Source organism: Bos mutus, chromosome 16 (assembly GCF_027580195.1).
Source record: "Bos mutus isolate GX-2022 chromosome 16, NWIPB_WYAK_1.1, whole genome shotgun sequence".
Lineage (NCBI taxonomy): Eukaryota > Metazoa > Chordata > Mammalia > Artiodactyla > Bovidae > Bos > Bos mutus.
The window spans coordinates 63,511,826-63,656,004 of NC_091632.1; positions in this window are offsets into that span (position 1 = coordinate 63,511,826).

Sequence of the window (144,179 nt, forward strand, 5' to 3'; positions counted from 1 at the left end):
GATATCACTATAACAAGATTATCTCTAATGTATTACAGAGCCTTAAGGGTTTTTATAAACACAAACCACAGGGAAACTGGGATCTGACAAGCTGTTGGAGGAATGCCCATGAAGGAGGAGGAGGAACAGGAGGTATGGTTGCTAATTTCCTAAACCCAGATGTCAACCATTTTAATGAGAAAAATAAAATCCCATGTGATGGTAGGCTAAGAGACATACTAGCCAATGGAGGAACAAAATATCTCTCATTAAATACTCAGACATAGACCTTTAGTGTATGTTTTTCCAAGTTGGTAAAGGAAGGAAATGCATGTGTCCCCATGCTTTATCTAATATACGGGATTAGATGAGAAAAACCAAGGAATTATCAGCTTGATGAGGTCATTAAATAGATAATTTTGTACTTGTTCACTCATATCCTGTAGAGAGTCAGGTAAAAATTTTTCTCTCTATATATAGATAAGCAAAGTGTAATAACTGTAGTGGTTGGGTCATGAGAGATTATAAGATTATACTGCTTAATCCTTTTAATTTACTACTGGTAGAGGAAAGCCTTCTTTTCAGACTCTGTGGATGAACAGACTTCCCTGGCAGTTGGAGCCTCATCCTGCGTAAACAAACAGAGCTGATTGGGTGTCAGCTGGTCCCAACTCCAACAACTTTTGCACCATCAAAGGCTTATAGTCTCTAAAATAAAAGTGACAAAAAATAGAGCCAGCTATCAAAATAATTCCTCCCAGCTGCAAGATTTGGAGCGAGGTGCCGTCAAAGGCAAAGTGTGCCTGATCCAGTTAAGAACTCTCTCATTCTTTATGGAATCTGAGTATTAAATAAGGCCCCAAGATTTCTGGGTTCAGGTTCTCATTGTTTACTAAGTAAAGTGAAAGAGCCCACAGAAACTGTTCATGAGGCTTTGTGCTTCAAATCATTCTTACTAAACATGTTGATGAGTTAAGTATAAATGAATCAGAAACATACGGTTCACATTTCTGTGGAAATCCACAGGGTATATTAAGGGAATTAAAGGGAAATGTGTTAGGCCAAACATATTTAAGAATTTGACAAAACCAAAATCCACCAAAATAGTTTAACATTTTCTGGTGAGTCTGTTCCAGTTTATTCTTCTTCTTTAATAGTGGATTTTCTCAATTGCCTTAAACTCACATTTTCATGTGATGTGATAAATCTGTAAATAAATATCTTACAGTGAATTTACCCATCTACTTCCTTATATTAATCCCATGTAATGAAATTTATCTCAGCTAATGATGTGGTAGTTGGACCTAATTCAAGTATATTGAAACCTCTGGGGAATTTGGGTCAATTGCAAAGAGGCTACATTGTAAAATGGTAAAGTCAAAGTAATATAATATATTGAACTTAAATCATTTCAAGTACCTTTACTATTTTAATTCAACATCAGTATTTAGTAGTGTTTAAGGCACTGTCCCTAGGTATTTTGGGACCAGGAAAATTTTAAAAAGTAAATAAATCAGACATGGATCATGCTCTCAAGGAATATACAAGACTTAGTCTGTGCTGTATATGGTATTCCTACTACACAGCTAAAGCAATACTGTAGGATTTCTTTGTAAAGTGATTCTTCTAAAGTGAGGAAGAGTCCTATCCAGAAGAAGTTTGTGCAGAAATGACAAAGTCTCATATAATTAATATTTTTGTAATTTAATATATTCTAAAAGGTATATTTTTTTCATTTTAAACATAAGTGGAAATTATCCTCTATATAAAATTCTTAAAGATAGTCTGAATTTTTAAGTAATAGTCATCTGAGTGAAAGGGAAGATTGGATCAATTACGTTTTATTTTTGTCACTGGCATTTTAGAGTAATCCTAAATGAAAGTCTCTAGTTCCACTAAAGCATATTATGCAGAAATGAATACATGGTGAGGAGAGGGCAACTTAACTTCTTATCTATTTTCTAATACTAATGTAAAATCACTCAGAACCATGTTTCATCCAAACCATAAAAAGAAAAGGAAATCTTCACTTTAGGTATCAGAAATTAATACAAGATAATTCTAAAAAAAATCTCATCAAGCTATATTTTTTATTTAAATTTTGTGTAGGTGTATCCATTGAGGGACTTCAGTTCAGTTCAGTCGCATCCAATTTTGCGACCCCATGAACCGCAGCACACCAGGCCTCCCTGTCCATCACCAACTCCCAGAGTCCACCCACACCCATGTCCATTGAGTTGGTGATGCCATCCAACCATCTCATCCTCTGTCTTCCCCTTCTCCTCCTGCCCTCAATCTTTCCTAGCATCAGGGTCTTTTCAAATGAGCCAGCTCTTCACATCACGTGGTCAAAGTATTGGAGTTGCAGCTTCAAAATCAGTCCTACCAATGAACACCCAGGACTGATCTCCTTTAGAATGGACTGGGTGGATCTCCTTGCAGTCCAAGGCACTCTCAAGAGTCTTCTCCAACACCACAGTTCAAAAGCATCAATTCTTCAGCGCTCAGCTTTCTTCACAGTCCAACTCTCACATCCATACATGACCACTGAAAAAACCATAGCCTTGACTAGATGGACCTTTGCTGACAAAGTAATGTCTCTGCTTTTTAAGGTGCTGTCTAGGTTGGTCATAACTTTCCTTCCAAGGAGTAAGAATCTTTTAATTTCATGGCTGCAACTGAGGGACTTACCTCCACGTAAAAATACAGTTGTCATGGCGTCCATCATTTTCAGACTTTCCAGATGCCTTGGAGAGACCATTTTCCTTCTTACCATTTTTTTTTTTTTTTTTTTTTGGAAAAGGCAACATCTTAGGCTTACAATATCCATCAGTCAATGTGTTACTAAACACAAATTTGTGTGCCCCATACACAGTGAGGCCAAATAAACCAAAACATCAGAGTTTGTAGCTGAGAAAGGTTTATTTAAGCAGGGCTATGCAAGGAAACAGGTGGCTCATGCCCCAAAAACCCCATACTCAGTTTTAAACCCCACACTCATTTCTAAAACCCCACAAGCATTTTTTTTAAATTTTGATTGGAGGCTAATTACTTTACAATTTTTTATTGGTTTTGCCATACATCAACATGAATCTGCCATGGGTGTACATGGGTATACATGAACCCCCCTCCCACCTCCCTCCCCATACCATCCCTCTGGGTCATCCCAGTGCACCAGCCCCAAGCATCCTGTATCCTGCATCAAACCTGGACTGGCGACTCGTTTCATACATGATATTATACATGTTTCAATGCCATTCTCCCAAATCATCCCCCCCACTGCAGAGTCCAAAAGACTGTTCTATACATCTGTGTCTCTTTTGCTATCTCGCATACAGGGTTATCGTTACCATCTTTCTAAATTCCATATATATGCGTTAGTATACTGTATTGATGTTTTTCTTTCTGGCTTACTTCACTATGTATAATAGGCTCCAGTTTCATCCACCTCATTAGAACTGATTCAAATGTATTCTTTTTAATGGCTGAGTAATACTCCATTGTGTATATGTACCACAGCTTTCTTATCCATTCATCTGCTGATGGACATCTAGGTTGCTTCCATGTCCTGGCTATTATAAACAGTGCTGCGATGAACATTGGAGTACACGTGTCTTTTTCAATTCTGGTTTCCTCGGTGTGTATGCCCAGCCATGGGATTGCTGAGTCATATGGCAGTTCTATTTCCAGTTTTTTGAGGAATCTCCACACTGTTCTCCATAGTGGCTGTACTAATTTGCATTCCCATCAACAGTGTAAGAGGGTTCCCTTTTCTCCATACCCTTTCCAGCATTTATTGCTTGTAGACTTTTGGATCGTAGCCATTCTGACTGGTGTGAAATGGTACCTCATTGTGGTTTTGATTTGCATTTCTCTGATATGATGTTGAGCATCTTTTCATGTGTTTCTTAGCCATCTGTATGTCTTCTTTGGAGAAATGTTTATTTAGTTCTTTGGCCCATTTTTTGATTGGGTGTGAAGGAGGGACGTGTGAGTTGTTGCAAACTTCTTGGTGTAGGAATCCTTTGTTCTTGCTTTGTTCTTGTAGGTCAGTTCACGATGTTCCTGTAAACCTTCAACAAGACAAACGTTATTTGTTCTGCAACTTTTCATCTCTATAGAATGGACTTTTAAAGGTCAGAGTCCTAAGAATAGACTATCCTGTATATTTCAGGCTATAGGCAACATTGTTTTATAAAAGATACGGAGCCAGCATGAATAAGCTCAGGCAACAGAACAGAAAGATTAAAGCAAAAGGAACAGATCTAATATAGAGTTAGATTTCTTCTTCCCCATTACAAATGGTCCTTGATAGAGGCAATTCCCTCCATCTGAACTTATTCTGGAGCTATGGTAATTTAGGGTCCCTGCCATTAGGCAGTGTCTTGGAGAAGGAGATGGCAACCCACTCCAGTATTCTTGCCTGGAGAATCCCAGGGACAGGGGAGCCTGGTGGGCTGCCATCTATGGGGTCGCACAGAGTCGGACACGACTGAAGCGACTTAGCAGCAGCAGCAACAGGTAGTTGCTGCTGCGTCACTTTTATCGTGTCCAACTCTGTGCGACCCCATAGACGGCAGCCCACTAGGCTCCTCTGTCCCTGGGATTCTCCAGGCAAGAACACTGGAGTGGGTTGCCATTTCCTTCTCCATTGCATGAAAGTGAAAAGTGAAAGTGAAGTCGCTCAGTCGTGTCCGACTCCTAGTGACCCCAGGGACTGCGGCCTACCAGGCTCCTCTGTCCATGGGATTTTCTAGGCAAAAGTACTGGAGTAGGGTGCCATTGCCTTCTCCAAACAGGTAGTTAGGGTCCCTGAAATAGATGTTCTGATTGAGTTCAATCCCATTGGAGAGATGGATGTGTCAGGGAAATCTCAGTGTTATGGCTGGCATCTGGGAGCATGTGTGTTAGGAAGTTAGGGAGCAACTTTCTTGCTGTGAGTAGACGTAAAGAGTAGAGGACTGGAGTACCAGAACTCCCAGTCTGTGGTGGGAATCAGGCAGGGTGTTTTTCACGATTAGTATGTTTTTAGCTACGAAGTGTGTCATTTGCTGGACTTACAAGAATGATGTTTAGGGGCAGTTGTCGGGAATGAACTGTGCAGCAGGAATTGTGGGCTCTTCAAAAAACATGACTAACTGATCTGGCTTGTCTGGCATCAGTAGGCGATCTCAGCAGTAGGTATGAGTAAGTACAGGAGCTGAATCTTCAAGGAGCTTTGGTTTTCAGCAGAAGTGCACAGCTGGGTGTTATCAATTAGGAAGAACTGTGTGAATCATTGAAAGCAAAAGAGTTGTGGTATAGCAGGATTGGGGGAGTGGTAGAAATAGTGATGGGAATGAAGCGGCCTAACCATAGTTTCAAAATTAAGGTCTAGTTTCATTCCAAGAAAATGACAAGGAATTCAAATAGGAATAGAGTATCGGGATAGTAATAAGAAGTGAACGTGAAATTTGGTCAGTCGCAAAATTGTCTAATTCTGTTTATTTAAGATGTGAATTATCCAATAAAATGTTAACCATTAACTCAGAGAAAATTCTAAAGCATTTTAAGAAACCTATTAATATTTCATTGAGAATACAATAAAAAATACCTCAAAGATTTTAAGGATGGGAGGGACTAACAGAAAGATGTTTTAATTGTTAACAGGCCAGTCTGTCTTTATAATAGATGAAGCTGCTTCATTATAGCATTGTCTATATTTGCATTCTTACTCATTTCACTAAAGAGTCTGTGAGAAAACAGACCATAGTGTGGCATTTAAAAAATTTCTCAAGTAACTTGAAAACAGGGATTATAGAACCAGTAAATGCTAATAGAAACAAGGAAAGCTATGTTCTGTAGGAAGACGAAATATTTCTAAGGTTGGATTCTACAGAAAAGGGTGTAAAAAATGATTTTTTTTGAATTCTCTGTCTCCATACAGTTTAGACTTGCCAACAACCGAATCAAATATTTTATCAACAACTGAATCAAATATTTTATCTAGTTTGCTGTGACTTTTGTTCAGTAAAGTCACAATACTTGGAATTTATAATGATCAGCCAGTCACTTAAGCCATCCTAATGAAATGAAATCTACCTCCAGTGCACCAAACAATTGCTTAGTTATCTCCTGACATTAATATGGAAGTGTACTTTACTTCCATAAGGAAATACATTTTTGGCTTCAGATTAAGAAAGATACATTTAGCATATGAAGACTTGCTTTGCAGTGAAGTTGCAAAAGGAAATTAATAAGAGTTAGTGACTGTACATGCTTCTGTTTTGTGTGCCACTGATGTTTAACTGTTAGTTATCTCACCCTTCCTCAGATGAATGTTTTCTCACATCATATATTTACATCTCTGTAAGAGATGGCCTCCAATTTATCAATACTATTTAAGTGAATTCCTGCTTACCTTTCAAGGAATTTCCTAAACCTGCTTCCCACCAGAGTTAGATATGCCTTCCTTTGCTCTCACACCATGTTTTTCGTACTTTTAACAGCTCAACTTCATAAGGCTATGTACCTCGCTGTTTATTTGATAGCTACACAACATAGTGGCTGAGAGATTCAAATTCAAGTTCAAATCAGAGTGACTGGCTCTGTGACCTTGGGCAAGTCACTCAAATCTTGGAGCCTTTGTGTTTTCAACTTATAAGATGGGGATGATAATAAATCTACTTACAGGCTTTTTGTAAGGAATAACTGAGTCAATATATGTATAAAGGATGTAGATCTGTATGTATTTTCTTGGCTTCATCATTGTATGAATTTAATACATATATTTGTACAGTTTATTTCATAACTTATTGGTATATAAATATTGCTGAAAAGTCTTAATCAAATACCTGTACTTCTTGTACTATATTCAGAAAGTACAAAGAGGGACCTGGTATTACACAGTTAATACTATAGAAAGATAATTTTAATAGTACAAGTTTAAAAAAAAAGGACTTGGAAGCTACCCACATTAAACAAATTAACCAGAAAATTACCAGATCTTTGGTACACACTGCCTGGGCGCCTCCTTTGATTTTAGATTCTCTTTAGAAAAATAGTGTTTACTTCTGGTTTGAATTTTTACTAATCTAACCTGGCATAAGATACCTAAACAAGCTTACATCTAAACTAATTTTTTATTCATTTCCTCTAAAACATGTGGAATATGTTTACTTTATTGTTTTTAAAGGTTGTTTTATTAATCCTTTTATATGACCCCTTTGCTCCAAAAGATGTTGACATAGTAGAACAGTATGCTATCGATCTAGTAATAATAAGGGTATCGTATTAAGACCTGGTGTCTATTTTCCCTTATCTGTTTCTGGCCTTTTCACTGCTGTTTTAATTTCCATCATCTCACTTTAAAACATTTTTAGGTATACCTGTGGCGGATTCATTTCGATATTTGGCAAAACTAATACAATATTGTAAAGTTTAAAAATAAAATAAAATAAAGAAAAGAAAAGAAAACAAAACAAAACAAAAAAAACATTTTTCCAGTTATTCCGGGAAATGGGTTCCCAGTGCTGGCCAACTCCCTTTTTTCTTGATCCTCCTTCTCAAGGAAGTAACAATCACTGGAATTGGTATTCATGTTATTTTTTTCCTCCCGTCTCTAATTTCTCATTAATATTTTGTCAGGAAAACAGCTTTTACCTTTACTCCTTTATTCTGAAAATTTATTTCAAGAGCCCATTATTTTTCACTGGAATATTTTTCTGTGGTTTGGCATATAATCCTTTCACTCACTGCTAAAGCTAAAATCTTTTGCCTTGCTTCTACTTATTTTTACATATGGCACCTCCAAACCCTTGTACTAGCTTTCTATACATTTTTTGAAGGCTTTCTTCATATAAAAATTTTATATCCCTTTCCCCACTTTACTGTAGTGACCTGTATTATTCTTACTGTGCTTAGTTTTAGCTTGAAACATTTTCAAATGCTGGATCTTTAACAGTTTTTTAAATGTATTTCATCTTTATATAGTAGGCTTTCCAGGAACCTGCAGAAAACCAGATTGGGGTCTTCTGTCTTTCTTTAAAAGTCAGTTCTCTAAATATTCCCAACATATTTGGAACTGGCTATTGGACACATACTTAGTTATCTTATGTATATTTTCCTAAAAGTTGGATAAAATATATTTATGTTTCTCTTTTCTTGTGGTGTCTTGACCTCAAATACTTTTTAACATAATGTAAAATCAGGCCTCTGAAGCTTGCATTTTCTCAGTCTAGCTGTTACCATAGCTTTTTGAAATGCTTCTTCTAGTGAGCAGAAATATGTGGGCTCATCATGAGTTTGAGTAAGCTCCAGGAGTTGGTGCTGGACAGGGAAGCCTGGAGTGCTGCAGTCCATGGGGTCACAAAGAGTCAGACACGACTGAGTGACTGAACTGAACTGATTCTTACCCAGGGATACTTTAAAATGAAAAAAGAAAAAAATTAACACATGCTAAAAGTAAGAGCTATATTCCTATGAGGTAATTGAGAGGCCAATTGAAACTGTTTACTTCAGACTGGGACTTGAACCCACATGCTGAAACTCAAACACAGCTGAAATCCAGTTTGGGACTCGAACCCACGTGGCTAGGACTCAAACCCAGCCAAAATCCTGCTTGGGACTCGAAACCCACATGGCTGGGACTCGAACCCAGCCCAAAACCACAGTGCCTGGTGTCAGGGCCTAGTGAAGCTTGGGTTCTTGATCACTCATCACAGAAAGAATTCAGTCAAAGACAAAGTGATAGGTAAGATATGGATTTATTCAGATTCAGAGAGAAGTGCACTCCATAGACAGAATGTGGGCCATCACAGAGGGCGAGTGTGGTCTCAAAATGTGCTGTGGTTAGTTTTTATAGGCAGGGTAATTTCATATGCCAATGAGTGAGAGGATTCAGTTCAGTTCAGTTCAGTTGCTCAGTCCTGTCCGACTCTTTGCGACCCCATGGACTGCGGCATTCCAGGCCTCCCTGTCCATCACCAACTCCTGGAGTTCACTCAAACTCATGTCCATTGAATTGGTGATGCCATCCAACCATCTCATCCTCTGTCGTCCTCTTCTCCTTTCACCTTCAATCTTTCCCAGCATCAGGGTCTTTTCCAATGAGTCCTTTGCATCAGGTGGCCAAAGTATTGGAGTTTTAGCTTTAGCATCAGTCCTTCCAATGAACACCCAGGACTGATCTCCTTTAGGATGGACTGGTTGGATCTCCTTGCAGTCCAAGGCACTCTCAAGAGTCTTCTCCAACACCACCATTCAAAAGCATCAATTCTTCAGCACTCAGCTTTCTTTATAGTCCAACTCTCACATCCATACATGACCCCTGGAAAAACCATAGCCTTGACTAGATGGACCTTTGTTGACAAAGTATTGTCTCTGCTTTTTAATATGCTGTCTAGGTTGGTCATAACTTTTCTTCCAAGGAGTACACATCTTTTTATTTCATGGCTGAAATCACCATCTGCAGTGATTTCAGAGCCCCCCTAAAATAAAGTCTCTCACTGTTTCCATTGTTTCTCCATCTATTTGCCATGAAGTGATGGGACCAGATCCCATGAGCTTAGTTTTCTGAATGTTGAGTTTTAAGCCAACTTTTTCACTCTCCTCTTTCACTTTCATCAAGAGGCTTTTTAGTTATTCTTCACTTTCTGCCATAAGGGTGGTGTCTGCATATCTGAGGTTATTGATATTTCTCCCGGCAATCTTGATTCCAGCTTGTGCTTCTTCCAGCCCAGTGTTTCTCATGATGTACTCTGCATATAAGTTAAATAAGCAGGGTGACAATATACAGCCTTGATATACTCCTTTTCCTATCTGGAACCAGTCTGTTGTTCCATGTCCAGTTCTAAATGTTGCTTCCTGACCTGCATATGGGTTTCTCAAGAGGCAGGTCAGATGGTCTGGTATTGCCATCTCTTTCAGAATTTTCCACAGTTTATTGTGATCCACACAATCAAAGGCTTTGGCATAGTCAACAAAGCAGAAATAGATGTTTTTCTGGAACTCTCTTGCTTTTTCAGTGATCCAGTGGATGTTGGCAATTTGATCTCTGGTTCCTCTGCCTTTTCTAAAACCAGGTTGAACATCTGGAAGTTCACGTTTCATGTGTTGTTGATGCCTGGCTTGGAGAATTTTCATCATCACTTTACTAGTGTGTGAGATGAGTGCAATTGTGCGGTTGTTTGAGCATTGTTTGGCATTGCCTTTCTTTGGGATTTGTATGAAAACTGACTTTTTCCAGTCCTGTGGCCACTGCTGAGTTTTCCAAATTTGCTGGCATATTGAGTGCAGTACTTTCACAGCATCATCTTTCAGGATTTGAAATAGTTCAACTGGAATTCCATGTTCTCCACTAGCTTTGTTTGTAGTGATGCTTCCTAACTATTTTTGGGAAGGGGCATGGATTTCCAGAATTTGGGCCACCACCCACTTCTTGGTCTTTTGGCGGTGTCTTGGAACTGTCATGGCATCTCTGGGTGTGTCATTTCACTTGTTGGTTGAAGACCAAGGTCTAGTCTTGTCTGCCATCTTGGTCCCATTTGATTCAAATCCGTTTTCATTGTGTCCTTGGGCTATGTCATTCTTTCAAAAGTTGTGCCCTGCCCCTTTCCCTCCTGTTACACAATGACTACAGAAAATTTCCCAAATAGTACGGAGGGGGATCAGATTTAGGCTAAAAGAAAATAGAAAGCCAAGAAAGAATTTAACTAAAGAACTTAAAAATATAATAAAGATTCTTGTACTTCATTAAAAAGACCTCTGAAGTAAACAAACCAAAAACAAAACAAGGACAAAAAACTTTATTTGTTTAAGAAAGTCATCATCCTGGTACTTTTTATTTAATTTGAGGATAGTTGCTTTACAATATTGTGTTAGCTGGGTTCTGTCATATATCAATATGAATCGGCCATAGGTATACATATGTCCCCTCCCTCCTGAACCTCTGTCCCATCTCCCACCTCGTCCCACCCCTCTAGGTTGTCTCAGAGCACCAGATTTGAACTCCCTGCATCATACAGCAAATTTCCTCAAGCTGTCTATTTTACTTATGGTAATGTATATTTTTCAGTTCCACTCTCAGTTCGTCCCACCCTCTCCTTCCCCAACTGTGTCTACAAGTCTGTGCTTTAGGTCTGCATCTCCATTCAGTTCAGTTCAGTTCAGTCGCTCAGTCATGTCCGACTCTTTGTGACCCCATGAATTACAGCACCTCCCTGTCCATCACCAACTCCCAGAGTTTACCCAAACCCACGTCCATCGAGTCAGTGATGCCATCCAGCCATCCATCCTCTGTCGTCCCCTTTTCCTCCTGCCCCCAATCCCTCCCAGCATCAGAGTCTTTTCCAATGAGTCAACCTTTTGCAGGAGGTGGCCAAAGTACTGAAGTTTCAGCTTTAGCATCATTCCTTCCAAAGAACACCTAGGACTGATCTCCTTTTGAATCTCCTTGCAGTCCATGGGACTCTCAAGAGCCTTCTCCAACACCACAGTTCAAAAACATCAATTCTTTGGCACTCAGCTTTCTTCACAGTCCAACTCTCACATCCATACATGACCACTGGAAAAACCATAGCCTTGACTAGATGGGCATTTGTTGGCAAAGTAATGTCTCTGCTTTTTAATATGCCATCTAGGTTGGTCATAACTTTCCTTCCAAGGAGTAAGCATCTTTTAATTTCATGGCTGCACTCACCATCTGCAGTGATCTTGGGGCCCAAAAAACAAAGTCTGACACTGTTTCCACTGTTTCCCCATCTATTTCCCATGAAGTGATGGGACCGGATGCCATGATCTTTGTTTTCTGAATGTTGAGCTTTAAGCCAACTTTTTCACTCTCCTCTTTCACTTTCATCAAGAGGCTTTTTAGTTCCTCTTCACTTTCTGCCATAAGTGTGGTGTCATCTGCATATCTGAGGCTATTGATATTTCTCCCGGCAATCTTGATTCCAGTTTGTGCTTCTTCCAGCCCAGCGTTTCTCATGATGTACTCTGCATAGAAGTTAAATAAGCAGGGTGACAATATACAGCCTTGACGTACTCCTTTTCCTATTTGGAACAAGTCTGTTGTTCCATGTCCAGTTCTAACTGTTGCTTCCTGACCTGCATACAGGTCAAATAAGTTCAATAAGTTTAAATGGAGAGTTCTGCGAAATGTCAGAGAGATGAAAGTGCCAAAGTGATAAATTATACAAGCCTTGGCTATAGTTTAGTATTAAAAGGGCTTCTTAATGTTCAAACTTTGGTATTCAGGAAGTTACTCTTTTTTTTGAGGCTGTATGAACAAAGACACATACATTACCATAAAAAAGAATATTGAGTATGGTGAGAGTCATCATGCAATGATTCCTCAGTTGACATGAGCAACTGCAGCCTAGAGATTATATTTCAACTTCATATCTTCCAACTTAGAAATTTACCTGATGCTATCCAATAGATGTTTAATGACAGTCAAATGAATTATTGAGTCAATAACATAAGAGGTGTGAAAGAAGAACTAAAGATTGTCATGGAATGAAACATACAAGCCTGCTGAACACGAGCAGCCAGTCTAGTACCTGGCATATTAGTCAGTGCTATTAATGAATCCAGCAGCTCTGTGAGCCTCCTTTGAGCTAGACCTCTGAATCTATACCCCACATCAACCGGTAACTTTTTTGGCCACTAGAATGGGGATTTAACAACTTATAACTGCTCTTCTAGTTTCTCTGATGCTTCCACAGTCTTTGAGAAGAGATGGAGAGAGGAACTTAGGGGAAGCAAGGGCTCAGCTGTATCAATGCTGGTTCTAATTCTGCAGTCACAGCTCCAAGGGGGGTTTGTGCCCTTGCCTCCCTCCTGGTCTTGGGAAGAGAGGAAACCACCACATTTCCTCCATGCAGTGGATGAGAGCTAGTTTATCATTAAAGGAAAACCAGCAGAGAAAACCCCTCAACTGTTGGCAGTCCAGGAGACGTGTACATTGCTATAGCAGGCTCTGCTGAGAGGCAGGTTGGAGGAAGGCCCTTGTGAGCCTGGGGACTGCCTGGCCTTGAGTTCCTGCTTGTGAACTGTGTGAGACCAGGCAAGTTACTTAATGGTATTTCTGTTCCTTCGTCTATAAAATGTGGCCAATAAGTGTCTATTGCACAATGCTTGCATGGAGAGCAAATGAGCCAGTATGTGTGTGTGTGTGTGTGTGTGTGTGTATTTAGCCACTTTATTTATACACTCACAGTGGCTAAAAGAGTGCCTGGCACTTATTAGGCACTGGTGTGTTGGCTGTTATCATTATTACCTTAAGGCAACTATTTATATAATGGGGAAGAGCAATGAAATAGGATTTAGGATGTAAGCCCCCTATGAAGTAGAAAAGAGCTGGTAATGGGGAAGAGGGCAATGCGGATGTGTAGGTTCACCATGGTTCTCGGTGGCACTTGGCATGGCCTTAATGGTGCAGACTGGTGTTAAGCAAGATTGCTGCCCTGGGGAGGATAGCAGAGCATGTGCTGGGGCCGGGGAAAGGGAGAAATTCAAGATCAGGGAGAAGGGTGTTTCCTCACAATTGCTGCTTGGTGCTGACTTTCTAAATAGGCCTGGTCAGCGGTTGGATAGGAAAAAGGCTGGTGAGTTTCCAGATGTGTGACAGGAAGAGGAGGAAGGAAAGTAATGACCCAGCAACCTGATGTTAGGATCATGACAGGGACATGAACTGTGATAAAAAAGCCCAAAAAGCCCACAAAATAATAATAAACAGTCCAGCACCATGTGTCCTCAATCGTGGATCACAAACCACATTTCTGTTCAAACGAGTCTTTAGGAGAAGATGCTGAGAATTAAGACATGGAAAACTCCACGGCCAACATGATCCCCTTAGAATTTTTTTAAAGCTGCCTTTCTCCAATTGAACCATATCTACACAGCACAAATAAGGGAGAAATGTTGTAATTACCTGGTTTGCTTGATCAATTCAGACAGCCACACTGGATTACTCATTTTTATATGATTACTTGATCCAAAAAATCCACTCAGAGGGTTGAATGTTCTATTTGAGCTGTCTAACTTGATCAGATAAATCCAGTCCAATGAAATTTCTGTTGGTATTTCATCCAGTCCTGATAATCAATTATTTTCTACATCTTGAGTTGAAAATAGCCGTACAATCAAAGGCAATTAAAACACTCTGAGATGGTTTAGTGATAATATAAAGTATATTTATCTTTGTATAATGATTATAATAAGAATCTGTGATTATATTTGACATACACCAGATATCCTGTCCTCTACATGCATATGCGTGCCTGTGAGTGCGCATGCTCACTAGTGTCTGACTCTGGCACCACATGGACTGTAGCCTGCCAGGCTCCTCTGTCCATGGAATTCTCCAGGCAAGACTGTTGTAGTGGGATGCCATTTCCTCCTCAAGGGATCTTCCTGACCCAGAGATCAAACCCGTGTCTCTTCCTTCTCTGGTATTGGCAGATGGATCCTTTACACACTGCACCACCTGAGCTGACCCTACATGCACAAAGTTCATCAGATCCATCTAGAAAGAAATCTTTCCTCCTTGCTCAGTCATTTTTCTGGCATGCCCTTGATCTGGTCTGCTGATGGGACCATGAGTGTTGCAGAACAGTGGCCAGGGCAATGGCTTATAACCTATTAAAGTATTTTCTATACTCCCTTTTTTTTCTTCTTGAACATCTTCCTTTCTCTCTCTTCTTTTTCTTTTCTCTGTACTTCTCTCTATTTCCCTGATTTACCTACAGCTCTCATGAACCTAGTTGTGGTTGCCCGGAGGCTGTAAGTTGGGGCTGAGTTGGGGGGTGTGTGTGTGTGTGTGTGTGCGCGCGCGCGCACGCATGCTCAGTTGTGTCTGACTTTGTGACCCCATGGACTTGTAGCCCTCCAGGTTCCTCTGTCCATGGAATTTTCCAGGCAAGAATACTGGAGTGGGTTGCCATTTCCTACACCAGGGCATATTCCCGACCCAGGGATCAAACTCATGTCTCCTGTGTCTCCTGCATTGGCAGGCAGATTCTTTACCACTGAGCCACCTGGGCTGACATTCAAAGACAGTGGAAAAATCCAGTGGCCTACAGGTATGGCTTACACACAAGCTCTAGGAAAAACTATACAGGGGCCAATTTATCTCTGAAGCACTGCTACCTCTTCATATCCTTTCCCTTCTAGGATGCCTCATTTTAGGTTTTCTAGGTAGCCTGAGATTTTTTTTTGCCCTATTTCCACAATTCCTCCTAACTTTAGCCCATCCAAACCCATCCTTTTCCTGAAGTACATTGCTTAGATCATTTCTTCTTTTCTGTTACTTCATAAAAACAGCTCTTGCCTCAGTGTAAATATTTTATCTAAGAGGAAAGCAAACTGATTTTTTAAAAATCAGTATACTTTCAAAATACATCCACTTCACTGCACCTCCTTTTTCATAGACAGCATCATCTTCTTTGTGGGCTATTTCAGTAACCTTCTGACTGATCTCTCTGCTCCTGTTTTTGTTTCCCTGTGATTGTTCTTTTTGCAACCACCAGAGTGATTTTTTTGTTGAGTGGTCATTCTTTTACTTAGAGTCCTTCTTGGCTCCTCATTTTATTCAGAATAAAAGCCAACACCCTTATCTGAAATGGCCACAGCTCTGATCAGGCTCCTCGCTGACTTCTAAGTTGAACCTTCTGATCCAGGTACACTGCCTTCCTGCCCTCTAAGGATGCAGCAGACAGGTCCTGGGTCTTCCCTGCTTCCCTTTCCTGACTTTTTTCCTCAGCAGTCCCCGTGGCTCATCCCCTCACATCCTTTATGTCCTTTCTCAAATATATTTTCAGAGAGACTTCCCCCCAAATCCTAATTACATTTGCCACCTCCTCAACATACTCTGTCTTCCTGTGCTTCATTTTTCTTTACCATCAGCAGTACATTGTACTTTCTATTTAGTTATGTTGTTCAGTGTCTTATCTGCCACTACTAGAATGTGAGTTTTGGAGGGCAGAAATTCTATCTTCCTCAGTGTTCTCCCTACCATATCCCTGGTGCACAGAAAAGTATTTGACACTTCCTAAGTACTTACCATACTACAATTTTCCTATTAGCTGTAGTAATCCAATTTGTTGATAGCTAGTTCTTATGAGATAAGGCATTGTCTTTCTAGGTTAACACTTCCTGGTAGCTCAGAGGTTAAAGCATCTGCCTCTAATGCAGGAGACCCGGGTTCGATCCCTGGGTTGGGAAGATTCCCTGGAGAAGGAAATGGCAACCCACTCCAGTATTCTTGCCTGGAGAATCCCATGGACGGAGGAGCCTGGTAGGCTACAGTCCACGGGGTCACAAAGAGTCAGACACGACTGAGCGACTTCAGAGGAAGAAGAAGAACTTACTAAATATTTGTTGAATGAGCAACTATATACTTGATTTACAAATGCCTCAACATGTAAACAGCTGAGGATATGGGAATTTTTAGAGGTGTTTATTGATATTTTGAGGATATATTTTTCTAGACATGCTGAGAAATAATCACCTTCTTAATCTAATAGCAAGGCATCAAATGGAAGAATGAATGGCTGTGTCTTTTTAAAAAATTTTATTGAAGTACAGTTGATTTACAGTGTTGTGTTAATTTCGTCTGCACAGCAAAGTGACTCATTTTTTTATGTATGTGCATATATATGTCTTCTTTTTCATATTCTTCATCATGGTTTATCACAGGATATTGAATGTAGTTCCCTGTACCATACGGTAGGATCTTGTTGTTTATCCATACCATATATACTAGTCTGCATCTGCTAATCCCAAATTCCCAATCCTTCTCACCCCTCCTCTCCATCCTTGGCAACTACAAGTCTGTTCTCTATGTCTGTGAGTCTATTTCTCTTTTGTAGATATGTTCATTTGTATCATTTTAGATTCTATGTATAAATGATCTTTTTCTGAATTTCAACTCATTTTTTTTTTCCTCCGCTGCCTGGGCCTGCAAGAGTAAAGAATAGCAGTTTGTTCTCTTAGTTTTAAATGATTACCCAATCTGAAGTCAGTTTGATTACTCTGTATTTTATAGTTATATCCTCATATCTTGAATCTCTCATAGACATATACCATAGACATAATCCATAGACATGGATTAATGTTGATTTTTACAGGAAAATTAAAATGAATGAATACATAATTTGTAGACCTGGTAACACGTATGTATGCAACTGTGTACACCCCTCAATTAAAGCTTTGCCTGTGTTCACGATCTTCACTTCTGCCCATTTGAAGAAACACACGCTTGCACAGCTTGAAGCATTTAACATCTTTCAAGTTAAGCTTTGGCACTTCATAGAGTGTAAGCCGTGCCTAGTTAATCATAGGAACTGAAATTCTTACTTTCTGCCCTTTAAAGCCAAAACCTATTTAAGATTATCTTTTCTTTTTTCACATTGTCTCATCAAAGCAAAACTTGCAGAGCATGAAACAATGTGGTTAGGGCAGTGGATTTGAAAAAAAAAAAAACACAACAGAATCTAGAAAACGGCAACATTTTCCTGTGGCTGTGTAATGGCAAAGTCAAACCAAGCTGCCATCTGTCTGGATTCCTGTGTGAGAATTCAAAAGGAGGGTCTGAACAGCTGGGAAGCCTGCTTGATCAGGGACCAGCCCTGAAAAGGGAAACAGCCGGAGTCCTCACCATTGGCCTATTTTTTCCCCCAGTGTGAACAGACCCACAGGAGGAGCTGTGTATTTTGGATATTAGGTTATTTGTTACCTGGGAACCCATGAGGAATTTCTCAGGCCTCCCCAAACTTCCTGCCTCCATTGGTAGGCTCTGTAGTCTGATTCTCTTCATCAGCTCTCCAAGCTTTTTTGATACTAATTCCATTCCAAGGCCTCAGTTCTGTCTCCAACTCTACCCAGTTCACTCCTGCTTCTGTGCAGGGGAAGTTGTTCCCCCTTGCCCATATTCACCCTCTGCTCCTCCTTTTCCCCCAGCTTTAGCCATTTTTAAAATAAATTTTTAATTTTAACCTTCTCTGAGATCCCTTTTCTGGAGAAGCCAATCCACATGACCTCTCTCTTCTAATTTGTCAGTCATTCACACTGTAATTGAGAGCTTCCCTTGTATCAGATCCTGCTGGAAGTGATAGGGAAACAAAGGTGAGTGAGAATTCAGCAACTTGCAATCGATAATGAACAAAGATAGAAACTAACAGATTGTTCTGGGAGTGCTTAAGAGATGTCCTGGTTCTGCCTGGTAGCTCTTATTTAGCTTTATCCAGATTCACCACTTTCAACATTGTGTTACATTTGCTTTCCTCCTCTCTTTCTGTCTTTCTTGTTGCTTTTTCAGAACCACTTGCAGTCATTCAGTTGCTACCTCCTGTCTGACCTTTGCCACCCCATGGAGTACAGCAGGCTTCCCTGTCCTTCACTATCTCCTGGAGTTTGCTCAAACTAATATCCATTGAGTTGGTGATACCATCCAACCACTTGTGAGTAGGTTGACATATCATTGCCTTGTACTCTTTAGTACTCTTGTGTGTTACCTAAGAACAAAGATATTTCCCCTATAGCCACATTATAATGATCAGATTTAGGAAATGTAAAACTGATGTATACTCCTACGCTTTGCTCTTTTCACTTCATATGTTCTGGAATTTAATCTCCTGTTGCTTCACTGAAGTTTCCTGGATTCTCTTTTTGCAGCTATACATTCCTATGTTACTGCATTGTGTGCTTGTAACAGTATATTTAACCAGTCTCCGATGTTTGAACTTTGAGGTTGTTTCCAATATGTTGCAATTATAAATAATGAGGCAATGAATAATCTCTTGCATATATCTTCATATTGTTCTGGGAAAATACCAGGAAGTGGGAATACTGCATCAGAAGACAAATACATATACAGTTTTGTTAAATATTGCCAAATCCATACCCCTTCGGAAGTGTTATGACATTTTGTCTTCCCATCAGCAACTTCTGGGTGGATCTTACTGATACTGTATTATAAGCTTTTGAAGTTATGCCAATGCAATAGCTGAGAAAAGTTATCTCATTCAGTTTTAATGTGCGTGTCTCTTCCTATGAATAAAATGAAACATCTATCATACATTTAAGGGCCACTTTTTGGCTTATCATATTTTTATGTCTTTGCCCTTTTCCATGGCATTTATAAAATATTTTTTCCTCAATTTTTGTTTTATATATGAATAGTATTAGCATTTTTCTGATATTTGTTACAGTTTTTTCCTATTTTCATTTGTCTTTGATTTTCCTAAAGATTTTTTTCCTATTCACAATTTTAAAAAATGTATGGTCAGATTTATCGATCTTTTATTCTATCTGGACTTTGAGTCATATAAAGTTTTCCTCTATACCAAGGTTAATAATGAAGAATTCACCCCTGTTTTCTTCTGGAACATTTATGGTTTCATTTATTACATTTAAATCTCTGATTTGGAGTTTATTCTTGATTATTGTATGAGGACTAAATGTAGTTTTATTTTTTTCTAAACGACTATCCACTTGTTCTAGCACAATTTTTTAAAAGGTCATCTTTGCTCCATTGATTGGACATAGTACCCTTCACATAACAAATTTTCATACATATACGATAAAAGAGCAGGAGAAAATCTATTTCTAGACATTATCGTCTACTTGAGTGGTCTGTTATTCATGCACCAGTACCATACTCAACTGATTATAAAGCTATTTTATTTAATTCATAGTTATTAGCCACATGTAGCATTTAATTTTAAATTTACTATAGTTAAATAAGATTAAAAATCCAGTTCTTGAGTTGCACTGGCTACATTTTTGAGTGCTCATTTAGCCATACACAACTGGTGGCTACGACGTTGGACACTGCAGATGCAGGAGATTTCCATCATCACAGAAAATTCTACTGGACAGCTGTTGTTGAAGAAGCTTTGTAGTATGTTCTAACGTTTGGTATGGCTAGTTCTCGCTCATCTCTTCTCCTTTTAAATGTTTTCCTGGCTATTTTTATGTGCTTCTTTCCCTCATATGAATTTTATTGTCATCTTGCCTAGCTTAAGTAAAAAGCCCAGGGATATTATTTTAGGATAACATTTAATTTATAAATTAGCTTTGGAAGAACTTGATACAATTGATGATATTGAGATGTACTGTGTAAGAACAAAGGAGAGCCTTCCATTTGTTTATGTCTGTTTTTGGTCCTTTACAAGTGTTTTATCATTTTCCTCACATCAGTTTTACATATAACTTGTAAGTTCATTTTTTAATATTTCATTCATTTTTATGTGAATATTCTAAATGGAAGTTTTCCATTATATCCTTTATCTAGTTATCTGTGTACAAGAAGAATTTTGCTGTCTGCATGTTTATTTTATATTGTTATGTGACTAATTCTTTTATTGTTTTAGTTAGTTTTATTATCCATTTTCCAGCTACACTCATGTTATTATTCAATCATTTTCCCCAATTTTTATGTCTCTCGCTGTTTTCTCTTATCTAATTGCATTAGCTAATACTTCTAGTACCATTGTTAAATAGTGTAGAAATAGTGGGTACCCTTACCTTTTTCTTCTCCTTGATAGCAGTACTTATAGTTTCTTCTTTTTTTCTTTTCCTTTTAAGCAGTATATTGGGTTTAGGAAAGAGGCATGTACATTTTTTCATGTTAAGGAAATAGCTAACCAATCCTGTTTTACTAGGAATGGATGTTGAATATTATTAGAGGCTTTTTTTGGCATCTATGGAGAAAAACAATTCTCCTTAGATCTATTAATTTGATAAATTAAATTACTTTATTTCTTAATTTTGAACGGTTTTAACACTTCTGATATAAATACCGTAGATTGGTTATGGTGGATTGTTTTCTTTAATATGGTGTTGGAGTCAGTAAAATTTTCATTTATTATTTTTGCTTTGATATTGATAAGCATATTGGTCTGTGATTTTCATTTTTGCATTGTTAGGTTTAGCTATTGGCATTACATTTATTTCATAAAAATAATTCAGAAGTTTTATTTTCCATGCTTTGAAATAATTTATGTAGTATTGAGACTCTGGTTGTCAACAGTTATGTAACTCTAAATTTTGCCATATTTTTAAGCTAACAAGTTATTAGCTTGCTATTGTCTCATGGATACTAGTAGAAGACATGAGATTCCTGGGTCAGAGACAAAGGTCTTAACTGGTAAAAGCAGAAGCTAGAGTTTCATTTTTCCACCAGTCCCAGTAAGTCCCACAGGGCAATGCTGGGGGAGCCAGGTGGACGCCTGCCAACACAGTAGGTCACATTGTAGGAGACAAACACTTTCAGTAGATACGCTTTTCTCTTATTTGTAGAAAGTTTTTGTTTTTATTATTATTATTCTTAAATGCTGGTATGGTCCATGGATTTGTTACTCTCTGTTGCTCTTTTCCATTTCAGACACTTTTCCCTGGACTGTTTTTATGTTTTCTTTGTTGTATTTTCATTTTCTTGTACTTTTTTGTTTTGTTTTTCTTTAGTGCTCCTTATTACATCTTCCTTCAAATTCCATTCAGATATCCCTTTGGTACCTTGCAATGTATTCTCAGTTTCTGAAGTCATTTTATCTTTTACCTTAATATCGTCTAGGGAACCAGGCAACTGACATTACATTTTCCCTGCTGTTTTTGTTGATTTTTCCATTAGTTTTTATATTTCTGACTCAAGTCTCTAAATGGTTATTTGAGTTTATTTAACTCAGCTTGGAGAGCTATGATACAGTGATTCATGTTTTGTTGCTTGCTTTAGAAATTTTTATCCAGTAAAATAATTTGATTCAAATTTTCTGGGTTATTCCAACAGTAGCTTTGTATGCAATTTGACTGCTTTTTTTGTACTCATAGCAATGTTATAGATTGACATCCTGGTTCAGTAGCAACCTTTCTCTCAGAATAGTGAAGCATAATTTCTTTAATGGATGACATTGTTGGTGGCAGGAATGGGTAGAGATTGGCATGTTTTGTGATTCTTTTTTGTTTCTATAGGCTCCTTGAAAACTGAAAGTTAGTAGCTCAGTCGTGTCCAACTCTTTGTGACCCCATGGACTGTAGCCCACCAGGCTTCTCTGTCTATGGAATTATCCAGGCAAGAATACTGGAGAGGGTTGCTGTTTCCTTCTCCAGGGGATCTTCCCAACCCAGGGATTGAACCCGGGTCTCCTGCATTGCAGGTAGATTCTTTACCATTTGAGCCACCAAGGAAGCTCTGTAATACTCCTCTTATTTCCCTCTTTTCCTCTTACAGCTACTTGTATGAAGGTATCCTTCTGTCTTTGCCTCTTTATCCCCTACAAGCTCTCCATCTCCGGTACTGCCTTCTCAGGGCCTTGCTCACTTTCAAGAAGCCTTCCTATACCTGTTGCTGCTGCTGCTAAGTTGCTTCAGTCGTGTCCGACTCTGTGTGACTCCATAGACAGCAGCCCACCAGGCTCCCCCATCCCTGAGATTCTCCAGGCAAGAACACTGGAGTGGGTTGCCATTTCCTTCTCCAATGCATGAAGGTGAAAAGTGAAAGTGAAGTCGCTCAGTCGTGTCCGACTCTTAGTGACTCCATGGACTGCAGCCCACCAGCCTCCTCCATCCATGGGATTTTCCAGGCAAGAGTACTGGAGTGGGGTGCCATTGCCTTCTCTGATACCTGTTGCTATAAACTGTCAAACCAGATCTATAGTTTAGGGCATACTGATAGTCTTTCTTTTTATAGCAATGATTTTTTTCTATGCTTTATCTTTGTTACCAACTGCTTCCTCTCTTCTTTTCTACAGCCTCTTAAAACTCCCTGCTGCCAGTGTTTGCATACACAGGCTGGCAGCCATGGTGGGCAATTCCCGTGGGAGTCCTGTTGGCAATTCAGTTTTATTTCTCTTTTTACAAGGATTTGAAATTCATGGTCTTTATCATCTCCTGATATGGAGGAAAGCATGATTCGTGTATGGTTTTATTTTGTACTCCTTATTTTGATCTTATGAATTTTGAGGAGAGTTTGTGCAACGATTTGGATTTAGGATGCTGCCATTATCCTGTGAAATCTCTTTAAAGTGAGAAGTGAGTTTTTGATAAATTTTGATTACCCCATACCAACTGCCATGATGGAAGAAAAGGAAAACAACCAAACTGGCCATGGATGATGTAGGAAAACTTATGTCATTGGTTAATAAATATTGACCGAGTACCTGCAATGTATTAGGCGCTGAAGCTAGACTAATTAGCTAAACAGACGAGATCTGTGCTCTCATTAGCTTACATTCTACTGGGAGAATGGTTACAAAATAAATACACAGTGTGATGCTAAGAAGTGTTAAGGACTATAAAAATTATAGCATCATAGGGGATAAAGAGTAGGCAGTGGCATGATATTTAGTTTAGCAAGGCTGTCTCTGAGGAGAGGACTTTTCTCTAAAGACTTGAAGGAAGGGAATAAGCAAGTCGTGCAAATATTTTTAGGGAAAATAATTTTAGAAAAGACAGTATGTGTATAGGCCCTGAGGCAGGAACAAACTTAATGTGTTTGAGGAAGGGAGGAGCATAAGGACGATCGGACCTGAGATTGTAAGAGGAAATATATTACAAAATAAAGTCAGAGAAGCAGGCAGGAGCTAGGTCATGTATTATCTTGCAGGCCATAATAAGCTTTTGGACTTTGTTGATGATGGGAAGCCAATGTAGGCATTTAGGCAGAAAAGTAATGGGATCTGATATACATATTAAAGGGATAACTCAGACTTCTGTGTCCAGCATATACTAAGGGAAAGAAGAAAAGCAGGAAGATGAGTTTCTGTGGTGTTGCCTCTGTACAGCCCTAATGACTGGACCTCTTAACTTTCTCTTGACACAAAATCACTATCTTTTGACACAGTTATTAAAACTGGATATTTGCCTTTCTCCTCCCATGCCTGTACACAAACTCTGCTGATGTGTGCAATTTTCCAGTCTTTCTGTATTACATCTGTGGGTTCCCTGCTGCTGCTGCTGCTAAGTCACTTCAGTCGTGTCCAACTCTGTGTGACCCCATAGATGGCAGCCCACCGGGCTCCCCTGTCCCTGGGATTCTCCAGGCAAGAACACTGGAATGGGCTGCCATTTCCTTCTCCAATGCATGAAAGTGAAAAGTGAAAGTGAAGTCACTCAGTCATGTCCGACTCCTAGCGACCCCGTGGACTGTAGCCTACCAGGCTCCTCCATCCATGGGATTTTCCAGGCAAGAGTACTGGAGTGGGTTGCCATTGCCTCCCTATAGGATCATTAAAGTGTCCTGACTCTCTGTTCTTGTTAATGTGAACTTGTTGCTTTCCCAAAGATACCTCTAAAGTTAACACTTGTGAACATTTCCTGATCCAGGGTTCCTTATTACTGTGTTCCCGTCGACCAATATCTCGTGTTCTCTCAGCTGTGTCTTTTGATATCAGCACTTTCTTCTGGCCCTGATTTCTGTCACTCATCAGGCTCTGCTTAGTGACTTCACCAGATCAGTGGCCTTTGTCTGTCCTCCCCCACCTTCCCATCGTTCCTCTCATCTCTTTTGGCTTTATCTGTGCACCTGTCTTCTTGCCTCCTGTGACCAGCCATATCATCTATAGATAGTAAGGACTATCATCTAGTAATTCACTCAGTGAATACATATTGAACATAAATTAAATGTACAACTTGAATTAGATCCTGTGATATCTAGACTCACAATCTCTGTCCTGAGTTTTCAAGTCTAGTGGGAGTTGCAAACAAAGGAATGTCTTTTAATGAGAGGAGTACTGTGTGCAGTAATGAAGCCAAAAACAGATTCCAAGAGGAGATGATATTTATCTGAAATCTGAAAGCTGAAAATGATGACCAGAGAGGAAAAATAGATATAGAAGCAAGACCCTTTGAGGTAGTGTGTATAAGTGGCTCAACAGCATGAGAAAACCATAATATGCATGAAGAACTTAGAAAGTCAATGTGATAGGGTGAGAGGTGTGAAGGATGAAGTGATAAAGTATTTCCATGACTGGTTCTTACTGTTGTCATTGTTTTCATCGAATAAATCAAGAGCCTAAACGGTTTTTGTTTTTACCTTCTGTCACTTTGGGTTTCATCTGTGGAACCTCTAGAGCCCTTGGCTTGACTTGAAGTCATGGATTGCCATGCAGGTATCTCTCCAACCCTCTTTTCAAGACATAAATCAATAATTGCTCCTTGTGAAGAAAAATCTTTTGTTCTCTTTTGTTAGGAACTGCTTCATAAACCTCAGACATATTAGTTTATTTTATCCAAACTCTCTACTTGAACAGGCAGAACCTAAGTTAGAGTCCCTAGAGGCCACATTGGACATTGGTTGGTTATTTGTGGCAGTAGGGGTGCATGAGCAAGTTACTCAAGTAGCTTCAAGGATGGAACCAAAACTAAAAGCCAGGAAGATAGTGTAAGGGCTCAACCTTAGGAGGCAAAGCAGAGGGGCAGAACCCACCAGTTTAACCAAGAATAAGGCATTTAGATATGAAGCAAGTCAGTACTAGACTAGGATGAGGGATTTGGACAAAAGAGTGGGAGTAGATCCTGGACATAGTCCATGAAATGTTGGAGGCGCCCCAGGGACATTTTTATAGGGTACATATGGTCTCAGCTGTGAGTGAGGAAGGAGCTATTAAGGGCTAAGCTAGTCCTTAAGGAGGTCTCAGTCTTCTTGGGGTAAACATATGTGAGAACGAAAAAATTACAACGCAACCTGAGAAGTTCTATAAAGCATGTGCCAAGTGGGAGCAAGTTTTAGGGTTTTAATGAAGACTTCATAGGAGTGCCATTTGAAAGGTTGGCAGAGGTTGGATGATTGGACAAAGGTAAGGAAAGCCTAAGAAGGGTGTATAACACAGGCCAGGGCTTATGTACAAAAGAGCATGGTAGTGCATTAGAGAATCAGCAGCTAGACTGTAGGACTGTCACTGATGTGAAGTATGCCAAAAGCATGTTAGGATATCTTAGTTACAAACTAATAAAGTTGGTGTAATCCTGGGGCAGTAACAGCTAGGATTTAGGAAATTACCCTTACCATTATCTTCACAAGTCTCAGTTGGTGCTATCTGAGTTAGAACCAATACACTAGAGAATCTGACCTATTGGAGAGAACACAGCAGAACCCTAGTCTTGGGGCAGCAGGACAAGTTCCAGACCCGAACAGTCCAATCCTCCCAAAAGGATAACTGGCTTGTGTGGGGTCAGTTCTAAGCCCAAGCAGGGCTATATCTTTGCAGTGAAAAATCCTTAGGACCTATGGCTGAATAGGGCCTGAATAGGCTGTTGCTATATTAATTAGAGTCTGTTATTTCATCATAAGAAATCTGGGCTTTATCCTTTGGGTAACTGGGAATCTTTAAAGAATTTTGAGAGGTGACCAAACATAATATTTATTTTTGGAAGATGACTCTGGTGGTGATATGGAAGGCATGGAAACTTGGAGTCCTAGCTGGAGGCTTTTCTCTCTTACTATAAGCTATGCAGTAATGGTTGGAATTGAGTTAGTGATGGTGGGGGGTGGAAATAGGGGATTCTTTATAAATTATTTGTTCTTAAAAAATGTGGCTTAGGGCTTTTTGGAAAGGTAATCATATTCATATGTATTCCTTTATAGATACATTCAGTTTCAGGTATAAATGGAGAGATGTATTTCTTATATGCGTATCTATCTTTCTTTTAACCCTTATTAAATCTTCTGTTTACTGTGTGATACACTAGACTACCATTAGTGTCTTTTTTGTTGTTGTTTTTGAATGTAAGACTTGGCTTAGATATTTCTTTCCTGATATGATATTGAACCTTAAGCTATCAGTCCTTTTTTTTTTTTTTTTTCTTAGCTTGAATTAAATCAGATAATGTATTTGGAATGAGGAATAAAGTAGGTAACTGTATAAAGATCCTCGTCCCCTGGGTAAGAGCAAAGAGGCTAGTTATGCTCCCAGATAGGGAGACTAAGATTACTGAGAATAAAGATTTTTGACTACTTCAAAGTCTTGACCAAGTAGTACAATAAGGGGAAAAAAAGTTTTCACTAGAAGCGAAGTGTAAGAAAACTGGGTTTCATGAGATGATTTGGAAAGTTTTCATTAAGTGCACATGCAGAGATTCCAATAGCAAGTGATAATGGACTCCTAGAAGCTCTTCACATGCATTGTATTTGTACTAGATAATTCACACGAGAGAGCGGCAATGAGCTAAGCCCAGTATTAATTTCAAGCCACCTCCCTTTTTGTTTAAAGGAAACTCATGCTGCTTTATAGAATTTTCAGATTCAACTGGATTTTGCCTACTTCTTTAATTGGCATCCATCCCAAATGACAGGTGGCTTTATCTAAACTAATATAAATAGCCTTTTCTTTGTTTTCTTTCTTTCTCCCTCCATCCCTCCCTCCCTTCCTTCTTTCCCCTCTTCCTCCCCTTTCTATGTTTTTATTTATGGATCATACTTGTTTGCTGGTTAATATAAGATAATTTTGGTAATCTTGTCACTTTTGACATCTTTTTTCCCCCTTTTTGTTATAGATACACATTATTAATTTTAACATTGGCTTTCTATTTCCAGCCTCTTCTCCTTCCTCCCAAGAATTAAAAATTTTAGTATACTCTCAAAATAAGAAAAAAAAATCTGTATACTTTCAAAGGTGAAGTGTCAGCCTAAACTGTATCTACATGGAGACTCTGACTCAACCATTTCTATCAAAATTCATTTCATTGCCCATATAAAACCAGAAAATGCTACTCTCTCAATTTGTCCCACCACAGGGAGCTCAACCCAGTGGCTCTGTGACAAACTAGAGGGGTGGGGTGGGATGGACGTTGGGAGGAAGGTTCAAGAGGGAGGGGACATATGTACACCTGTGACTGGTTCTTGTTTCTTGTTTATGTTTGGCAGAAACCAGCTCAATATTGTAAAGCAATTAACCCCCAATAAAAAATTAAAAAAAAGAAACCCATCTCTACGGGTGAGAAAAATAGTCCAAGTGAAACTAAAATGTTCCAATCACTGATTTGAAGCAGCCAGGATGCTTAGAGGAGCACCCAGGGATTTTTATCAAGATAGGCAACAGAAAGCAAAAAAGCACTTCAGAGTGTTTTGGGATGCAAAAAGTTAATCATTGTAATGGCCTAGCTGGTACAGGGGCATCAGCTACCCCAAAACTTTGGAACGCCACGTCTACATGAGTGTAGTTCCCTGCAATGTAATCCCACTTTCCGAAGGAGAATCCTTTCCTGCTGGGAACAAACGAGGAATTCGGTTTCTAGAAATCAAAGGCACCTGGGGAAGATTTTGGTCTGGACCTGAGAGCCAGTGAGTTTGATGCCTCCATTTCTCAGAGTGGGCTGTGGCAGAGCTGTTAATAGCAGCCTCCTGCATCTCCAGCTTCCTTACACTGGCAGACACATCAGCTTCCTGGGTGGGCCGGTTGGGAGTGTGATTCTGGGAGTCATTCCTGGAATCTCGCCTAAAGTCTGTTTCCTTGGCCTCCCGATGATTCTGTGAGCCACCCAAAGCTCGTAATAAAACCCTTTCTGCTTCAAGTAAGTAGAGTGGATTCTGTTATCACAACTAAGAATATTAGTGTATCTGATAATTGCTCTTGTAGGATTGACAACACCGGCAGCCAGTTTCAACTGGGAGCAAACCAAATTGTATAATAACAAGAGCATAGCCATGAAGGGAAACGTTTTTAAAGGAGACTGAGCTAGCTACTTTTGACTGTATTAATTTAATCTTATATGACCAACAATATAATTTGGGGATAAATGATGATGCCTTTAATTAATTTCACACAAAATAGGGCCTCTAATGTGGTTTAGAATACTCATCTTGGAAATCTTTTACTGTAGGGATATTCAAGCATTAGAATTTTGATAGCAGTGTATTATTTTTTGATATGGTAATTTCTGATTGATACTGCTTCTTTAACATATTGATTAAAGCCTGAGATAGTATAAATTTTGTGTAGAGATTAAAATATTCTTTGGGCTTCATAAAACTCCAAAACAACCCAAACAAATGTTTTGTTCCATCCTAGACCTCCTAAATCTGATATTCTGAGATTAATGCTGAGGACTTCGAACTTTTAACAAAGTGACAAGTTCATTCTTAAGTATACTAAGGTTCTTGGACCAATGTTTTAGAACATCGAGAGAAAATTCCTGTTAGAGAACTCTAATAAATCTTCGTTAATTAAAATGGTTAAAATTTATTAATAAATTCACCACCTGGTTTTCAGTTCAGTAACTTTCACTCTTAAATGCTGCATATCAAAAAGATGTTGTTCTTCTCTCAGGGATGAAATTGTAATAGCTTTTCCAACTATCTTTTAGAAGTCACAGCCTATAGCTTAAAAAATGTTTAAGACAAACAAAAGTTCAGCTTTTACTCAGTCATTTTTCCCTATCCTCTTTTTGAGCCTTTTCCTGGTCAATACAATAGGAAAAATCATCCAAAGGGATCTAGACTGATTTATAATTGTCTTACATTTAATTTAACATTTATTGAACACTTGGTGTGTAAAAGTCATGGTGCTAAGTTCTAGATATGAAAAGAATAAATGAAAAGTGAAATAAATAAAATAAAGGAGGAAGCTATTGTCGAGAAAGGCAGATGGACACAAGGACACGCAGATTTGATGCAGTGTGTTAAGGGCTGTGACGAGGTCTGCATATGATGTTAAGGAGCAAAGACTAATGACTCTCATACTTGGCCACACACTGGAATCACTTGGGATGCTTAAAAAGAAAACATACCTGATGCCTGAATCCTACTTCCAGAATGTCTGATGTGTTGCCCCGAGATGTGTGGCCTGGCCATCAGGATTTTTAAAACCTCCCTGTGGATTCTAACGTGCAGCTCAGTTGAGAATCAAGGTTCACAGTAGGCTCCTGGAGACAAGTATATAAAGCAAGTGTCACAATTTATATCAATCCATAGCACAGATCTAGCAAGATAAACCATTCATTGAATTTATTGTTTACCAGATTAACCAAGCTACATCAACTACAGATTAAAGCTATAAGGAAGTTATCCATCCAAATGCCTTTACAGTGTACAAAGCAGTTTCACATACTGGATCTCATTTGACTTTCTTAACAACACCATGGGGAGTGAAAGAACATTGGAGGGGCTGTTTTCAGAAACATGATGGGGAAGTTGCTGTGCACGTGAGGGAGTGCTGCTACCTAGATTTCACTGTGCAAGATTGGGCTTTTGTCCAGCAGCATTGTTAGTCTTAGGATAAGTCAAGAAATTCAAGTTAAAATACTTTGGACTTGAATCAAATAAAAAGTAGAGACATCTGGAAAAGAGAGTGATGCAAGGCTATATACTTGGGTGGAGGTCAAAGGAAAGGCAAGGGGTTCAGTGGCCAAAAAGCAAGCAAAAGGGGTTGATGGGCCATGCTACCATGACTCCGCAGTAACAGAGAGCACTTGGGAAAATCAGCAGGTCATGTTGAAAACAACACATTCTGAGAAATGATGACAGATCCATTTATTTGCAACTTGGATTTAACTCATAAAAATGAATAGGGGAGGCTGCTGAAAGAAGTCATCCTACAGGAAGAACCCTCCAAAACTGCAAACTCAGACTGGACTTATCAGAGTACATGCTCTTAGTTTAAAGATAAATTAAAACATCTAGAATCCAACTGTCAGTATATGCACTTTATGTCATGTAACCTCACTGTTCATGGCTGGGAAGTATATTTTTTCTTCAACAGAGTATGGATTAGCTTTGTTTAGTATAACTTGTTTGTGTCATAAAATAATCAGGCTCCTTTAAAAAATATTAGGCTGCAGAGTCATGCTAAGTCATTCACCCAGGGACAGCCGGAATTACCTAATTAGAAGCAGATGGTGCAAGGGTGGTGCCCAGTGCTTTTTAGCCGCACACCCTTCCGAATTCATGTGGAGAAGGATGGTTCATAAAAATTGGGACAATCCTATATGTCAGGAAAACAAAATAGTTGGGACTAGAAAATAATTATTTTTTAAATAATTCTCCCTGCAGCCTATATGGAGAGAGAAAAATGAAAGCCATGACCCCTTCCTTCTTAACTGCAGTAACTTGTTTAAAATGCATTGCTTCTGTGAAATTTCTTCCCTGACTCCAGCCTGCCCTCCTGCCAATCACTCCATCTCCCCAGTCTTGCAAAGGTTGGGTTTGGTGACTCTTCTCTGCTGCTGTAATGCCCTATATTTAATACTCTCAGTGTTTAACACTTTAAATTGTGGTTGTGTTTTTGTCTCCTCAGCAATTGAACTTATCTGATATGACAATTTATAAGAAACATAATTTAGTAATTGTTGGATGAATAGTTCAGAATTTGCTTCTCCTTTGTGTTAGTCACTCGGACTCTTTGAGACCCCCAGGATGCATGAAGTCCTCTGTTCATGGAATTTTCCAGGCAAGAATACTGGAATGGGTTGTCATTTTCTCCTCCAGGAGATCTTTGTGACCCAGGAATTGAACCCAGTTCTCCTGTGTCTCTTGCATTACAGGCAGATTCTTCCACCACTGCTTTTCCTAGTAGAAAACTAAATGTAACCCTCAGGAAGGCAGAGACTGTTTGTTTACCATCTAGCCCTGTGCCTCTTCTGATCCTGCATATAATAGGCCCTTGAAAAAAATCTAATGGGTAGAAGAATGAGTGAATGAATGAATGACCTGAATGAGCTATCTGGGGATAGGGACTGGATCTTATTTCTCTCTGTTCCCAGCACTTAATGGTCTTCAATGTCCGGTACTAAGAAGGTACTGTTTTCAAGGGCAAAGCAGTTAACACAAAGGTGAGGGATTGCTCCATCTGCTTGATTATAAAACAGTTTTACTGGATAATGCAGTTTTCCTTGGAGAAATCATGACAAGGGCTTTGAAATAATAACTTGAATATATCTGAGTCTCTTTCATAGCTTCTGTTTTTTCCCCACATTCTCTGTCAATTTTGTGTTTATTCTCTATTTTAAAAAGTCTTATTGTGTTAGCATGTATGCCTAAACTATCTTTTTAAAATACACACACAGACACACACATGGGCTTCCCTGGTAGCTCAGCTGGTAAAGAATCTGCTTGCAGTGTAGGAGACCCTGGTTGAATTCCTGAGTTGGAAAGTCCCCTGGAGAAGGGAAAGGCTACCCATTCCAGTATTCTGGCCTGGAAAATTCCATGGACTATATAGTCCATGGAGTCACAAAGAGTCGGACACGACTGAGCGACTTTCTCTTTCACTCATGTATATATATAAACAGTGGAAACAGTGGCAGACTTCATTTTTTTGGGCTCCAAAATTACTGCAGATGGTGACTGTAGCCATGAAATTAAAAGACACTTACTACTTAGAAGAAAAGTTATGACCAACCTAGACAGCACATTAAAAAGCAGAGACATTACCTTGCCAACACAGGTACATCTAGTTAAGGCTATGGTTTTTCCAGGAGTCATGTATGGATGTGAGGAAAGGAAAGGAAAGTGAAGTCACTCATTCATGTCCAACTCTTTGCGACCCCATGGACCATAACCTACCAGGCTCCTCTGTCCATGTGATTTTCCAGGCAAGAGTATTGAAATGGGTTGCCATTTCCTTCTCCAGGGGATCTTCCCAACCCGGGGATTGAACCCCAGTCTCCTGCATTGCAGGCAGACGCTTTACCATCTGAGTCACCAGGGAAGCCAATGGATGTGAGAGTTGGACTATAAAGAAAGCTGAGCACCGAAGAATTGATGCTTTTAAACTGTGGTGTTGGAGAAGACTCTTGAGAGTCCCTTGGACTGCAAGGAGATCCAGCCAGTCCATCCTAAAGGAAATCAGTCCTGAATATTCATTGGAAGGACTGATGCTGAAGCTGAAACTCCAATACTTTGGCCATCTGATGCAAAGCACTGACTCATTGGAAAAGACCCTGATGTTGGGAAAGATTGAAAGGAGGAGGAGAAGGGGACAACAGAGGATGAGATGGTTGGATGTCATCACCGACTCAATGGAGATGAATTTGAGTAAACTCCAGGAGTTAGTGATGGACAGGGAGGCCTGGCGTGGTGCAGCCCATAGGGTCGCAAAGAGTAGCACACAACTGAGCGACTGAACTGAACTGACTGATACTTTATTAGCCTGTTTTACAGTTTACAAGTGATACTCTATTGTATGTGGTGTTCTGGGCCTTGTTTTTGTATCCAGTATTATTCTTCTATAATTCATCTATGTTATTACATATAGTAATAGTTCTTTCAGAGGCTTCCCAGGTTGGTCAGTGGTAGAGAATCCACCTGAGATGCAGGAGACATAGGTTCGATCCCTCTCGGGAAGATCTGAAGAAGGAAATGGCAGCCCACTTCAGTATTCTTGCATGGGAAATCTCATGGACAGAGGAGCCTGGAGGGCTATAGTCTGTGGGGTCTAAAAGTGTCAAAAATGATTGAGAGACAGAGCACACATAGTTCTTCCATTTTCACTGTTATGTGATGTTCAAATATGTGACTACACTGTAATTTTATATCTATTTTTCTTTTGGACACTAGATTGTTTTCAGTTTTCTAATATCATAAAGAGTGCTTCTATAAACACTTTTTCAGTCACCTGGTATTTAAGAGCAGGAGATACATCTAAGAGTAGAATCCTTGGGTTGTGGAGTATGCAGTGCTCAACTTTGGAAGATGATGCTGAACAAGTTACTGACTTACAATCCCCAGAGCATTTTATATGGCTACTCTCCAACACTTGGTATGATCACACTTGCTAATCTGTACACATTTATTGGATACGTGTGTGCATGTGCACTTAATTGCTCAGTTGTGTCTGACTCTTTGTGACCGCATAGACTGTAGCCCACTAGGCTCCTCCGTTCATGGGAATTCTTCAGGCAAGAATACCGGAGTGGGTTGCCAAGTCCTCCTCCAGGGGATCTTCCAACCCAGGGATCGAACCCAGGTCTCTCACATTGCAGGCAGATTCTTTACTGTCTTAGCCACCAAAGATTTCTGATTGTGATGTCAATAGTTATTTCCCTGATCCCTAATGAGGTTAAGCACCTTTACATATATTTAGCCATTTCTTATCTGTGAAACATATGTTCATATCAGTTTTTCTTTTAACTTTCTAGTTCTTTATTTTTATTATTAATTTATAGGAGTTCTCTATGGGTTTTGGATTCCAGTTCTTTGTTGAGAAAAGAGTATGTGTTGCAAATATTTTCTTTCATTTTGTGACTTTTTTTTGTTATTCTGTGATATCTTTTGATAAACATGTGTTCATTGTTTTAATGTAGTTAATTTTATTATATTACTTTTAAGATTAGTGAATTTGTATTGTATATTAAAAGGCTGTCTTAACTAAATCATAAAAATATTATCCTATATTTTCAACCAAATGCTTTGCTTTTTACATTAAATTTTTCACCTACCTAGAGTTGTTGTTTTTCATTTTTTTTCTTTGTGGATAATGATTTGTGATAGATTTATTGGAAAGCCCCACCTTTCTCTGTTGACCTGCTGTACATGTGTCGCTCATATATCAATGTTGCATAAATATTGAGGTCCCATCTTTCTATTCTTTATTGTCAGATTTGTCTCTCTTTGCCTATGTGTCCTACTTCACAGTTTTATAGAAATATTTCTAAATATCTAATGCAGAAATTTGCTTACTTTCTACTTTTGTTTCAGAACATCTTGGTTATTCTACCACATAAACCTTAGACTTAGCTTGTCAAATTTCACTTGACTTCAGTCTATATTTGGCAAGAAGTAATATTTTTATAGTTTCAAATCTTCTTATCCCCAAACTGGTGTTTCTCCAACATCTTTAAAATATGTTTTTAATAGATTTCTATCATTTTCTCCACACAGGTCTTACATATCTTGTATTAGGTCATTCTCAGGTGTCGTATGGTTTTCATTGCTGTTATGAAAACTGTCGCCTTTTCAAATTATACTTCCTAACTCTTGAGAATATGTACAAATAAAATTGATTTTTTTGTTTATTGATTTCCTTCTTAGCTCTCTTCCTAAGTTCTCAAGATTTCTAATAATTTGTTTTGGTTCTTTGAGATATTGAAAGATTACAATTACATCATTTAAAAGTCATGATAGGTTTTTTTTCTTGTTAATCAGTATGCATTTCTTTGAATTTTGTTTTTTTATCATGTGCTGGTAGGACTTCCAGGAAAATGTTGAATAAAAGCTGTGATGTAGGAAAAAGGAAATTTTCCCAATGCTTTCTCACACTGAATCATCTCTTGTTTTGGGGAGACACATTTTCTAAGATGAAGGAGTCATTTTCCATTCTTGTTTGGTAAGAGGCATTATAACGAATATGGGTTTTTATGAATAACTTTTATAAGTTTTCTTCGTGAAGTAATATGTTAATTGTTCAGTCATATCTGACTCTTTGCAACCCTGTTGATTGTAGCCTGCCAGATTCCCCTGTCCATGGAATTCTCGAGGCAAGACTACTGGAATGGGTAGCCATTCGCTTCTCCAGGGGATCTTTCAGACCCAGGGATCGAACCTGGGTCTCCTGCATTGCAAGCAAATATTTTACCATATGAGGCACCAGGCAAGCTCAAAGAAGATATGATATGATATATCTTCTACGTAGAAGATATATCTTCATAGAAGATATAATATATTGTATTTCAATTTTTTATTTGATGAATGGCGTGCATTGATTTCTGATACAAACTATTTTGCAAGTTTGCAATAAGGCTCAGCTTGGTTACAGGTGATTGTGTATGCTGCTGAATTCAGTTTGGTAGTTTGGTAGTTTTGTTGTTGTTGTTGTTTTTTCCAGAAGTTTAAATCTCTTTGTGAGTGAGAAAAAAATCATAGCTGTCTTGTCTATTGTGTTTGCTGTGTTTTGGGTACCAGGGAAATTCTGGACTCATAGAATGAATTGGAAAATAGTTCCTATTTTCCTATATTCTAAAGGAACTGTGATACAGTACAGGGACCTGCTTCTTAGAAGTCTGTTAAATCATCTGAATTTGGTACTTTTCTTTGCAGGAGGAATTTCAGCTCGATTCAGTTACTTTAATATGTGCTGAACTTTATCGACTCTAGATTCATTTCTTGAATCCATTTGGTAAGGTATTAATTTTTAGGAATTAATTTCTTTTATCTAAAATTTTGAATTTATCAGCTTTTCAGTGTTGATTTTGTCTTCTTGTTTTTAAAATCCCTATTATTTTGTATATATCCATGTTTTCACTTCTAAAAATTGTGTGAGAGTTTTCTTTCCTTAGTATCAGAAGTCTACTTTATTATTTCAAGTAACGATATTTTAGTTTATCCTATTGTTTTTTTCTTAATTGGACAGTTACGTCACTACTTTTCGACTTTATTTCTGAAATAAGCATTTTAAGGCTATAACTTTCCCTCAAAATGCCCATTTTATTGCATCTCATGTTTTGATATTTACATTTTTTTTCATTTCTAAATATTTCTTAATTTCTTCATGAATTCTGTTTTGAATGAATTATTTTTAAATGCACGTCAAAAATTACAGATACCTGGGATTTTTAAAATATCTTTTATTTCCTGAGTTTTAATTTAATAGAATTGGAATTGAGGTCACAGAATGCATTTCATTTGATATTAATGCCTTGAAACATTTTGAATCTTGTTTTACAGGCCATTGGTGTGCCCCATATTCCATTCTATTCCTATTTGAAGGAGTTATAAGATGGGAGACAGGCCCACCTTCCACTCTAGAAACACAAGGGGTCTGTATTAACTTTTTAGTCTGTAGATATGGATACATGTTTTTGGCTTAACTAGTAAGATTCTCTTGCCTGTGGCTTTGAATAAGACAGGAGTAGGATCAGTTAGAGACTTTTCCTAGCCAACATGAGTTGTTAAGAGGTCTTTGGTGTGGCATTAAGAATCTAGTAGCAATAGAATCTGGGGAAGGCAATGGCAACCCAGTCCAGTACTCTTGCCTGGAAATCCCATGAACGGAGGAGCATGGTAGACCGAAGTCCATGGGGTTGCTAAGAGTCAGACACGAGTGAGCGACTTCACTCTCACTCTTCACTTTCCTGCATTGGAGAAGGAAATGGCAACCCACTCCAGCATTCTTGCCTGGAGAATCCCAGGGACAGGGGAGCCTGGTGGGCTGCCGTCTATGGGGTTGCAGAGAGTCTGACATGACTGAAGCGACTTAGCAGCAGCAGCAGCAATAGAATCAGTTTCTGTGTCCTAAACAGACTATGATGTATAAACATCTTCCCTTGGTTTTCTGCCAGAGCCTTGCTTTCTACTCTTTCAGTTGGTTTTCTAAGTTATTGGTATCTTGCTGAATAAATTTCTTTTCTGTTTAATTTAGCCAAAGTCAGTTTCTACTTACTTAAAACTGAAAACCCTGACAAATGTAAAAAGGTAATACTTCTGAGGGAATGACAGTATATTAATTTCTATTTTTAGTTTACTTAATCTTAGAACTCTTTCTTCAGTAGGCATTATTTATTTTCCTCATTTAACAGATAAAGAAGCTGGGGCTTCAGGAGTTTAAATGTTATGCCCTAAAGCCACAGAGCTTGTTAATGGTGGAACCAGGATGCAAGCCAGCTTCTTGATCAGCTCCTCTTAACCATTATATATAATCAGCTGATAATTTTTAAGCCTTTTCACCCTGACTGTAATAGCCTATAAGCTGAAAGAATCAATACAGATTGCCAAAGAATAGGTAAAGGTACTGGGAGGTCAGAGACTAGATTCTGCAAATATTCATGCATTCTAAAATTTTAATTGGGGAAAAGTACTTCTCCTAGGCTTTTAAGAAATACATGGTATTTCTTTAAAAAAAAAAAAAAAAACACCACTTTTTAAAAACTGGTTTTCTCCTAGCCACCTAGCCTACCCCCGCCCCAACTCTGCAGATTTGCCACACGTGCCTTGGCAACATAAACAAGCATCACACACAGGCACCAATGACAACATCCTTCATCATCTCCCTGGCCTAACAGAGGGGTCCTTTTAGGTCATGGACCACTTTCCTTCCTGTAGGTTTACTGAGACTTTGTGTGTTCATGCTCATTAAGTAACTTCTAGCAATCTTGGCTAAATAACTTGGCAAAAGACTGAACTCATAGTCAGTCAGTATTGCTTCATAACACACACATGCAGACCTCATGATATATGTGACAGTTGACTCACTTAAATCACCCAATTAATTTTTTGTAGTCTTGTGTAAATATAATAAAGTAGCTATAGAAATGAAAGATGTTTTCAAGTTTAATCTGACTCCCCTGAACTCATGGAGTCAGAGTTAACTTATATTTCAGTTTAGGTGATTTTACAGAAAGTTATTTTAAAGACAAAATATTCTTAGAAGATTGAAGTTGTTTCTGCCTCCATTTTTCTTAATTGCTTTCATGAAAAGCCTACTGATTTTATAATCTATTAATTTGCAGTGGAAAAAAAAAACTGTACTCTTGTTGATGTAAAAAGTTTACCAATAATGCGTATATATATAATAGATGTATATTAACCTCATCTTTAATATGTTAGTTGCCGAATTACACATTACTGGCATTTGTAGTTATTTCTTGGCTTTTCCCACAGTAGAATACTTCAGTGCTTTAAGTGATCCATTCAAATTTAAGTGAAGTAAAGCAGTGAGGATATTTTGACAAGAAGCAGTTTAGGTAAGTGTTAATTATTCGTATTCTTCTGTCTTGCTATCAATAGAGACACTGACCAAGCTATAGCAATTTAAGCTCTATCAGAAGAGCAACAAGGGTCCCACAAGTGGTAGCCAGGTGCCAAAATCAAATTAAACTCTTATGTTTCAACAGGGATTCATTTTTTGAGAGTACAATGACAATAGAAAGTCAAGGGAGAAGTGCTAATTTCAGCTGCCCTGTACCAGTTGAAATATCTTGGTAAAAATACTCGTGTTTGCCACATGACATAAAGAGCCATGAAAATTTGGCAAATGAAGTATAAATCTGTATAAACAAAGTGAGAAATATCACAGGAGTGATCTAGGGAAATGCATTTTGAGATGAAAACCAAGAATTCCTCATTCTGACTGTTATTCCCTCAGACAGAAGAGATTGCTCCCTGGATTTGTCTATAGATAAGCTATAGATAAGTATATAAAAGAGGGAGCTGCAAGAATTTATTTATTTTTCCTTAAAAATGGCCTCTGAAGGCAATCTGATTTCTTGTTCATTGTTGCACTCTGGCTTAGACTCTGTGTTTTGAAGACAAATTAAATAATAGATTGGTTGTTCTCTGGCTCATGCCAGCAACCAAATTTGATCGAGTGAGGGAAGAGTAGCAAAGATTGCTGATGTATTTATATGCAACTAACGGAATAAAAAAGGAAAGGTGAAGTTATCCACTGATTTTTTTTTTATCAAGTTCCAGCTTGATATGTTGACCTGATACATTACATGATACATTCATAACTAAAGTCTCTGCTCTAGCAAGGGATGGACCTACCTCTCCAAGTTCCATGTTTTTCCATCATATGCCACTGATAATCCACCTGAGTTGGGGAATGTTGATTATCAAAAGATGCCTCTTCTTTCAGATTTAAAAATTTTTTTCTCGTTCAAAAACCAACCTTTGGGACTTCCCTGTTGGTCCGGTGGTTAAGACTTCATCTTCCAACACAGGGTATGCGGTTTCGATCTCCGGTTGGGGAGCTAAGATTCTACCTGCCTTGTTGCCAAAAAACAAAACACAGAGCAGAAGCAATACTGTAAGAAATTCAATAAAGACTTTAAAAAATGGTCCATATCAAAAAATATCTGAAAAAACCTACCATTTATTTAAAAGTACTATTTTCTATTTAATGCTAAATAAAATGATGAGCTCTTAGCTAATCAGGGATTTAAACAATACTTTATTTCTACATTTTCTCCCTCCATCTGCTGCTATTATTATTTAAGTTTTAATGTTTTGACAGAAAGCTAATATTTCAATAGCATTTCCCCTAATACTTAATAATAACTCAGAGCTGAGAGATGTATTAAGGCATGGGAATGCCTATTTTCCTCAACCATCATCACTTTACATAAAAACTTAAGAATATTTAACACTTAGTATCATTTTAATCCTTATTCCGACTCACAGATGGCATGGAACAGTTTCTCTGAGTATTCACAGCAGTAACACTTGCTTTCTGTAGATTCTCCTTCCTGGGGTTACACTGAGATCATTGTCCTAGAATATTCTCTTCTGTATTCTGAGAAGTTACTAGCAATGGCTTAGATAATAAGACTTTTTTGAGGTTATTTGTGTTTCTCACATGTATGAGATGAAGATGAAAAGTTCTTTGAAGAAATTATTGCAAAAAAGACCACTTTTTCTCCATTATTTTTTAACTAAGGATTTCTAATCAGTTAAATTCATAAACCCGTCCTTTTGGATCAGATAATGAACATATGTGTGTGTGTGTGTATTTTATATATAAATATATTGAATATAAAATGAAATAAACATATTGAAATATACATTAAAATTTTAATATAAATATGTATGTGTATATCTAGTAAATAGTCTTAATAAATTTTGTTCACATGCTTCTTTTTGTTTTTCAAAAGTGTATATTATAGTACTCCTTTATTAACTCTCAGATTAAACCTTTTTATGTGTTAAGCAATTTTCTGGGCCCTGGAGATTAAAGCCCCAGAAAAAGAAAAAGGATCCAAAAACCCAAATCTGTCATTCTGGATTGTATATTCTATGGGAAGAGGGCCAACAATAATCAAATAACCAAGTATATGGATACTGTGTCAGATGCTAACAAGTGCTGTGAAAGGAAAAAACAGAATTGGGGAATGGGTGTGTGTGTTGATTTCTACTTTATGTTGGACTGCCATGGAAAGGAACTTCTGATCAGAGGACTAAGGAAAGTTAGGGAGTGGATGGCCCATTCAGTCCAAAGTAATGGGACTGAAGGAGTGAAGTCTCTGAGATAGGATTTACATAGCATGTTGAGGAAACATAAGCAGGCTAATACAGCTACAGTGACATGAGCTAGGATAGTAGTAAGAGGGGCTAGATTTTCAGGCCTTTTCAAATTCATAGGGAGGGCTAGGTTCTATGTTTGATGTGATAGGAAACCAGAGAGAGAGACATGATCTGATTTAAATTTTAAGACAGGCATGCTGGCTGGCTGCAGTGGAGAGTAAAGTAGTGAAATTGTTAATTCATTTTGAGAGACTACGTGCTGTGTGCTAAGTCACTTCAGTTGTGTTCCACTCTTTGCGACGCTAAGGACCGTATCCCACCAGGCTCCTCTGTCCATGGGATTCTCCAGGCAAGAATACTGAAGTGGGTTGCCATGCTGTCCTCCAGGGGATCTTCCTGGCCCTGGGACTGAACCTTTGTTTCTTACATCTCCTGCATTGGCAGGTGGGTTCTTTATGACTAGGGCAACCTGCGAAGCCCCTTGAGAGACTATGGGCCATAAAAATGCTCTTTGTGAGTGAAGTAAGTCAGAAAGAGACAAAACAAATATCATATATAAATGAATATATACGGAATCTGGAAAAATAGTACTGGTGAACCTATTTGTAGGGAAGGGATGAAGACACAGACATAGAGAACAGAGTTGTGGACACAGCAGGGGAAGGAGAGGGTTGGATGAATTGAGAAAGTGACACTGACATATATACACTAAGTAAATAAGTGTTAGTCACTTAGTCAAGTCCAACTCTTTTGCGATTCCATTAACTGTAGCCCACCAGGCTCCTTTGTCCAGGGGATTCTCCAGGCAAGAATATTGGAGTGGGTAGCCATTCCTTTCTCCAGGGGAATCCTCGCCAGCCAGGGATTGAAACTGGGTCTTCTACATTGCAGACAGATTCTTTACTGTCTGAACCGCCAGGGGAGCCCGTATATACACTGCTGCTGCTGCTAAGTCGCTTCAGTCATGTCCGACTCGGTGCGACCCCATAGACAGCAGCCCACCAGGCTCCCCCATCCCTGGGATTCTCCAAGCAAGAACACTGGAGTGGGTTGCCATTTCCTTCTCCAATGCATGAAAGTGAAAAGTAAAAGTGAAGTTGCTACCATGTGTAAAATAGCTAGGGGAAATCTGCTGTATAACACAGGGAGCTAAGTTCTGTGCTCTGTGATGACCTAAAGGAGTGGGATGAGGGGGGAGTGGGAGGCTCTCAAGAGCGAGGGGATATATGCATAATTATGGCTGATTTACACTGTTATGCAGCATAGACTAACACAACACTGTAAAGCATTTATCCTCCAATTAAAAAAAATACTATTTGTGGTCTGCACCTCTTTAGTGCATACAAAAGTAAAGAGAAGTCGCTCAGTCGTGTCCGACTCTTTGCGACCCCATGGACTGTAGCCCACCAGGCTCCTCGGTTCATGGGATTTTCCAGGCATGAATACTGAGTGGGTTGCCATTTCCTTCGTCAAGGGATCTTCCCGACCCAGAGATCGAACCCGGGTCTCCCGCATTGTAGGCAGATGCTTTACCGTCCAAGCTACCAGGGAAGCCATATGAAGAGTTAAAGTTAAAAAGTTAAGTCACTCAGTCGTGTCCGACTCTTTGCGACCCCATGGACTGTAGCCCACCAGGCTCCTCCATCCATGGGATTCTCCAGGCAAGAATACTGGAGTGAGTTGCCATTTCCTTCTCCAGAGGATGTTCCTGACCCAGGGATCGAACCCAGATCTCCCGCATTAGAGGTAGACGCTTTAACCTCTGAGCCAGCAGGGAAGCCTAAAGAAGCAACACCGAAAGTTTTGGACATAATATTGAAGTGTTTTCTTTTTTTCCTTATTTAGATACCTCTTGCAGATTTTTCACTATGTATGTGAAAAATCATTTTGAACTATCAGTTATTGGTTCAAAAGTGAGGCATGAATGTGGACTTAGTCACTTGGACAGCAAGAAGATCAAACCAGTCAATCCTAAAGGAAGTCAACCGTGAATATTCTTTAGAAGGACTAGTGCGAAAGCTAAAGTTCCAAACTTCGGCCGCCTGCTGGAAAGAGTCAACTCTTTGGAAAAGACGCTGATGCTGGGAAAGACTGAAGGAAAGAGGAGAAGGGGCGACAGAGGATGAGATGGTTGGATCGCATCACCGACTCAATGGACGTGAGTTTGAGCAAACTCATGGAGATAGTGAAGGACAGGGAGGCCTGGCATGCTGTAGTTCATGGGGTCACAGAGTCAGACATGACTTAGTGACTGAACAACCACAGCAAGAAGACTGAGCAAAATCTTTATTATCTCTGTATATTTTGCTACTGTAGCAAGTTATAAGCTCTAGAAAATGCACTTGAAAATATAAAATCAGAGAGTGAAATAGTTTTCCAAGCCATTCTTCCCATTTAACACTCAAAATTTCTACTAAGCACAAATGGAATTTATTTTTGCATGAATTTGTTTTTGTGATCACTCTTCACCTGTAAACATGGAGCAGCACTAGATATAGTATCATGTAAACTAATTAAGAAAATACATAGCCAAACACAACGAAAAGGAAACCCCTAACTCTAAATATGAGAAATTAATATAACTCAAATCCAAAATGAACCTTGGAGTGATGCCCAAAGGACTATCAGGTACAGCCTTGAGTCTCTTTAGGATAGGTCATTAGAAGAGAAATCCCCATAGAGAGACACAGGCAAGTACAAAGATGTGTTGCTGAATTGCCAGGTCCTAGACAGAATTATAGGTAATATCATGAGAGAAAAATCGAGGACCCAAGTCTCCATCAAAAGCTACCGTGTGGTCAAAACTTATAGTAACTACATGAAGCAGAAATAACAAGTTTTGAAATTAAATAGAAATTAAATTAAATTTGTTAGTGACCAAAAGAATCCTCTGGGACTGATGCTTAAGGAAACAAGAAAGAAAGAAAAAAATTATTCTAAGGATAATTCTGTACCCCGGGAGGCATGGGGCACACAAAAGAAAAAATAAATTACTCACTGAGGATAATCTATTTATGTGTACCTTGTTTGTATATATTATATATATACCTATATATCTGTATTTATATTATATATACATATTTGTATTATATATTATCTATGTAAGTTATTTTTCACAAAGACACACTCTTTGCTGTGAGTTAACAGAGGCAAGAAGCAATCTCCCACTGAAGATGATATTTAAAATATGTTTATATATATGTACATTTTGGGGTAAAAAGAATTTTAAGGGAGAGTTAACCAAGACAAACATAACTATAACGTACAAAGAATTGATGCTTTTGAACTGTGGTGTTAGAGAAGACTCTTGAGAGTCCCTTGGACTGCAAGGAGATCCAACCAGTCCATCATAAAGGAGATCAGTCCTGGGTTCATTGGAAGGACTGATATTGAAGCTGAAACTCCAATACTTTGGCCACCTGATACGAAGAGCTGACTCATATGAAAAGACCCTGATGCTGAGAAAGATTGAGGGCATGAGGAGAAGAGGATGACAGAGGATGAGATGGTTGGATGGCATCACCTACGCAATGGACATGGGTGTGGGTGGACTCTGGGAGTTGGTGATGGACAGGGAGGCCTGGTATGCTGCGGTTCATGGGGTTGCAAAGAGTCGGACACGACTGAGCAACTGAACTGAACTGAACTAAGAAACAGTGATAATAATTAATAAGTATGTTTATAGTTCTTCAGCTAAATATAAAATTATTTAATAGTTGAAGAAGAAATAGTAATCTAATGTAATGATAAGTTATAAATATTAATAAAGTATTCTGAGAAAGAACAAAATGAACTACTAGAAATAGAAGTATAGCCATTGCAAAAACAAAACCCTCCATAGATGTGTAAAGTTGAATATAAATGAAGAAAGAATTAATAGAATTGATGAAGGACAATATTCAAGAAATATAGACAAAGAATTTAGAATTGAAGGAAGACTTGACTTTTGAGATTGCAGAAGCAAATTATTTACTGAGTAGGACAAGTGAAACAAATCTACATAAAGCCATCAGATCAGATCAGATCAGTCGCTCAGTCGTGTCCGACTCTTTGTCACCCCATGAATAGCAGCACGCCCGGCCTCCCTGTCCATCACCAACTCCCGGAGTTCACTTAAACTCACGTCCATTGAGTCGGTGATGCCATCCACCCATCTTATCCTCTGTCGTCCCCTTCTCCTCCTGCCCCCAATCCCTCCCAGTATCAGAGTCTTTTCCAATGAGTCAACTCTTCCCATGAGGTGGCCAAAGTACTGGAGTTTCAGCTTTAGCATCATTCCTTCCAAAGAACATCCAGGGCTGATCTCCTTCAGAATGGACTGGTTGGATCTCCTTGCAGTCCAAGGGACTCTCAAGAGTCTTCTCCAACAACACAGTTCAAAAGCGTCAAATCTTCGGCGCTCAGCCTTCTTCACAGTCCAACTCTCACATCCATACATGACCACTGGAAAAACCATAGCCTTGACTAGACGGACCATTGTTGGCAAAGTAATGTCTCTGCTTTTTAATATGCTATCTACAGCTCTACATCAAATTAAACAATTATTTAAGAATGAAAGGTGAAAAAAGGCCTAAAAAATTCTCAAAGAATGAGAAGGCTTGCATTCATAAACTTCATTGAAATATCTTACGTATTTGGATCAGCAAAATTAAACCCAAAGAGAAAGGATGTAATACAAAAGCAGTGGCTGCGTTTGAAATTTGTAAACAAGTCAGTGAATATAAATATGCTTGACAGTAAAACACTTAGAATTATAGTGTTTATTTGAGAGGATTTAAAAAACAGGTTAGAAAAGCAATAGAGAAAATCTATCACCTTTTAGTGATAAAAAAAAAAAAAAGAACAAAACTGGTCAAAAAACAAAGGACCAGAAATGAATTTCCTCAACCTAATAAAGGTATCAACCATAAAACCCACAACTGACATTACTGTTAGTGTTGAGACTTTGAAAACTTTCTCCAGAGATTAGGAATAAGACAGGGATGTCCACTCTCACCACTTTTATTCTGCACTGTATTGAAGTTTCTACCCATGGAAATCAGGAAAGAAAAGGACATATGGGGCATCCAGATGGGAAAGGAAGAAGAAAAAAATGTTTGTATTTGCAGATGACATTTTCTTGTATATAAAAAACACCTCCAAGTCTAGAAAATATACTTTTAGCACTAATAAAGAAGTTCAGTGAGGCTGTCTGATACAAACGTGGGTGTGTCTGCATGCTTAGTTGTGTCCAACTCTTTGTGACCCCATGGACTGTTGCCCACTGGGCTTCTCTGCCTATGGGATTTCCCAGGCAAGAATACTGGAGTGGGTTGTCATTTCCTCCTCCAAGGGATCTTCCTGACCCAGGAATTGAACCCACATCTCTTGCATTGGCAAGAGAGTTCTTTACCACTTGAGCTACCTGGGAAGCCCATCAGATACAAGATCAGAATGCAAAAATCAATTATATTTCTATACAGTAGCAATGAAGAAACCAAAAATGAAATTAATAAAAAAAAGTCTCATTTGCAATAGAATCAAAAACCATGAAATAGGAATGAAATTAACAAAAGAACTATAAAACACATTTGCAAAACCATTCAACATTGCTAAAGTAGGAAACAAGTAAATGGTAAGGCATCCCATGTTGTCATCTCATCCCCAAAGGACATGTAACTAGAATTTACAGAGTTCTTACAACTCAATTATAGAAAGAAAAATAGCCCAATTAAAAATGGGCAAAGGATCTGAAGAGAGATTTCTTTGAAGAAGATATACAAGTGATTAATACATGAAAAGATGCTCAAAATCATAGTTATTTGGGAAATGCAAATCAAACTCAAAAATGAAAGGCTACTTCACACCCATATGAAGGTTGCAATCAAAAAGACAGTTAATTTAAGTGTTAGAGAGGATGTGGTAAGAATGAAAACTGTTGGCAGGAATGTAAAATGGCTTTTCTACTTTGAAAATTGTCTCAGTTCCTTATAAAGCTAACCATACAGGTATATGTGACCAAGTAATTCCACTCCTATCTAGATTTATACCTAAAAGAAATGAAAATCTCTGTCAGTGCAAAAATATGTACACAAACATTCATAATAGCATTTTTTCATGCTAACCAAAAGAGAAATGACCTAAGTGTCCATCAACTGGTGAATGATAAAGAAAATAGGGTATATCCATACAATGGAATATTATTCAGCAAAATAAGATAAATGAAATTCTAATACATGCTACAACCTGAAAAAATCTTGAAAAGTCATGTTAAAGTGAAAGATGCAAATGATAACATATTGTAGGATTTCATTTATATGAAATGTACAGAGTAGGCAAATCTATAGAAATAGAAATTAGATTAGTGGTTTCCTAGGGCTGAGGGTCCCATCGCTTCATGGCAAATAGATGGGGAAACAATGGAAACAGTGACAGACTTTATTTTCCTGGGCTTCAAAATCATTGCAGATGGTGGCTGCAGCCATGAAATTAAAAGAAAAAGCTTGATCCTTGGATGAAAAGCTATGACCAAACTAGACAGCATATTAAAAAAGCAGAGACATTACTTTGCCTACAAAGGTCCTTCTAGTCAAAGCTATGGTTTTTCCAGTAGTCATGTATGAATGTGAGAGTTGGATTATAAAGAAAGCTGAGTGGCGAAGAATTGATACTTTTAAACTGTGGTGTTGGAGAAGAGTCTTGAGAGTCCCTTAGACAGCAAGGAGATCAAACCAGTCAATCCTAAAGGAAATCAATCCTGAATATTCATTAGAAAGACTGATGCTGAAGCTGAAACTCCAGTACTTTGGCCACCTGATGTGAAGAGCTGACTCATTAGAAAAGACCCTCATGCTGGGAAAGATTGAAGGCAGGAGGAGAAGGGGATGACAGAGGATAAGATGGTTGGATGGCATCATTGACTCAATGGACATGAGTTTGTGCAAGCCCCGGGGGTTGTTGATGGACAGGGAAGCCTGGTGTGCTGTAGTCCACGGGGTCTCAAAGAGTCGGACACGACTGAACGACTGAACTGAACTGAGGGCTGAGGGTGGGGGCATGTGGATTCTGTCTAAGGAATAGAGAATATCTTTGGAAGATATTCCAAATGTATTCTAGAATGTATTGTGGTGATGGTTGCAGATCTCTGTAAGTATATAAATATATTATAAGCACTTTGAATTGTATCTGTTACATGGGCAATTGTATGATGTGTGAATCATATCAATAAATCTGTAAAAAAATTAGTGATGAAATTATAGATGTGAACATGGAATATTTAGGGGATAGATTTTATAAAAGGAATTTTGTTCCCTATAGGAACAGGAGAATTAATACTGATTAATTTTAGACTGTTAATTTAAGCATGTAAGTTAAACTTTTGAGAGCAAAAACTAAAGGATAGAAACAGAATATTAAACCAGTAACAAGAAAGAAAAAAGTAACTAGAACTGAATTAATAGAAGGAAGAAGAGGGGGAAAAAGTAAAGAAAAACATCATAAATCCAAATATATGAGTAATTCACAAAAATGTGTAAATCATCTTGTCTTCTAAAAAATAGAAATTCTGATATTAAATAAGTAACAAAAAATATTTTCTAGGAAACTTTTCAAAGCATAATGGCCCAAAAAAGCTAAAGGTGAAAGCATGGGAAAAAGTCTGTTAGTTAAATGCTAATAAAAGAAAGCTTGTATAGTGATATTATTATCAAACAAGATTGATAGTTTTTAAGACTTATAGCTTTCTTAAAAATGCTTTCATATGTGATAAAAGCAATGTTTCACTAAGAAAATAGAATAATTTAAAATGTCCACAACCTAGAAAATAGGCTCAAAATATAAATAAATAATAGTAAAGGCAATTAAATGGAGTGATATAGAAGATTTTAACTGTCTCAAAAACTGATAGATCAGGCAAATAAAAATTAGCAAAGTTGTAAGAGATTTGAACAATATACTTAACAAGTCCAATCTAATGTACATGTTTAGAACCATGTATAATGTGGCAATACACAGTTTTTAAAAGAATTCCCATGCTTTTACTTTTAAAATTTGTATTGGATTATAGTTTATTTCATACTGTTCATGGGGTATGAACTGGAAGAAACACAAGCTGGAATCAAGATTGCCAGGAGAAATATCAATAACCTCAGATATGCAGATGACACCACCCTTATGGCAGAAAGTGAAGAGGAACTCAAAAGCCTCTTGATGAAAGTGATAGTAGAGAGTGAAAAAGTTGGCTTAAAGCTCAACATTCAGAAAATGAAGATCATGGCATCCAGTCCCATCACTTCATGGGAAATAGATGGGGAAACAGTGGAAACAGTTTCAGACTTTATTTTTCTGGGCTCCAAAATCACTACAGATGGTGACTGCAGCCATGAAATTAAAAGACGCTTACTCCTTGGAAGGAAAGTTATGACCAACCTAGATAGCATATTCAAAAGCAGAGACATTGCTTTGCCAACAAAGGTTCGTCTAGTCAAGGCTATGGTTTTTCCTGTGGTCATGTATGGATGTGAGAGTTGGACTGTGGAGAAGGCTGAGCGCCAAAGAATTGATGCTTTTGAACTGTGGTGTTGGAGAAGACTCTTGAGAGTCCCTTGGACTGCAGGGAGATCCAGCCAGTTCATTCTGAAGGAGATCAGCCCTGGATGTTCTTTGGAAGGAATGATGCTAAAGCTGAAACTCCAGTACTTTGGCCACCTCATGCGAAGAGTTGACTCTGGAAAAGACTCTGATGCTGGGAGGGATTGGGGGCAGGAGGAGAAGGGGACAGCAGAGGATGAGATGGCTGGATGGCATCACTGACTCGATGGACGTGAGTCTGAGTGAACTCCGGGAGTTGGTGATGGACAGGGAGGCCTGGTGTGCTGCGATTCATGGGGTCGCAAAGAGTCGGACACGACTGAGTGACTGATCTGATCTGATAATTTATTTATAATGATGTGTTAGTTTCAGGTGTATAACAAAGTAATTCAGTTGTACATATACATATATTTTTTCTCTTTCAGATGCTTTTCTCATATAGATTATCTCAGAATATTGAGTAAAGGTCCTTGTGCTATACAGTAGGCCCTTGTTTTTTATCTATATTATATATAGTAGTATGTGTATGTTAATCCCAAACTCCTGATTTGTTTTTAAAATGTATAGAACCTAAACCTCTATTGGAACACAAGGGAAGTCTCCAAAATACCAGTTTTTGTCTAGGTAGATGATGTTCACTGATCACACTAAAGTAGAAATCAATAAAAATATATAGCTTTATTTCCTTCCCCATGTTTAAACATTAGAAGACATGAGTCTAAATAATTTATGGGTGAAATAAATCATAATGGCAATCACTCAGTATTTAATACTGAATGTCAATGTAAACACTACATACCAAACTTGTGAAAATACTGCTAATGCAATGTATTGATTTATATTCTTAGGTATTAATATTAGAAAGAAAAGTATACTGAGAAGAGGCTGATTAATTTTACGTATCAGTTCAGTTTGGTCTCTCAGTCATGTCTGTCTCTTTGTGGCCCCATGGACTGCAGCATACCAGGCCTCCCTGTCCATCACCAACCCCTGGACCTTGCTCAAAATCATGTCCATTGAGTCAGTGATGCCATCCAACCATCTCATCCTCTGTTGTCTGCTTCTTCTCCTGCCCTCAGTCTTTCCCAGCATCAGGATCTTTGTCAGGAGTCAATTCTTCACATCAGGGGCCAAAGTATTGGAGTTTTAGCTTCAGCATGAGTCCTTCCAGTCAGTATTCAGGATTGATTTCTAAACAACAAAAATGTAAACAGTAAATTCTTATGAAATAGAAGGAAGGTGAAATAACTTCATTTGATTAGATAACTGACATCGATAGATCCTCACATAATCTAAGAAATGATCTTAGCACAGGACATGCAAATAGACCATGAGTATTCTCCACATCTACATTTGTTTATTACATACAGGGAAAAATGAGATCACACTGTCTTGCTGATACTCACATGGCCAAAAAAGAGGAATCAAAAGACCAGATTATTACCCCAAATCAAGAAGGTAATGCCAGAAATAGATTAACCACTATCAATACCATTGAATTACCCCAGTCTCTAAATTAAACTGGTCTTAATATTGCTAAATTGATATTTAAAGTTCAGATTCTTTAATGCCTTATAATGAACAATATTTGAAACAGTATAAATAATTACTGAGAAAAACCAAACATCGTATTGTGGGGCACAAAACACAACATATCCTATAATGAATTTTCTTTAGCATTATAAAAATCTATGACAACTTTTACATAGAATATATAAAATAGTTTGAATAATTATAATGTTAACTTTGGTAATTGTAAAGAAATAATGGCTTGGTGAAAATTATTGTATCTCTTTTACTTATTGTTCATCTACTTTTCAGTTTATCATACAAAACATGCTGATCAGTCATAAAACTGCCTTTAGCATCAGTACCAGTTCAGTTGCTCAGTAGTGTCCAACTCTTTGAGACCCTATGGACTGCAGCACGCCAGGCTTCCCTGTCCATCACCAACTCCTGGAGCTTGCTCAAACTCATGTGATACCATCCAACCATCTCATGCTCTGTCATCCCCTTCTCCTCCTGCCTTCAATCTTTCCCAGCATCGTGGTCTTCTCCAGTTAGTCAGCTCTTCGCATCGGGTGGCCAAAGTATTGTATTTTGAACTTCAGCATCAATCCTCCAACTAATATTCAGGACTGATTTCCTTAATGATTGACCAGTTGGATCTCCTTGCAATCCAAGGGACTCTCAAGAGTCTTCTCCAACACTACAGTTCAAAAGCATCAATTCTTTGGTGCTTAATATAGTGTAATGCCTTAAATACAAAACTGCCTTTCAGTTCAGTTCAGTTCAGTCGCTCAGTCGTGTCCAACTCTTTACGACCCCATGGACTGCAGCACTCCCTTAATATAGTGTAATGTAGACTTTTTTTTTTCCTCATTGAGCTGTGCTTTTTCATAAGCACAGTTTGTGATATGTGAATGAGAATTTACTATGCTATAAATAGTTTAGTTCTGCAAATGAAGAATTATTTTACCTGTAAGATAGCTGGTATGTTTTTTCATTATTTGTCTATTTTCTTATGTAACATTGTACTACACTTCATGGGATTTATGTTCAGTAGACTTTTTTTTTTTAATTGGGGAAACTTGCTTTACAGTGTTGTGTAGGTCTTTGCCATACAACACGTGGAACCAATCATAATTATATATATGTCCCTTCCCTCTGGAACCTCCCTCCCACCTCCCCCATCCCACCCCAGTTAGGTCTCACAGAGCACCTGGCTGAGCTCCCTGTGCTATGCAGCAGCTTCCCACTAGCTATCTATTTCTTGCTTCCCTGATAGCTCAGTTGGTAAAGAATCCACCTGCGATTCAGGAGATCCTAGTTTGATTCCTGGGTCGGGAAGATCTGCTGGAAAAGGGATAGGCTACCCACTCCAGTATTCTTGGACTTCCCTTGTGACTCAGCTGATAAAGACTCTGCCCGCAATGTGGGGGACCTGGGTTTGATCCCTGGGTTGGGAAGATCCCTTGAAGAAGGGAAAGGCTACCCACTCCAGAATTCTGGCCTGGAGAATTCCATGGACTATATAATCCAAGGGGTTCCAAACAACACGACTGAGTGACTTTGACTTTCACTTTCAGTGTATGTGTGGGCTTTTCCCAGGTGGCACAGTGGTAAAGAATCCACCTGCCAATGTAGGAGATGTGGGTTCAATCCCTGGGTCAGGAAGATGTGCCCTGGAGGAGGAAATGGCAACCCACTCCAGTATTACCTGAGAAATCCCATGGACAGAGGAGCCTGGTGGGCTATAGTCATGGGGTCCCAAAAGAGTCGGACACAACTTACTGACTAAACAACAACAGTCTATGTATGCCAAGGTTACTTTCTCAATTTATCCCACCCTGTCCTTCCACCGCTGTGTCCACAAGTCCTTTTTCTACGTTTGTATCACCATTCCTTTCCTGCAAGTAGGTTCATCAGGACTCCAAGCTGAACCATTTAATTAAACAGTTCTGTAATTAAAAAAAAAAATCTGTGAACCATTGTTTCTGATCTGTGAAACAGGGCTTATACCTCACAGGACTAATGAGAATTAAATTAGATAATACATGTGAAAGTCACTTTGAAAACTGTCACGTGGTTTGTCACCATTATCTAGATACTTGATAGACTCAAGTGGTTTTCATTTGCATATTGGTTGAGTAAAATGACAGCATTTTATTGTCACAGTTCTACCAACCAAAAGGATGTGGAAACCCCCAGGCAGAAAATTAAACAGCCTGACCTGAATTTTTGACTGCCTATCTTCATTCTGTGATTCCCAAGATGACTTGAGGGAAAGTGCCAGAAACAGATTCATAAACTGCCCAGGAGAAATGCTATAAACACGAAATGCAACCACATTTATGCCAGAGCAGGTGATTAAAAAATTAGAGGCATTTGGGATGGAAAATTCTGCATATCCAGATGGCCTTCAGGCAAGGAGCTTCATGTGCAGAGTCGTAAGTGATTTGGGGGAATCTGTAGTTGAAGTGTGCGAGTCATCTTTGGAAACCCGGGGCTCTACCGGTGGCTGGTGCTGGATTGAACACTGCACCTCTCTGTAATAATGCTTGTAGCTCCATGATACCTTTCCTTAGAGCTCCCCAACAAACTTTGCAGACACAGCACTTCAGCTCTTAGAAGAGACGTGAAACCCCTTCTGGAGAGTGAAATCTTAGAATCTTGTGACAAAGTCAATGTTTGAAGGTTGCACAGTAGATTGGAATAGAACAAAGGCATCCTGATAGTCCTCCTTCCCTGAATCTGATGTATGGTGTGCTTTGTATTTCTGTTAAAACCAATCTCTGTTTAAATCTGGCTTGGAAATTAAACAAATATTTACAAAGCACTTACTGTGTAGGAGATACAGTATACAAGGCATGAAGATAATATGCAAGGAATGAAGAATATACAGAAATGAGTGCTGACTATTCCCTGCATAAATGGAATTTGTATTTAAGGGACAGAAAGGTGCCCATTCATAACTTGCAAAACATGGAAACATTGTAATTGTGGTATAAATAATGTTAAGTGAGCATAAAATACAGAGTCATTTTGGTAGAGTTGTTGTAGAAGCTTCATAGAGTGAATGACAATTGAATAATTAATTGGATGTTTACAGAAGTTGAAGGAGGAAGGAAGCAGTGAAGACAGAAGGAGTCGTTTAAGTAAATGTACATTTATGTGAAATGTACATGTATATGACAGATTTATAAATGAGCAAATCATCTGGGATTAGTCAGTAGTCCAATTGACTAGATTGTAAAGCATATGTGTATGGCTGTATAGAGAATATGAAGGCTAAGAGGCAAGAATAATTGTTGGCAGTCAGTAAGGTTGGAAGGGTAGGCAGGGGTCCGATTGTGAAGATCTTAAAACTGAAAATGGATTTGTTTTCTGTAGAAAATGGGGCAGGGATGGGGGACAAGATGATGAAGTGAACACGCTGATTCTGGTAGAAATGTGATTAGTGGATTAAAGAGGGAAGGACAGAAATAGAGCAGTTAAATGCCCAGTAAATGAATTAGCTCACAGGCTTGGAGAATGATGAAGTCAGATATTTGACATGGGATATATCTTATCTCTGATTGAATCCTGAAGGTTAGGTAAGAGAGAGGTTGAAAATGACTCTAAGACCTTTAGCTAGTGACTATGTAGATGATGAAGCTATTAACTAAGAAAAGTGATGAAGCCATCCACAAACATGGACAGGCAGGTATAAGATGAGAAGGAAGATATTGACTTAGCTTTTGAAATTCTAAGTTTCATGTGCATCTTTAAAAAAGACCAGTATGAAGTCAGAAATTCATGTTGACTTTAGATAAAAAACATTCATGTCTTTCCCTAAGATTTGTGTGTCCTCGGGTAAAAGCAAACATGCAAGACCGCATAACATATGCTAAATATTTAAAAGCTAGAAATCAAGTCAGAATTGCTAAATGAAATGTAGCCTACCCTCCTACCATGACAAAATTCCCTTCATATCAACCTTGAAGGCCAGGTTTGAATTAGAATTCTGTATTAAAATGTTGGAGACTAGCTAAGAAAGAGCTTCCCCTTTTTCTTCCAACCCTGGAACAGGTCTCAAGTGCACTTCTGGGAAGCCCCAACTTGCAGGCTTAAGCCCTGTCTACATTCCTGTTGCCTGCAATTGCCCGTTCTCACCATCACCAACTCCTTGGCCACCTCCAGCATCTCAGAAAACATTTTACATTTTAGAAGTATTAATATAACTCAGATTCAAGAAGAAAAGACTCAGTGAGATTCAAGTAAGAACTCTGAGATCCTGGGTACCCAAGTGTGGTTTGGATGGAAGGATGTAGGCTCCAGATGAGCACAGCCTGTTGGGCCTGCAGGCTGCTCGGCTCATGAAGGGCGGAGCAGGTGTCTACAGTTTGAATTTCAGGAGAGGGCTCTGCTTGCTCTAATATAAAGGCAGTGATGAAAAGGCATTCCTAGAAAAGCAGATTTGGGAGTCTAACATGTTCAAGGGAAGGAAATAGAGTGTACAGAGAAAGGAGAGAGATGTAACAATAGAACTTATCAGATAAACAGTATAGAACTAAAAAGTCCCTTGATGAAAGTGAAAAAGGAGAGTGAAAAAGCTGATTGGAAATGCAACATTTAAAAAACTAAGATCATGCCATCTGGTCCCATCACTTTATGGCAAATAGAAGGGGAAAAAGTGAAAAAATGACAGATTTTGTTTTCTTGGGCTCCAAAATCACTGTGGATGGTGACTGCAGCCATGAAATTAAAAGATGCTTGCTCCTTGGATGAAAAGCTATGACAGACCTAGATAACATATTAAAAAGCAGAGACGTTACTTGGCTGACAGAGGTTCATATAGTCTAAGGTATGGTTTTTCCAGTAGTTGTGTATGAATGTGAGAGTTGGCTGAGCTGAAGAATTGATGCTTTTGAACTGTGGTGCTGGAGAAGACTCTTGAGAGTACCTTTGACTGCAAGGAGATCAAACCAGTAAACCCTAAAGGAAATCAGTCTGGAATATTCATTGGAAGGACTGAAGCTGAAGCTCCAATACTTTGGCCACCTGATGCGAAGAGTGAACATATTAGAAAAGACCCTAATGTGAGGAAAGATTGAAGGCAAACGAAGAAAGGGGCAACAGAGGATGAAATGGTTAGATAGCATCACCAACTCAATGGACATGAATTTGAGTAGACTTGGAGATAATGGAGAACAAAGGAACCTGGCATATGGTCCATGAGGTCACAAAGAGTCAGACATGGCTTAGTGATTGAACAAGTATAGAACCTGAAGATGGAGCTGCAGAGGAAGCAAAGATAGCATGTGCAGAGCATCCTTTCAAGGGTTATCAGAAGAAAAGACAAGCTGAAGAGGGAGTTTACAATGGATCAAGAATAGAAGAAATATTTAAATTACTTAAAAATTAAAAAGAAAATTATAAGGGTAGAGGTCAGTTTTCCTTGTTAATATGTCATACTGCATTGTAAAAGGTCAACAATATGACATTCAAAGGTTAAAAATAGTGCATTTGGAACAAGGCGTTTAACTGATTAAGCCTAGATTTATAAATACAAGAGGTTAAACATCTGAGTCTAGAGATATCCATTATTGTTTTTTTAATGAAAGAAAGGCTCTACTGAACACCATTTATGCCAACTCTAATACATTGTTTGGAAATAGAAAAATTTATATAAAGGATGGAGGTAGTGGCATTTCAGTCAATCAGTTCAGTTCAGTTCAGTCGCTCAGTCGTGTCCGACTCTTTGCGACCCCATGAATCGCAGCACACCAGGCCTCCCTGTCCATCACTAGCTCCCAGAGTTCACCCAGACTCATGTCCATTGAGTCAATGATGTCATCCAGCCATCTCATCCTCTGCTGTCCCCTTCTCCTCCTGCCCCTAATCCCTCCCAGCATCAGAGTCTTTTCCAGTGAGTCAACTCTTTGCATGAGGTGGCCAAAGTACTGGAGTTTCAGCTTTAGCATCAGTCCTTCCAAAGAACACCCAAGACTGATCTCTTTTAGAATGGACTGGTTGGATCTCGTTGCAGTCCAATGGACTCTCAAGAGTCTTCTCCAACACCACAGTTCAAAAGCATCGATTCTTCGGCACTCAGCTTTCTTCACAGTCCAACTCTCACATCCATACATGACCACTGGAAAAACCATAGCTTTGACTAGACGGACCTTTGTTGGCAAAGTAATGTCTCTGCTTTTCAATATGCTATCTAGGTTGGTCATAACTTTTCTTCTGAGGAGTAAGCGTCTTTTAATTTCATGGCTGCAGTCACCATCTGCAGTGATTTTGGAGCCCCCAAAAATAAAGTCTGGCATTGTTTCCACTGTTTCCCCATCTATTTCCCATGAAGTGATGGGACCAGATGCCATGATCTTCATTTTCTGAATGTTGAGCTTGAAGCCCACTTTTTCACTCTCCACTTTCACTTTTGTTAAGAGGCTTTTGAGTTCCTCTTCACTTTCTGCCATAAGGGTGGTGTCATCTGCAATATCCTGACATTAATGTCTATGCTTCTGGAAAGGAAAGACAGAGCAAATGTATTTTCTGAACCTAGACCTCTTCTAAGAGAAGAATAGAAGAATAAAAATTACACCTTGCCTCACTCAGTGTTATTGGACAGACAAACCACAAATGTGTAAATAACAAAAGGCCCTATTGAGTCATTAGTAGGAAATTCTACTACTAAAGTAGTAGATAAAGTAAATCAGTGTAGCTAGGCTGGAAGTTCAAAGATTCTAGAATTTTAGCCTAGTTTGTCCTAGACTGTTTATAAACCAGAATAAGACATTCAGTGGACAGCCTTGGTTTATTTATCATTTTGGACCATGGGTTTTACCTCCCCAAATCTCCAGAATTTATTGTTCATACAATTTCTTTCTTGGAAAGGTGGAACAATTGGTATGATATAAGCAGTTTTGGATGAAAGAGGGTGAGGGCCCTAGGATCTGCTGCTCACTTAAACTGCTCTTTCCATTTCTGACTCTCTTTTGAAATGTTCCTAAATGTCTCTCTTTTGCACAGTTGGAAAATATTTGAACTAGATAATCTCTAAGATCCATTTCAACTATAAAATCCTATGACTCTCCTAAGTCAGGTAGAACTTTGCCGATGAGGTGGAGTTTGATTGGGCCTTTGAAGCGGGGCCATATATTTGGATTAGTGGGTAGGAAGAGTGAAGATATTTAAAACAGGAAGAGGAGCATCATAAAAATAATAAAAGAAATAGTGAAAGGAATAATACTGGTTTCCTTGGCAGAGGATGTGTGGAATAATAAAGAGACTTTGCTAACTAAACTGTAGGGATTGTAAGGGAGAGCAGTGGGAAATAAAATTTAAGTACAGGGCACTTGCTTTTCATATAAGAGAAATGTTATTCCTGGAGACTTTATATAACTTACAACTCAAATAATTCAAAACAAATTTTCCCAAAGGGAGCACACATTTTGGAACTTATAAAAATTCATAATTATTTTAGTGTATGTTTGCTTTGAAGTTGTTTTTTACATTTCCTTTATTATTTTGCTGAGGGCTCTTTCCAAAATTAATGTTGGTGATTGTTTGTTCTCCTTCTAGTGGTTTATCCCTTCTTACTTCTATTCCAAAGTTATTGATTTTTGGTTTGTTTTCAGCACTGGCTCTGGCAGCACCACTTAATGAAGTTGGATAACACTGTGAAAGGCTATAAAAAATGAGATTTGAAATGATAATAACAGTGTTTGCTTAGGTTATAAAACCAAAGCTCACTTTCAGAAATTCAAATACAAGTAACCAAGAGTTCTCATAAGACTGACAAAGGAGGGCTTGTGCTTCTTTTCACTGGTGCTGTAGGTGATGGCAATCACAGAAACACAGTTTGCAATTAACTCAGTCTTCAAATTGGGCAGTTTTTCAAGAAATAAGTAAATTGAATTTCTCATTGGTTCAAATTAGCCACAATCCTTTTTTTAATCCCACAGTTTCAAGTTTTTCATAATTTTGAATCCCATTTTTATGTATTGCGAAATTGGTCTGAGGTCACTGGATATATGCAATTTATCTTTGTAACCCCTGAGGCATCTTTGCAGTATGCCTTTCAAGAAACAGACATTGAAGTCAGCTTTGGCTAAATGAAATTGAATTGTTCCATGCAGCTCACACTGGGAGAGGAGGTAGGATTAGAGAGTGGAAATTCATAAGGTAGGCCCTCAGAATTCAGGACCTGGCTATACGTTAAACATAAAGGAAGTGCTCGATAAACACTTTTGATTGCTAGATTAGGGGAGTGGGCATTTCTGATCACGCCTTACCCATTGCAATCTCCTGTAAAGCTATAAAGGAATACTTCGACACCCAGTGACTTATGACTGGGTTCAAGGATTCAAGAAAGAAGTGTGTCTTGGACAGGGAGCAGAAGAGGCTTGGTGCTCAATTAGGCTGGGATGACATATGGAAGGGGAGAGGGGGCGAAACATTCAGAGGCCGGGCTAAGTGTAGTCAAGAAGAAAGGTGAAGCAGTGTAGTATAAAGCATGCAGCTGCAAGCAAGTTACAGACTGAAGCCCAAAATGATACAGCTCTGTCTGTGCAATGCCAAAAGTCTAGGTGAAGAGTGGAAAAATCGAATCAATCATTGGGATGATTCAAAACATCCAGATGTGTGTTGTCATCAGGGCCATCACTAAAGGGTACGTGGGGTTAAGGCAAATATCAGTCTTCCCACACTCCCCCCAGATATTTTTATTCAGTTGAAATCATGCTGAAACAGAGGTTTCAGTAGAAATAAGTCATAAAAGAGCTCTGCACATTCAACTAATAGGGAGCTTGTGAAAAGATGAGGAACAGTTACCGCTCGTTGCCTTTGTGGATTCAAATGGTTAGATTCTAGTGACAGAACTGTATGTTAGAAATGCTTGCATAATTAATTTTTCAAATTAATTTTACCTAGTTCTTTAAATCCTACTTTCTGAGACAGGCTCCTCTGCCCATGGAGTTCTCCAGGCAAGAATACTGGAGTGGGTTGCCATTTCCTTCTCCAAGGGGTCTTCCCGACCCAGGGATCAAACCGGGATTTCCCACATTACAGGCAGATTCTTTACCCTCTGAGCCACCAGGGAAGCCCTAAAAGGAAATTTAAATAAGTTTAAATACATAATGGCAGCAGAAATATAGGAATACTGCAACATAGCCCTACACAACGTGATATTTAAAAATGAATTCTAAGATCAAACTTAGGGCAAAACAAGCATATCATCAGAAATGAAGCCACAGAAGCTTTTTTTTTCAAGGATCTCTATGACCAGTTTAACTTATTCCTAAGGCCAGAGGTTTTGACTTACATGCCCCTTATAGTGCATAATAAAATGTTTTGTTTGGCCAAAATACCATTTTGAATTCACAGTAGTAGAAAGGGAAAAGACCTTTGGCCTTTTGGTTTGGCCACAAGATCACGAGTAATCAGCATTTATTTCCAGGTCAGACCTTAGATTCTCAAGCCAAACTCTCAAGCAAATAGTTCAGTTGGGAAGAAGGGCTAGGATTTTAGACTGGGTTCAGAAACACTTGAGGGGATTTTTGAGTAGAATAGAAACACTGACCTTTGAAGTAGTTAGGGCCGGGGTGCATAAGTGCTCAGAGCTCACAGGGTTACAGGCAAGTCACCAGAAAGGGAAGGGCTTAAGGGACGACTTGACATTCTTGACTTTAAGTATTACGTAATTCTAGTGTTAGTTTTCTTCCCCATTGTCTAATGGAGAAAAAAAAATTTACTCCATTTTTTTTCTCTCTCATCTAACATTTCTTCAGTGCCTCCCTTGCTCTGTGCCAGGCACTCTGCTGTTCTAGGTCATGCAGATACAGCAGTGACCCAAAGCAATATCTTGAAGCTTACATTCTAGAATGGAAGATAGGCAATAAAAGAAAAAGTAGTCAAGCTGGAAGTCAGCTTTGTGCAAATAATACAGTTTCTGCTTGATTGAATCATATACTTTTAAAACCAAAGACATGCTTTAAGAGGTATTTTTGTCCATAATAGGTACTCTAAAGACATAGGGACTATTGTTAGTAGGTGATATGCTCCATTAAAGAAGTGGTATTATTGAGGGGAGAAAAAAAATCGTGTCCAATCAGAACTTTCTTTTGTAAGGATAATGACAAGACTATATTGATTTCATAAAAGAGATGAAGAAATCAGGGTGAAAAAAGGAAGAATCTGTAATATTGACTCAACACAGCAGAGAGATCGAGATGGTCTCCCTGAACTGCTTTTGCCTGGAAATGTCCTATTGTCAAGGACTCTTAACCAGAATGAACAAACTATTAACACTTTTTTAAATGAACTTTGGCACTTGGTGCAATTCATGGGAAAGACAGGTCAGTTCTACTCTTGTGGCTGGGTCCAATGGCCTGACTAAAAATTGCAGTGTTTTCTATCAGATTGTTGACCCTTTAGCTTGCGAGCCCCCGAGAAGGGGAGCTTTGTCATCTCTCCTGTCCTGGGCCTCACATTCTTTTGGCTGTCTCGAAATCTGTGAATAATGTCTGCCTATACAGCTGAGAGAAATTTGTCATCCTCTCAACTGTAATATGTCATCGCTTTCATGCCCTAACTCTGGCACATGCTAGCCACAGGGGCCTTGAACCCGTATGAACACTTGTGCTTGTCAAAATGTCTACAAGAATGGACTTGGGGCTTGGAGGCAACCGTCTTCCCACCTCTCAAAAGAGCGGCACGGAGACAAGAGTTCTACAGTTATTTGTTGAACTTGGATTTTCAGTCGTAGCCAAGGCACAATCGTGCCTTCTCTGGGTTGTTTTTCTCTTTTCACATGACAGTACTTCATTATTGCCACAGGGGGAACTGTTGGCTTAATTTTGCTTTAGAGACACTGCTGCTGAAATTATTAAGCTAATGATTTATGCCCCCTGTGATACAGCAATCTCTTGTGCTTCAAATGGTTACTATGTTTTGTTTACTGTTTATAACTACCAGTGGTTGTGCCATGAAAAGCCCCTGCCAGCTTGCAGGGTTTATTTATCCCTGTGGATCTTTAGAAACCACTGATTAATATAGAAAAAATTTGAATGGTTTATATTAAAAAAAAATATCTCATAAGCCCTGAATTAAACCACTGTGCTGTGCTGTATCGGAGGAAAAGTTCACTGAGAATAAACAATGGATGTCAAAACCTACTGACTCTACTGTGTGCTTCTGGTTTTATCAAAGTGGAAAGTGTGAGTGCTTTTCAGGAATACAGTGCTGTGACTCCATCAGTTTTGGGCTATGAGATCACCAGCATTTCCCCTTGGGTGCCGCACATTTTACCATATTAAGGAACCAATTTGCTTAGAGAAATGTTGCACATGTTTAAAGGCTGTTAAGTTTGATGGCTGGCAGAACTCTGCATTTTAGCCCTGAGGCTGGGCCTTGGTGAAAGAAGCTTTACAGCCAGCCTGCATTTTTTGTTCTGAAGTGCTTTCTGTAACCAAAGGATTACATGGAGCAGATGAACCACGGGGCAGGGAGGGGTATGATTTGTGAATGTTGATTTGTTTAAAATGGCAAAATCGTTCTTATAGAATGTGTAAGTCTTGACCCTGTTACCTCTCCAAGAGAAATAAAGTAAACATCACTGATGTTTTGGGCAGCTTCAGCCCGATTCCACACCTTCAGTCCTAGGCATCACTTGCTGGTGCTTCAGTTACACCTTCCCACTGGCTCCTGAATGAACTCTGTCAGTCCATTTGGCTTTGTGTCCACTGCAAAATAGTTCTCTCACCCCCACCCTCTCTGGGACTGCTCCACAATTCCACTCCTCCTGCAATGGGCCAGTTCTGCTTGTTTACTGAGCTCCTTTCCTCTGTGGTCTGTTGTGGTCCATTCAAACAGTGACTGCTCTTCCTTCCAAGGACCTCAGGCCTCCCACAAACCAAGCCAGGCCAAGGTACAAGAGAGGTCTGGCATTTGTGCCACAGTTCAGTTCAGTTGCTCAGTCGTGTCCAACTCTTTGCAACTCTATGGACTGCCAGGCCTCCCTGTCCATCACCAACTCCTGGAGATTACTCAAACTCATGTCCACTGAGTCGGTGATGCCATCCAACCATCTCATCCTCTGTCGTCCCCTTCTCCTCCCGCCTTCAATCATTCCCAGCATTAGGGTCTTTTCCAATGAGTCAGTGCTTTGCATCAGGTGGCCAAAGTAATGGAGTTTCAGCTTCAGCATCAGTCCTTCCAATGAATATTCAGGACTGATTTCCTTTAGGATGGACTAGTTGGATCTCCTTTCAGTCCAAGGGACTCTCAAGAGTCTTCTCCAACACCACAGTTCAAAAGCATCAATTCTTCAGCACTTAGCTTTCTTTATAGTCCAACTCTCACATCCATATGTGACTACTGGAAAAACCATAGCTTTGACGAGACATACCTTTGTTGGCAAAGGAATGCCAACAGGCTGAGTACAATAACAAGATATTTTTCAGGTGGGGGTTTGTAAATGTGATGAACATATACCATCCAACCCAAAAGGCCACACTTAAGGAAACTAGTTTGGCAATAGGAAAGAGGACAAGGCCCTGAACATTGGTTTAAAATTGATCCAATGTGCACATCTGTGTGCACAGTTTGAGCCTCAGACATTCCCTTGCTACAGAACTCCATACTCAAAATGCAATCAGAGCCTTAAGAGAAAGAGATAAGCTCATCATTGAACACCACACCAAGGAGTAATAGTGTCAGTTGCTCAGTCCTGTCTGACTCTTTGTGACCCCATGGACTGTAGCCCACCAGGTCCCTCTGTCTATGGGACTTCCTAGGCAAGAATACTGGAGTGGGTTGCCATTCCCTTCTCCAGGGATCTTCCTGAACCAAGGAGTGAATGCAGGTCTCCTGCAATGCAGGCAGATTCTTTACCACCAGGAAACTCATGGAGTAATAATATCTATTTTATTCTTCCTTATAACTCATTATTTTTCTTCACGAAAATGCAAATTTTAGCCCAAAGATATTTATAATATTATAACACATACATATGAAAAACAAATATCCATTATTGAAGTAGCAATTTTGATCGGAAATATTTGATTTCATAGGTGTCTTCATTCAGTATGTATTTTCAGTTACTCTTAAAATTACTCTTTTTTTTAAATTAGAAAAACAAAATGAAAGAAATAGAAATTTCAATGTAATATATTTTGAAGATTTTTTATGAACTCCATTTGTGATTTTTATTTTTACACAATATTTAAGAAACTAAATCCTATACAGCTTAAGTGTGTTGCTGATCATTTTTTTAAACCCAAAATGTGATTTAATTATAAATTATTTTTAAGTCACAGAAAATCTAAACACCAGTATGATATGTTATCTGAAATTTTATACAATCACAAAACAGATTAAATATAAATTGTAATGAGCCTGATGGGTAAAAATATCTGTAATGTGTAGGATTTTCTAGCATGAAAAATCCCAGGCTTCAGTGGATAGATGTGAGGATTAAATTTTTCAGAGTCAATTGACAGAATAAATATTCAAGGATCCTGAGTGAAAAAGAATGAAAATAACTTAAAAATTGAATGCTTGTTTGGGGAAAGCAGTGACCAATTATTAAACATGTCACCAAAAATTGATATTATTTTTAAACATTATTCAGGATGATACACATTTATTCTACAGAATCATAATATTTTCTAGGAGCATTCATTTGTAACATTATTCTAGATATAATAGCTATATTATTTATTGAATTTCCTTGTACCCTAACAGCTCCTCTTGTTTCTCTAAGACCACTGGATTCTGAAGGTAGAATGTGAATTCTGAAAGTGTCAGAGACCCTTTAAGATTTAAACTTAGCTCCAGAACACATAAAACTTCATTACTCAAGAAGAGGAAAAGCAAGAGGACTCCTCTCACTTGGGGATTTAAAAATAAATAGAAGATATTGAGGCTATGGTCTTACTCTGATTTTTTCATTTAATTAGCTTTCATTGAAGTATGATAAACTTACAAAAATTTACCAACTTTATAAAAGTATGATTGGAATAGTTTTGACAAATTCAGTTATATAACCACCACCACCATCAGGATATAAAAATTTCCATCCTTCCGCAATTTTCCCTCATATCCTTTGAGTCAGTCTTCAAACTCCCAGCCCACAATAGATATTCATCTTCTTATGTTACTCTCTGTCATTTCTTAAATTTCATACAAATGTACTCATACAGATCATGCAGTATATCACTGTGAAGTTGTTAGTGTTGGATTTCTTTCACTTAGCATAATGCTCTTGAAATTCATTTATCAATAATTCAACCATTTTTAGTATGGAATAATAATCTCCCAAGGCTTCCCTTGTAGGTCAGCTTGTAAAGAATCCTCCTGCAATGCACGAGACCTGGGTTCGATCCCTGAGTTGGGAAGATCCCCTGGAGAAAGGAAGGGCTTCCCACTTCAGAATTTTGGCCTGGAGAATTCCATGGACTACATAGTCCATGGGGTCGCAAAGAGTTGGACACAACTAAAAGAAAGAAATTTGAGCATACACAATAATCTCCCATATGGATATAACAAAATGTATGATATATTCACTGTATTATGGACATTTTTATTGTTTCCATCTTGAAGCTGTATTAAGACTAAAGCTTTCTGAGTGTTCAAGTTAAAGATTTTGTGTATATATTTTCATTTCTCATAGCTCATATCTAGGAGTGAAACTGCTGGGGCATATAACTAAGAAACTGTCATATTTCTTTCTAAAGTGGGAACAGTAGTTTGCATTTCCACTAGTAATACCTGCAGTTTCCAGTTGCTTCATATCCTCTTCACCATGTATAATTGTCAGTCTTTTAAATTTTATCCATTTCAGTGGATGTGTAGAAATATGTTGTTATGGATTTAATTTTCATTTCCCTAATCATTATTGATGTTAAGTATCTTTTTGGGTCTGTATTTTCCATTTGCATATCTTCTTTGGTAAATTTGTTCAATTCTTTACCCATTTTGCTAATAACTTTATTTTTTATTATAGTCTTGCAAGTATTCATTACGTATTCTACATACAAGTCCTTTATTGGATATGTATTTTGCAAATATTGTCTCTTAGTATGTAACCTACATTAAAAAAAAAATAATGACTCCATTATCTAAAAGTTTTTTGAAGTTCAGCTTACCACTGTTTGTGATTAGTGCTCTTTGTTCCTATCTGAGAAAGCTTTTCTAGCCCTAGGTCACAAGAATTTTGCTTTATTCTAGAAAAGTGTTGCTCATATATTTAGGTATAGCATGAGTTTAGATTGATTTTTCTATACCATGGGAAGTAAGGGAATTTTTTTTTTTGCATATGAATATCAATTGTTTTGTAACATTTGTTGAAGATGTGAAGTCAAGTGGGCCTTAGGAAGCATCACTTCGAAAAAAGCTAGTGCAAATAATGGAATTCTAGTTGAGCTATTTCAAATCCTAAAAGATGATGCTGTGAAAGTGCTGCAGTCAATATGCCAGCAAATTTGGAAAAGTCAGCAATGGCCACAGGACTGGAAAAGGTCAGTTTTCATTCCAATCCCAAAGAAAGGCAATGCCAAACAATGCTCAAACTACCGCACAATTGTACTCATCTCACACGCTAGTAAAGTAGGGCTCAAAATTTTCCAAGCCAGACTTCGGTAATACATGAACCGTGAACTTCAAGATATTCAAGCTGGTTTTAGAAAAGGCAGAGGACCCAGAGATCAAATTCCCAACATCTGCTGGATCATTGATAAAGCAAAAGACTTCCAGTAAAACATCTATTTCTGCTTTATTGACTATACCAAAGCCTTTGACTGTGTGGATCACAATAAACTGTGGAAAATTCTGAAAGAGATGGGAATACCAGACCACCTGACCTGCCTCTTGAGAAACCTGTATGCAGGTCAGGAAGCAACAGTTAGAACTGGACATGGGACAACAGACTGGTTCTAAATAGGAAAAGGAGTTCGTCAAGGCTGTAGATTGTCACCCTGCTTGAAACACTGGGCTGGAAGAAGCACAAGCTGGAATGAAGATTGCCGGGAGAAGTATCAATAACCTCAGATATGCAGATGACAGCATGCCGAAGTGCTGTCAGAAAGTGAAGAAAGTGAAGAAGAACTAAAGAGCCTCTTGATGAGAGTGAAAGAGGAGAGTGAAAAAGTTGGCTTAAAGCTCAACATTCAGAATACTAAGATCATGGCATCCAGCCCCATCACTTCATGGCAGATAGATGGAGAAACAGTAGAAACAGTGGCTGACTTTATTTTTGGGGCTCCAAAATCACTGCAGATGGTGATTGCAGCCATGAAATTAAAAGACACTTACTCCTTGGAAGGACAGTTTTGACCAACCTAGACAGCATATTAAAAAGCAGAGACATTACTTTGTCAACAAAGGACCGTCTAGTCAAGGCTATGGTTTTTCCAGTGGTCATGTATTGATGTGAGAGTTGGACTGTGAAGAAAGCTGAGCGCCGAAGAATTGATGCTTTTGAACTGTGGTGTTGGAGAAGACTCTTGAGAGTCCCTTGGACTGCAAGGAGATCCAACCAGTCCATCCTAAAGCAAATCAGTCCTGGGTGTTCATTGGAAGGACTGATGCTGAGGCTGAAACTCCAATACTTTGGCCACCTGATGCAAAGAACTGACTCATTGGAAAAGACCCTGATGCTGGGAAAGATTGGGGGCAGGAGGAGAAGGGGAGCACAGAGGATAAGATGGTTGGATGGCATCATGGACTCAATGGACATGGGTTTGGGTAGACTCCGGGAGTTGCTGATGGACAGGAAGACCTGGCGTGCTGCGATTCATGGGGTCTCAAAGAGTTGGACACGACTGAGTGACTGAACTGAACTGAATCCTTTCCTTTCTGAATTACCTTGACATGTTTATTCAAAGTCAGTTGACCATGTATGTGTCTATATTCTCTCTATTCTGGCCCATGGATCTGTATGTCTATAGAAATATAGTAAGCCTTGAAAACAGATAGTATTAGTCCTCTAAATTTGTTCTTCTTTTTCTAAACCATTTTGAATATTTAGGATCCTTTGAATTTCCATATAAATGTAAAATCAATATGACAGTTTCAACAAGTAAGTCTGCAAGAATTTTTATTGAGATTGGCAATTTTAATGAATAAGGCTGTTGATCAACTGGGGGAATTAACTTGAGAATCAGTTTGGGGAGATATCTTAACAGTATCACGTTTTCCAATCAATAAACTTGGCATATATCTCCATTTATTAAGCCTTCTTTAATTTGTCTCTACATTTATCTGTAGTTTTCAGTATAAAGAAGTTACACGTATTTGGTTAAATTTATCTGTAATTCTTATTTTATATGGTAAAAATTTGATTTTAAGGTATAAATCATATATATTAGTTGGAGAAGGAAATGCAACCCGATCAAGTATTCTTGCCTGGGAAGTCCCATGGACAGAGGGGTCTGGCAGGCTAACCTCCATGGGGTTGCAAGAGTTGGACATGACTTAACAACTAAACAACAACAAAATATATATTTCTACTTCAGTTATAGCCTATGATCTTGCTAATTCACATATTCTCAAAAGTTTTCAGCTTACACGATCGTGGTGTCTGTTAATAAAGAAATTTCTACTTCCCCTTTTCAGTCTGTATGTCTTTTCTTTCTTTCTCATATCTTTTTCTCTGGCTAGAATCATCAATGTAGCATTGAAAGGAATTGGTGAGGGCAGCCATTCTTGACTTGTTCATGAGAATTCACTGTTTTACAATTAAGTACAATGTCAACAGTAGAATTTTTGTGAAGTTCTCTTTTGAATGAGAAAGTTCTTTTCAGTTTTTGGTTTGCTGAGAGTTTTTTTATCAGGAGTGGATACTGTATCAGGAATAGGAATGATCTTTAAGGGAAAGCTCTCAGTTTTTCATTAATAAGTATTATTTAACTATAGTAAATATATATGTATATATATATTTATAAATATAATTTTAGCTTGAGGAAGTTTTTTCTACTTTTAGTTTGTTAAAAGTTTTATCATGAATGAGTGTTGAAATTTGTCATATGCTTTCTCTACATTTATTGATATGATCATATGGATTTTTTTATTCTTAAAAACAGTGAGGTAAAATTCAAATATAAAACTAGCCTTGCATTCCTGGGATAAAGCCAGTGATCATAATTTATTATTTTTATTTACATTTGTTATTTTAACTTAAAATTAACAAGTATGACTGTGTTCATTAGGAATATTTTTTCTTTGTTTTCTTTTTTTATAACATGTTTGTCATTTTTTTTGATATCTGGTTACTGCTTACCGTGTAAAAAGAGTTGAGAAAATTCATCTATTTTCTGAAATTTTGTACAGAATTCTTGGTATCTATTTTCTATTTAAATAATATACATTTTTAAAATTCACCAATGAAAGCATTCAAGCCCAGAGTTTTAATTCTAGGTTCAAAATTTTTAAAGCATGAATTTATTTTCATGGTTTATAGATATAGCATTTCCTCATTAGCCTTTTAATTTCTATAGGATCTGGAATGATGTTTCTTCTTTTCCAGATAGTTTTTCTTTTGTGGTCTGTCTGGCTGTTTTTTTTAATCAATTTTATTGATCCTTTCAAAGAACCAGTTTTTGGTTTCATCAACTTTTCCCATTGTTTTTCCTTTCTCTATTTCATTGATTTCCATGCTTATTTTTAGTTTTTCCTTTTTGTTCTCACTTTGGTTTAATTTATCTCTTTTTAAGGTGGAAGATTATGTCACTGATTTGAGATCTTCTCTTTCATAATATATATGTTTTATTTTTGCTATAAATCTCTTTAAAACTTGCTTTTCTGTAGTCTAGAAATTTGGTAATTTTTATGCTTATTACTAATTTGTTGCTTCTCACCTCATATTTACCTTTCTTTGTTCTACTTTGAGAAACTGAAGATGAATCCTGTAAAAATTTTCTATTAGCCAGTTAATGTGATGTTAGCATTAGTCAAAAGTGGGTTCTAGAAGACTAAATGACATAAGCAATAGAGCATTCCTTCTGATGTGATATACAGTTTCCTCCCATACCAACCAGTGCTGTGAAGGCGGCTTTAAATTCTCAGTCACTAGTGAATTTTTTCGGCACTCTAGTGGACTGTTTCTGGTGGCACGGCTCCAGACTACCAGCATCCAGCGGAGGCCACTTTCTACAGAGAAGCTGTCTGACCCACTGGCATCTACAGTACATTTCTCTACCAGTGAAAGGACTGTTTATTTGGACCAGCTCTGGCCAGCCTTACTATTCGACTTGCTTTATGGTCACTTTATGGTCCCCTGCGTGTAATTTCTATAGAACAGCTCCATCCTGCCCGTACCCTCTATTGAGTTTTTCAGACACTCAGTGAACTCCTCTTACTGGCTTAAGCCTCTGGCAGACTTGTCTGTCACAGGCAGGTTGCAGTTTCCTGTAGCAGTCATACTTTCTCCAATAAGATCTTAAAATTATACTAGTTGTGTAATGGGGATTTCTTCCCAATTCTAAGCTTCTTCCTGATATGTTCTTTTTTAGCTGTAAAAATAGTAGATGGTTTCTGGCATTTGCTATTAGTATATGCTGTAGTTCATTGCCTTTTATTAGTTAAAGATTCTTAACCTTCAGTTTTGTCTATTGCTGTGATTTCTAGATACTGATTGGAACCTGACTTGATGCACTTGTGTTTTTATACTTCAGTTCAAACTATTTTCTAATTTCCCTTGTAATGTCTTCCTTGACCAACAACAGTTGTTTTATTTTCATGTATTTTTGAGATTTGGGAGATAACTTCATGTTATTCTAGTTTTAATTTTGTTGTGGTCACAGATCATACTTTATATGATTATAATCTCTTTTATGAAGATAAAACATGACATAAAAATACCTTATTAACAAAATTTTAAGTGCATAGTACAGTATTATTAATGCTAGTGTGTGCTGCTGTATATAATGCTATGTGTATATATAATGCATATGTGTATGCTATAGTATGCTAATAATTTCCTATATAACGTCTTTTGTACGGAAGATCTCTTAGAACTTTTTGTGTTGCTTGACTCAAACAAACCCATTTTACAGGAATTCCCTCTTTCACTCAGGCCTTGGCAACCACCATTCCACCTTCTGCTCAATGAGTTTAACTACTTTAAATATCTTATATAAATATAATCGTGCAATATTTGCTTGGCTGTGACTGTCTTATTTCACTTAGCATAACGTCCTTCAGATTCATCAATGTTATCACAAATAGCAAGATTTCCTGTGTTTGTTTGTTTGTTTTTTGATTGTTAAGTAACATTCCATTGTACTTATATAAAGAACATGATACCACATTATCATTATTCATTCATCTGCTAACAGATATGTAGGTTGTGTCCATATCTTGGCTATTGTGAATAATCCTTCAAGGAACAAGGGAGCAGAAATATCTCTTCAAGATCCTGTTTTCAATTTTTCTGGATGAAAATCTAGGAACAGGATTGCTGAAACATATGATAGTTCTAGTTTTTACTTTTTTTGAAAACATTCCATACTGTTTTACACAGTAGCTGCACCATTTTACAATCCCACCTATACTGTACAATTTCTTCACATTTTCACTAACACTTGTTAGTTTCTTTTCTTTTTTCACATGGTCATCCTAATAAGTGAAAGGTAATATCTCATTATAGTTTTTATTTGCATTTCCAAATTGTGATGTTGAAGGTCTTTCCTACACCTTTTGGTCATTTGTATGTCTTCTTTAAAGAAATGTCTGTTCAGGTTCCTTGCCCAGTTTTTAATTGGGGTTTTTACTTTTGTTAATATTTTTATTTTTGTTACTGACTTGTTAGAGTTCCATTATACATTTGAGTATTAAATGCTTACCAGTTATATGACTTGCACATATTTTTTAGCTTTTTGTATGTTGCCTTTTCACTCTTGATTATTTCCTTTGGTAAACAAAATTTTTAGTTTTATATAGTCCCACTCATCTATTTTTTTTTTTTTTTTTGCCTATGCTTTTGGTGTCATATCAAGGAAATTATTGCCAGGACCAATGTTACAAAGATTTTCCCCTGTATTTTCTTCTAGGAGTTTAGTAGTTTTAGATAATCTATTTGAGTCTTAAATCCATTTTGAGTTGACTACTGTATGTAATATAAGAATTCAATTCATTTTTTTGCATGTGGCTATAGTTTTTCCAAGATAATTTAGTGAAGGAATCATCCTTCCACATAGTATAGTCTTGGCTTCCTATTGAAGATCTTTTGACCATACATGCTTGAATTTATTTCTGGGCTGTCCATTTTGTTACATTGGTTTACATGTTTGTCTTTATGTGAGTACTATACTATTTTGGTTGGGCTTCCCAGATGGCTCAATGGTAAAGAATCTGTCTGCCAAACAGGAGACGTGGGTTTGATAGCTTGGTCAGGAAGATTCCCTGGAGAAGGAAATGGCAACCCACTCCAGTATTCTTGCCTGGAAAATCCCATGGATAGAGGAGCCTGACGGCATACAGTCCATGGGGTTGCAAAGAGTCAGACATGACTTAGCAGCTGAAAAGTGGTAGCAGCAGCAGATACTGTTTTGGTTACTGCAGCTTTGTAATGTTTTATGAGTCAGCAAGTGTGAAGCCTTCAGCTTTGTTCTTTCCTGAGATAGTTTTGACTCATGAGGTGGTTTTGTGTTTCCATGTGAATATTTGGATTGTGTTCTGTATGTATTAATTCTATAGAACACTTTGGGAAGTATGAGCATTTTAATATTAAGTCTTCTAATACATGGACATAGGATGTCTTCTCATTTATTTCTGTCTTTAATTTCTTTCAGCAATGATTTGTATTTTTTATTGTACATGCCCTTCACCTTCACAAGTATTTTATTCTTTTTTATGCTATTGTAAATGGGACTGTTTTTTTAATTTCCTTGTTAGATTGTTCATTATTAGTGTATAGAAATGTTGATTTTGTTACAACTTTACTGAGTTTGACTATTGGTTCTAACAGATTTTTGCATTTGCAATCTTTAGGGATTTTTATGTATAAGATCATGTCATCTTATACATAAAAAAGTATATATGTACTTTTATAAAAAAGTATGTATACATATTATGCATTAAAAAAGTACAAATAATTGTACTTTTCCCTTTCCAATTGGGTACTTTTTATTTCTTGCCTAATTTCTCTAAGGCTTCCCGTACTATGTTGAATAGATGAGGTGAGAGGGGACACTCTTGTTCCTAATCATTGAAGAAAAGCTTTCACCTTTTCATCATTGAATGTGTTAGCTTTGGGTTTTTATATGTGGCCTTTATTTTGTTGAGATCATTTTCTTCTATTTCTAGTTTATTTAGTTATTTTATATGAAACGATATTGAATATTGTCAAATGCTTTGTCTGTATCTGTTGAGATGATTATGTGATTTTTTCCTTTGTTCTGTAATGTGGTCTATCATATTGATTTACTTTCATAAGTTGACCCATCCTTGCATCCCCCAAGTAAATCCCTCCTAGTAATGGTGTATGAGCATTTTAATGTACTATTGAATTCAATTTGGTAATATTTTATTAGGAATTCTTGAATCTATGCTCATCAACAATATTGTTTGTGGTTTTCTTCTCTTATAGTGTCTTTGTCGAGCTTTGGTATCAGGACAATGTGACTTCATAAAATGATTTTGGGAGCATTCTCTTCCTTTCTATATTTTGGAAGAATTTGAGAGTAGTGTTAATTCTTCTTTAAATGTTTCATAGATTTCTCCAGTGTTTAATAGATTTCAACAATGTTGGTTCACATGAGATGTGTTGTGTGTAGTGCAGAAACATATTAAAGGATGATGTGAATAATATAAGAATATAACTCAAATTGGACTCAGCAATTATAAGATGAAGGTTTAAACAGTGGTGTACTGGAGTTAGCTCATGCTAGTTTATGAGAGTGAATTTTTAGGTTGGTAGCTGGCTATTAAACACAACTATTATTAGAAATTAAATTTACAGATTTTATTCTTCAGTTTGTGAGTGTGGTGTGTCACAATGATTGATTTGCATAAACTGAACCATCTTGCATCCCTGGGATAAATCATGATGGATGATTCTTTTAATGTATTGTTGGATCCATTTGCTAATACTTTGTTGAGGATTTTTGCATCTATAGTCGTTATTGATATTGGATTGTAATTTTATTTTTTTGTGTGAAATTTTTGTCTGATTGTGGTATCAGGGTGATGCTGGCCTCCTAGAATGAGTTTGGAAGTATTCCTTCCTCTGAAATTTTTTTGGGATAGTTTGAGAAGAATAGGTGTTAACTTTTCTGTAAATGTTTAGTAGCATTTACCTGTGAAGTTACCTGGTCCTGGAATTTTGTTGGTTGGGAATCTTTTTTATTACTGATTCAGTTTCATTACTGATAGATTGTCTCTTCATATTTTCTCTTTCTTTCTGGCTCAGTCTTGGAGATTGTACATTTCTAGGAATCAGTCCATTTTTTAAGGTTTTCCATTTTATTGGCATATAGTTGTTTGTAATAAGCTCTTATGATCCTTTGTATTAAACATCAGTAAGCACATTCAGCTCAGTTCAGTCATGAATGACTCTTTGCGACCCCATGGACTGCAGCACTCCAGGCTTACCTGTCCATCACCAATTCCCAAAGCTTACTCAAGCTCATGTCCATTGCAGCAGTGATCCCATCCAACCATCTCATCCTCTGTCATCTCCTTCTCCTCCCACCTTCAATCTTTCCCAGCATCCAGTGTCAGTTCTTCGTATCAGTTGGCCTAAGTATTGGAGTTTCAGCTTCAGCATCTGTCCTTCCAATGAATATTCAGGACTGATTTCAGTTCAGTTGACTGACTGGATTGACTGGTTGGATCTCTTTGCAGTCCAAGGGACTCTCAAGATTTTCCAACACCACAGTTAAAAAGCTTCAATCTTTTGACACTCAGCTTTCTTTATAGTCCAACTCTCACATCCATACATGACCACTGGAAAAACCATAGCTTTGACTAGATGGACTTTTGTTTGTAAAATAATGTTTTTGGTTTTTAATGTGTTGTCTAGGTTGGTCATAGCTTTTCTTCCAAGGAGCAAGCGTCTTTTAATTTCATGGCTGCAGTTACCGTCTGCTGTGATTTTGGAGTCCAAGTAAATAAAGTCTGTCACTGTTTCCATTGTTTCCCCATCTATTTGCCATGAAGTGATAGGACCAGGTGCCATGACTTAGTTTTCTGAATGTTGTGTTTTAAGCCAACTTTTTCACTGTCCTCTTTCACTTTCATCAAGAGGCTCTTTAGTTCTTCTTCACTTTCTGCCATAAGGGTGGTGTCATCTGCATATCTGAGGTTATTAATATTTCTCCTAACAATCTTAATTCCAGGTTGTGCTTCATCTAGCCCAGCATTTCGCATGATGTACTCTACATATAAGTTAAATAAGTAGTGTGACAATATACAGCCTTGTACAATATATGTACTCCTTTCCTGATTTGGAACTAGTCTGTTGTTCCATATCCAGTTCTAACTGTTGCTTCATGACCTGCATGGAGATTTATCAGGAGGTAGGTCAGGTGGTCTGGTACTCTCATCTCTTTAAAAATTTTCCACAGTTTATTGTGATCCACATGGTCAAAGGCGTTGGCATCATCAATAAAGCAGAAATAGATGTTTTTCTGGAACTCTCTTGCTTTTTCTATGGTCCAGCATCGCCAGTTTGACGCTGGTTCTTCTGCCTTTTCTAAGTCCAGCTTGAATATCTGGAAGTTCACGGTTCATGTACTGTTGAAGCTCGGCTTGGAGAATTTTGAGCATTACTTTGCTAGTATATGAGATGAGTTCAATTGTGCGGTAGTTTGAACATTCTTTGACATTGCCTTTGTTTGGGATTGGAATGAAAACTGACCTTTTCCAGTCCTGTGGCCACTGCTGAGTTTTTTATTTCAATTAATAAGGAAACATTGGTATTCACAGACATTTGCTAGTAAGTTTTGCATGAAACCCTATTCAGTTCAGTTCAGTCACTCAATTGTGTCCAACTCTTTGCGACCCCATGAACCACAGCACGGCAGGCCTCCCTGTCCATCACCAACTTCTGGAGATTACCCAAAGTCATGTCCATTGAGTCAGTGATGCCATCCAACCATCTCATCCTCTGTCGTCACCTTCTCCTCCTGCCCTCAATCGTTCCTGGAAACCCTATTCACCACTATTGGCTGCAAAGAAGGTTGCAAATGAAGACTCAACTGAGGAATATTTATGTCCTAGAAAAAGACTTGAATATTCTTAATGAGGAAGAAAGGGGAGAATGGACATTAGGCAAGTGGCCTTTTCTGTCATTAGTACTTTATAATTGCTTTGTAATTAGAGCTATGTACCATTCCTTTTGCAAATATAGCATCTACTAAAATTTGCATAATATGGTTTCAGATCAATGGATGATTCCATTTACTTGTCTTTATAGTGCCCTAAATAAGAATCACTTCATGATTTATTATGGAGTGGTACACACTTATATCAGTAGTGCATATTATTTATTAAAATTTCTAATGGTTTAAAAAATATTGTTTCCATATGTGCTTCCTTAATTACTAGTGAATTAAAGCATAGTTTTCATTGCTTATAGATATGACCATCTACAATCTCAGAAAGCATCTCCCTTTCAGAATGCATGGCCTAGTCTGGTTTAAGTATCTCACTACTAAACACATAGTCAAAACAAAACAAAAATCTAAATTTTTGTTTAGATTGATCACAATGATCAGTCCAGGTATTGCCAAGCAGGTATCTTCATTTGACTGTATAGTTAAGATAATTAGGGTAACTGATTATTTTTATACAAAGAAGTTTTACAAAAATTTAGTTTTGTTATACTCATTTTCTTTTACAATTTTAAAAATGTTATGCAAAATTTAATGTCCAGAAATATAAATAATACAAAGTATAAAACTCTAGTAATGTTGCCCTTTGGAAATATCCTTATTAAGTTTGGTAAAAATATCTCTAACTTTTTTTCTTTATATCTATGAATATTTTTGTATTCTAAAGTTATTATTTAAAATTTGGATTACTATTTTTATAGTATACTAAACTTACTATAAAAGAAAAATTATCAGTGTATCTTGAATTCTCTTGCATGTTCTATTTAATCATATACGCCAACTTCATTCTTTTCAAAGATTGTAATAGTCCATTGTAGAAATGCACTATACTTTTATCCACATATTAATAAATATTTAAGTTATTTCCCATTTCTGATTATTAGAAACATTTTGATGAGCATTCTTGGATCTGTATCTTTGTGCACATGTACACCATTATTCTGTAGGATAAACTCTTAGAAGTAAGACTTCTAGGCCAAAACATACGCAGGAATAAGATGTTAATAGCTGCTGCCTGATTACCTAAAGTGTTGTAAAAAACCACACATATATCAATAGTGGATATAATTTATTAAAATTTTTCATTGCAAAAATTTATTGTTTTAATATGTACTTCTTTAATTATTGAGATAAAACTTATCTTTCATATGCTTGTGAATGTACTTGGATGACTTTTTAATTAGAGTTTCTTCCTGATGTGATTTGTAAATAACTTTTAAAAGCACTAGCATTTAGATTTATCTTTACTGTTTCTGTTTACAGTTAATTTTTTTTTCTGTTTTTGTATATGAAGCTCCTTGTATTGTTCCCTTATGCCTACTTTGTAGTTTTCCTAACTTCTCATTTAAATTATTAATTTAATTTTATTTTCTTGCTGGTAAATAAACATATTTAAGGCTATCAGTTTTCATTTTAGTAAAACATTGGTTTATCTTATAGTCTTTGGTTTGTTATTGTTGTCATTTTCTAAATATTTTCAGTTATGTTTTGGTTTTCTCCTTGATGTAAAAGTTCTTTAGAAGAAAACTTTAAATGTAAAAGCAATTTGAATTTTATTATTACCCCATCTTTGTTGTTTATCTAGATATTTTAGTGTAAAGTTAGATCTTAGCACTTGCAAATAAAATCAGAATTTAATTGCTATAAATATATGTGTATGTGCATGCATATGTGCACACACACACACACACACCAAAAATAAAGAACAATTTTTCACATGAGTCTTTCATATTGAATTTGGGATACCCTTCCCTGTGTCTCTTGCCCTATTTGGGTAGACTGGCTAAATATGTGCTGGATGTGTTTAAGGAGAATGAGGAGATTTAAATACGTTCTCTTAATTGTTTTTCTCTACCCCGTTTTGTTCTTTCTATTTCTCCCTTTTCTCTGTCTTCTTTTTCCTTCCTCTATAAACTTATCATTCTTTTCAAATCTTTTCTTTGACTTAAGTTACTTTAAAAAACAAACATTTAGATGAGAGGAATACTTTGAAAACACATTCTTATGTATGAGAGTCTGAGTTAAATATGTTCTTTTAAACACTGAGTGCTAGTGGTGACTGGAGAATTTGTAGCAAATGAAGAGAAAAACTGCATCTATGTTTGCCTAGTATCAGGTCTTTCAGTCCGAGGTCAAAACTGGTGTACTTTAGCAAATAACACAGTGCTTGACACACAGTTTGTGTTCAATAAATGTCTGTTGAATGAAAAAAATACACCTTTTCACTCTAAACTTTTCCTCCCATTTCTAGCATATTCTGCCTCCCCATTCATTCTGTCTAATATCCTAAAGATTTTATTTGTTTGGATCCTACCTTTGGAATATACCTTTGGTTGACATTCTGAAGCTTTACAAAATTACAAGTGCCTGTCATGATTCCTTGATTTTCCAAGTATTTTCACATTGTTCCTTCAAATAGTACTACAGAGCCTCGCATGCTAACTTTGTCTCCTATATCCTCTGCCTTTTATAAATTAATGAAGTTCATGGAAGGAAAAATGTGTGTTGTGACGATGAACATTTAGTTAGTTGATTTGTTTTGTGCTCTCAATTTTGTGTCCTCAGGAGCATTTATTAAGAATCAACTCTCTAAGCTATAAAAAAGAATGGAATAATGTCATTTGCATGCAGGGACCTAGAGATGATTATACGAAGTGAAGTAAGTCATACAGAAAAGAAATATCATATGATATTGCTTATATGGGGAATCTAAAAAAATGGTATAAATGTGTTTATTTACAAAACACAATCAGACTCACAGACATACAAAACAAACTTATGGTTACCAAAGGTGAGGGAGGGATAAATTGGGAGTTTGGGATTAGCAGATATAAACTACTATACACGAAACGGGCTTCTCTTGTGATTCAGATAGTAAAGAATCCACCTGCAATGTGGGAGACCTGGGTTCAATCCCTGCATGGGGAAGATCCCCTGGAGGAGGGCATGGCAACCCACTCCAGTATTCTTGCCTGGAGAATCCCCACGGACAGAGGAACCTGGCAGGTTACAGTCCATGGGGTTGCAAAGAGTTGGACACGACTGAGTAGCCAAGCACAGCACATATACAAAACAGATAAACAACAAAGCTCTACTGCATAGCACAGGGAACTAACTGTATTCAGTGTCTTATAATAAACTATAATGGAAAAGAATTTGAAAATTATGCATATACACACACACACACACACATCATATATATGTAACTGAATCACTTTGCATCAGAAACCAACACCACATTGTAAATCAACTATACTTCAGTTAAAAAAAAAGGAATTAACTCTCAGATGATTAGGGTGCAGCTTACTTGAGCTATTACAAATCCTGAAAGATGATGCTGTGAAAGTGCTGCACTCAATATGCCAGCAAATTTAGAAAACTCAGCAGTGGCCACAGGACTGGAAAAGGTCAGTTTTCATTCCAGTCCCAAAGAAAGGCAATGCCAAACAATGCTCAAACTACCGCACAATTGCACTCATCTCACACGCTAGTAAAGTATGATCAAAATTCTCCAAGCCAGGGGGAGGAGCTAAGATGGAGGAGGAGTAGGACGGGGAGAACACTTTCTCTGCCACAAATTCATCAAAAGAACATTTAAACGCCAAGTAAATTCCACAAAACAACTTCTGAAAGCCGGCAGAGGACATCAGGCACCCAGAAAAGCAACCCAAGTCTTCCAAAGGAGGTAGGGGAAAATATAAAAGACAAAAAAAGGGACAAAAGAGGGAGGGACGGAGTTCGGTCCCGGGAAGGGAGTCTTAAAAAGAGAGAAGTTTCCAAACACCAGGAAACCTTCTCACTGCCGAATCTGCGCCGAGCCTTGGAAGCACAGAGGACAACATAACAGGGAGGAAAAATAAGTAATTAAAACCCGCACATTGCGAGTCCCTACGGTAACTCCCACAGCGGAGAAGCAGCGCAGACGCCTGCACACGCCATTAGCAAGCGGGGGCTGGGCAGGGAGGCGCGGTGCGGGCTGCATCGCAAGAATCTGGCCTGAATACCCCGAGCACTATCTGAGCGAAATAATTTGGGCTAGCAAACCGGACTGTGGGATATCTACCACGCGAAAAGCCAGCCCTAGCCTATGACACCGCCAGGCCCGCGCATGGAACAAAGGACTGAACAGAGATAGCCGGCGGCAGACCATCCCCCTCCGGTGATAGGCAGCCAGAGCTGGAAGGGGACAATCGCAGCCCCAGAGAGACTTTATCTATAAAACTGTAAGCGGGCTTCTTTGCTAACTAAAACTTCTTGGGGGTCTGGACGGTCAACATCTGCCTGAGAAGGTGTGCCGGTACACAACTAGATAACCGAGCAGCGGGGAGGTGATAAGTCGCAGCAATCGCGCGCGCAAAACACCTCATCACCTGAGCTGCTCGGATCTGGGAAGGGCACAAAACGCAGGCCCAACTGAGAGTCTGCGCCTCTGAGGACTACCCGAGTGCCTGAACCTGAGCGGCTTGGACCTGGGAAGTACAGGCAGCCCAGGGCCGGCCGCGGATGGTTCGCGGCGGAGCAACCTAGAGCCTGAGCAGCGTGGGCAGAGAGGCTACACGCACCGTGAACTGGGGGCAGACCCAGTGTGGCTGAGGCACTGCGAGCACACGCCAGTGTTATTTGTTTGCAGCATCCCTCCCTACCTCCCCTCAGTGCGACTGAACAAGTGAGCCTAAAAAAAAAAAAAAAAAAATTTAAGTCCTCTATTATTCCTTTAATTTCCACTTTTATAACCGATTACTTTGCAAAAAAAAAAAAGAAGACCCTATTTTTTTGAAAGTAAACTTCATATATATTTTTTAATAATTTTTTGACTTTTTTTTTTCCTTCTTTTATTTAACATTGTATTTTTTGAAATTCCAAACTCTACTCTAGATTTTTAATTTTAGCTTTTTAGTATTTGTTATCAATTTTGTACCTATAGTTTTGTTTTTGTTTTTGTTTTTATATAATTTCTGTGACCCTTTTTTTTTTTTTTTTCTCTGTTTCTTTCTCTTCTTCTTTTAAATAACATTGTATATCTGAAATTCCAAACTCTAATCTAGATTTTTAATTTATGCTTTTTTGGTATTTGTTATCAATTTTGTACCTGTATTTTTTTTTTTTTATAATTTATGCGACCTTGTTTGTTCTTGTTTGTTTTTTTTTCTCTTTCTTTTTTCTTCTTTTTTTTTAACATTGCATTTTGAAATTCCAAACTCTACTCTAGATTTTTAACTTTTGCTTTTTGGTATCAGTTATCAATTTTGTACCTATATTTTCTTTATAATTTTTGTGACCTTGTTTGTTTTTGTTTGTTCGTTTTTTGTCTCTTTCTTTTCCTTCTTCTTTTCTTTAACATCATATTTTTGAAATTCCAAACTCTACTCTAGATTTAAAATTTTTGCTTTTATGTATTTGTTACCAATTTTGTACCTTTAAGAACCCAATCTTCAGTACCCATTTTTCACTAGGGAGCGAGATTATTGGCTTAACTGCTCTCTCTCCCTTTGGACTCTCCCTTTTCTCCACTAGGTCGCCTGTGTCTCCTCCCTAACCCCTCTCTACTCTACCCAACTCTGTGAATTACTGTGTGTTCCAGACGGTGGAAAACACATAGGGAACTGATTACTGGCTGGATCTGTCTCCCTCCTTTTCATTCCCCCCATTTATCCTCCTGGCCACCTATGCCACCTTCTTCCTTCTTCTCTTCTCTGTATAACTCTGTGAACAACTCTGAGCGGTCGAGTTGTGGAGTGCACATAAGGAAGAGATTACTGAATAGCCCACTCTCTCCTCTATTGACTCCACCTCATCTCATTCGGGTCACCTCTAACTCTCTCCTCACTCTTCTCTTCTCCATATAACGCTGTAAACCTCTCTGGGTGAAACAAGTTTCAGGGCAAGACATACCAAGCAAATTCTCCAGCAGCAAGGAACACAGCCCTGAGCTCCAAGATACAGGCAGTCCAAAGTCACCCCAAAACCATAGACATCCCATAACTCATTACTGGACATTTCATTGCACTCCAGAGAGAAGAAATACAGCTCCACTCACCAGAACACCGACACAAGCTTCCCTAACCAAGAAACCTTGACAAGCCACCTGTACAAACCCACACAGAGTGAGGAAATGCCACAATAAAGAGAACTCCACAAACTGCCAGAATACAGAAAGGACACCCCAAACTCAGCAATTTAAACAAGATGAAGAGACAGAGGAATACCCAGCAGATAAAGGAACAGGATAAAAGCCCACCAAACCAAACTAAAGAGGAAGAGATAGGGAATCTACCTGATAAAGAATTCCAAATAATGATAGTGAAATTGATCCAAAATCTTGAAATCAAAATGGAATCACAGATAAATAGCTTGGAGACTAAGATCGAGAAGATGCAAGAAAGGTTTAACAAGGACCTAGAAGAAATAAAAGAGAGTCAATATAAATGAATAATGCAATAAATGAAATTAAAAACACTCTGGAGGCAACAAATAGTAGAATAACAGAGGCAGAAGATAGGATTAGTGAATTAGAAGATAGAATGGTAGAAATAAATGAATCAGAGAGGATAAAAGAAAAACGAATTAAAAGAAATGAGGACAATCTCAGAGACCTCCAGGACAATATTAAACGCTACAACATTCGAATCATAGGGGTCCCAGAAAAAGAAGACAAAAAGAAAGACCATGAGAAAATACTTGAGGAGATAATAGTGGAAAACTTCCCTAAAATGGGGAAGGAAATAATCACCCAAGTCCAAGAAACACAGAGAGTCCCAAACAGGATAAACCCAAGGCGAAACACCCCAAGACACATATTAATCAAATTAACAAAGATCAAACACAAAGAACAAATATTAAAAGCAGCAAGGGAAAAACAACAAATAACACACAAGGGAATTCCCATTAGGCTAACAGCTGATCTTTCAATAGAAACTCTTCAAGCCAGGAGGGAATGGCAAGACATACTTAAAGTGATGAAAGAAAATAACCTACAGCCCAGATTATTGTACCCAGCAAGGATCTCATTCAAATATGAAGGAGAAATCAAAAGCTTCTCAGACAAGCAAAAGTTGAGAGAATTCAGCACCACCAAACCAGCTCTCCAACAAATACTAAAGGATATTCTCTAGACAGGAAACACAAAAACAGTGTATAAACTCAAACCCAAAACAATAAAGTAAATGGCAACGGGATCATACTTATCAGTAATTACCTTAAATGAAAATGGGTTGAATGCCCCAACCAAAAGACAAAGACTGGCTGAATGGATACAAAAACAAGACCCCTACATATGTTGTCTACAAGAGACCCACCTCAAAACAGGGGACACATACAGACTGAAAGTGAAGGGCTGGCATAAGATTTTCCATGCAAATAGGGACCAAAAGAAAGCAGGAGTAGCAATACTCATATCAGATAAAATAGACTTTAAAACAAAGGCTGTGAAAAGAGACAAAGATGGTCACTACCTAATGATCAAAGGATCAATCCAAGAAGAAGATATAACAATTATAAATATATATGCACCCAACACGGGAGCGCCACAATATGTAAGACAAATGCTAACAAGTATGAAAGGAGAAATTAACAATAACACAATAATAGTGGGAGACTTTAATACCCCACTCACACCTATGGATAGATCAACTAAACAGAAAATTAACAAGGAAACACAAACGTTAAACGATACAATAGACCAGTTAGACCTAATTGATATCTATAGGACATTTCATCCCAAAACAATGAATTACACCTTTTTCTCAAGCGTACATGGAACCTTCTCCAGGATAGATCACATCCTGGGCCATAAATCTAGCCTTGGTAAATTCAAAAAAATAGGAATCATTCCAAGCATCTTTTCTGACCACAATGCAGTAAGATTAGATCTCAATTACAGGAGAAAAACTATTAAAAATTCCAACATATGGAGGCTGAACAACACCCTGCTGAATAACCAACAAATCACAGAAGAAATCAAAAAGAAATCAAAATTTGCATAGAAACTAATGAAAATGAAAACACAACAACGCAAAACCTGTGGGACACGGTAAAAGCAGTCCTAAGGGGAAAGTTCATAGCAATACAGGCATACCTAAAGAAACAAGAAAAAAGTCAAATAAATAACCTAACACTACACCTAAAGCAACTAGAAAAGGAAGAAATGAAGAACCCCAGGGTTAGTAGAAGGAAAGAAATCTTAAAAATTAGGGCAGAAATAAATGCAAAAGAAACAAAAGAGACCATAGCAAAAATCAACAAAGCCAAAAGCTGGTTCTTTGAAAGGATAAATAAAATTGACAAACCATTAGCCAGACTCATCAAGAAACAAAGGGAGAAAAATCAAATCCATAAAATTAGAAATGAAAATGGAGAGATCACAACAGACAACACAGAAATACAAAGGATCATAAGAGACTACTATCAACAATTATATGCCAATAAAATGGACAACGTGGAAGAAATGGACAAATTCTTAGAAAAGTACAACTTTCCAAAACTGGACCAGGAAGAAATAGAAAATCTTAACAGACCCATCACAAGCACGGAAATTGAAACTGTAATCAAAAATCTTCAAGCAAACAAAAGCCCAGGTCCAGACGGCTTCACAGCTGAATTCTACCAAAAATTTAGAGAAGAGCTAACACCTATCCTGCTCAAACTCTTCCAGAAAATTGCAGAGGAAGGTAAACTTCCAAACTCATTCTATGAGGCCACCATCACCCTAATACCAAAACCTGACAAAGATCCCACAAAAAAAGAAAACTACAGGCCAATATCACTGATGAACATAGATGCAAAAATCCTTAACAAAATTCTAGCAATCAGAATCCAACAACACATTAAAAAGATCATACACCATGACCAAGTGGGCTTTATCCCAGGGATGCAAGGATTCTTCAATATCCACAAATCAATCAATGTTATACACCACATTAACAAATTGAAAAACAAAAACCATATGATTATCTCAATAGATGCAGAGAAAGCCTTTGAGAAAATTCAACATTCATTTATGATAAGAACTCTCCAGAAAGCAGGAATAGAAGGAACATACCTCAACATAATAAAAGCTATATATGACAAACCCACAGCAAACATTATCCTCGATGGTGAAAAATTGAAAGCATTTCCTCTAAAGTCAGGAACAAGACAAGGGTGCCCACTTTCACCATTACTGTTCAACATAGTTTTGGAAGTTTTGGCCACAGCAATCAGAGCAGAAAAAGAAATAAAAGGAATCCAAATTGGAAAAGAAGAAGTAAAACTCTCACTGTTTGTAGATGACATGATCCTTTACATAGAAAACCCTAAAGACTCCACCAGAAAATTACTAGAACTAATCAATGATTATAGTAAAGTTGCAGGATATAAAATCAACACACAAAAATCCCTTGCATTCCTATACACTAATAATGAGAAAACTGAAAGAGAAATTAAGGAAACAATTCCATTCACCATTGCAACAGAAAGAATAAAATACTTAGGAATATATCTACCTAAAGAAACTAAAGACCTATATATAGAAAAAAAAAACTATAAAACACTGGTGAAAGAAATCAAAGAGGACACTAATAGATGGAGAAATATACCATGTTCATGGATTGGAAGAATAAATATAGTGAAAATGTCTATACTACCCAAAGCAATTTATAGATTCAATGCAATCCCTATCAAGCTACCAACAGTATTCTTCACAGAGCTAGAACAAATAATTTCACAATTTGTATGGAAATACAAAAAACCTCGAATAGCCAAAGCTATCTTGAGAAAGAAGAATGGAACTGGAGGAATCAACCTACCTGACTTCAGGCTCTATTACAAAGCCACAGTTATCAAGACAGTATGGTACTGGCACAAAGACAGAAATATTGATCAATGGAACAAAATAGAAAGCCCAGAGATAAATCCACACGCATATGGACACCTTATCTTTGACAAAGGAGGCAAGAATATACAATGGATTAAAGACAATCTCTTTAACAAGTGGTACTGGGGAAACTGGTCAACCACTTGTAAAAGAATGAAACTAGAACACTTTCTAACACCTTACACAAAAATAAACTCAAAATGGATTAAAGATCTAAATGTAAGACCAGAAACTATAAAACTCCCAGAGGAGAACATAGGCAAAACACTCTCCGACATACATCACAGCAGGATCCTCTATGACCCACCTCCCAGGATATTGGAAATAAAAGCAAAAATAAACAAATGGGACCTAATTAAACTTAAAAGCTTCTGCACAACAAAGGAAACTATTAGCAAGGTGGAAACGCAGCCTTCAGAATGGAAGAAAATAATAGCAAATGAAGCAACGGACAAACAACGAATCTCAAAAATATACAAGCAACTCCTACAGCTCAACTCCAGAAAAATAAATGACCCAATCAAAAAATGGGCCAAAGAACTAAATAGACATTTCTCCAAAGAAGACATACAGATGGCTAACAAACACATGAAAAGATGCTCTACATCACTCATTATCAGAGAAATGCAAATCAAAACCACTATGAGGTACCATTTCACACCAGTCAGAATGGCTGCGATCCAAAAGTCTACAAGCAATAAATGCTGGAGAGGGTGTGGAAAAAAGGGAACTCTCTTACACTGTTGGTGAGAATGCAAACTAGTACAGCCACTATGGAGAACAGTGTGGAGATTCCTTAAAAAACTGGAAATAGAACTGCCTTATGATCCAGCAATCCCACTGCTGGGCATACACACTGAGGAAACCAGAAGGGAAAGAGACACGTGTACCCCAATGTTCATCGCAGCACTGTTTATAATAGCCAGGACATGGAAGCAACCTAGATGCCCATCAGCAGATGAATGGATAAGAAAGCTGTGGTACATATACACAATGGAGTATTACTCAGCCATTAAAAAGAATACATTTTAATCAGTTCTAATGAGGTGGATGAAACTGGAACCTATTATACAGAGTGAAGTAAGCCAGAAAGAAAAACACCAATACAGTATACTAACACATATATATGGAATTTAGAAAGATGGTAACAATAACCCTGTGTACAAAACTGCAAAAGAGACACCGATGTACAGCTCAGTCTTATGGACTCTGTGGGAGAGGGAGAGGGTGGGGAGATTTGGGAGAATAGCATTGAAACGTGTATAATATCATGTATGAAACGAGTCACCAGTCCAGGTTTGATGTATGGTACTGGATGCTTGGGGCTGGTGCACTGGGATGACCCAGAGGGAGGGTAGGGAGGGAGGAGGCAGGATGGTTCAGGATGGGGAACGCGGGTATACCTGTGGCGGATTCATTTCGATATTTGGCAAAACTAATACAATATTGTAACGTTTAAAAATAAAATTAAATTAAAAAAAAAAAATTCTCCAAGCCAGGCTTCATCAATACGTGAACCGTGAACTTCCTGATGTTCAAGCTGGTTTTAGAAAAGGCAGAGGAACCAGAGATCAAATTGCCAACATCCGCTGGATCATGGAAAAAGCAAGAGAGTTCCAGAAAAGCATCTATTTCTGCTTTATTGACTATGCCAAAGCCTTTGACTGTGTGGATCACAATAAACTGTGGAAAAATCTGAAAGACATGGGAATACCAGACCACCTGATCTGCCTCTTGAGAAATTTGTATGCAGGTCAGGAAGCAACAGTTAGAACTGGATATGGAACAACAGACTGGTTCCAAATAGGAAAAGGAGTTCGTCAAGACTGTATATTGTCACCCTGTTTATTTAACTTATATGCAGAGTACATCATGAGAAACGCTGGACTGGAAGAAACACAAGCTGGAATCAAGATTGCCGGGAGAAATATCAATAACCTCAGATATGCAGATGACACCACCCTTATGGCAGAAAGTGAAGAGGAACTCAAAAGCCTCTTAACAAAAGTGAAAGTGGAGAGTGAAAAAGTTGGCTTAAAGCTCAACATTCAGAAAATGAAGATCATGGCATCCGGTCCCATCACTTCATGGCAAATAGATGGGGAAACAGTGGAAACATTGTCAGACTTTATTTTTGGGGGGTCCAAAAATCACTACAGATGGTGACTGCAGCCATGAAATTAAAAGACGCTTACTCCTTGGAAGGAAAGTTATGACCAATCTAGATAGCATATTCAAAAGCAGAGACATTACTTTGCCAACAAGGTTCGTCTAGACAAAGCTATGGTTTTTCCTGTGGTCATGTATGGATGTGAGAGTTGGACTGTGAAGAAGGCTGAGCGCCGAAGAATTGATGCCTTTGAACTGTGGTGTTGGAGAAGACTCTTGAGAGTCCCTTGGACTGCAAGGAGATCCAACCAGTCCATTCTGAAGGAGATCAGCCCTGGGATTTCTTTGGAAGGAATGATGCTAAAGCTGAAACTCCAGTACTTTGGCCACCTCATGCGAAGAGTTGACTCATTGGAAAAGACTCTGATGCTGGGAGGGATTGGGGGCAGGAGGAGAAGGGGATGATAGAGGATGAGATGGCTGGATGGCATCACTGACTCGATGGACGTGAGTTTGAGTGAACTCCGGGAGTTGGTGATGGACACGGAGGCCTGGCATGCTGTGATTCATGGGTCCGCAAAGAGTTGGACATGACTGAGCGACTGATCTGATCTGATCTACTTCCAAGAGAGCTGAACAGAGTTTAGATTGGTCCTCTAGAAATTTATACTCCAATGGTTTATTAGATATTTAGAACAGAGATCTCTTTCCTTATCATTTTTCGAGATAGTTGAGATTAAAGCAGAACAAGAAAGTGTTCCCCATGGCTAGAGAAGAGAATAAATCAAGTGATCTGGTGAAAACATGAAATTCAAAAAATTGTAAATGGTTTTGATTATCTAACTTTTCTTATAAAAAATATAGTCATGCCATGGGAAGCTGCTGGCCATGATTTGAACTGATCTCAATTGTCCTGTTAACATATTCCCCTCAAGAGTTGGATGAGGATAACCTTTATGTACTTCTGTACTTAGTACTGTTTCAGTTGGGATTTCCTGGAGAAATGGAACCAATAAGGATTATATCTATATCTAACTATATTATATATAGCTTAATATGTATATAAATTAAATGCAAAAAAATTTATAAAAAATTGACTAACATAATTATGGAGGCTCTCAAATTCAAGTTCAAAATCTACAGGATTGGTGAAAGGCTGGAGACTCGAGAGCTGATGCTACAGTTCCAATCGGAGAGCAGTGTGCTGTAGAATTCTCTCTTGCTCAGGGAAGACCAATGTTTTTGTTCTAGTGAAGTCTTTGACTGGATGAGGTCCACCTACATTATGGAAGGCAGTCTGCTTTAAGCAAAGTCCACTGATTTAAGTATTAATTGCCTCAAAAAACACCCTCACAGAAACATTCAAAATGATGTTTGACTAAACACTGGACACCCCGTGGCCCAGACAATTTGATACATGAAATTAGGCATCATAGTACCCAAACAAGCTTCAGGATAATTTTCTTACCCAGATTCACATGTAGAAGACAAATTAAATATGAAATGATTTACTGATGTTTCATAGAATGTCCTGGTATAGACTAGTGTTCAGGGGATTACCGAGAATAAGAAGTAACTAAACAGAGAACTTATGAATAAAGTATACCTCATGAGAAAGTCACAGTGTTCAGAATATCCCCAAAGAGCCATAATTTCCTGTACCTTGTATCCTCAGAGGTAAAATGAAAAGAAGCTATGTCAGCAGGAAAACTAGATAATTTATATCAGCAATAAAAATTCCGTTTTCCTATGTTTTGTGGTAGCTCACCACACAGATATCTCCTGTCTAGGTAACTGCTGAATTTAGATCTACAATTCATTTTACCGGAGTGTTTTTAAAAATATTTTAGATTAAATCATTTTAATATCTTAGGTGAAAACAGTTACAAAAACAAAGTTATCTGCACAACCACTCAATTCCTTCACTTCATTTTGTTAACATATTTTCTCATTGGTATGTAATCAAAGCATATTTAAGCTAAAAATAGACAACAAGCAAGGAGTTATTTGTACATATTATAAGAAGACTATTTTTATTCAGGTAGAAAAGGCTGAAACGTTTCTAATGATTCATTTTCCTTTATTTATTAAGTAGTATGAATGCGTAAAGAGACAGCATAGAACAGTGTTTTTTTTTAATCACTCAGAATGCATTACTTTTAATAATATTTTGTCCTTTTTATTTCTGTTTATAAATCCACATTTTATATGAATAATAATGACCGTACCTTGGGCTTTTCACTAAAATATCAGAAGCCAGAGTTCTTAGCTGCCCAGGTCCTTTTAGAACTTTGCAAATATGCCTCTTGAAACTTTCAATTGAATAATGTTATAAAAACAGACCTGGCAAGAGAAACTCATTTTCAAAAATTTAGTCTTGAAGACTTTTTGTGACTTTCAGGATAATTTCTTTTATGTATTTTCTTTCCCTAAATGAGTTCCTGTACTTTAGATTATAGGACTGTCATGGTCCCTAAGGCAAACCCCTGATTTATCAATGTCTGCCCTTAAAAACCTCAGGACATACAAATCAAACTTCCAGTCATCATTATAGCTTTAGTCCTTGACTTCTCATTTCCCAGTCTACTGTTTTGCTTTGTTTTTGTTTTTAAGTACGCACTAAGCCTTTTGGGTAGGCCAAGAGAGATCTTTTTTTTTTGATAGATTTTTACTTGTTTTTTATTACCACTTTTTAGAACTCTGAAGACAAAGAAAACCATAACTTCTCAAATGAAGTTTTAACAATTGAGCTTCGTCACATTGCATCCATCTTTTCACCAAGCATAAATCCACTAGTGACCCAAATAAACATGAAATAGAGTAATATCATGCCTAGTGATTATAAAAGGAAGAAACCCTTAGATAAATGTTAACCAGTGAGACCACATTAAGAGGGAAGATTGAGTCCCTGAAAGGTATAAGTGCCACACTCTGGCATCACCTTTTTATGTGAACTGTTGCCGATATTTCAAATGGCTCTGATGTGTTCTACACCCTCCCGTGAGTGGAGTCAGCAGAAATTCACTAATTGTATTTCTATTTAAATGTTTAGCTCCAAAAATCAGTTTAGAGAGTTGAGGCCATAGTAAATATGCCTCTCAGATTTGAAATAAAGAACATTAGTTGGATATAAAATAAAAGTATTTTCTATCAGATTGGCCACTGAACCAGTGAGAAATGTAGAAGAGAAAGAGGTATTGAATCTTCTTTAATTGAGAAAGCAGATTTCTCCGGTCATTATTAAGGGAGTTTCCATGTCTTATTTTTGTAACCCCTTTACTAAGGAACTATGCATGATTTTGATCTCTGTGGTAGTCAGTATAACACTAGGCAACTTTGCAGGAACAAACTATATTCTCGGTGGCTTAATCCACAATGGTTTATTTCTCATTCATGAAAATTCTGATGTGTGTTGGGATGCTGTCCTTCATCTGGCAGCTTCACCATACAGATTTCGTGATCTTGAGCTGTTTCTGCGGGAGAGAGAGCTGGATTGGCCTGGAAGAGACATCCACCACGTTCTCCCATGCACTGGCCAGATCCTTACTATATGGTCTCAATGAATAGCCAAGTGCTCAGTCACTTCAGTCGTGTCCGACTCTGTGCGACCCTATGGACTATCGCCCGCCAGGCCCGTCTGTGTGTGGGATTCTCCAGGCAAGAATACTTCAGTGATTGCCACGCCCTGCTCCAGGGGATCTTCCCGACCCAGGAATCGAACCCACGGAGCTCTTACTGCATTGGCAGGCAGGTTTCTCACCACTAGCGCCACCTGGGAAGCGGTCTCAGTGAACAGCAAGGGTGACTGGCAAATAAATGTAAGGACTACCTCTGGTCTGTTGTATGGACTCTTTGGTAAAGACTAAATGTCTCTGGTGCAATCAGAGACTGGAATTGGAGAGCTGGATAATGTACTTTGTTACATGGGTACAGGAGAAACAGATTCAAAGTTTGTTTATTAATATTTGTTCCCCAATCAGCTACATGGCATATGATAATCATATAATGGTTCTGAGTTACTGAGGACGTACTAAACTCCGGAAACCATTCTAAGCACTATACTTGCATCATCTCATGCAGTACTCACCTGTGCTTTTATGGTAGGCATTATTATTATTACCTCTATTGTACAAGTGGGGAAACTGTGGCAAAAGTTGGTAAATGACTAGTCTCAGGTCACATGGTGAATAAGTGATAGAGCCACTTTGGGAAGTTAGGCTCCAGACCTAGGAACTTTGCTTTTGTGTTTTAAGGTGAAGATCAATATAAAGCCACTAAAGAAAAGAAAAAAAATCAGCCCAGGTATGTTTCTTTATAACATTTCTGCAATGAACAACATCTCATAGAAATAGCAACAGATCAGTGGGCAGGTGTGTATGGATGGTGACCAGATAGGGAATGAAGGATATTAAAGCTCTTTCTACCATTAGTTACAGTTACACATTCAACAAGGAACTCAAAACCTTTTTTTTTTTTATTAGAATGAACCATTTCCTTAGATATTTACATCTGTGCTTTACACCTTAAATTACTAGATGTCTCTAGAGAATAGAATGGAGAAGGCAATGGCACCCCACTCCAGTACTCTTGCCTGGAAAATCCCATGGATGGAGGAGCCTGGTGGGCTGCAGTCCATGGGGTCGCAAAGAGTCAGACACAACTGAGCGACTTCACTTTCACTTTTCACTTTCCTGCATTGGAGAAGGAAATGGCAACCCGCTCCAGTGTTCATGCGTGGAGAATCCCAGGGATGGGGGAGCCTGGTGGCTGCCATCTATGGGGTCACACAGAGTCGGACACGACTGAAGTGACTTAGCAGCAGCGGAGAATAGAAATTTCATTAGAAATTGCCTCTTGATACTCTCAGTTATTCTTCAATAGAATAAACTGAAAAATAATATTAAAATCTCTCCCCTTTGTCTTCTGCATTTCTCTCCTTATCTTTGTCTTTTTGTTTTAAACTAATTTCTGCAGACATCCTCTGTTTCCTATTTGCTTGCCAAATTTTAATCTATTTTAATACTCCAGTGTTGCTGACATATAGTTTCTAACTTTTCAAATCAAACACTGAATGCTTTTTGTTAACCAGTAAATTTCACATAATGAGTTTCTATAAGCATGCTTCTTTTATGGAAAGGAATAAAAACTGTGATTGAGTTTTCTACTATTTATGAAGAATTAAAACTCTTTTAAAAAGCAGTAGAGCTCCATCGTCATATTTCTTTGACTCTAAACTTTCTAAGACAATGTATTTTCTCTCAGTGCAGCATCATAAAGCTTAAGTAGGATAATGGTAAATACAGCTTTTCTATGAAGATGAACATTTCTGCTCTTGCTCTGGACTAGTTCAGTCTTTGCAGTGATTTGAGCACTGCATCACATGCCTTGCTTTGTCCGATCCATAATGTTTACATTTATCCCTTAGTATCTCACTACATCACGTTTAAATGTAAAGAACCGAGATTTGTTTCCCTCCACTGGAATTTCTAAATAACAGTTCTGTCTATTACAGCTTAAAAGATGTGTCATGGCAGCTGCAAATAACTTTCAAAAAGAAATGTTGTGCAGCAAACTATCATGTTTCATGTACACTCTGGCAAATAGTGCTTGCTTTTTGGCCCCAATTCAGCCTTCTTTTGCAAACCAACTTCCTGCAGCATGAGGATATACATTTTCCTGGGCCAAATATTCCAAAGTGGACACCAATTTGGGACTGCTAGCTTTTTCCAGCTCTCCAGCTTTTGGACATATGAGCATTGAAAATACTAGATTTCTACTTTTGATGCCAAACATTTAGGCTTTGGAGGCTGAAAAGTCAAGTCTTAATTTTAGCATTTAATGCCAGAAGCAAGCTGTCCTTTTGAAACAACTCCTCTCTGGCAGTGGGTCAGCACAGAACACCTCCTTTTCAGGCAATCTCCGTGTCATCTGCTCAGCACACCCGGAGTGGTCAGTTACTTCTGGTTCTGGACTAGAAAGTGGATAACATGAAGTGGGGGTGGAGGGGTGGGAGGATCATGGATATGGCAGCATGGATATTTGGTAAAAGGGAAACTAACTCGATTTTACTTTTTCATGTTTGTTTCTTGGTTTGTTTCTCAGCTAATATGCAATTTTCTTTTTTTACTTCTGCATCTTTGGAGTGTAGGGAAGTAGTTGCTCTTCTATTCTAGCATCCTCTTCATTCTAAGTGCTTTAATAGTGTAATGGGATAAAGAATAACTTAGGTTTGGGGAGGACAGTTGTAGACAGGGTAGTCAGAGAGAGTTTCTTTGAGGGGATGACATTTGAAGTAAGACCTGGATGAACAAAAGAAGGAAGACATGAAAAGTTATATGGGAAAAGCATTCCTGACAGTGGGGATAGCTTATGCAAAGGCCTTAAAGGAGAAGGAAATGGCAACCCACTCCAGTGTTCTTGCCTGGAGAATCCCAGGGACAGGGAAGCCTGGTGGGCTGCTGTCTATGGTGTCGCACAGAGTCGGACACGACTGAAGCGACTTAGCAGCAGCAGCAGCAGCACTAGCTTAGTTTATTTATGGAATAGAAAAGCCAGTGTGGCAGATAATATTATTTTACTCATCTAGTAGACAATTTTTTTCTCACCTGCCTCTTACCAATATGGTGTTTGAAATTTAGATAATAGCTTTCCCAACACCTCTAATTACAAGGTTGATCATTAGCCTATTTTGAAGCAATGAGACTTACAGAAGAGTCTATTTTCTGTAAAACTGGGAAAACTTGCCCAGTGGCTCAGCAGTAGAGAATCTGCCTGCAATGGAGGAGATGCAGATTCAATCCCTGGGTTGGGAAGATCCCCTGGAGAAGAAATGGCAACCCACAGACTATATTCTTGCTGGGAAAATCTCATGGACAGAGGAGCCTGGTGGGGTACAGTCTGTGGGGTTGCAAAAAGTTGGACATGACTGAGCAAAGGGAAAGTTATTCCTTTCCAAATAAAAAGATAGCTACAGCTTCTCTCTCTTCCCCTCTCTTCCTACCTAGAATGCAGATGTGAAGGATGGCATGACAGCAGCCACACTGTAACCATGAGGCAATAAGGCTAAGGCCCATAATCCAACATGCTAAGCATGGTAGAATAGAAACTTAAATTAACCTGGATTCCTGATCACATTGTTTTATGGATGAATTATGAGTTCACCTATTTATGGGATTTAGGGTAAGTAAATTATTAATGTCCTTATGGTTTAAGCCAATATTTGTCAGATATTCTATAAACTTGCAGCTAAAAACATTCCTACCCATTTCTAACATTAAAGGTAGTAGAATAATATAGAGTAGTGAGTGAACACAGTACAGTTTAGCTGCTCAGTCATGTCCTACTTTTTGCAACCCCATGGACTGTGGCATGCCAGGCCTCCCTGTCCATCACCAACTCCTGGAGTTTACTTAAACTCATATTCATTGAGTCAGTGATGCCATCCAACCATCTCATCCTCAGTCGTCCCCTTCTCCTCCTGCCCTCAATCTTTCCCAGCATCAGGATCTTTTCAAATGAGTCAATGCTTCGCATCAGATGGCCAAAGTATTGGAGTTTCAGCTTCAACATCAGTCCTTCCAATGAATATTCAGGACTGATTTCCTTTAGGATTGACTGGTTGAATCTCCTTGCTGCCCAAGGGACTCTCAAGAGTCTTCTCCAACACCACAGTTCAAAAGCATCAATTCTTTGGCACTCAGCTTTCTTTAAAGTCCAACTCTCACATCCACACGTGACTACAAGAAAAACCATAACCTTGACTAGACGGACCTTTGTTGGCAAAGTAATGTCTCTGCTTTTCAATATGCTGTCTAGGTTGGTCATAATTTTCCTTCCAAGGAGTAAGTGTCTTTTAAAAAATTTCCTGGCTGCAGTCATCATCCGCAGTGATTTTGGAAACCAAGTAAATAAAGTCTGCCACTGTTTCCACTGTTTCTCCATTTATTTGCCATGAAGTGATGGGACCGGATGCCATGATCTTCGTTTCTGAATGTTGAGTTTTAAGCCAACTTTTTCACTGTCCTCTTTCACTTTCATCAAGAGGCTTTTTAGTTCCTCTTCACTTTCTGCCATAAGGGTGGTGTCATCTGCATATCTGAGGTTATTGGTATTTCTGCCTGCAATCTTGATTCCAGCTTGTGCTTCCTCCAGTTCAGCGTTTCTAATGATGTACTCTGCGTATAAGTTAAATAAGCAGAGTGACAATATACAGCCTTGACATACTCCTTTTCCTATTTGGAACCAGTCTGTTGTTCCATGTCCAGTTCTAACTGTTGCTTGCTGACCTGAATACAGGTTTCTCAAGAGACAGATCAGGTGGTCTGGTATTCCCATCTCTTTCAGAATTTTCCACAGTTTATTGTGATCCACACAGTCAATGGCTTTGGCATCATCAAAAAAGCAGAAATAGATGTTTTTCTGGAACTCTCTTGCTCTTACGATGATCCAGTGGATATTGGCAATTTGATCTCTGATTCCTCTGCCTTTTCTGAAACCAGCTTGAACATCTGGTAGTTCACGGTTCACGTATTCCAAGCCTGGCTTGGAGAATGTTGAGCATTAGTTTACTAGTGTGTGAGATGTGTGCAATTGTGTGGTAGTTTGAGCATTCTTTGGCATTGCCTTTCTTAAGGATTGGAATGAAAACTGACCTTTTCCAGTCTGTGGCCACTGCTAAGTTTTCCAAATTTGCTGGCATATTGAGTGTAGCACTTTCACAGCATTTTCTTTCCGGATTTGAAATAGCTCCACTGGAATTCCATCACCTCCACTAGCTTTGTTCGTAGTGATGCTTCTTAAGGCCTACCTGACTTCACATTCCAGGATGTCTGGCTGTAGGTCAGTGATCACACCATCGTGATTATCTGGGTCGTGAAGATCTTTTTTGTACAGTTCTTCTGTGTATTCTTGCCACCTCTTCTTAATATGTTCTGCTTCTGTTAAGTCCATACCATTTCTGTGCTTTATCAAGCCCATCTTTGCATGAAATGTTCCCTTGGTATCTCTAATTTTCTTGAAGAGATCTCTAGTCTTTCCCATTCTGTTGTTTTCCTCTATTTCTTTGCACTGATAGCTGAGGAAGGCTTTCTTATCTCTTCTTGGTATTCTTTGGAACTCTGCATTCAGATGCTTATATCTTTCCTCTTCCTCTTTGCTTTTTGCTTCTCTTCTTGGACCCAACAGAAGCAGAAAATATTAAGAGGTGGCAAGAATACAGAGAACTATACGAAAAAATATCTTCATGACCCAGATAATCAAGATGGTGTGATCACTCACCTAAAGCCAGACATCCTGGAATGCGAAGTCAAGTGGGCCTAGGAAGCATCACTGTGAACAAAGCTAGTGGAGGTGATGGAATTACAGTTGAGTGAACACAAAGGTGGAGAAATAGGAAGGGACCATATCGTGTAGGACTCTGTAGACAATAAGGGATTTAGGATTTATTCTGATAGGGAAACTTTAAGGAGAAAATTCTTATCAGAATTATTATTTTTTTTTATGAAAAAATTTCTCTGATATGTGAAGGATAGACTTAGGGAGACAGAAGCAACAGGAGGCAAGTTAGGAAATTGAAATAGTCAAGGGAAAAGATGAACACAGATGTGACTATGAAGATGACAATGGAGAAGGATATGAATTCAAATTCAGTATACATTTACAGATAGAGCTAAGTGGATTTTCTCTGGCTCTGTAAATGAAAGTGAGGGAAGGAGAGTGATCAAGGATGACTCCTAGATTGTTTGCCTGAGAAAATTGGTGCTCAATGGTGTCATTCACTGAGATAGAGGAATCAGGAAAAGGAGCCGATTGCTAGGAGTGGTGTAGTGACAAGGGAAACTGGGAGTTATTTTTGATACATTAATTTTTGTATACTTAGTACACATGAGAGTGGAGATGGCATTTAGGGAAGAGGGTATGAGTAGATATATAAATTTTGGAATTTGTAATTTCTTTATCTTAAATAGAAAATTAGAAAAAATCTTCTAAATATTTTTATGACTACAATGAATCTTTAATAAATTCCTTAATAATGCTAGAAAGAGAAATGGGATTTAAAATTTCCCAGGGTTTTCCTAAACATTCAGCGACTTTTTTTTTTCTTAGCAAGTCTTTGATAAGTGAGTGTGATATTGGGGTTGAGAGTACTTTATTTTAGGGTTGATATCCATTTATCTATCTATTGCTCTGGTCTTTAAGTTCGCAAGTGGAGTCATCTTATATGATTTCCTAGTTTACATAGTACTTAATCAGTTGCTGTACTCCTCTTGTTTTCACTTTTAGTCTGTCCTTTTCTTTTCCTATTATTTCTTTATCCTTACCATGATTTTGTATTGTGCAACCTTCTGGAACATTCTCTAGTGTAGTAAAACCATCTGGAGGAGTTTTTCATTTTCTACAGGCTAATTTACACCAAACTTTAGGTCATATCCTTCTTCATCTAAAGGTAAAAACTGGCAAGATTTATCATTATCCTGGATTAGGAAATGTATAATGTTATCTGCTACCAGGTAGAGAATCTATCTCTTCCTCTGAGACCAGTATTTTTATAGTAGTGCTTCTCCATTGACCTTTGTTGAAAATAAGGATTAGAAGTGTATATAATTACAATCTAGTCTAATCTGTTTATTTTGAAGAGGCAAGGATTTAGGTGGGCACAGGTGAGATTATTTATTCGTGGATATTTGAAAACATATAATTCATCCCAATGATAGGCAAGTGTCTGTGCAGTCATCATTATTGGGGCTATCTGTCCAGCTACTCTGATATTCATAAGCATGATAAGGAGTTGTGAATACTTAAGTAATAACGAGGAACACTTCTTGACCATTTGCTGTGTGACAACATGCTGCTCAAAATGCTCCTTCTGTCTTGTTCACAGCAGCATCTCTTGTAGTTTGCAGATTTTCCCAGGGGGAGAAAAAGGGCAATTTTTTTTAAGTTAAAATAGAATTGTTTCCTAAAGGTCAAAATACAAGAATTTCCTTTCTTCATTGTCTTTGTTTATAATTTTTATCTTTAAAGGATACCTTTGGAAGCAAAAATCCCAGGACTGAAAATGTGAGCACGTTGAGGCAGGACACCAGTTGAGAGAGTGTTACTATAACCTGATGACAAGCTTAGGCTGTCGTCATGGAGATGTAGACAAATATAGAGGGGAAAAAAAACATTTAGTAAGTACTCAACATTGGGGGCTTCCCTGGTGACTCAGAGGTTAAAGCGTCTGCCTGGAATGCGGGAGACCCAGGTTCGATCCCTGGGTCAGGAAGATCCCCTGGAGAAGGAAATGGCAACCCACTCCAGTACTCTTGCCTGGAGAATCCCATGGAGTGAGGAGCCTGGTGGGCTGCAGTCCATGGGGTCGCAAAGAGTCAGACGTGACTGAGCGACTTCGCTTTCACTTTCAACATACTGATTAATCTTTTCATCACAGCATATTTCACAAAGGCTAACACAAAGCAATTTCTTAATAAATAGTGTTATATGGAAAAGCAAGTTTGATGTGGAAAATAGGGGGAAAAGGAGAAACATGAAAGGATTCCTAGGTGTCTTACTTGATCTCTGTGTGGGTATTTGTGTGATAATAAAAGAAAGGCCAAAGGCAGTTTATGTTTCAAGAGGGGGGAAAAGCATATTAGGTTTGAGTTTGAAATATTCCTAAGACATCAGGTGTCTGGCAGGAAGTTAGAGTCTGGCACTCAACGTAAAGGTACAGATTTGAGGGAGTGTTATAGGCATTTTTGCTGATAACTCAGCCCATGGGAATAGACAATGAATAGAGTAAGAAGAAAAGGAAGACAAGAGGCACACCAGACTTACACCAGTCTCCAAGCTCTTTTCCAGACGCTGTTCCCTTTGCCTGGAGTGGCCTTCTTCCGGATAGCCCGTGACCCCACCCTCACCTCCTACAGGTCTTTGTTCGTATGGTATCTCAGTGAGATGCCTTGACAACCCTATTTCTACTGGACACCCTCCTGGAACTTTCCTCTATGACTCTTCTTTATTTCCCCTGATAGAACTTAACAGTATCTAGTCTATTAAATATTTTATTTCTTTTTGTTTTTTACCTACGATTTACCCTCTCTAAAACTTGCAATCCATGAGAGCAGGCTTCTGTTTGCTCCTGCTTTGTTTATTACTATAAACAGAGTGCCTACAACAGTGTTAGGCACATAGGAAGTACTTAATATATATTAATTCTATGAACTAAGAACCTAGGAAATCCCAAACAATGAAGGGTATTTAGATTATGCAAAGGTCAGAGTAAAAATTGAAGGAAGACCAGAAAGACAGATGGAGCATCAAGAGAAATTAATGCCATGGAGGATTAAGGAGAAAGAGTTTCAAGTTAAAAATAGTGGTCAGAATGTTCAGAACATCATGGAGACAATAAGAAAGAAAAGAACTGGAATTTCAATTGGATAGAAGCAATAACAAATCTTAAATTACATGGGAGAAAATGTCTCTAATGAGCATCATGCATTCAGACTTCTTATGCGTGTAAGAATTTCTGTGGAAACCTGGTTCTCACAATGAAGCAGGAAGTAAAAGCACGCTATAAGAGCATCTGTTCTCATGAGATTTTCAGAGTTGAATCACAAACTAAAGGAAGTTTGGATAGTTCGGATAAAGTTCAGATACTTATCTGAACTTTGGGGGTGGTTTTTTAACCAAACTGAATACAGTGTACAACAGTTCATCTCCTAAAGACTAAATCATTTGAGAACACTAACCATAATGGTATTCACACCACATATTTAATTACTGGCCTTTCATATTTTCTGTATATAATAAAGAGGAAATGGAGAAAATACATAGATTTTTGTGCTATCATTATATTGGTTAGAGGTGAAGTTAAATAATCATGTAATCTGTTTTTGCCCAGTGTTTAATGGATTAACATGTTTATGTATTTACATCTTAGTTTTATAGTAATATTCCAGTGAAATTTGAAAAAATATCAGAAGTATTAAGACAACATTGAGAATAAGTCTCTCCCAGCTGCAAATCAATGAGTGTTTTGATTATAATACAAAATAATGGCTCACAATTTACATACCTAAAAAGTATTTTTAACCATTTTTAAGTTGAAGTATAGTTAATTTACAACATTGTGATAGTTTTGGTGTACAGCAAAGTGATGCAGATATATGTGTGTGTATATGGATGCTAAGTTCCTTCAGTCGTGTCCAACTCTGTGCAACACTATGGACTGTAGCCCACCAGGCTCCTCTGTCCATGGGATTCTCCAGGCAAGAATACTGGAGTGGGTTGCCATTTCCTCCTCCAGGGGATTTTCCCAATCCAGGGATCAAACTTCATGTCTCTTATATGTCTCCTGCATTGGCAGGTGAGTTCTTTTCCACTGGAGCTGTCACACACACACACATATATTCCTTTTCAGATTATTTTACATTTTAAGGTATTATAAGATATTAAATATAGTTCCCTCTACTATACAGTCAATCATTGTTGTTTATTTATTTTATATGTAGTAGTGTGTATCTATTAATCCCAAACTCCCAGTATATCTCCCCCCACCTCCCCATCCTGCATCCCCTTTGGTATCCATAAGTTTGTTTTCTTAAAAGTCACTTGTTTTTGACCTACACTAAAAAATCAAGGCCACTCATATGGACAATAAATCATAATTGGGTTGCATTTCAGTCTGATGCAGAGAAACAGAATAATTCCCTTTGTTTATGTAATGTTTTGCTGAACTTGGTCTATATTTTAAGGCAGTCAACAGAGAGTGCTCATTCTGGGAAACAGCCCAATGGGAAATGGGCTTAAATACATGGCATAAGTCAGAATTGGGTGACTATAACTGCGTTTTTGGTTTGGCTAACACCTTGAACCCGTTTTCAAACATCTAGATTTGGCAAAATTTGAATACATGTTGTACAGCACAGTTATCTCCTCTTTTTTAAACTGATATGCATTTAACAGGAATTAGAACCTGTAAATCCTTCTGCTTTTATAGCTAATTCATCATCATACCTCATAAAAGCTCTGTAATGTTCAGTAAGTCAACAGATCCAGTTTTCTTAAAAAGGCACTTTTATAAGGAACACCTACAACTAAAACCTTGGTTCTAAATTCATGAAATATGCAAGCCTACATTGATCATAGGGCATCAGGCTGTGGGAAACACTCTTCTATCTTGGATTGGATTATGTTACAAAAGGAAGGGACCTCTGGCAGAAACCCAAACCTAGAAGAGAAGTCCCCTAAAACAGGATTTGTCTGTTTTCTGTACTTGTCTCTAAGAAGCTTTTTATCTTGGCTTACCAAAGGCAAACATCTCAGAAAACTTTGTTACAGACAAACTAAGCAATTAGGATTATAGGCAATGGCATCATTAGGTTCTAATGAAAGAGAAGAGCCTTCAGTACAGTGCAGTCTGTCCCCAAGAGGTCAGGGAAGGGCTGAAGCTCCACTTCCTCCCTGCTCCAGTGAAAGTTCCATTTCAAATGATCTTAGGGAAAAAGGGTGTCATAGGAAAGGTTAAGGAAAGGCCTGGCAAAGAAGAGGATTGCAAAGAGGAGCTTATGTAAATCATCGAAGAAAACAAGGTTGAGGATTCTTCTATAATTAATGTGTTTCTAGGATTTTTTTAAAGTGCTTGTTAGGAAGTGAGGGCTAAAAAAGTGTGGGACTTGTAGAGATGCAATAAAGGGATTTAGGATATTACAAATAATCAATTTGTAACCTTTTGTGTTAAGGTTTTAAAGTATTTTTGACTGATAACAGGATGCTGTTAGAACTGTGCTTTGGGTAATTATACAGCTGAATTTAATCAATACATGATTCTGTGATTTTACTGAGCATACATGTCTGAGGATTAAGGATTAGAGAATGTTGCTAATGTAAATGGAGAAAACTTTAGGGTGAACTGAAGGCCTGAACTTCATATTTCTCCTGATGTATTCAAAATACTTTTGAAAGTTCTGTTTCACAGCTAGATAGTGCAGTAATAATCAATAACCAAAGTTAGTTGTTATTGATGATATTTATGAGAAATATCCATCATGTGTTCCCATCACTACTTTTCAATAATTCCACTTTATTCAGTTGTTCTTTCTGTGATGTGGTCTGTTGCATACAATGGTGCAAAGCTCTCAGAAAACTACAAAGAAAATGAAAAAGGAGAAATGAAGAGGTCAAAATAACATAATGGAGACGAGTTTGATCCAAGGTTTTGATAAGCTAAAAGGTGTTAAGAAAATATGAGGATATAGAAAATTAAGTGGTCTATATGATTTAAGGAGATCAGTATGGATCACTTGAATGAGGGAAGTCATTTAGAAAACATTTGAAACAGTTTAGAGAACAAAAACTACCTCCTTGATGTTTGGATTTTCAATATGAGGACTCAAATCATTTTTTAATTCTGGAAAATTCTCAGGTGATATTTTGTTTTATTTTTAGTTATGGTAATTACTAATATCATGTGTGTATATCTTACTATTTTCTTTGTGTTTTAAAAAAAACAATATTGAGTGAATTTGAAGGTCTAATTGGCTTTATTTCATTATTCATGAATAGGGTAGCATCCAGTCTGGCAGATAGAACAGAGCTCCAAGGAGCTGTACCAAGTGGAAACCTTTTGTAAGCTGAAGAGGGAGGGGAAAAGGAAGTTTCTGGCAGAGAGTGGATTGTTTCGGGCAAGGTCACCTTCCTGTGGGGGTCAGGAGAGGTCTTTCGGACAGTTTACCTCACTAGTACTGACCAGATAGTTCCTGACTGGTTAAAGGTCATACTTCGGGGAGAGGTTGAAACCACAGTTAGACTAGGTATTAAGTCTTTGCTCACTGAGGTTTAGCACAAGTAACTCCATTTTAGGCCTGGTGTTTTTCTTTCTTTTCTCTCTCTCTCTTTTTTTTTTTTTTTTAACAGTTTCCCCAGTTTTGATAGACTTTAATAGACTTTTGATAGACTCAAAAATAAGAGATGTGATCAACATTTAAAGAGTGCTAACTCCCAAATATTGCTTGGTAATTCTCACAGCTTTCCTGGATCCTCTGCTTGATATTCATAAGTGATGATGTTTTTTTGCCGAATGTCTGTGGTATCCACAGGCCGCAAATTTAGATTCATGTGTTTTAAGTTGGTCATTCTCTGTTTCACTTTTGGTCTTCCAGTCTTAGATTATTTACTTGGTGGTTAGCAGCTGTGATCGTGCATTTAAAGCTTTCAAGAGAATACGAGTATAGGGGAGAAAACTACGATTATTATAATTCCCAATATTTCGAGAGCACTTCAGATCCATTGTCCCCCAAATCCTAACCAATCAAAATCAGATAGATCAAAGAAAGGCTCCACTGAAGGAGTCATCTTTTTAGGCCAAGTGTCTTTCTCAGGGATCTTACATAGCTAACTGAGTTTTAACTTCCCCAGAAATGCTAATCCAGGTGTAGCAGGTGGTGTTGGCCACAGCACAGATACCTCCTGGCTCAGCTAAATGATAATCAAAGGCCATCCTATGATCAGGAACTACTTTGGCCAGAGAGTATGAGGATTTGTATCGGGCAGTTGTTGCTTTAGCAGCAGATTCTGCAATACTTTCCAGAATTAAGGGGAGGGTCCCATCATAGCTTCATTTACATTTACTCCTAGGCAGGGGATCAGGGATCTTCCAGAGGAAACAAATTTTGAATCATGAATTGCTGTTATTGTTCAATTGCTAAGTCGTGTCCGACCCTTTGCCACCCTATGAGCTGCAGCATGCTAGGCTTCTGTGTCCTGCATTATCTCCCAGAATTTGCTCAAATTCATGTCCATTGAGTTGGTGATGCTATCCAACCATCACATCCTCTGCTGCCCTCTTCTCCTTTTGCCTTCAATCTTTCCCAGCATCAGGATCTTTTCCAATGAGTCAGCTCTTCACATTAGGTGGTCAGAGTATTGAAGCTCCAGCTTCAGCATCAGTCCTTCCAATGAATATTTAGTATTGATTTCCTTTAGGATGGACTGGTTTGATCTACTTGCAGTCCAAGGGACTCTCAAGAGTCTTCTCCAGCACCACAATTTGGAAACATAGGTTCTTGGGCACTCAACCTTCTTATTGTCCAACTCTCACATCTGTACATGACTACTGGGAAAACCACAGCTTTGAGTATACGGACCTTTGTCAGAATACCTCTTGGTAATTCCCATTTGAGTCTGTGGCTCTGGGCTGAAAGGTGACAGCCATGGAGGCCAGTAAAACTTAAAGAGTCTGTCAACCACACAGGTAGTTTTACTTTGGATACCCTTGCTTTGTGTTCCCATGCTTTTTCATACTAAATTTTTTAGTGTGGCACAAAGTACATTTACTAATTGATCCCAGTGTAATTGGTTTATCTGTGAAAGTGAGGGAGAAATTGCTAGGCAGTCAGTGTAGGACTCTGAGACCTTGGTCTTGTTTTCAATAAACATCTTGTTCCATTAGCCTAAAGCTATACCCTTTGTCCCACATTCCTGGAATGTGTCCTTGGTCTGATAAATTATCAGCACTCAGATCCAGAGAAGGGCAGTAATTAACTTCTGTTCCATATGCCTGAGGGAAAAATAACTGGTGATCATTAATCTTAAGACCATACATCTGGTCCATTGTGGAATGGCCAGGGGACATGAAAAAGGTGATCTGAAGATGGAGAGAAGCCATACAAATGTTAAGCATCTTGAGAACTGATCGGTTAAAATTAAGTATTTTAAGGACAGGAGCCCACCAAAAACGCACAGATTAAAGATATAAAAAGACCTGCCGTTGGGGAACTCTTTACCCCTTCTCAGTGTCTATGCTGAGAGCTTTGTACTTTCTTTCTCTTTAATAAATCCTGTTCTCTTGCTACCATGAGTGTTTGTATGTTCTTGAAGTTCATTCTTTGGCCCTGTGAACAAAAACTCGGATTCCTGATTCAAAAGGAAGCCAAAAGTGGATAAAAGTTCAGTAATTAATGTTTTAGTATTTTACTATTTTATCTTATTTAGAAATGATCTAGATTTTGAATTTCCATCATTAAACAACTCAGAGGAACCTATGTTTTCAAGTTACCAAAATATTTTAGAAATTAATTTTAAGTAAACATTTCCTAAAGTCTCTACATCCTTGAAAAGTTGCTTCTAAATCTTGTTCCTCTTTCAGCTATTTAATTCACTGCTTCCAATGATTACACATTGACTAGTGATAAAAACTTAATGAGATATTAGACAAAATTAGCTATCATTTTAAACTATTTTTCTTGCTGACAAATTTTCTAAGAGATACCATGAACTTGTTTGACCTTTCCTAAATCTGGGTAGAATAAAATATATTTAATGCTGCAAACTCTAACAACATGCCTGTTTTAATTAAACCCCCATGATTAGCTTTAATCCCAAGTAAATTTCCAGATCATATAAATTTGAAAAGCATTTGGATTCGTTTCTATTATGTTTCTGGAAGTTTTAAGAATCCTTCATTCATAGAGGAACTTAATCTTCTTTAAGCCAATAAAATAGAGCTCTTTTACAAATTAATTTTTAGTAATACCATTCACAGGTAGAAAATATCACACATCTACATGGACATACATAAACTTATAGACACAGAATCTGTAAGGCTTTTTTTGAAAATTGCAGTCATGAATCAGGTGCAGTAATACAAAACTCACTACTTATAAGAGAAGTTGGATCCAAATTACATTTTTGACATATAATTTAAGGTTACCCGCTCAACCTCAACTGGCTAAAGTTTTTTTATTAATACTTACAAAGAAGACACTTTAGGATTTTTTTCATTTTGTCTAGGTTTTAAAATAACCTTTCCTCCTTTTGTTTTTCCTTCTGATAAGAATTACCTCCCTGAAGTTTGTATTTTAAAGAGATGACCTAAATAAGAGTTCATGCAGAGATCAAGAAGAACATTTACATCTCAAAGGCACAGGGAAAGAATGCTAGTTCCTCTAAGAAGGACTTTTGTTTCCTATGGCTAGAATTTTTACAATACACGTAAGCCTTTTGAGATGAATAGAAGAAGAAAGAAAGAAAGTGAAGTTGTTGGGTCCTGTCCAGCTCTTTGGGACCCCAGGGACCGTAGGCTGCCAGGTTCCTCTGTCCATGGACATTTCCAGGCAAAAATACTGGAGTGGGTTGCCGTTTCCTTCTCCAGGGTATCTTCCCAACCTAGGGATCAACCCCCGGTACCAGCACTGCAGGCAGACAGCAGGGAATGAATAGGTGAGGATAATTGTTTAAAAAGGTAGGTGGACTCTGATTGTTTCTAGAACTGCATTTCTGGTTTTGCAAAGATTTGTACTATAGGGACAGATCAGATCCGATAGTCGCTCAGTCGTGTCCGACTCTTTGGACACAACTATAGGGACAATTGCTTTTAATTCCTCAAATAATTGGTTTGCAACTTAAATGACATCATAGCTTGTTCCACTCTTCCAGTCACATTATCTTTAATTTGCTTTTTTTATATCAGGGAGATTTCCAACTAAAATGGAAATCAGAAGGTTTCTATGTTCTGTGGGTTTAGAGCTGCTTGTCTTTGGAATGTTTTAGTAAATCCTTCCACAAAGGCTTTAGAAAGATTTTCTTTCCCTATGGGTACATAGTTTTATTTTAGCTTGAGGAAGAAGGCCAAAAAATTTTTCTGTTAGATTCTGAGTATCAATCTTTAATTTGACCAACTACTGAAAAACAGAAAAATTTTTTTTTTTTTTGCAAGTAGAAAATGAAACTTTATTGACCGAACTTTAATAGTCAAATACACAACATAAGAACAGCATAGATGGTTTCAGTTTATCTTCTTTCAAGCAAATGGTTGCCCTTCACCTGCTTCTGGCATTTCAACAGGCTCTATATTTGATGCAAACTGCTCCCTGACATTAGAACCATCTCCACCTTCACCCCCAGTCTTTGCCACAGCCAATTGCTGGAGATCAGCTTTCAGGCCAGAATCTTCAAAGGGATCCTTCTCCTCTTCTTCATCACAATTCACTGGATCCTCTCCATGTACTTCCTCCTTTCTAGGTGTGATATCCTGAATCTCAGCTGGTGGTTCCTCTTGTTGAGGTTGCTCAACACTGGGCTGCTGGTCAACCACAGGTTCATCCATCTGGGAGCAATCTTGCTTTGTAGGTCCCAATGTTGATGCGACTTGCCCACTCATATTTCTCCCTGGTGAGTCTCAAATAGTGAGAAAGAACCGGGACTGAATCAACAAACCTGTCTCAGGCCTTCCAGCAGTATTAAATCATCCCTTAGACTCAAGAAGTATGTCAGGGTACAAAGGACATTTATTTTCCTCTTTCTGTTGAGAACTAGGGACTGAGATCCAGGAGAGCTGACTATATTGAGAATTCTCATCACTAGCCAGCTTTTGCCAGTTTTCCCAGGTTCCCATCTGTAAGTTTTAAGTGAAGCTTAAAGTAGAGAGTGTAGCTCTGATATCTACCAGAATTAGGAAAGATTTCATTAATTAGAATTTTCAGTTTCCCTTTAGCTGACTAAGGGGAAAATGAAAACTCCCTCAGAGTCCTACCAACTCTGGCAGAAACCCACATGGGTTCCCACCTTTGGGGTGATCTGGAGAGTCCTGTAAGTCCACTGATTTGGTGGACTTTTGTTTACATTCTTGTACTAAAGAGCTTCTTGATGAGGGTGAAAGAGGATGGTAAAAAAGCTGGCTTAAAACGCAACATGAAAAAACTTCATGGCAAATAGAAGGGGAAAAAGTGGAGGAAGCAGTAACATTTTCTTTTCTTGGGCTCCAAAATCACTGCATTGGTTACTGCAGCCATGAATTTAAAAGATGCTTGCTCCTTGGAAGCAAAGCTATGACAAACCTAGACATTGTACTAAAAAGCAGAGACAGCACTTGCCGCTTGGTTTTTCTAGTAGTCATGCACAGATGCGAGAGTTGGGCTATAAAGAAGGCTGAGCACTTGCTTAAGAATTGATGCTTTGGAACTGTGGTTTTGGAGAATACTCTCGAGAGTCCCTTGGACTGCAAGGAGAGCAAACTAGTCAATCCTAAATGAAATCAACCCTGAATATTTATTGAAAGGACTGATGCTGAAGCTGAAGCTCCAACACTTTGGCCACCTGATGCAGAGTCAACTTTTAGGAAAAGATCCTGATGCTGGAAAAAATTGAGGGTAGGAGGAGAAGGGAGCGACAGAGGATGAGATGGTTGGACGGCATCACCGACTCAAGAAACATGAATTTGAACAAACTCTGAGAGATAGTAAAGGACAGGGAAGCCTGGTGTGCTGCAGTCCATGGGATCATATAGAGTGAGACATGACTGAGCGACTGAACAGCAACAAGACGTGTATAACTTCTGGAACCATTATTCTTAGATGTAAAATAGGCATATATATTGGAGGTGCCTTGCTTGACTCTTTGGAGCTTAAAATTATTAAAAATTAAAATTGTTATTAATTTCTTAATTATTTAAAACTAAAACTATTAAAAATACTATCTGTTAATTTTTTAGCTAAGTCTTTGGATTTCTTGGTGCCAAATTAAAACCTAAAAGGGTTGTACCACTGGGTTGGGAAATTTTAATTTCCCAATATATCTCATTACATGGTAATTTTCTTTAGGTTGGTGGGTGACATGTGTCTATCTAACTTGTTCTGTAACCAACTTATCCTAACATGGGACTCTTTGGATTAGGTGGAAAGTATCCAAATAGCTTTTAAATGCTCAATCAGTGCTCACTGATTTTTTTGTGGCTTTTTGATTCCCATTAATGTAGCTTCTATCTACACAGACCAAGATAAACAAACATGTACACCGTAATATATAGCAGTAACCAGAGATGTTACTTTGACTTGGCCAAGAGAAGGCTCTGGGTGCACCACCAACAATTCCCAATGTGCCACTGAGATTTGGGGGGAAAAAACAAAACAAGCAGACCCTAAAGAATGGGGACTGTGGACTGATTCCAAACAGATGGGCAGCTACAGCTGCTAACAGTAGTTCCTAGTGTGAAATCTAGGAAGGATTCCAAAAAACCAGGGAAACTGGACTAAACCCAGAGGTTTCTGTTAGGTAGGTAGAATAGGGAAAAGGAGTCCAAAATGGCGGTGGCTAAAAAACAAGGAAGATCAAAGGAAGGTCCGAGGGCCAGAGTGAAGACTTCAGGCAGAACAAACAGCACTCCTGGCTAAGCCCAATTTGCATAGGGCAGGCCCAGGTGGAGGAAAAAAACATATAAAAGGAGGAGCCAAAGCGCTTTCTCACAGACTCTCTCTCTCCTGCGTGCGTGTGCTCTTTCTCTCTCTCTCTCTCTCTCTCTCTCTCTCTCTCTCGCTCCCTCTCTCTCTCTCCTGCTATCTTCTAAATAAAATAGAGCTGTAACACTGATTTGCCTAAGAGCTATAACACGGTTTGTCCAAGACCCAAGAGCTGTGATGCGCCAAGGGCTTTAATGTCTGTCGCTCCAAATCTTTGTTGTGACGAGACAAAGAACCAGGAACATGCACTCGCGTGACATTTCCAATGTGGAATCTGGGGACAGAACTAAGAGTTGGGGTTTCCAATCAAATGAGGGAATATGGTCTGACCAATCAGTGGTTCTCAATGTGGAACTAAGGATTCCAGTCAAATGGGGAACTGACTCAAAAGATAGATAAGGAGTTTGATGAAAAGAGATTATAGCTCAAAACCTGGAGGAAATTATCCATGGCTGTTGGAAATGGCAAGAAAGAGAACTCAAACTGGTTTGCAGGTAACACCTGTGTTTTTGTTGTCCCTGACACCATTGGAAGTCCTCTTCAATCTCACTGCTGCCATCAAGTCTGTTAAAAAGCAAAATCAAAGTAAATTTAAATATTCGGTTGGTTTTATTCAGTGATTCATAAATTGGGCAACATCTCATCTAACAGATAGAAAGGAACTCTAAGGAGCTATAGAAAATGGAAGTTGTTATAGGCAGAAGGAGGTGGGAAAAGGAAGTTCTAGCAAAGAATAGTTGTTTAAGGCAAGGTCATCTTCCTATAGGAGATAGAAGGATCTACTGGGTGGATTACCTCACTAATACTGGTCAGGTAATTCTAGGTTAATTTGTTAAATTTTACCTCCTGGGAGAGCCTGAAATTGAAATTAGATTAGGTTTTAAGTCTTGGTTTGCTGACCTGTGGTTTAGCAAAAGTGACTCCATTTGGGGCCTGTTGCTTCTTTTTTTAAGCGTTAATTTGTTTATTTTTATAGTTTTTATTTTTTATCGGTTATATACTCATATCATGTAAAAGATGAAATAGTTCTATTAGGTTTGCTAAAAGTAAAAGCAGTGGCCCAAACCCACCATCCTTGCCCCATTTTTTTTTCTTTCCAGAAATAAACACTTTCACATCTTTTAGTTAATCCTTTGGCCATTTAGTTTTTGTACTATATATATTATATATATATATATATATATATATATATATATATATATACACACACACACACATATACCTATATGTATATATATTTTTTTCTCAAATTTTAAATTATTTAATCATTATCTACTGTGTTTTCTTGATGAATAAGTTTAAGAATCAAGAGAATAGATGATTTAGTTAACTGCTTTTTATCAGGTTCTGCTACAGTGTGTGTGTGCTCTCAGTAACTCAGTCAAGTCCAACTCTCTGTGGCCCTTTGAACTGTAGTTGGCAGGCTCCTCTATCTATGGAATGTTCCAGGCAAGAATACTGGAGTGGGTTGCCATTTCCTCCTCCAGGGTATCTTCCCGACCCCAAGATCAAAACTACATTTCCTGTATCTCCTGCATTGGCAGGTGGATTCTTTACCACTCTGCCACCTTATAATGCTACATAAAAAAGGACAATCAAATTTCAATCATTATGAAATTGAATGTTTATCTCTCAATTAAGAATCCACAGTCTGACTTGGGCAGCCCTGCTGCAGGATGTGGGGTTAGCTTCACGTCTGCTCCGTGGATCCTTCTGGGACCAGGGGCTACCCAGGGGAATGCTCTTCTCGGGAGGAAACACATCTCCCTATTCTCTTAGATTGTAATTTTGGTGACATAAATATTGTTAACATTTATGGCTATTGATGAAAGACAGAGGGAAACAAAAAGTGCCCACTGAACTGAGAAAGCATCTTGAAAATGAAAAAAACAAGGCATGTATTTGTGTTTCATGGCTACATTATTTAGCATTCTTTGTGTACTCTCTTTTCTGTTTAGCTTTTCAAAAATATATATAATTAATACCTAACATTTTTATTTGCTTAGTTTTTCTGTGTACTTTTAAATTGCAAAGTGAAGAAAGCTGAGCACCAAAGAATTGATGCTTTTGAACTGTGGTGTTGGAGAAGACTCTTGAGAGTCCCTTGGACTGCAAGGAGATCAAACCAGTCCATTCTAAAGGAGATCAGTCCTGGGTGTTCTTTGGAAGGACTGATGCTAAAGCTGAAACTCCAATACTTTGGCCACCTCATGAGAAGAGTTGACTCATTGGAAAAGACTCTGATGCTGGGAGGGATTGGGGGCAGGAGGAGAAGGGGACGACAGAGGATGAGATGGCTGGATGGCATCACCGACTCAATGGACATGAGTTTAAGTAAACTCTGGGAGTTGGTGATGGACAGGGAGGCCTGGTACGCTGTGATTCATGGGGTCACAAAGAGTCGGACACGACTGAGCGACTGAACTGAACTGAAATAGATCTACATTTATAGGTTGCACATCAGGCACAAATATTGAAAATTTATTTAGAATTATCCTAAGAAATAATTCCTGATAACCAAAGGTAATCCTTGAAGCTATTTATATTACAGTTCTCTGGGTTTGCTTTAGGTTGAAAGCTGGTGATGAAAAATTATTGCAAGATTTACTTTGAGCTCAGAAGCAAAAATTTAGATACTTATTCAAAACTTCTTATTCCCTTAAACATAGCACCTTCACATGATTAAAAACCTTCAGTAACTAATTTCCATGTGAATTTTCTAAGTTTTTCTTTTACTTCAGAAATATTTTGGAACTTTTTAAAGGTTTAAACTGAGACAGAAAATGAATTACTTAAAACTTTGATTTTTAAGAGTTTCAGTACTAATGAGTTAGATTTTCAAATTCAGATAAGTGAATGCTTAAGTATTATTCAATAGCTGTTGACAAACATAATTGATGGAAAATGTGCTTATAAATCATGTGTTCTATTTTCTTACCAAAATACATGAATTATAACTGGAATTCTATGGTTTGGAACAAACATGAACTTGAATTAGGAAATTTAATTAAATGTGAAACAAGGGGGAAATTGTGAATGGTGGCTTAAAGAGAACCAAAACTCATACACAGTTATATTGTTTACTAAAACCTGCCAAATTTTGAATCCCTGTATGCATGTGGTAAAGAACAATATGAGAATTCAGATTCTGTCTTAGTCATCTGTTCATATACACTATATTAGCTTGGGACGCTAAAGAAATATTTTAGTAACACTGCAAGAATTGCAGCCAACAATCTTTTCCGGGTTATGTGCAAAGTAAACAGTGACTAGGAAGAAAACTTATTCAGTGAGAGAAGTTTTTTAATTTTATAGCTATAACTTTTGGTGTACGGGGAGGAAATGAAATTAAATTGCATGGCTATTAGTGAATTCTGGTTTTGTTTAGGTATAATATCTTTTCACTAAGATCGCTGCATATCTTTTTAGCATGATAAGATCATAGAAAAAATAATAAAGATTATTCTAATTTGGGCACAAACACTAAACAATTATTTTGTGGATTGGAAATGAAATAGTTGTAAACCAAGAGAGATTTTTTTTTTTTTCAATTCATGGAGGTTTCAGTTCCTTATTACTATGAAGAAGAGCCAATAGGCAGATTTTGAACCAAGAGATGTTACAATAGAAGAACTAGCCATTTTAATGTTCAATATTATTTTGTTTACAGTTCTCTCATAGGTTATCTGTGTAATTTCTGATTTAGGTAGAAAATTGAAGTTTCATTCAATTCTTTTTGTACAGTACCTTGTTTTGTCATCAAATAAATGATGAATAAGTGTATTTATTTAAATATTCAACATTGTAAGAGGATCACCAGATTCTTTATATGTTCCTTTTTGGGGGATGGGTGGGTGCTGTGCTATGCAGTATGTGGGACTGTAGTTCCCTGACCAGGGATGGAACCCATGTCCCCTGCATTGGAAGCACAGAATCTTGGCCACTAGACCACCAGGTATGATCCCTGTATGTTCCTATTATATTTATGAACTTTTAAAAATGTTGCTTGTATATCCTCCTTCAATTGCCATAGATTAGTCTTGCAGAAAATGTTCATTTGTCACTGTTTTTTGCATATCCCTCCCCACTCCAAGTCTTCAGGTTCTATTAGTCACAGTAGTCATTTCTGGGTGGGTTTGATACAATATAAAGTAAGCAAATCAGAAGACCTGCTTATTTTATTTTTTCAGCTTTTCCACTCAGTGCTTGGTGTTTTATTTTCCTTTTCATTGAGATAGATGTCACTGCAATAATTTTACAGATCCAGGCAACGTTAGATTCCTAATAGCTTCATTGTTGATATGTGTTATTTGTCCCTGTACAGGTTTCTGATGTTCTGAACTCTGGAGCTATGCTTTTGTTTCATCATTACCCCATTGCTTTGACCTTAAGACTTACTCCTGTCTAGGGATCCTTATTTCCAATGAGAAAGGTTTGGAGAGACTTAGGAAAATATTTACCTCATAACCAGGAAGGAAACTTGTTTACACCCTGAAACATCTGAGCTCAGACAAAGAGGCAAACATATCATTGGGCTTGTTTCATTAAAAAAAAATCATCAGTAGCCTTCAACCTTTTCATCCAAACTGGTAGTAGCATAGCAAAGTAATTGGTAGCCTAACTCTAAACTATTTTGACAACCAAGACTTAAAAAAAAAAAAAATGTGTTTTATTGAAGTATAGTTGATTTATAATGCATTAGTTTCTGGTATATAGAAAAGTGATTCTTTTTCATATTCTTTTCCATTATGGTTTATCACAGGATACTGAATATAATTCCCTGTGCTATACTGTAGGACTTTGTTGTTTTTCCATTCTATATATAATAGTTTGCATCTGCTAATCCCAAAATCTCAATCCATCCCTCCACTTCCCCTCCCCCTTGGCAACCACAAATTTGTTTTCTGTGTATTTGAGCCTGTTTCTCTTCCATAGATAAGTTCATTTGTGTCGTATTTTAGACTCCATACAGAAGTGATACTATATGTTATTTGTCTTTATCTCTCTGACCTCACTTCGTATGATACTCTCTACTAACATCCATGTTGGTGCAAATGGTATTATATCATTCTTTTTATGGCTGAGTATTATTCCATTGGACTGTTGTCTATTTGCTAAATAATGTCTGACTATTTTGTGACCCCATGGACAGTAATCTGCTAGGCTCCTCGCTCCATGGGGTTCACCAGGCTAGAATACTGGCGTGGTCTCCGTTTCCTTCTCCACTGAATCTTCCTGACCCAAAGATTGAACCCATGTCTCCTGCATTGTTTAGTTCAGTAAAGTCGCTCAGTCATGTCCGACTCTTTGCAACCCCATAAACTGCAACACAGCAGACTCCCCTGTCCATCACCAACTCCCGGAGTCCACCCAAACCCATGTCCATCGAGTTCATGATGCCATCCAACCATCTCATCCTCTGTCGTCCCCTTCTTCTCCTGCCCTCAATCTTTCCCAGCATCAGGGGTTTTTCAAGTGAGTCAGCTCTTCACATTAGGTGGCCGAAGTATTGGAGTTTCAGCTTCAACATAAATCCTTCCAATGAATACCCAGGACTGATTCCTTTAGAATGGACTGGTTGGATCTCCTTGCAGTCCAAGGGACTCTCAAGAGTCTTCTCCTACACCACAGTTCAGAAGCATCAATTCTTCGGCACTAAGCTTTCTTCACCGTCCAACTCTCACATCCATACAAGACCACTGGAAAAACCATAGCCTTGACTAGACGGACCTTTGTTGGCAAAATAATGTCTCTGCTTTTCAATATGCTATCTAGGTTGGTCATAACTTTCCTTCCAAGAAGTACGCATCTTTTAATTTCATGGCTGCAGTCACCATCTGCAGTGATTTTGGAGCCCAGAAAAACAAAGTCAGCCACCGTTTCCACTGTTTCCCCATCTATTTCCCATGAAGTGATGGGACCAGATGCCATGATCTTAGTTTTCTGAACATTGAGCTTTAAGCCAACTTTTCACTCTCCACTTTCACTTTCATCAAGAGGCTTTTTAGTTCCTCTTCACTTTCTGCCATAAGTGTGGTGTCATCTGCATATCTGAGGTTATTGATATTTCTGCCACCAATCTTGATTCCAGCTTGTACTTCCTCCAGCCCAGCGTTTCTCCTGATGTACTCTGCATATAAGTTAAATAAGCAGGGTGACAATATACAGCCTTGATGTACTCCTTTTCCTATTTGGAACCAGTCTGTTGTTCCATGTCCAGTTCTAACTGTTGCTTCCTGATCTGCATGCAGGTTTCTCAAAAGGCAGGTCAGGTGTTCTGGTATTCCCATCTCTTTCAGAATTTTCCACAGTTTATTGTGATCCACACAGTCAAAGGATTTAGCATAGTCCATAAGGCAGAAATAGATGTTTTTCTGAAACTCTCTTCCTTTTTTGATGATCCAGCAGATATTGGCAATTTGATCTCTGGTTCCTCTGCCTTTTCTAAAGCCAGCTTGAACATTTGGAAGTTCACGGTTCACGTATTGCTGAAGCCTGGCTTGGAGAATTTTGAGCATTTCTTTAGTAGCATGTGAGATGAGTGCAATTGTGTGGTAGTTGGAGCATTCTTTGGCATTGCCTTTCTTTGGGATTGGAATGAAAACTGACGTTTTCCAGTCCTGTGGCCACTGCTGAGTTTTCCAAATTTGCTGGCATATTGAGTGCAGCACTTTCACAGCATCATCTTTCCGGATTTGAAATAGCTCCACTGGAATTCCATCACCTCCACTAGCTTTGTTCTTAGTGATGCTTCCTAAGGCCCACTTGACTTCACATTCCAGTATGTCTGGCTCTAGGTGAGTGAGCACAGCATCGTGATTTTCTGGGTTGTGAAGATCTTTTTTTGTACAATTCTTCTACATATTCTTGCCACCTCCTCTTAATATCTTCTGCTTCTATTATGTCCCTACCATTTCTGTTCTTTATTGAGCCCATCTTTTCATGAAATGTTCCCTTGGTATCTCTAATTTTCTTGAAGAGAAATTGTAGGCAGATTCTTTACCACTTAGCCACCAGGGAAGCCCCATTCCATTACATATACATACACACACACACACACACACACACACATATATACATACACCACACCTCGTTTATCCGTTCATCTGTCAATAGACATTTAGGACGCCTGAGACCTTAATCATGTCCCCATCACTTCCTAACGAGGTAACATTAAATGTATTCTTTAGTTTAAAAAGTATGAAAACCTACAGTCCTCTTTACAAAAGATGGGTGCATATGATCTCCCTCTGAATAATCCCCTTCTCTGCATTCCTATAAACTAAGGCTTCATAAACATGCACTTTAACCTCATACCTCTTTTTACTTTTCCCTATTAGGGTTAAAAGAAAACACACAAACACCTCCAAATAAGAACAAAGCAAAAATAAAATTTAAAACTTACATAAAATTAAAAACTTAGATTATAAAAGAAAATCCTGGTGCATAGGAAAAATCAGTTAAGACTTAAACATACTCTGCCACATGAAAGATTTTAATGTCTTACTTTAAAAATGAAACCAAGATAAATGGAAATATTGAAGAATCCCATTCAAGATAAAACTGTGGGATATAGTCTATATGTTCTGACCAAATTCTAAAGGAGAATATCTGAAAAAAAAGAAAAGATGGGGACTATAGTTATATGGTTGAATGTCGAACTCATCATAAGTTTAGATATAATGATTACATATGAACAAGGCACTGATTTACACTCAAAAACTGTTGTATTTTGTCAGTGAAGTGTTATGTTACCTTGAGAAGATCTCATCTTATAGCCTTAAAATCTTAAATTAGAAGTAATTGGTATCTCCTTGCCTGAAGGTTTAGCTTGATTATTAAATAATGGGAAAATAAGTGGTTGTGGAAATAAAACAAATGCTTGAAACTGAGGTTTCTACTTCAAAAATAGGTATTATTTCTAATAGCAAAGTCTGTTTTCTGAAAACAGAAAAATTAATAAAGGAATGATTTTTGAGAATGTGTATTGTGAATTGTTACCACTTAATTTCTTTGAGGGCAACAAGAAAAATTGAATTTACTTATATCTTTAAAAATATTTGTTTAGAGTCAAAGCATGGACATAAGTATAAGAAATTCAAAATGGAAAGAGACCAAAATAGTGTTACCCAAATCAGAGAAATGAGTTGTGAAATGAAGATGTGAGAATTATATACTTTATTTATAGATTTCATGTATCATTTTTACTGATATTGACATTTGTTTTCCATCCAAGGCAATTACACAGGAGGTAGGTTTTCAAGCTATCTGCTTTGGTTTGATAATCCTTGTGCTGCACTTCTTTTCTCACAGTGTGTCTTGTAATAATTAAAGTCACAGACAAAACCAGATCCAGAAATGGTCACTTATTATTTAAGCAATGGGAAAATACAATCCATACTAGAGAAAAATCTGTTGTTTGTTTACTTCCTTTGGATTTAATTTTTTCTTATTGACGAGAATACACAGTTTGCTCAGCATGCATTTTTTTCATTCAGTGATCAGATTTTGAATATTTGTATTACTTAGATTTATGAGAAGAAAAATGTTTCCTGACATCCCATTTACTTTTGATGTGTTTACCAGACTGCGTAATTTGGAATTTAGAATTCATAGGCTGAGTATCTTCTTATAATTTGATTTTAGCATCATAGTCAAGATTCCAAGGAAAGATACTTTGTGTTTCACTCTTTTTTCCCCCCAATTATTTGTATATCAGTTGTGTTCACAATACCTTTGATAATAGGTATGACAAGGGTAGTGCTATTATAGTCTCACAGATACAGTATCTAAGACCCAATGTACTGGGCCCAAAACGCCGTCTCCTCAGAAGGTTCCCCACTAATCTAGAGAGGAAAATACATCTTAAACCTTAATGTATTAATGAACTTAAATAAATAAATAACTTAATAATTCTTAATTATCCAAGTTGTTAGAATCTGGCCTAACAGATTCAGTACCTCAGTCTGTCCTCAGTAGACAGTAACGGTGTGAAGGAGGAAGCTAGAGCCCCAATACCACTGACCCTGAAACTTCTGGATCCTTATCCATGTTCTTCACTGGATAAAAACATTTGTTTCTGCCTGAAAATACTGTTCAGGACTAAAAGAGAAAGTTTATGGATACAGGCAACTAGCTAGAAGTCCCTGACTCTGCCTCCCCCAAATTCCCATTAAAATACTTATGCAGGCAGAGAAAAATATGAAAATTCCTCAACCTCAAACACCTGGACTGAGCATCAATTTACTTCTAGGATCTGAGAGAAATGTTTGCTTGGCAGAATACTTCTTTCATGCACTTCTGCTAGGAACAGTTTTAGTTGCCAAGCATTAAAGGGGACAATCTTCCCTCTCTAAAAATCTTCCTGCTGGCATCTTATTTTCTCCTGATGGAATTTCTTCTCCTCTTTCAAGGTATTTTTTTTTTTCTTGAATTCTATTAATAATGGTCAATAGGATTACCGTTATTTTAAAACCATTTTTAAAAAAAGAGTTTCTTCTTTTTTCTAATAAATAATCTTCATGTATGTTCTTATGAGGCTCTTGAATGATATTCTGTATTTTGTTCTTTATTTTGCATAATTTTTTGACAGAGGGCCTAAGGTCTACACTAAACAGAAAACTGGGCAGCATTTTTTTTTTTTTTTGAGTTACCATATTTTCAGCTAATCAGAGTACTTTCTCTCTACTTCCTCTCTCTTAGGACTCACCTGTCAGAGAACAATTGTGAAGACATTAATTTGAGCATATCACATCCTGAGCATTAAGGTGGGAATGGGGCTAAAGTTCCATAAGTAAAATAATTTTGAAGAGAGCAAAAATTCAAATATGAATATATGTTAGTATTGCATTTTTTAAAATGAGAAAAAGGCAGGGAGCATAGAAAGAGGATTAATTTAGAAAATATATACCAAATAAAGAATTTCTCTGTGCTGGGAAACATCTTATATGAAGGATTACTACTTCTGATTTCCAGTCTGACATGTAAGGAGCTTGGAAGTCACCATTTCACCCTAACAACAATGAAAAAAGTGAGCAAACTTAAAAGTCATCAGTTCTTCTTAGATCACTTAGAGAAGTGGGGTCACAGGGCAAACTGCTGTCCTAAAACTTGGAGAGATAGACAGGAGAACACAGAGAATCCTGACTGACTGAAACAAAAATTCTTCCATGAATCACTGCTGGAAAATCTAAATTATAATAAACAAATCAATGTAGACAACAGCAGGGGAAGGGAAAAGTTGTTATTTGGAATTACTCCAGAGCATTTAGTTCTTCTTCATAAGGCCTGAGTTCAAGAGAAATTATTTTACCAGAGTCTAACATACTGGATTTTTTTTTTTTTTTTTTTTTTTTTCCGGAGCCTAACCAACCTTAGGGAAGTGAAATATTCAACTCCAGTTCCCTTTAGCCTTCCATATGTGGAGATGAGAAACACTCAGTTTCAGCCTATTCCAGGCATTCTGTTCCACCTAAGGAAGGGTGAAGTTCACAATCCAGGGGCATAGGCTTACCAAAACTGAGACCTAATTATGGAGAGAGCAAATACCAGAAATAGACTTAGATATGGCAGTATCAGTTGGAAGTATTAGACCAGAAATATAAAACAACTATGATTAATATGCTAAAAGGGCTCTAATAGAAAAAATAAACAACATGCAAGGATAGGTAATATAAAATAGAAATTTTTAAAAAGAATGAAAAAGAAGTGCTGTAGATCCAAAACATCAGTCAGAGTAAAGAATATCTTCAATGATCCCCTTAGTAGACAAGACACAAATGTGGAATCTCTGAACATATGTCAATGGAAACTTCCAGAACTGAAAAACAAAGAGAAAAAGTGGAACATAATATCTAAGAAATTTGGAACAGCTCCAAAATATGTATCATATACATAGTGGGACTATCAGTAGCAAAATAGAGAAAAAAAAATACTTGGAGTAATAATAACTGAGAATATCCCCAAATTAGTGTCACAGATCAAACTGAAGATATGGGAAGCTCAGAGAACACCAAGCAGAATGAACGCCAAAAATACAATGCCTAGGCACATTGGGCTTCCCTGGTGGCTCAAACGGCAAAGAAGTTGCCTGTAATGTGGGAGAGCTGACTTCGATCCCTGGTTTGGGAGGGTCCCCTGGAGGAGGGCATGGGAAACAACTACAGTATTCCTGCTTGGAGAACCTGATGGACAGAAGAGCCTGGCTGGCTACAGTCCATAGAGTCACAAAGAGTCATATACAACTGAGTGACTAAGCACACACACACACACACACACACACACACACGCACACAGGCATATTATATTCAAATTGTGTGCCTTTAACTATTGTAGGTCAAGAAGCAACAGTTAAAACTGGTCATGTAACAGCAGACTGCTTCCAAATTGGGAAAGGAGTACATCAAGGCTATATATTGTCACTCTGCTTATTTAACTTATATGCAGAGTACATCATATGAAATGTCGAGCTGGAAGAAACACAAGCTGGAATCAAGATTGCTGGAAGGAATATCAATAACCTAAGATATGCAAATGACACCACACTTATGGGAGAAAGTAAAGAGAAACTGAAAAGCCTCTTGATGAAAAGTGAAAGAGGAGAGTGAAAAAGCTGGCTTAAAACTCAACGTTCAAAAAAAGAAGATCATGGCATCCAGTCCCATCACTTCACGGCAAATAGATGGGGAAACAGTGGAAACATGTCAGACTTGATTTTCTTGGGCTCCAAAATCACTGCAAATGGTGACTGCAGCCATGAAATTAAAAGATGCTTGTTCTTGGAAGAAAGGCTATGACAAACCTAGACAGCATATTAAAACCCAGCAACATCATTTTGCCAACAAAGGTCCGTCTAGTCTAAGCTATGGTTTTTCCAGTAGTCATGTATGGATTGTGATAGTTGGACCATAAGGAAGGCTGAATGCCAAAGAATTGATGCTTTTGAACTATGGTGTTGGAGAAGACTCTTGAGAGTCCCTTGGACTGCGAGGAGATCAAACTGGTCAATCTTAAAGGAAATCAATCCTGAATATTCATTAGACGGACTGATGTTGAAGCTGAAGCTCCAATACTTCAGCCACCTGATGTGAAGAACTGACTCATGAGAAAAGACCTTGATGCTGGGAAAGATTGAAGGCAGGAGGAGAAGGGGACGACAGAGGACAAGATGGTTGGATGGCATCACTAAGTTTGAACAAGCTTTGGGAGATGATGAAAGACAGGGAAGTCTGGCATGCTGCATTCCATGTGGTTGCAGAGTCGGACATGACTGAGTGACTGAACAACAGCAGAAGGAGTTTATAGGAAATCTTTGTGTAGGAAATCTCTATGCCTTCCTACTCAATTTAAAATTAAGAAGTGGGAGCACTAATCCTATTAAAGTTGGCCAGAAAGATGTCTGACTTCTCAAATCTTTGTGACCAGAAAACGTCCTAGCCTTTTGTATCCCTTTACAGCAGTAAGAGTTTTGGACCACAGACTAGAACTCACGTCAGGGCTCTAGGCTCAAGTGAAAAACTCGACTGTGGTTAGAGTAGCTATTCCTACATTGGTAGGTGCCCAAGCTTTCTCTCAGTAGGCATCATAATTTGTATCTAAAGCAATGACAGTTCCAAATTCTGCTAGACCTACCTACTAGCATGCAATCATCTGTATAAGACATTTTTTGGCAGAGCTAACTTAATATGGAAGAAGACTCTAGAGTAGGCATGTAGTACCCCCACATCAGTGCTCTGAATTAGATACTCTTTTATAAATAAAAACATTTAAATATAAGTACATTCACCTACTTGCCCAAGCTTGCACAGTTAAGTGGAAGATCCAAAATAAAAAGGCAGAACAGGGAATTCCTTGGTGGTCCAATGGTTAAGACTCAGTGCTCAGGTTCAGTATCTGATTGGACAACCAAGATCCTGCAAGCTGTGAACCATGGGCCAAAAATAAATTTAAAAAGTAAAAACCAGAACATGTTAAACATTCACATTTAGAATCTGGATAGAATTCAGTCAGTACTAAAGTCAAAGTATAAGCCAGTATTAGAAGATAGCATTGAGAGGTATTTTCCTGGAATTTGCAGGAACATTTCAATAGGACTGAGCTTTGAATTAGGTCTTGAAAGGCAGAAAAAGAAAGTTCCATTCATGAAATGTTATATTTGGTGGGCGAAGATCAATGAGGAAAAGAAAGTAAATAAAGACAGAGACAGTAGAAAATTCTGGGTGTGTTCACTTAATAGGTCTTATTCCATTTGAATAAACATTGCAGATATAGTCAGGTTGAGTAAGAGAAATGCATGGAAGTATTAATATAGTTGGGGGCTTCCCTGGTGGCTCAGATGGTAAAGAATCTGCCTCCAGTGCAGGAGACCCAGGTTCAATCCCTGGGTTGGGAAGATCCCCTGGAGAAGGAAATGGCTACCCACTCCAGGATTCTTGCCTGGAGAATCCTATGGACAGAAGAGTCTTGAGAGATACAGTCCACGAGGTCACAAAGAGTTGGGCACAACTGATCAACTAAGCACATTAGCATGTTAATATAGTTACTCAGCCCTCTTTGGGTAATATTGCATAGAATGCATTTTTATCCTTTCATTTTCAACCTATTTGTTGTCTTGGATCTATAGCAAGTCTCTTTTAGACATAAGACAGTTGGATCATGTTTATTTTTGTTTTATTCATTCTGCCCATCTCTGTCTTTTGATTGGATATTTTAATTCATTTACATTTAAAGTATTTACTGATTAAGGATGAACTTATTTCTTCCATTTTGCTATTTTCTATATATGCTTGGTATTTTTTTTGTTTGTTTCTTATTTCCTCCATTACTGATTCCTTTTGTCTTTGTTTGTTGTCATAATGAAATGTTTTGATTCACTTCTGTTTTCTTTTGTGTATTTGCTACATTTTTTTTTCTTTCTGTTTTCCATGAGATTACATTTAAAATTCTAAAATTATAACAGTCTAATTCAAATTTATATCAATTTAACTTCAATAGCTTACAAAACCTGTGGTCCTCCTTTTTTGTTGTTTTTATAAGTTACACCTTTATACACATGTTCCCCAAAACATAAATTCATAATTATTTGTTCTATGTGCATCTTTAAAATTATATAGGAAACAGAAAGTGAAGTTATAAACCAGAAGTACAACAATACTAGCTGTTATATTTACCCATTTTTTTTAACTTTACTGGGGATATTTATTTCTTAATATGTCTTCCAGTTACTATCTGGTGTTCTTTTATTTCAACCTAAAAGATTCTTTTTAGGATTTCTTTTATGAGAGGTCTAGTAATAACAAACTGCCTTAGCCTTTGTTTATTTAGAAATTTGTTAACTTCACTGTCTTTTTTAAACTGAAATATAGTTAACCTATAGTATTGTCTTAGTTTCAGGGTTATAACATAGTGATTTAGTTATATGTGTGTGTGTCTGTGTGTGTATGTATATATTGCTTTCAGATTCTTTTCTGTTATAGGTTACTCCAAAATATTGGGTGTAGTTCCCCACGCTATACAGTAGGTCTTTGTTGGTTATATATTTTATGTATAGTAGGGTATATATATTAATTCCAAACTCCTAATTTCCACCACCTTTCCCCTCCTTTCCACTTTGATAACCATAAATTTGTTTTCTGTTTCTGTGGATCAGTTTCTGTTTTGTATATAATTTCATTTGTGTAATTTTTTAAGATTCCACATCTAAGCAGTATCATATGATATTTCTCTTTTTCTGTCTGGCTTGCTTCACTTAGTATGATAATCTCCAGGTTCCGTGTGGCTGCAAATGGCATTATTTCATTCTTTTTAGTGGGTGACTAACATCCCATTGTATACATACTACCCCGAAGACCGTAATCTTGACTATACAGACTTTTGTCGGCAGAGTAATGTCTCTGCTTTTCTACAGTCTGTCTAGGTTTGTCACCACTTTCCTGTCAAGAAGCAATTGTCATCTGATTTCATGGGTGCAGTCACCATCCACAGTGATTTTGGAGCTCAAGAAGAGGAAATCTGTCACTGCTTCTACCTTTTCCCCTTCTATTTGCCATGCAGTAATAGGGCCGGATGCTATGATCTTGGGTTGTTCTTTTTTTTTTAATATTTAGTCTTAAGCCAGCTCTTTCACTCTCCTCCTTCACCCTCATCAAGAGGCTCTTTAGTTCCTCTTTGCTTTCTGCCATTAGAGTGGTCTCATCTGCATATCAATGGTCACGTATGGTTGTGAAAGCTGGACTATAAAGAAGGCAAAACACCAAAGAACTGATGCCTTCCAACTGTGGTGCTAGAGAAGACTCCTGAAAGTCCCCTGAACAGCAAGGAAATCAAACCAGTCTATCTTAAGGGAGATCAACCCTGAATATTCACTGGAAGGACTGATGCTGAAGCTGAAGCTCCAGTATTTTGGTCATCTGATATGAAGAGATGACTCATTGGAAAAATCCCTGGTGCTGGGAAAGACTGAGAGCAAGGGAAAAGAGGGCATCAGAGGATGAAATGGCTGTGCGGCATCACTAATGCAATAAACATGAACTTGGGCAAACTCCGGAAGTTGGTAAGGGACAGGGAGGCCTGGCGTGCTGCAGTCCATGGGGTCGCAAGAGTCAGACACGACTGGGCGACAGAACAACAACAACATACATACCACATCTTCTTTAGCCATTCAACTGTTTTTTGACGTTTAGTTTGCTTCCGTGTCTTGGCTATTGTAAATAGTGCTACTATGAACATTGGGGTTCATGCATCTTTTTGAAGTATTGTTTTCTCTGGATATATGCCCAGGAGTGAGATTGCAGGATCATATGGTTGCCTATTTTTAGTTCTTTTTTTAGAACATTCCATACTGTTTTTCCCAGTGGCTGCACCCTCCTTCCCAACAGTGTAGGAGGGCTGTTTATTCTCCACACCTTCTCCAACATTTATTATTTGTAAATTTTTTGATAATGGCCATTCTGACTGGTGTGAGGTGATACTTAATTGTAGTTTTGATTTATATTTCTCTAATAATTAGCAATGTTAAACATTTTTTTCATGTGCCTTTTGGCCATTTGTATGTCTTTTTTGAAAAAATGTCCATTTAGATCTTTTGCCCATGTTTTGATTTTTTTTTTTTTTAATATTGAGCTGTATGAGATTGTTGTATATTTTGGAGATTAAAGACAGTCTGTTCAATAAGAGGTGCTGGAAAAACTGGATAGCTACATGTAAAATAAATTAGGACAGTCTCTAATACCTCACACAAAAATAAACTCAAAATGAATTAAATGCTTAAATATAAGACTGCTACTATAAAATCCCTAGAGGAAAACATAGGCAGAATACCATGACATAAATTATAGTACTATCTTTCTGGATCTGTCTCTTAGAGTAATGAAAATAAAACCAGAAATAAGCAAATGAGACCTAATTAAACTTAAAAGCTTTTGCATAGCAAAGGAAACTACAAGCAAAATGAAAAGACAACCTACAGAATGAGAAAAAAAAATATTTGGAAATGATGCAGTGACAAGGGATTAATTGCTGTCATTTTTTGAAGGACAATTTTGTTACAATCTTGGTTGAAAAATTTTTTTTCCCTCTCAGCACTTTAAATATGACATCCTGCTGCCTTTGTACCTCTGTGGTTCCTGATGAGAAAATGAGTGTTAATTTTATTGAGAGCCCTTCATAAATGATGAGTCACTTCTCTCTTCTTTCTTCCAAGATTCTCTAGCTTTTAAGAGTTTGATTATACTGTGTCTCAGAGGGGGCATCTTTCTTTTTATTCAACTTGGAGTTCATTTGCTTTCTTATATTTATAGAATTATGTCTTTTATCAGGTTTTAGACATTTTTAGCAATTATTTCTTCAAGCATTCTTTCTACAATTTTCTTTTTCTTCTTCTTCTGAGACTCATAAAATGTATGATGGCTTGCTTGACAGTATCCTACAAATCTCTTAGGCTGAATTCACTTTTATTCATATTTTTTCTACTGTACATACTCAATAATTTCAATTGCTTTGTGCTCAAGTTTGCTGATTCTTCCTTCTGCCAGTTCAAATCTTCTTTTAAATTCCTCTAGTGAATTTGTTTTTTTTTTTTTATTTCAAGTATTGTATATCTTAACTTCAGAATTTATGTCTAGCTCCTTTCTACACTTTTCTGTATTTTCTTATATTCACTCTTTTATCAAACATCATTTTCCTTACTTCTGTTAGTTCTTTCCTCATGACTTCCATTAGCCCGATGAGCATGTTTATAACAATTAAACTACTTGGCCAGTTACTTTGATATCTTGGTGTCCTCAGGGATGGTTTCTATTCATTTATTTTGTTCATTTGAATGCAGTATATTTTCTGTTTATTTGTATGCTTTGTCAATGTTTGGTTGTTGTTTGAATCTGGACATTTAAATGTTATACTGTGGTAACTGTAATCAGATTCTCCCCTCTCCCTAGGGTTTGCTGTCTTAGTTGGTTGTTGAAGGTTGTCCATTCGTTCAGATATTCTTCTAAGCTATTTTTGCAAAATCTGAATTTCTTGTCCTGTGGTCACCAAAGTCTGTTTTCCTTTCTGTCATGTTCAACAAATGTGTTGACAGATATATCCTTGCATGAAAGAAGCTAAAAAGAAAAACAGAATCAGAAGCCAAAAAAATTAAAACAAAAAAAAAATGGGGAAAATAAAAATTAGTGGGTAATCCAAATAGAATTGCAGATGTATACAATAAGGATTTATTAGCATTTTGAAAAGCCTTCCAGTTTTTATTTCATGTTTGTTTTAGTACCACCAGTTTATCAATTATAATTTGGTTTTTTTCCATTCAGACATCAGAAACATCCATTCCATTCTCTCTTATACAAATCTAAGATTGCAGATCAACTCTATATTAGAAAGTTTTCAATGTCCCAAAGAAGTTCCCTAACATAGTACTCTCTTTACCAGTTATTTCCAGGCACTTAATTTTCCATCTTTATCTCTTCCTCTCACCAAGCAAGAGGAAGAAATTTTCAAAATGGAAAAGATAAACAGCAATTATTTTGGGTCGACTAAACTATCAGTAAGTGAGTGAACAGAAATAAAAAGAAAATATACATCAGAACAATTGACTTCCAATACTAATAAATATTTCTCTAGCTGCAGTAAAAGGAACAGATATTTCTTTTTATTTAAAGAAATAAGAAGCATTCCCTCTTCTAACAATTATTTATAGGTTGTAACTATTCTACAAAGAGATAACTGAAATGTAAATTAAATGATACATCATTTAGAAATTGAGATTGCTGCTGACATCCTATATTTTACAACTTGATGAAATCCTTTTTGAAAGTCCATTATATTTTGAGAAACATTTTAAAACAAGAAACTATAGCAGAGTTTGCATAAATGGGTTCATCAGTTTCTCTCCCCAAGTTCTCAATATAACATGGTTCAATGAGTGTTTGCATATGCTCAAAAGTGGTCAAAGCCAAAAATAGCTGTCACATGGATATAGTAACTTATAAGTTATATTAATATTTATTTTTTCCATTTAATATAACTCTTGTAGTAAGTCAATACAATCCTCAAGAGTTAAATATATTATGTTTCAAATAAAATATAGTTAAGCACTTAATCTGTGTTTACTATTATTAACAACACTCCATGGCAGCAATCTTTCATATTTACTACATAAAAGAAGCAATAGTAAGTCCTGGATTAAACATATGAGTAATTCATGTTCCACTTAAACTGGAAAAGCAAAGATTGATATGTTTTATATAGGCCACGATTATAATCAGAAAATTTTAATGTTGTTTTTGGTTATGGCTGTATAGTTTTCAATTTGTTCAAAAGTTGTCTTGCTGGAATTATTTAAACATAGTAGAACATTAACCTTTCTTTTAGGTGACATGAATTTCAGCCAAAAATGACTTAAAACTTTACATGAATATATTCTATATGATTATCATAGTCTTAATGAAGCAGACTGACTTTTTATCACTTTACATCAATTTGTAGATTAATCATAAACAGTACAATTTAAAGTTCAAGTTAATTCCACTTGAAATTGTCATACTCTTCAAATGCATAATAAACATTTAGCCATTTTCTTTGGTTTTCAAAGAAAAGAAGTATCTAAACCAAAACAAAAGCAACCAAAATAATTTGAGTTGGTGCCATACTATTTTACCTGAGAGGGTAATATCTATGACAAAGGGAAGATGACTCATTCTATATTCTAAGAAAAAGTATAAATTTCTTACTTCAACAGAAAAATAAATGCTTAAATATAGAAAGCTTGTATCCTATTTCATGTACAAATTCCTCTGAAAAATGTATGTATTGCTCTCTTCATTTACTTATTCATTTATTAACACCTTATATGTACCAAACATTATAGAAGGCACTATAAAAATCAAGATCAGAAAAGAATCTCCCGTTTCTGGTATAAGAGATTATATCAAACCAGTCTTCATAACAAAAATCTTAGAGTCTGGACTAAACAAAATGAAATAAATAAAAAATAATTCTGTAGGGGGAATGGAAGAATGACTAAAGAAAGCAGAAACACGAAGGAAAGAAGTCATTCAGGATGAGATCCACGTTTGACCACTTTCTCAATGAGTACACTCCTGCTGCTGCTGCTGCGGCTAAGTTGCTTCAGTTGTGTCCGACTCTGTGTGACCCCAGAGATGGCCACCAACCAGGCTCCCCCGTCCCTGGGATTCTCCAGGCAAGAACACTGGAGTGGGTTGCCATTTCCTTCTCCAATGCATGAAAGTGAAAAGTGAAAGTGAAGTCGTTCAGTCGTGTCTGACTCCTAGGGACCCCATGGACTGCAGCCTACCAGACTCCTCCATCTATGGGATTTTCCAGGCAAGAGTACTGGAGTGGGGTGCCATTGCCTTCTCTAGAGCACACTCCTAGTCTGTGCTATATATGAGGGATAGAGGCCAACAAGAAAGTGACATTCTTGCTGGCTAACCAGTCAGAGATTGGAATTAGGAGCTTCCAGAATATACGAAAACTGAGGAAGAAGATCTCTGTGAAGAGGAATTCATAAAGATGAGGGAGCCAATGATCTACAAGTGAATTCGCTCAAAGTTTTACCTGACCACTAAACAGTGAGTTAAGGATGTTGAAATAATATTTTGAACTGAATGATATTTTGCCTACATTTGCAAAATATCACAAAAACAATAATAGAAGACAATTTATAGGTGTAAGTATGTTTGTTTGAAAAGAAAAAAGGCTTCAAAATCAATGAGATAAACTTCCAACTTATGCTAGAAAACGAGGAGCAAATTAAACTCAGAGTAAGTTGAAAGAAGGAAATAGAAAGATAAGAAAACGTATCAGTAAAATAGAAAATAAACAGTTGAGAAAGAAAGCCAAAAATATGTTCTTTGCAAAAATAAATTTAGTAAACCTTTAGAAACTCTGATTAAGGAAATATAAATAGAAAACACATATTACTAATAATAATAATGAAGGAAACACACCACAGAGCCCACAAATATTAAAAGAATAATGAAACATTATAAATAATTTTAGACCAATAAATTCAGCAACCTAGAAAAATAGACATAGTACTAAAACTCACTGGTTAATTAATAGAAGAATACCTGTGTATCTGTTTTAAAATTTAAATTTGTAGTTTAAAACTTTCCTACAGAGAAAAGTTCAGGCCCAGATTATTTTACGAGTGAATCATTTTACATAATTAAGGAAAAAAATAATGTCAGTTTAAATAAAACCTCCGTTCGTTTCCTAGTGCTGTTGGGAACAAATATTACCGCACAATGGTTTAAAAACAACAAAAATTTATTCTTCCACAGCTCTGGAGGCTAGATGTCTGAAGTTAAAGTATCAGCAGGACTGTGTTCCTGCAGACTCTTGGGGAAATCTGTTTATGCCTTTCTCTCAGCCTCTGCTGTTGCCAGTAACCCTGGGTGTTCCTTGGCCAGTAGAAGCATCACTGCATTCTGCCTCTGTTGTACATGGCATTCTCGCTATGTGTCACTACCTCTGTCTCTTTTCGTTTTCTTAAAAAAATACATCAGTCGTATTAAATTAAGGCTCACCCTAATGTCCACAGTAGATGTAGCTTAATTATATCTGCAACTGGCCAATTTCCAAATATCTGCAAATGGCCAATTTCCAAAAGGTCATGGTCACAGATATTAGGGATTATGACTTCAACATGTATTTTGGCTTCCCTGGTGGCTCAGATGGTAAAGAATCTGCCTGCAGTGCAGGAGACCTAAGTTCTGTCTCTTGCTGAGGAAGATGACCTGGAGAATTGATGGCTACCCACTCCAGTGTTTTTGCCTGGGAGGACCCATGGACAGAGGAACCTGGCTGGCTGAAGTCCATGGGGTCTCAAAGAATTAGGCACAACTGAGCAACTAACACTTCAACCCATAACAAACTATTTCTGAAAATAAAGAACACGTCCCAACTCTTGAGGCCAGCATAACCATGATCCCCAAATAAAAGAGGCATATTGATTCAAAATTCTCCAAGCCAGTCTTCAGCAATACGTGAACCATGAACTTCCAGATGTTCAAGCTGGTTTTAGAAAAGGCAGAGGAACCAGAGATCAAATTGCCAACATCTGCTGGATCATCGAAAAAGCAAGAGAGTTTCAGAAAAACATCTATTTCTGCTTTAATGACTATGCCAAAGCCTGTGACTGTGTGGATCACAATAAACTGAGGAAAATTCTGAAAGAGATGGGCATACAAGACCACCTGACCTGCCTTTTGAGAAACCTATATGCAGGTCAGGAAGCAATAGTTAGAACTGGACATGGAGCAACAGACTGGTTCCAAATAGGAAAAGGAGTACGTCAAGGCTGTATATTGTCACTCTGCTTATTAAACTTCTATGCAGAGTACATCAGGAGAAATGCTGGGCTGGAAGAAGCATAAGCTGGAATCAAGATTGCCGGGAGAAATATCAATAACCTCAGATATGCAGATGACACCACCCTTATGGCAGAAAGTGAAGAGGAACTAAAAAGCCTCTTGATGAAAGTGAAAGAGGAGAGTGAAAAAGTTGGCTTAAAGCTCAACATTCAGAAAATGAAGATCATGGCATCTGGTCCCATCACTTCATGGGAAATAGATGGGGAAATAGTGGAAACAGTGTCAGACTTTATTTTTTGGGGCTCCAAAATCACTGCAGACAGTGATTGCAGCCATGAAATTAAAAGACGCTTACTCCTTGGAAGAAAAGTTATGACCAACCTAGATAGCATATTGAAAAGCAGAGACATTACTTTGCCAACAAAGATTCGTCTAGTCAAGGCTATGGTTTTTCCAGTGGTCATGTATGGATGTGAGAGTTGGACTGTGAAGAAAGCTGAGCATCGAAGAATTGATGCTTTTGAAGTGTGGTGTTGGAGAAGACTCTTGAGAGTCCCTTGGACTGCAAGGAGATCCAACCAGTCCATTCTAAAGGAGATCAGTCCTGGGTGTTCTTTGGAAGAACTGATGCTAAAGCTGAAACTCCAATACTTTGACCACCTCATGCGAAGAGTTGACTCATTGGAAAAGACTCTGATGCTGGGAGGGATTGGGGGCAGGATGAAAAGGGGACGACAGAGGATGAGATGGCTGGATGACATCACCGACTCAATGGACATGAGTTTGAGTGAACTCCAGGAGTTGGTGATGGACAGGGAGGCCTGGTGTGCTGCAATTCATGGGCTCATAAAGAGTCGTACACGTGAGCAACTGAACTGAACTGAGTATGTATTTCACCATGCTAATGAAATAAATGAGAAACTATATCCTTTCAATAAATGCAGCAAAAATATTTGTTTCTTATTAAACATTGTCAAGATAAAACTACTCTTATCAAACTAAGAATAGAAAGGAGTTTCCTCAATCTATGAAAAAAGGGCATCTATACAAAAACCGGCCTAGTTTTAAGAAATTGAGGAAAATGCAGCTTACTTTTTAGGGTCATCTATTCAGCATGTGGAGAAGGCGATGGCGCCCCACTCCAGTACTCTTGCCTGGAAAATCCCATGGATGGAGGAGCCTCATGGGCTGCAGTCCATGGGGTCGCGAAGAGTCAGACATGACTGAGCAACTTCCCTTTCACTTCTTGCTTTCATGCATTGGAGAAGGAAATGGCAACCCACCCCATTGTTCTTGCCTGGAGAATCCCAGGGACAGGGGAGCCTTGTGGGCTGTGGTCTATGGGGTCACACAGAGTTGGACACGACTGAAGCGACTTAGCAGCAGCAGCAGCAGCATGTATTGGAGGTCTTAGTGCACTAAGACAAGAAAAATACTTTTAAAAGCATAAAAAATTGGAAGTAAAGAATTCAAAATCTTTTTTACTTGTAGACAGTATGCCTGTGTATATAGACAATCCTAAGTAACTTAGTTAGGATTTTAATTAAGAAATTCAAGAACCAGAAACACATTTAGCAAGGTTACAGCCCGCTGAGGCAAAATACAAAACACAAAACAAAGCAAAAAAACCCCAAACAACCAAGTTCCTGCCTTCCAGTAGCTCACAATCTGCTGAAAAGAAATCTCTATACAAATACAGTTTTAGAGTGATTTCAGTAATATGGCAGAGTATGCTGGTCCATGTTCTCATCCCCCCACAGACAGATCAAAAAACAAGCAGAAGCTGTCAAAGCAACTTAGTTAGACCTCTGGAAAACAGTCAGAGGTTTATAACCACCCAGTGAATGCTGAATAAAGGCAGAAGGAATCTGAAAATGGTAGCAATCTTTGTGTCATTTTTACTGGCTTTTGGCTGCATCGCTCTCCTGGCGTGGCAGCTGGTATTGCCAGAGTGGGACCCTAGTCCCTGGTTTTGGAGGGAGCACTGCTGACCTTATTTGAAAATGATTGTGTAGGTCCATTCTCACCGGTCTAGGGGCTCTCTAAAGGACTGACACAAGATAGCCTTGACTAACTCAGAACTCAGGCCAGAAGAGCAGGGTGCATAGCTGGGAAAACAACAACAACAAAAAATAGCAGGGCCAAGTAACCACCCATAGTGATGCTTGGACCTTTCTTCTTAATTAAATGTTTCATAATTATATAAAATGTTTACCTGAATCCAAAATTAAACCTAACATCAGTTCAGTTCACTTCAGTCACTGTCATGTCCGACTCTTTGCGACCCCATGAACCACAGCACGCCAGGCCTCCCTGTCCATCACTAACTCCCAGAGTCCACCCAAACTCATGTCCATTGAGTCGGTGATGCCATCCAACCATCTCATCCTCTATTGTCCCCTTCTCCTCCTGCCCTCAATCTTTCCCAGTGTCAGGGTCTTTTCAAATGAGTCAGCTCTTCACATCACATGGCCGAAGTATTGGAGTTTCAGCTTCAACATCAGTTCTTGCAATGAATACCCAGAACTGATCTCCTTTAAGATGGACTGGTTGGATCTCCTTGCAGTCCAAGGGACTCTCAAGAGTCTTCTCCAACACCACAGTTCAAAAGCATCAATTCTTCTGCTCTCAGCTTTCCTTACAGTTCAACTCTCACATCCATACATGACGACTGGAAAAACCATAGCTTTGACTAGACAGACCTTTGTTGGCAAAGTAATATCTCTGCTTTTGAATATGCTATCTAGGTTGGTCATAACTTTCCTTCCAAGGAATAAGCGTCTTTTAATTTCATGGCTGCAATCACCATCTGTAGTGATTTTAGAGCCCTGCAAAATAAAGTCAGATACTGTTTCCCCATCTATTTGCCATGAAGTGATGGGACTGGATGCCATGATCTTAGTTTTCTGAATGTTGAGCTTTAAGCCAACTTTTTCACTCTCCTTTTCACTTTCATCAAGAGGCTTTTTAGTTCCTCTTCACTTTCTGCCATAAGGGTGGTGTCATCTGCATATCTGAGGTTATTGATATTTCTGCCTGCAGTCTTGATTCCAGCTTGTGCTTCCTCCAGCCCAGCGTTTCTCATGATGTACTCTGCATAGAAGTTAAGTAAGCAGGGTGACAATATACAGCCTTGACGAACTCCTTTTCCTATTTGGAACCAGTCTGTTGTTCCATGTCCAGTTCTAACTGTTGCTTCCTGACCTGCATACAGGTTTCTCAAGAGGCAGGTCAGGTCATGGTCTTGTATTCCCATCTCTTTCAGAATTTTCCACAGTTTATTGTGATCCACACAGTCAAAGGCTTTGGCATAGTCAATAAAGCAGAAATAGGTGTTTTCCTGGAACTCTCTTGCTTTTTCCATGATCCAGCAGATGTTGGTAATTTGATCTCTGGTTCCTCTGTCTTTTCTAAAACCAGCTTGAACATTTGGAAGTTCACGTCTAACGTATTGCTGAAGCCGGGCTTGGGGAATTTTGAGCATTACTTTACTAGCATGTGAGATGAGTGCAGTTGTGTGGTAGTTTGAGCATTCTTTGGCATTGCCCTTCTTTGGGACTGGATTGAAAACTGACCTTTTCCAGTCCTGTGGCCACTGCTGAGTTTTCCAAATTTGCTGGCATATTGAGTGCAGCACTTTCACAGCATCATCTTTTAGGATTTGAAATAGTTCAACTGGAATTCTATCACCTCCACTAGCTTTGTTCGCAGTGATGCTTCCAAAGGCCCACTTGACTTCACATTCCAGGATGTCTGGCTCTAGGTGAGTGGTCACACCATCTGTGTCATGAAGATCTATTTTGTACAGTTCTTCTGTGTATTCTTGCCACCTTTTCTTAATATCTTCTACTTCCATTAGGTCCATACCATTTCTGTCCTTTATTGAGCCCATCTTTGCATGAAATTTTCCCTTAGTTTCTCTAATTTTCTTGAAGAGATCTCTAGTGTTTCCCATTCTACAACATAAATTATATTAAGAGAAATCTGTATATCCCTATATTCACCACTACATTTCATTCCTCTTGTAATCATTATCTTACCATATAAATTTGTTTTCAATTTCTCCATTTCTAACAGAGAGAGCACAATACATGCGTTTTTCCACCTTCCTTTTTTTTCATTCGACAATCCTTCTTTGAAATAATTCCATAGTGATATATAGAGATATCACATCCATATTTAAGGCTGTACTCCATTGTGTACCATAATTTATTCTAATCTGCCCCATATAGAAGAATATTTGAAATATTTTCATTCTATTTTTACTATAAAACATCCTATAATAAATATCTTTATTCATACATATATTATAGCTTTGCCACTGTATATAAGGAAGATCATAAAACACGGACTTATGAATTAACTGAGAAATATATTCGTAATTTTGCTAGATATGCCATATTGCCTTCCACTGGAAATGTATCATTTAACATTTATCCCAACAGTGTATGAAAGTTTCTGTTTTCCAACAGCCTCACAGAGTATGTTGTATTTTTTATTTTAATACTTTAATAATGTTGTATTTTGTATTTTAATACTTTTATATTTTGTTACCAATCAATCTGGTAAGGAATGGTAGAACATGGTAGTTTTAATATACATTCTCTTATTATGAATGATTATGACCAACCTAGATAGCATATTCAAAAGCAGAGACATTACTTTGCCAACAAAGGTCCGTCTAGTCAAGGCTATGGTTTTTCCTCTGGTCGTGTATGGACGTGAGAGTCGGACTGTGAAGAAGGCTGAGCACTGAAGATTTGATGCTTTTGAACTGTGGTGTTGGAGAAGACTCTTGAGTGTCCCTTGGACTGCAAGGAGATCCAACCAGTCCATTCTGAAGGAGATCAGCCCTGGGATTTCTTTGGAGGAAATGATGCTGAGGCTGAAACTCCAGTACTTTGGCCACCTCATGCGAAGAGCTGACTCATTGGAAAAGACTCTGATGCTGGGAAGGTTTGGGGGCAGGAGGAGAAGGGGATGACAGAGGATGAGATGGCTGGCAGGCATCACTGACTCGATGGACGTGAGTCTCAGTGAACTCCGGGAGTTGGTGATGGATAGGGAGGCCTGGTGTGCTGCGATTCATGGGGTTGCAAAGAGTCGGACACAACTGAGTGACTGAACTGAACTGAATTATGAATGAAGTCTTATTATGAAGTCATCTTTATCTTTTCATATTATAAAGTCATCTTTTCCTATTATTAAAAGCCATTTTTATTTCTTTTTTCCTCCTCTGAACAGTCTGCTTTTCTAGCTCATTTATTCCATGGGGCAGTGAGAATTTTTCCTTTTCTATTTTCAGAAGTTTCTTATATGTTATGAAATATGAACCCTCTGATTATGATATAATTTTAAATATTTTTCTCATTTTCTCATTTTTATTTTTACTTTGTGAAGAGTCATTCTGCATATAAGATTATAATTAAATGTATATAATTTATCCTTATTGTTTCTAGATTTTCATTCATCATTAGGAATATTTACTCCTACTCCAAAATTATAAAGGAATTTACCTATCATTTGTTTTTAAAATCTTGGTTTTATTTTTATATACAAGTCTCTGTTTCATTTTGAATTTATTCATGTGTACTCCAAGGGATCTTCCCAAGCCAGGGATCAAACTCAAGTCTCTCACATTGCAGGCAGATTCTTTACCATCTGAGCCACCAGGGAAGCCCATTGTACAAAAATTGAATCTGACTTCTGGTTTTCAGTTCTAATATGTAAAGAGTTCTGAAGTTATCACTCCCATCTTTACAGCAAGAAAATCTGCACAAACTGAAGATCAATGGCTTTTTTTAGACCCATGAGAAAACTGAGGTTCCTGGGCAAATAATCACCCTGAAATCTGGAGAGACAAGGGAACCTGAAGAGTTACAATTGAGTTCTGCTTGTTTGGATCAGAAGCCACTGGAGTTATTAACTGGTAGGAACCCTGAAATAGTAATTTTGAGATTGTCAAATTCCTCATGGTTATGGGGTATATCTCTAAGAACCCATACCAGGTTCTCATGTTGAGGTTCTGAGAAAGATCCTCCTGTGGATCTGGCAGAGCAATGGGAAGAATAATCATTATACACTTTGCATTGATATATAGGAATATTTGAATGTTTTTTAATACGAAGGAGTATGGAATTTTGTCAAATACCTCTTGTCCATTTAAGATATGATCTTTATATCTAGGAATATACCATATTACATTAATGGATTTCCTTATTTCAGATCATCCCTGCTTTCCTGAAGTGATCACTTCTTGAATGTGCTGTGTTATTTTTGAAGTGCTGCTTGTTACAGTTTGCTAATATTTTAAGATTTTTACATGGACAGTCATACACATGAGATTGGTTTGTAGTTTTCTTTTTCAGTGCAATCTTTGACATATTTTTAGAATCAATGCCCTATTAATTTTTAGAACCAATGCCCTATTAATTTTTAAAAATTCTGTGTTACGATTTATTTATTTTTGGCTGTTCTGGGTCTTTGTTGCTGTACAGGCCTTTCTCTAGTGGTAGCGAGCGGGCGCTACTCTCTAATTGCGATGCGTGGGTTTCTCATTGTGGTGGCTTCTCTTGTTGCAGAGCACAGACCCTAGGGGAGGTGGGCTTCAGCAGTTGTGGCTCCTGGGCTCTAGGGCACTGGCTCAGGAGTTGTAGTGCACAGGCTTAGTTGCTCCATGGCATGTGGGATCTTCTCGGACCAGGGACTGAACCCATGTCTCTTGCACTGGCACGCAGGCCTCTACCACTGAGCCACCAGGGAATCTCTTTACTAATTTTATAAAATAAATTTAGAAGTCTTTATTTCATTTTTCTCTATCCTCTACATTAGTTTTAAATAGAATGGAGATTTTTCTATTCTTTAAAATTTAGATGGAATTTCCCTGGGAAACCTTCTGGGGCTTATGCTTCTGTACTCCTCCTTGTTCATCTCTCATAATTGAGATTATTTAAAATTTCTTCCTCAACTGAGGACAATTTTGGCACATTTTCAAAACAAAAAAATTCACTTCATCTAGCAATGTGTCTCTCTCCTCACCTAAACTGGAGGTTCTTGGGGTATATTCCAACAGCAATTTTATGACACCAATTTGGTGTCCAACAAATCAGTTCGATTCTAGCATAATAATATATTATATATAACCAACTGGAGTTGGAACCCACAGGCTAAGGAGCCTAGTCTCATGATACTGTCCCCATTTGAAATGCCAGGTACAAGTCCCAGGTCCTCAATCTACGTGTAATTCTGACCAACTGTCTTTTCTTCAAATTCAGAGGATCTCATGACCCATCTTTAGGTTTGATGTTTTTCTAGAACTAGTCACAGAATTCACTGAAAGCACTATACATACAGTTATAATTATATTGTAAAGAATGCAGTCAAATGGAAGATGGAGCTGTGTACAGAACCTCCCTGCCCTCTCCAAGCATGCCACCCTCCCAGCACACTGATGTGCCTACACCCCAGAAACTCCAAGAACCTCTTTGTTTTCAGAGTTTTATCTGGACATTCATTACTTGCTTGATTAAATCACCAGCCACATGATTAAATGTAGTCTCTAGCCCCTTTCCCCTCACCAGAGATCAGAGAGTGAGGCTGAAAATTTTGGCTTTCCAATCAGATTGTTGTTCAGTCACTCAGTCATGTCTGGCTCTTTGCAACTCCATGGATTGCAGCATGCCAGGCTTCCCTGTCCTTCACTGTCTCTCTGAGTTTGCTCAAACTTCTGCCCTTTGAGTCGATGATGCCATTCAATCAGATGCTTGGTATCATTTCTAGGCAATCAGCCCCTCCCTAGAAACTAAGAGCCCACTGGTGCATTACCTCGTTGGTTGTAAACTCTAGTGTGGTAGAGTGGGGCTCATTACAAATAACAGAAGACACTCCTAACTTGCAGGAAACTGTGTTTTAAGAGGAGCCTGGTGGGCTACAGTCCATCGGGTCACAACTGAGCTCACATGCACACCAATAGTACTAGTAGTATTTGTATAATCATTATGTATTAAATTAGTGAACACAAGTGAATAAATTATTGTGCCAGTTAGTAAGGCTATGCTTTATTTATGGAAGAAAACTTGAACTTGCCTTTGCATATGTTATCTGGTAGTGCTAATTCATTACATTCCCTTCAGGATCTCCCCAAAGTGCAGGTTACTCTAAAGCTGTGCAATCCACAGACCTGAAACCTTGATTTAAGAAATACCAATGTGATCTTATGACCAGAGCTTTCACTGTAATGTACCTAGTCTCTAGTTACATGAAAGTATGAATCTTGCATTGACAAAAGTAGGAGAACATTTGGGATAAGGTCCAAACATCAGTTCTCTTCATTGCTCTTTTATTGACACAGGTATATTTGGAGATTTTCTAATTGCATGTTCCCTAAAGGTTGTAAAATCTAGTACAATGTCTGTGTGTGTGTGTGTGTGTGTGATCTCTCACATATTTCAATGGGAAAAGATCCAGTGCTCAGCTAGAACCACTTGAAGATAGGAACCAATTCCATTTGACAGTCACACCTGATGCTCCGTTAATCCTCAACATTTTGATCATCTGGATTTTGTGATTCTGTTGTGTTTTGTAGGAAAAGCAACTATGTTATGTGAGAGAGAAAACTTTGCAGTCTTCTCATGTTTTATTTTTTCAAGTCTGTCTTGGAGAACTTTTCCAGCTGGATGACTAATGCAGAGGGATTTTTCTCTTCCATTGCTATCATCCCTTATGTGAATTATTAATATATGTTTTTATTTATAATTCATTACCTTTTAAAAAAAGAGCCATGGATGAGCAAAGCCCCAGCTGCACTTGGGCTCATCCAATGTCCCGAACTATTTTTCAAAGTTTGAGCATATTCCCAAACTTGTTTCCATGAACATTCTCCCTTTATTTATAATCCCTGGTGTGTTTAAGGGAAATGTAAGCCTTATGTTTCTTTTTCATTTATACTTAACTCATCAAGATGTTTTGCAAAACAATTTAAATGTCCAAGAAGATTTTTATTACTGATTTTCTTAGAAACAGAAAGTTCTATTCTGCCAATAGTAGAAGAGAACAACACCTATATATAAGCCCAAGAACTAAAGTTTACTTCAAAATGTGAAACCAACAAAGTTTGATTAGGTTGTGACCTTGGCAATCCTGCCCTAAATCACTTGTAGGATACCATCATCTATTAACTACAAATAAGCAGTTTCATGTGTAAACTGACACTATAATTATATGCCTTACTGCTCGTTTTGCTTGTGCTTGTATTGATATAGAGCTATGAGTCAAATTGTAATATTTCGGAAAACAAGAGTTAGAGGCACAAACCATGTGGCCAAGTTATATTAGGTTGGTTTAAAAGTTCATTCAGGTTTTGTAAAACCAGAATGAACTTTTTGGCCAACCCAAGAGAATGAATTTGTCAGCCAACCAGGGATGAAAGAGATGTAAATTCTAGTTTATGAAGAAACAGTAAGAAACTGATTTTTTCTGTGTCTGTATAGTTTTCCATGTGACCTAATTAAAAGCATAGAATTGGAGTTTAAAATACTTCATTTCTTTAAAAGTTCCAAATGTTTTTCAAATCTTTTAGCTGCTTTTATATGGGCAATCAGTAGAGTTCAATTAGTCTAGTTTAGCCTTTAAAGCAAGACAATTAAGACTTCAATTTGGCACTAATAGAAACAGATCAAATTCGTATACTGAAGAATGAAATAGAGGCTCACCCTGAGCTTGGGTGGGGAGAGGTGGCAGTGGGGAATTTGATACATTTTATGAAACACTATCCATTTACCCTTTAGTTTCTTCAAAATAGTGGAATTGATTTTGACTTATTAAATAAAGTACTTAAATAGAGGTCTATTCTTTCTTTCATAACTTTTCAAGGTTGGGGTTCTTGGTAAGGCTAGGAATTATGACATCATAGAAAAAAGTCATATATCTGTTTTAAAATCCTGACTCGTCTGCATTGATTTTTCCCAGCTGTAAATAGAAAAAAAAAATCACTTTTGCAGGGTCGCTGTGTAAAGAGTCTAGTGTAATACCTGAAAATTGTCAGGTGCTCAGTAAATGCAAGTTCTCTGACAGCAGGAGAGCTCCCAGCAATCAGTGGTGTCTAAGCCTCAGTAAGCTCATTACTTAGTGGAAATATTATAAAGTTGGCCTCAGCATCTGGATAATGGACTTGATGATTTCAAGGCTCCTTCCAACGCTGATCTCTTTATTTCAGGTTCCTTTTCACCCACAGATGTGTTCATAACTGCTTTTTTAAGTCCATGTGCCCTAGACTAACATGGCATCATTTTGACCTATAACCTATAATCTCACAATGCTGAAGTCAATTGAGAAACCCAATGTGCCAGTTTGACAGAGGTTAACACTTTAAGAAGTCCCTATTTTTAATAAGACCTGAAAAGAATGCAGAAGGACGCTTTAGGGAAGTGTACTCCTTTCTAAAAAGCACATTTCGAGTACTCCAGTGCTGGTAGGAGAGCACTGTACTTCAATGAGAAACTTTTGTTTGTTTTTTGGCTAGGATTTATTAAAGCATGTGTTCATTAGAAAACAAAATAGAACAAATTTCTTTATAAAGCTATAGAAATAGAATGGACCCTCAGAGGAACCAATAAAGGGGGTGTCCATTTTACACACATCTGGCTTTCTTACCTCATACCCCCAGGACAGACTTTGCAAGTCAGTCAGTCAGTCTTTTTGACCACGGAGCTCTTGCTAAGCCTCAGAGTACTTTACAGTGAACATTCATTCCGTAAACGTACTGTAATTCTGTAATATGCACAAGTGGACTTTTGTTTTTAATCTAGACCATTCTTTCACTCATGATCTAAGTCATATGTTTATCAACTTCATCTCTAGCATTATTAGAAAAACTTGTCACTAGCTTTCTTTTCTTTTTTATATTTATTTATTTGGTTGTGCTGGGTCTTAGTTGCAACACGCAGGATCTTCGATCTTCGTTGTGGCTTGCAGAATCTTAGTTGCAGCATGTGAGGGTTTCCTGACTGGGGATGGAACCCAAGCCCCCTGTAACACAGAGTCTTAGCCACTAAACCACCAGGGAAGTTCCTAGCTTTCCTAATTATAAGAATTCTCAAAAGAGAAATTCTACAAAGAAATCCACTTTTGGTAATTGGTCTAGTTTACTCAAATTGACTGCCATACTGGTACATATCATGAAGGTACTAACCTGATCAGATAAATTTTGGGTTAGTCTTGGCAAGTATCCACGATTAACCAAAAAAGTACATTTCCTTTCTTGTTTGTATCAAAAGGAGAATTTCTTTGTTGTCATACTTGTTACATGAGATACAAATCAGCATGGTACTGATTTATTGTATTGATGATTTTTAACCAGCAGTTTAAAAAGTTTGATGAAAAAGACCATCTAAATGTTAAACATGAAAAATATGAATAAAACTAGGGGCTTCCCAGATGGCGCAGTGGTAAAGAAAAAAAAATACGAAGAAACTAGGGGATTCCCAGCTTGGTACACCTGCCAATACAGGAGCCCAAGAGAGGTAGTTTCCATCTCTGGGTCAAGACAATCCCCTGGAGGAGGAAATGGCAGCCCGCTTCAGTATTTTTGCTGGAAAATCCCATGGACAGAGGAACCTGGCAGGCTATAGTTGATGGGGTTGCAAAGAGTTGGCTACAACTAAGCAACTAAGCACACACATACAAACATGAAGGAAAAATAGAAAAATTTAACTCCTTGAAAATGTAAAACTTAGTACCTCAGAAAGACCAAAATCAAAGTTTAAAGACCAAAAAGCACTGAAATAGATATTCATAATGTTCAATTAAAAACTGGAAACATGTTTGATAAACAAATTTCATTTATCAATCAATAAAGGTAAAACTTAATATCCCCCCAAAAAATGGACCCAAAAAATGGACCCAAAAAAATGAGTGGAAGAGTCATTAAATAAGTGACAAAATGGA